This window comes from Pelodiscus sinensis, chromosome 3 (assembly GCF_049634645.1).
Source record: "Pelodiscus sinensis isolate JC-2024 chromosome 3, ASM4963464v1, whole genome shotgun sequence".
Classification (NCBI taxonomy): Eukaryota; Metazoa; Chordata; order Testudines; family Trionychidae; genus Pelodiscus; species Pelodiscus sinensis.
In genome coordinates, this window is record NC_134713.1 from 57,232,712 (window position 1) to 57,376,890 (window position 144,179).

Genomic DNA, 144,179 nt, shown 5'->3' on the forward strand with positions numbered 1-144,179 from the left:
GCAGCGCGGCTACATGGGGCACGAACTAGGTAGTTCGAACTAGGCTTCCTAGTTCGAACTACCATTACTCCTCGTGAAATGAGGAGTAACGGTAGTTCGAACTAGGAAGCCTAGTTCGAACTACCTAGTTCGAGCCCCATGTAGCCGCGCTGCACGGGGTTCGAACCAGCGGGGTTTTAAAAATGGCGGCTCCCCGCTTATGCAAATGAAGCCTGGGAAATTCAAATCCCGGGCTTCATTTGCAAGTGCGGTATGCCTACATTACCCTCCTAGTTCGAACTAGGAGGGTAGTGTAGACATACCCTAGGCTAGTTGTCACAGCTCTTTCTGCATTTTCTAACTCCTCCATTTTCCAGGCCATTCTTATATTATGATTGTGACACTGATAGACCAAGTGCCAGCTCATGCCAGTACCTGTAGATGTCAAATGTACACTGACAAATGCATAGCTAGAAACCAATCCGGCTCACCTGACTATTAGTATTGTTAAAATATGTATTAGGGTTATATAAATGTGCTTAGCATTTAAACGCTATGAAATGCTTGTAAGTTGCTTCATGCAATGTTCTCCCTTCTAACATCTGTATCTCATGTGATAAGGAAAGGTAGAAGAGAAGCATTACTAAGGGTATGTCTAGACTACATGCCTCTGTTGCCAGAGGCATGTAAATTAGACTACCCGACATAGTCAATGAAGCAGGGATTTAAATATCCCCCGCTTCATTAAAATAAAAATGGCCGCCATGCTGTGCCAGCTCAACTGATCGTCGGCACAGCGCAGCAGTCAAGACACAGATTGGTCAACAGGGAATGACTTTGTTGACTGCTTCCTTATGCCTTATGTCCATTGGAGCCTATTAAGTTTATAACAACTGATTTTACCATTCCAATAGTGCAAACCAAGTTCCAACAGGTTTCAGTGAGAACATACCCATGTCCACACTGGGTCAGACCAATAGTCCATCTAACCCAGGATCCTCTCTCTGACAGTGACTAGTGACAGATATTTCAGAGGGAATGAACAGAACAGGGTAAATTCAAGTGATCCATTCATTGTCATCTCTCCTTATTCAACTGTTTTCTAAGACCTGTATTTTAATCTCTCCTCATATGGAAGATATTCCATACCCTTATCATTTTTGTTGCCCTTTGCTTTACCTTTTCCAAATCTAATATATATTTTGAGATGGGATGACCAGAACTGCAAGCAGTATTCAAGGGTTGACATGTAATGGATTTGTAGAGTGGCATTATGATATTTTCTTATTATCTATCCCTTTCCTAATAGCTCCTATCATTCTGTTAATTTTTAACTGCTGCTGCATAGTGAAGAGGTATTTTCAGAGCACTATCCATCACAATTCAGAACACTTTCTTGATTGGTAATAATTAATTGATACCCCCTGTTTTGTATGTGTAATGGGATTATATTCTCTAATGTGAATTGCCTTACCATTTATCAATATTGAATTTCATCTGCTATTTGTGAAGTGTTTACCTTGTTTCTTGAGTTTTTTTTATAACTCTTCACTGTCAGTTTTGGACTTAACTGAGTAATTTTGAGTCATATGCAAATTTTTCCACCTCACTCGTCATCCTTTATTCCAGGTCATTTCTGAATATGTTGAATAGCTAGCCCCAATATTGTTAGAGGATCCTGCTATTTATCTCTCACCTCTGTGAATATAGAGCATTTATTCCTACCCTTTGTTTCCTATCTTTTAACTAGTAACTGATCCCTGAGAGGACCTTCCCTCTGATCCAATGATGGTTTATTTTGCTTAAGAGCCTTCTGTATGGGAACTGTATGGGACTTCTGAAAGTCCAGATACACTGAATTAAGTGGATCAACCTTGTCCATGTACTTACTGCTACCTTCAAATAATTCTAATACATGGATCTCCCTTTTCAAAAGCTGTGTGGACCCTTCCCAACATCTTCAAAGGAGTTGCCCACTTCTTCAGATGAATGGAGTTATTAAAGGTCCAGTTTCTAAATAAATAGCCGGTAGGGGAAGGGAGGAGAGAAAGAAAAAGAAGGGGAAATAGGGGAAAAGAATGGTCAATTAGAGTGCCCATGCTATATCAAGCTGATAGAGAAGGTTTTTAAGTACCCATTGTTTGGTTTTTTTATGTCATTAGGATGTGGAATATAGCAAGCCATCCACCCAATTTCTTTGTTCATACCTCTGTTGAAGGAATCAAACTTGAAAATGAAGTTGAGCCTCCCTGTGGAGCTGGCTTGTGAAATTAGCCTGAAACAATACAGTGACTTTGAGATCCATTAATGAGTGTCCCGGCAAGTTAAAATGTTCCCCAACAGGTTTCTGTGTGTTTCAGTTAAGCTATATATGCTTGCTGAATTTAATTTTTGGCTGACCTCATTTTAGTTTTATGTTAATTTCTGGGGCCATACAGCAGGATGGAGAAATTAATGGTACAGATTGGACCTCCCTTGTCCAGTGCCCCCAGGACCTTGCTGGTCCCAGATGAGGGATTTTGATGGACCATTTCAGCATCCCCTGCCACCTCTCTTCCCGCTTCCTGGCTCCACCCGCAGTCCAGCTGAGCCATGCACCAATTCCCTGCCCCTCTTGCAGCGCAGCTGAGCTGTGCATGGATTCTCTGCCCCCCACTTTTGTAGCCCATCTTTTAGAGGTGCAACCTGTATAATAGGGAAATAGGGGCAGGAATCACTGGGTTAATTGATCCTTAAAATGGTAAGTCCAGTGTCAACCAAATTACATGGCGTACAGGGTTCATCTACGTCTAAAATATCACCCTTTGCTATAGTTGTAATGCATAATAAAGGAGATAATTAATGGAGTTTGATAAGTCAAACTTCCTTTAACAGTCCAGAGTTGTGCAACCCTAATTAACCTTAACATAAGTGAACAACTGCAGAATATTTATAGAAAATGCACCTTTCTGTTTCTATTCTAGTGTATGAATAACATTAATAACAGCTACTAAAAGACTGCCTTCTGTCTCATGGGAGATCACCCTTTTAAAATATTTATTGTAATTGTTACACATATATAATTCTCCTACCAGATATGAAGATTGTGATTTAAAAACTCTCCTCTCATTCAGAGACTTAAATAGGAATATACAAAAATAATAGTCCATTGGTTAATGGGAATCTTCTCTTTGTTCAAGTCCACCAGGGATTTCAAAGATGAGAAAGATGTACCTGAGTCATGTATTTCTTTGTAAACTACTGCAGCTTTTATTGTGTTTAGTTTTTAAAAGGAATTATAGGCACAGCACCACACCAATCACCTTTTATAGCCTCTGAAGACCAACATCTATTGTCATGGGGCCTAGTGACAACACTGTGGTTAAGAGCCTGTTACTTGCATTATCTAATCCTATTTTTAGGGAAATAAAACTCATATGTAAAGAAAAGTTTCAGCCCAGGAGCCACTGTCTGGATATTTTTAATATGTTAACCTACTTATAAATTATAATATGAAAGAAAAGATTATTTACTTTTAAGTGTTCATTCATGTAAGTCACAGATGGCTTTGATTTTTTTTTAAAGCATGTCAAACCAGAACATTAGTAGGAAACTGAATTAGTGATTTTTTTCATAGTACCAGTTTTTCTTAAATTAAAACTTGGGAGGATTTGACAGTGATAAAGTGATCATAAGTACATAAATTATGCCCAATGAGGGGAGTAAATATCTTTGACAGGCAATATAAATTTCTTAATGTCTGCTTTATCTCCCCATGTTACTTACTATGATTTTTCCTTACAGCAAGTCTTAGAGAGAGCGCTCAAATTCTTAGACAATTTTATCCAAAGACTAATGAATTTGGCTAACTTCATGTTGGGGACCACTTGTTCTGTAATCCAATCTTGATCATATGAGGAACTGAAAATTCATCTGACAGTATTAATGGATCCTTATTGGAAGTTCCATTGCTTTTGTACAGGCAGTCCCCGGGTTACTTACAAGATAGGGACTGTAGGTTTGTTCTTAAGTTGAATTTGTATGTAAGTCGGAACTGGTACATATTGTAGGGGAAACTCTAGCCAAACATTTCTCCAGAGCTCAGTTTTATTCTCCCACACCTCACTTCCCTCAGTCCTTTATTCTCAAGCTGAGGTGTCTGCTGAGAAAAGCCGCTCTGCGTCTCCCTGGCCTGCTGGGGGGGAGGGGAGGCGCTAGCTTCGCATCTCCCTGGTCTGCTGGGGGGAAGCAGCTAGTGTGGGGTTGCCTCACCCCGTTTGTAAGTAGGGATCCGATGTAAGTCGGATCCATGTAACCCAGGGACTGCCTGTATTAGCCATGTTAGGTAGAAAGGGGAAAGTGATTAGTTGAGAGTAGGCTATTGAAGTAGCGTCCGAGCACAATTCTACATCCATAGCATAGTGAGTGGTCCCTACTCATACTGCATAATCTCATAAAACTCAAATTTTAGCATGTGCTTAAATCTCTAATTTAAATACTTTTGCTGATTCTTAAAAAATAGCAGGCATATGTTCAGTTCGTACAAACAATTTTCACTATGAGAGCTGCAAGGTTGCAGAGCCATATTGGAAAAATCCCAACTTGCCAGAAAGCAGCATGACATTGCTCAATCACTACATGATTACAAATTGAAACAAAGTTGAAGTATAATATAACAAATTCATTGCCATTAAAATGGTTACAATATGGCTAATCCTGTTCATACATCTCGCACATTAATTAACCTAGATGTTATTAAACAGGAATAGTGCCTGAAGAAATTGTGGGAACATTGGCTCTCTTGAGGAGAGGATTGGAAATACTTTTAAAACTGAAACAAAGAACAAGGAGAGGCAGGACTAGGAAGTTTTAGAAAGGATATCTATGTGCACAGACCCCACATTTCAAAATAACTGCTTGTATGACTTCCTCGCTAATGGGGGGGAGGGGAGGGATTTAGGATCAGATTTATTGTAAGATTTTGGTCTGGTCAGAAGCATTTTTTTGGTTGTTTTGAGACTGCTCCCTACCACTGCTTGACCAGAAATGCTTGCTGCTGCCAGTCTCTCTCTGCTCATGTAACACTGGGTTCCTCCTCTTGTGATTACACTGGAGGCCTCTAGGCCATGAGCAGGAGGCAGCAGGGAGCCTGATAGGATAACTGGCCCTAGGTACTAATTCACTCTGCCTCTGTAACTGGACACAACTTGGGATATTCTGCATAGTTTGGAGCTGGCAAAAAGTCACCAAGGGAAAATTTTCTTTCTGTTGCTAAGATTCCCCCTTTCTGCCCTCCATCTTTTTCTCCTCACTACTGCTTTAGGTGGAATGATCACACTCAAGATGTTGGAAATCTATGGTTCCCCCACGTGTCTCCCCCTGCTTCCTAACACACATGGCCAATATATACTGAGGGGTCTGCTGAGCCCTTAGGGGAAGAATACACTTATTCATGTGCTCATATACAGAAACAAACGCTTATCTGAGTATTTATATGTACTAGTTGCACATATGTTATAGAAATTGAATGGGAAGGAACTGGTTGCCTGGGAAGAAAACTACAAACATCGCCTGATCAAGTTCTAATTCAAATTTAGGGAGCATGTTCATTAAATCTTCCAATAGTGAACTCAAATGATGTGACTAACATTTGTCCTGTGCACCCACTCCCTCAAGGGAGAGGGAGAAGTGTTTGCTGTGGCATGTCTTGTTGTTACCAAGTCTGCTTGTCAGAGAAGCCCAATTTGAACAAATGCACTTTGTTTATGGAGTGGAAGGTGGGAAGGTTTCTGATGGTCCTTAGGATGTTTACTCCACAGACTGGCCGCCTAAGAAAATTCTGTCTCCTACACAGATAATCTTTATCCTTATTGTAGGTAATTCCATCAGGACAGAGGAGTGAAGTTGTAGACCACAGTCTTCACCTTGAAGATTGCATTTTCTGGGATCATGCCATGGAGCCTATTGAAGATAAATACCAAGACCTTGAATCTGATAATAAATATGATGGGAAGCTACTGTAGAAAGTGGAGAAAAGGTTAAATATGCTGGTAGTAGCCTGTGTTGCTGAGGAGATGCAACTACAGTGTTCTGTTCTAAATTCAGTTTAAGTGTTTAAGCATTCATGCCCCATATATTACATTGTTGTAGTTAGCTGAGAGGTGATGAAGTCACAAATAACAGAGGCCAGGTCATTATGTGCCAGGGTGGGCTGGAGTCTCCTAGTCAATTGGAGAGGATAGCAGCATCCATAGGTAATGATTTCTATTGTCACAGCTTAGCAGCAACAAAGAATCCAAAAGTACTCCTAAACTATGGTTTGGCTTCAGCAGCTGGGAAGGGAAAAATGCCTTCCATCAAAGGAGATCACACCATGGCTATGAATTTTTTAAAATGCTTTCTTCTGCATCAAGACTACCCCAGGAACTTGATAGGTAAATGTACTAAATTTTGGGAATGTACTGTTATTTGGTGAACTCTTCTCTCAACCCATTATTAGACAGTGCAGTATGGCTAATCACTTTCTCAAATAATAAACAAGTGTGGCTGTGTGTTAGATTTAAAAAACCCCAACCAACCAAAAACAACCTCTGGTATAAATAAGTACACACTGACTGAATTACCTGAGAGAAAAGGACTTCATACGCAGCAGAGATTCTGGTATCTCCCTCACAAATAGTCACTACTTCTACATCTTTGAAAATATAATCCCAGTTGATATCTCAAGTCACCTTAAAAAGTCACTTCTCTCAAAAATGACTTACACAATTATGTAGTCCTTGCTTAGGCAAAACAGCACCTAATTCCAATGGAAACGTCCCGAGCAGCAGTATTAAGGCACAAGTTACAATTCTTATTGAGCTTCATAAAACTCAAAGGATAATACTGATCTTAAATAACTTTGGTTTGTTTCATACACAGCAGACTGAATTTGCCTTAAGGCTGTGACAGACAGCAGAAAGGGGATATAAGTGTAGATCAAACTCCTTGAAAGTAATGCCAGCCTCCTGAGTAAGAGAGGGGTAAATAAGCATTCAGTAAATATGATGCAGTGCATGCAAGATCACAGTGGCTTCTGAGGAAAAGGTGTGGGGAAGTGGGTGAAGGGAGAGGTGGTTAGATCCTAAGACAGCATGTATAGCAAATTGCCAGATGCTTGCAATAAGGATAACAAGGATAATTCCATTACAAGGGAAATCAATAGCTTATCTATGAGCCATTTTCCCCATATATTTTTTGATCTCTGTGCAAGACAATTAAAAACCTACATGGGAGGAGAACATTACCATAGCAACAAAAGTTTTGACCTGAGATACACCATGTAAGTTCTGCCAAAAAAAATGTGACCAAATATTAGTTCAGATAACAAGTTGCTTATCAAATTATATCAAGCTGTTGTGAAAACTGGAATATTTATGGTGAAATGTATGTTTCTAGAATGCAAATGCAGTTTTTATTTGCCCACTAAACAAATGTCATTCAAGATTTACACATTCTTTAACTGTCATCTGTGTTTATGAGAAAACTGCTTATTTATTCTTCACTTTTGGGTTTTCATCTTTTATGGTTTCACTCTGTTTCAATATTTGAAAAGTGCCTGTCACACAGCAGCTGTGACAATAAGCTCAATAATAAATATCTTCTACTATGACTAATAATAATAGAGAGATGACTAGAAGGTATGTTAATTGTACCTTTATGTACAGCAAGTCATGCAAAAGCAGATTCTAGACTTACCTGAATATATTATTTGTACTTTCTGTTGGAGTCTATGATGTTTGTCAGTTCTGTAAACAGAAACTAAACTTTTTTGTTGTCATATCTGTGTTGATGGTGCACATTTTGACATATGATAAAATCATAAAGCACCGTAAAAGATGTGGTCAGGCCAGTCTGTCAAAAGAAAGAGGAAACAAGGGTGGATTTAGGCTGTATCCTTAAAGTCACTCCTAAACTATGTGACTATGCTGAGTGTCCTATAAATGCCTATTAAAATGAATGGACTGAAAGTTCAGAAATATTTTGTGGTGAAGAAGAGATCAGTGGCTATTAATAATTAACTAGTTTATATAAACTTAGTTACATTGTAGCTCATACTCACTAAGGCAAATTATATGGCCAAGTTTCTTCTCAATTAGTATAAAAAATTCATAAATATTTTTAAGGGTGATTCTGAATAGCTATGTGTATTTATACAAAGTTAACACTTAAACAGCAATTTATCCTGGATGCACTGTACAAATCCTAAGTAATTTTGAGTGTATGCTAACAGATATGCAACTGCACTCCTGTATCAAGGTGTATCAAGGTCACTGGGTACTTGCACACCTTGGCTTTGTCTTCATTGAAGGGTTTTTGCGCAAAAACTTCTTCCGCAAAAACTTCTTGTGCAAAAGCGTGTCCACACCTCAAAAATTCCTCGCAAAAGCAATATGCTTTTGTGCAAGAGACTGTCCACACTGCATGGACACTCTTGCGCAAGCAAGTTCTGATTGCCACTCACAGAATGGTCATCAGAGCACCTGTACTTTTTTGTATAGGCTCTTTTTGAGCAAGAAACCCCCGTTGAGCATCCACACACACCTTTTTGTGCAAGAACTCTTGCGCAAAAAGGAGTTATTCCTCGTAGAAAGAGGTATACCTGCAAAAAGCCCTCTGTTCTGCCATTTTACTGTAAATTTTCTAGAGCAAAAACACGCTTGAGGTGTGGACACTCTGCAGGTTTTTGCACAAAAATGGCTGGTTTTGTGTAAAAAACCTTAAGAATATCCTGAGGCATGAAAACTCAAATATGGCAGAGAAAATACTGCCTTTTATATCCTTGCAACAGTTGGATAATGAATAAGCCCAGATTCATAGTTGTTACCCAAACAGAAGAATGATTCTTCTTTTTGGGCCGTATCCTTCCCTTCTGAAGACTAATCATCAAGAAAAGGAATTTTTACACTGACAATCTGCCACTTTTCCTCCTTCTGTTTCACCTTGTAGATGGAGTCTGGTTAGGGTTAGGGTCATTGGATGCCATCTTCAGAGAATCACTCTCCAGTGTTCCTGTAGTAAATTTAGCTGTGAACTATTCTTCATCCTTACCTCCCTTCACCAAGCACTGGCACAAGGGTGGAGGTTAATGCTGTTGTAAGCAGCAGTCACTGCCAGAGACATAAGTAACATGAAGGGGACATTTCTATATGGATCAGCATTTTTCCAGTCTCCCCATACCCGTTTCTGCCAATTGCCCTCGCTTCTCCCACTCGCTAAGTCCATGCACACATCCAACTCCCCCCCACCAAAAAACTGAAAAAACCCCAACAAAGCCCATCCCTTTTTGAATGTTCTACCTCCACATCCAGTTGCAAGAGATTCCAGCACTTTTGTCTTTCTGTTACTCCACTACTTTGCTCAGAACAACCATTTTATAAAATTCTATGCTCAAAACCTTAAAAATATTTTCACAACATAGCAACACCTTCCTTTCTCTTTGATGAGTGGTAACTTTGAATGCTATTTTCTGGTTACCATGAAGTAAGCACCATGATCTTTTGAGTGTAACATGTTCAAGTGTCCTTCAAAATGGTGTTGCCTCATTACAAACTTTGGTTCCCATGGTAACACCCTTTAGTGTTTACACCTATTCAGTAAAGTCTTAAAGAGATAAGACTTTACTTGGTCTTCCCTCTAAAGAAACTCTTAATCTGATGGCAATGACAGGCCCCAAAGAAGCACGGCTGAAATCTTTATCTCAAACAAAATATACATTACTGACTTGCAGCTGAGGTAAGGCAGAAGAGCAGTCATTTTCTAAGGATAAAAGTTCTACTGAGGAATATTTCTCATTTGGTTCTTTAAAGACACAGAGTGAAATCCTGCACCCATTGAAATCAATGGTAGAACAGCCATACAATTCATCTGGGGCAAGCTTTTTCTGCTTCTGCATAGAGTTCCCTGTGAGCAGAGCTGCATGCCTATTCAGAGCCCCCACTAGAATTAGCAGGTCTTCACACTGGTGCAAAGCTCATCCAAGCATCATTCAAAGCTCATTCAAGAGTATCTTTTCTTGACTTAGTACTATATTTACACAAACTATCTTAAGCGATACTTTGTAATTGCCTGACCCATGATAGCCACCAGACAGGGCTGGTGTGATTTACAATCTAAGGAGCATTTTTACTTCACTGTTCCACAGCATCTGCATCTTGTTTCAGGTATGAAACCTCCACAAGGAGGATTCCCCTGCCTCCCTTCTACATTATAAGGGTTAACATGGGCAGAGGGTGAACTATCCCCTCTAATTTAACACTCATAAAAGGATCTGTGCTGACAGTCCTGGAGAACAAACTTCTTTACAAATTCACAGCCTGTGGCAGTGCAAGCTTCTGCACATTACCCAGCCAACAAGCCTTAACTCTGTTCCGGGGGAGACGACCCTTTACAAGTTAGCATAGCAGCTGTCAAGTTTTAGTAGCTTTTGGCTTCACTGACTTCAAAGAGGATCCTGAAGGCAGTTCCTGTTAAAACATCTTTTTAAAATGAAAGCCTTTACTTTCAGTGCTATACCTCCTACATAGGCTTATGGCAAACATACCTGAGGCTTTTCAGGGTGTTCTTTAAAAAAAAATTATATCATTTAAAAAAAATCCACTTTACTGAAAAATGTTTAGTTCTGCTCCCAAACATTCACTGTGAAAGAGGAACATTAAAAAATGACACCAATTATCCAAATCAGGTTACCTTTCAAGTGCAGATTTTATATGGTTAAATCTAGGACACAAAGGAATATATTGAACTCTTTCAAAGTTGAATTTTCCTGGCTGCTCATTAACACAAAGGATGTGTTAAAATAATAAAACATGTTAACATGTTCCATGTGACTCTCAAAAGAGCATTAGTAAAATTAAGATTCAGCCTTTAGGACCTGGAACCATGAAGATTCAAAACTAGTTCTGACTAATCTAGGATCTAAAATTGATATGAGCAAATAGAATAATCCTCATTGTGTCTATTCAATTAAGGCATGATCGATGCCTTTAAACACTGATCTTACTGGGCAAACACTATGTGCTTAGTGGAGGAAATTAAACAACTGAAGTCTATGAGTGCCCACTTAAAATATTCCCATTCATATTATAGGGATTAGATGAGATCATCAACAAGAACGCTTCTCTAGCAATGGGATGACATAATTCATAAATCTAATACATCAATCCCCCTTATATTAATGAAGAGTTTCCTCAAGATTCAAAATAATGGAGAGAGCAGGCATATGAAGTATTATCACAATCAATTGAAGAGCTTACTGGCAGAAGAAAGCACCAAATCTTACTGCTGTGAAGAGGAAGAGTCACTCAGTCATCTTTCCGTTATCAGAAAATGACTCGTTGATTAAAAGCCTTTATGCAGAACTTAAAATGGACCACACAGTGTTTTACAGATGGGAAATGAAGTCACAGAGATAATCTTGAGTGCAGAAAAAAAGGGGGACATCTTATCTGAAAAAATGGGTTTTGCCCATGAAAGCTCATGATACTATATATATTTGTTAGTGTCTAAGGGCATGTCTACACTAGGAAATTATTTTGAAATAACTATTTCAAAATAAGCTTATTCCCAAAGGAAAGCAGGAATTATTATTTCAAAATAACCAGCCCATTATTCTGAAATAATGGACTGAGTAGTGTGGACATTCCACTTGTTATTTCAAAATAAGGGGAGTTATTTCAAAATGCCTCCCTAGTGTAGACCAGGGCTAAGGTGACACAGGACTACTCGTTGTTTTTAAAAATTGTTTTTAAAGTTACAAACTAATATGACTATCCCTCTGAGACTTATACAAATATGAGGCTGTAGTATGGAAAAGTTAACACTCCAATTACATGCTGGCAAAACAGACAGAGGACCGATAGATAATTAGATGGTTACCTTTTATTCAGTAGTCAGAGTATATTCACTTATGAAAAATAGCACAACAGTTCAATTTTTTGAGTATAACATTGAATAGACATAATTGGTCTGTTAAGAAATGTGTCTGGAGATTTCACTCAATTTAATAAAAATCACTAGAAACATAGGTGTAAATATGCTCACAGACAAATGCAGTAACATTTTGTTAAGTTAAAAGATCAAATTCCTATATTATTGTATAATGTCTTTAAACAAAAACATGACTGTTATAATCACTCTTGTTTCTGATATTTACATGGCAAGGATTTGAAAACTTGTAAAAATGGGCACTACAAAGCTTTTACAGCATTCATCTGGCATTTTATGTTTAAGAACATCATTGAACAGACTTGTAAAATAATTTACACCTTCCCTTCCCAATGACTTCAGCCATTGGACCAGGACAATGAAAAAAAGAGAGGGCACGTAAGTGCCTCTACAACATCTTCCTTGTGAAAGCAATCTATCATGTCCCAGTTCGGCTTATGTGTTCTTAGTTCCCTTTTTTCATCACTCTTTCAAAACATCCACTCCAGATTTCGATTCACCATTCGTTTGCAATATACCATATTTGTTTTTAATATAAGCAACCTTTCACCAGTCATTTTTCATTCTCTTGCCATAGTGAGTTTGAACATAGTATTCTTCCTCTGCCCATATCATTTTAGTCAGTTCTATGCCTCTTCACATGCCAAAAATTTGCCTTCTGCAACATTGTTTGGCCTTCTTTGTTGCCTCAATATATACGTCATTCCCACTCTGGCAGCAAATTTAACGGTTACCTTCTTCTTTTCAACAGATCCTTTAACTTGAGGATTCCACCACCAAGTCTCCCTTCTTATCTTTCTAGCCCTGGTTTCATATTTCCGAGGACTTCATGTGCAGTTTCCAGCAATATGATCAGAATTTATACCACTTATCCTCCACACATCCCTTTGTGTGCTGTCAGAAAGTCAGCACATTAGCTGTTTAAACATGTTTTCATTCCCATCTAAGTTTTCACCACTTAGGCCTTTCCAGTGCCCTAGGATTCAGAAGCTTCTCAGATCACTGCATTTTGATGTCCATAAAAAGAAGTCTGTGCTGGATCACAACACACTAGATGAGTATTAATTTACAAATTATTACTTGTAATCTACTGATTCTTCATGTTATAAATAACTCATGTTAGGACTTATATCCTTCATTGGTGTAAGTGGCTTTCCCTCTTCTAAACATGGGTGTTTGCAATCACCATGACAAATGCCAGACACACACGATTGTTTCCCTCTGAAAGTTATGTTTCCAAATTTGGTTGGCCTTTTCTATATTCTAGCATGTGCATTTAGATCTTCTTTGGAGTGGTAGGTTTCCAATAAGGGAAAATGTGTCCCAAAACTCCTATTGTACCTCCTGATCCTCTCCTAACTGTGGTGCATACCCACTTACTTTATGGAGCAAAGGGACTTTGCACAGTGCAAAGCTTATTGCAAAGTGCTGTGCATCTTGAGCACTTTGACAGTCTCTGGCAGAAATGGCCTCTCCCCATCTTCCTCTCCACAACTGAGGCAAAAAAATCTAGGCAACTTCTGGAACATTTTTGTCCTCAATAGGTAAAAAACCAAGGGCCCGCTGTGTACCCAAGGAATTCCAGTTCACCGTTTCCCTGCCTACTATGGCATAGCATAAAAACACAGGCAAGCAGATGCTTTGGTTGATGAGAAATCATGATATCACCTCAGGAATGACCTTGGGATCAGCCTTATGGACACCATGTCCTCATGGAAGATTGCATACGGGCGTCCACCATATGCATTCCTAGTTTGCCTACCCTCCTGGTTGATTTGATCACCACCGGGAATGCCACTATACCCCTGGACATTCTTTGGGTAGTATGAGTAGTACGTATAAACAGAAACAAGACCCTACCATCTTTTGTGATTTTTTTCCCTTCTATCCCTACCTCTTCTATAATAAAACACCAAAAATGCAGCCATTTCTGTGAACAAAAATTAACAAAACAAGGAGGCCAATGCTATCACATGAGGTAGGTTCACCAAGTCAATGATCCAGAGCCATGTGACTTACCTTATTTTGAAAACAGTAATACAGATGCTTTCTGCATTTTTTCAGTTATTTCAATAAAAAATTGAATTAAGATTTCACCCAACACTAATATACTTAAACAGTCATTCCAGCACTTTATGGGTCACTAGTAAAATACCATTGGAGACCTGTTGTGTGTAGTTTTGATTACATTCTTCCTGACTTCAGCAATAACAAGTAAAGAGATCCCAAATTTAGGAAATAAAAGTTGTGAGAGGAAGTCAGGCAGATTCTAAACATTTTGTGGAAGAGTCACAGAAGGGTGCAGTGTCCGGAAAGGTAAGAAAAACAAAATGAAATGGGTTGCTACAAGAAGTCTTAGCCTAATACTGAGAAGAAGACTAATGTACAGTTTAAACAATTCAAGCAGCATTTCCTTAATGTAAGGAATAAAGAAGAGATTGCTAAAGTCAACAGCCAATAGTGTAAATTAATTATAAGTAAGCAGGAAATATTTTTCAGATTGAAGGAACTCAGGTGCTGAATTACTAATGAGGTCTTTGGGTTTAAAAGGATAATAAAATGAAACTTAGTAGGTTGATTCATATTTCTTGTGTTTGTGATTCAGTAACACAGAAGCATATTTCTTGAAATGTTTTGATATCATTGACAGCACAATACTGTTGTATATTTATGATTAGATTCTCCAGGCCTTGTTTTACTCTTTTATCCTCACCCTTCTTGTCATCAGATAGAAGAAAGTCATGCAAAGACAGACATAAAAAAGATTACCAGTGTTTTCAGAAAGCAGAGACTGGAAAGTGCTGAGAGTCTTTAGTAAAAGTGACTGGCAGAATATGAAACTATAGCTTCATAGGTGAATAATCTAGTAGAAACCTGAGGTAGAAAGAACTGACAGCAGTGACCAAAAATTCCCAATACACATTTACTTCTCCGTCCAGCCCTCACGCCACATGACAGGTTGATGCAGCTTGATGACTGCTTCAAAAGAGTTCAACTAATATCAGAAAAATTAGTCCTGCAGACTGTCCTCTGAATCCTTTCCTAGTCATGTCTCCTCCTTAGTCTGTAGGTATCTACCTTTTGTTCTCATGATCTCAGCTCTGTATGCAACATACCCTCTTGGGAGAACTTCTTTGATCAAGATTTGTGACTAACATTTTAGATTTTTTTCACCTTGTCTACTTTTTTGCTTTGAGACAGAAGACTTTGCTCTCTTCTGGTATGGTATGCACGAAGCTACTCAGGCAAACAATCTATGATCATATTGTCTTGTAAAAATTATAACAAAGAAAAATCCATCACCACTATATTAAAGTAAAATAAATGGTTTGACCTATCTGCAAAGATCATCAAAGTAGGCTTACGTTGGCTTAGGTACAGTAAAAAGAAAGGGGTACTAAAATTCTAGAATGCTGCATTCCCCTCTGGACATTTTGGTCAGTAATACAGACATTTCTCCTTTCTACAACTCAATTTCTTGCCAGTTCAAAACCTTTTCCAGACATATTCCTCACATTTCTTTCACATGGTTGATTTATCTGCCTTGACATTCCTCACAAATGTGATTACCCGATTGCTTTTCTTTATTATCTACTCACATCCCTTCTTCCCACTCTCACATAGGTATTTCTTGATAGGTTCATAATAGGTTTCTGTAAACATTCTGGATCTTCAAAATGAGTGTCTATTGTTACAAAGAAGGTGTTTAAGGATGCTAATTAACATCTTTTAAACTGATTAACTTTTTCCTGTAAGCAGACAGCTTCTGGCATGCCAGGTGAAATCAATTCAACATCTCATTATAGATTTATGCAAATCATCTTAGCATAATTCTGCTCCATATTAAATATCATTTGCTGACAGATACCAGCTTCTCTGCCACACAAAGGGATGAAGAGCTGTACCAAATAAACAAACCTGCAAACGCCTCTCGGATTTGATGCTGGAAATTACCTCTCCTTTATCCTAGGCACTTTACACAATGCTCAGACACCCACAGTTCAGATCTTCTATTAATGTTACAGTTTGTTTTACTTTGGTGAAAGCCCATCAAAAATCATGGACAGGAAGTACAAAAAAAGAGAGAAATTCTATGTCCCAGTCATATTAGCAAAAATAATAAGATCTATTTCTCTTTAGGCTACAGATGTCTGGGTTGCTGAGTGTTTAAAGAAATGTGTTAGTATCTCTTTGTCTCTTATAGCATCTTAGGAGCCTTAATTTTTCTATATTTATTTACATCTGCAGCCATCATGGTCTCTAGACACATATTCAAAAATTTAAAAGTCACAAAGTCTATCCCAAATCTGTCAGAACATGACACTGGACTGTTGGAGGATTGAGGAGGGGAACTCCCACTCTGCTATATCCAAGACATACAATTCCCCCCAACATCTCACCATGTATCAAACATTTTAACTGTACTGTGCAAATACACTAGGCAGGGATTCCACGTTGGCAAGTTTCAGGGACTTTCTCAAGCGCAGTTGTACAGAGTGCTCCTGTCCCATGACAACCCTAATAATAGGAGTGGTGCTAATAATTAAGGACTTCGTTTGTTTGTTTGTTTGTTTAAGTTACAGGGTAAAAAGATGAGGGCCTGGATTGTAAATTTTCTGGAGTTTGTGGGGAAAAGGTCACCTCTAGCTAGAGTGAGAGCATAAAGAGATTGAAGAGAATGACATTTCCCTTTTAACTGTTTTAAAATATGCAAGACTGGTGTGAGAGCTCTGCAAATAATTGATTGTCTAGTTTGCTAACCAAACAAACAAACAAACAAAAAAGGCAGGGGAGAATCATTTTGTGTTACTCTATCACAAGTTTTCCCCTGGAGAATTGGAGTAATTTTTTTCAACTTAAAACAAATTTTTTCATATTCAATTTTTTAAACCTTTTCTTTTTAAAATAAAAAATATTGCACCACTATTTGCCAATCAATAGCTTTTCCTCTACTCCACTTTCCCATAAGTCCTCAGTCTATCATACCTCTTCCTAAGCCACACAACCTCCACTATTTTGTAACTCTGAATTTCTAATAAATTATTTGAATAGATCTCTACTTGCGTAGTTGCCACCTATTAGCTTCCCCAGTAACAGTAATCTTAGTCAGGTTAAATACTAGTAATTAGCACCCAGTGACTCTAGCTATGGGAAAGCAGAGAAATTGTTCTTTAGAACAGTATGACACCCAGATTAATTGTACTGACAAATTCCAGTTCAAGGGGCATGTTCATTCTCATTAATTTTATTTAAATGGTTAACTCCAACACATGTTAATAATGGCCCTAGCTGATCATTTGCTACAGTCTTGGGAATATAACAACGTATGTGTCCATCTTTATACTTCAAAAAATTTGCATTAGTTGTTCCTGTATATATTATACAATATTATTGTTAACAAACTCTTTCAGACTCTAGTCCTGCAGTTGGATCATAAAGTTTCTAAAGTTGGATAATAAAGATTCTATTCAGTAAAGTTTTTATTTAACCAGTAATTGAAGTTCTCTGAAGAGACCAGAAAAAAAACAAACAATGTCCCCCACCCCATGCCATGTATTGAAGAAAGAAGAGATAAATGAGGAAGGCCACAGGCACTTTTTGGCCTCAGCTAAATGAATCGTAGGTAAAAGGATGGTCACTCATGGCTATGTCTACACTGTCGCTTTTTTGCGGAAGAGGATATTCAAATGGAATGCTCATTTGCATATTTTCTTCCCATTCTTTTGGGGAAAGAGGTTTTGCCACTAAAAAATCCCGTATAGATGGGGCCATTTGTTGGAAAAAAAACCCTATTTCACAAGATCCCTTAGTCCTCAAAAATCAAGGTTTACAGGGTCTTGTGAAAAAGAGTGTTTTTTTCCCCAACAAATGGCCCTGTCTACACAGGGCTTTTTAGCAGCAAAACTTCTTCCACAAAAAGAATTGGAAGAAAGTATGCAAATGAACATCCATTTGCATATCCTCTTCTGAAAAAAAAAACCGCAGTGTAGACATAGCCATTACCAGCCTTCCTTTAGAAAACATTAAATAAATCAGATACTTCTCTTACAATTCAATTTTGTTGAGAGCTGCTATTATGGTAATTTAGCAGAATTCTCATTTGACCTAAAAAGCAATAAAATTTAAAATCTAGAGAAAAACTCTGCCATTTTCCAATATGTGATACAGGCAGTCTGCCCATTTCAGGTCATTTGTTAGACTAAATATAATTTCTGGTGAGTTCCTAATGAGGGTTCAGGTAACATAAAACCTGAAAAAGTTAATTTAAGCTAGCAAATGCATTTATTTTTAGAAATTTATTCTTGCAATTTATGGGAAAAATGAGAGATTTCCATCTCTCTAGATCTTCATTATTTTTTGTAATAGTGTAACCCAATTGGTAGAGATTTTATCTTTAATTTGTATTAGAATTTTATAGAATAATTAGCACACTGAAGTGGAAATGAATCTGCTAAAACAACTTACGATATAGATAGCAAAGGCCTCTCTTTTGTTATTGTTTATTTTGACACCAGAATCTGCCTAAAATTCTTATATAAATTAAACAAATTTGCAATGTATATGACTAGATTAGTAGAGAAAGTAACAGTGCAAGGAGCACTCTGAACTATTCTATATCCCTGGCTCAACTATTTTCATATTATAGTCTCAGTTATCTGAGTATCTGGAAGCATATAAGCCTTATTTAAATATACAGTTATAGATAATATTATAAAGATAAATGTAGAAGAGCCTGTCTAGCTTTCAATTCAGGGCCTGAGCCAAACATCACTGAAATCAACAAGAGGATGCCCATTGATTGACGTGGACTTTGGATACAGCTGAGAAAGGTTTACCAACATGTGTTAGTTTTGTTTTCATCTGATTATTGAATAATCACCTAGGATTCAATTCTGCAAAGTGCTAGATGCCACCTGGCAGACACTGAATATCCTCCCTTCCACTTATAATGTTTGGAATGGTGTTAGACTTTGCTAAACTGTAAAGTGAAAGTGAACAAGCATTGTTTATATTTATGAGCAAGTTGAAAGAGAAATTAATATAGGCAAGCAGATTTAATTAAATGCAAGTTACTACTAATACTTGACCCACTTGAGAGAAAATAATCAGTACTGCCTAATAGCTAATTAGAGTGATTAAAACACAGGCAAGGGGCAGGATGAGTCAGTTCTCTGAAATCCTTTTCTAGAGGATACAAGTTATTTGATAAAAAAAGAATCAAGAAAAGTTTTTCAAACTGAAATGATGAAGCCTCAATGGGAGGGTTTCCAGCAAGAAACAGAAGAAAAAGAGAAAGCAAATGAGGAATATTTTGCCTGCTGTCTTTTTCTAGGCCAGCCACATTTATGCTTTAAATAATGTGAACACATGTTCTTATATCCCTAGCCAGAATGACCAACACTTCTGGGACAAGAATGCCTGGAGAGCTTTGATTGAATCATTATGACACCAAAGCGTGAACAGGTGAAATGTATCAGATAGCTTCATGAGGGAATAATTGCTTCCTTGTTCAGCCAGAAAAAAGAGAGTTATTGTTAACAAGACAACAGTTCTGTGTTATTTAAATTATCCTGCTAAAATAATCTTTTCTTGCCACCTATTTCCTATACCATGTCTGAACAACATATGAGCACCTAAGTGACATCCAACAAGTCAGATGAGATAATCCATAAATGTAGATAGTTTCTAGACAAATAATTTTCATATAATGCAATTTTTGCAGTAGTCTCCAAACCTAAGAAGAGCTTTTAGGGGTGTGTGGTGTGGCCTGGACCAACCCTTATCGGGGTAGGGAGAGTGTGCTCCCCTGCTCTATTCTGGCCCCAACCACATCTTCTGCCTTGCCAATTGGCTCTCAGCTTCAATACTGGCCCTGAACCCCAGCTACAGCCCCAGGCCATGGTGAAAACCAGGTAAGGTGGGGCGTGACAAGAAAAGTTTGTAGACCACTGCTTTAGAGTTAGTGGGAGTTAACCCAGGCCTGAAAATTTAAAAAAAAAAAAAAACTGAAACAAACCCACACACATCAATTAAAAACTGGGTTAGCCATCTATAAACACCATGGCTAGTGGAGGAAAATATTTATGTGGAACTTGCTGTGGCTTTAATACACCATAGCAGCAAGGTCCAGAGGTGCCCAGCACAACCTGTCTGCCTGAGGCCCAATAGGGAAGCATCAACTCAAGTGGCAAGTTCTACACATTTTGAAAGAGTGCCTGGCATATGCTAGGGTGAGTTGGACAGCCAGTGCTAATAGAGCCATATCTATGGCCCAGCTCCTCATTCTGTAAAGAATGTAGCATTGCTGACTGTGCTCTAATTCACTCTACTTCTAGGTGTTCAGCAACTGAGATAGTGGCTGCCTCTTATACAGGTACTGCTATGCAGGCAGTTGATGAAAAGGCAACCTTTTTTGTGCCTTTATGCTGAGTCACTTACAATGCCACCACTAAAATCTATATCCTGTTTCGACTCTCCGTTAGACTGCACATTTGGAAATTCCTAAACAGCACTTCTGAAATGTGGGCAGTTTTCAAATCTCCATTCACTAGCTTCTTTGCATCCATTCAACACCAGTGAATGAGGAATAAACAGTCAATTAAAAAACAAAAACAAAAAACCCACAAATTTTCTTACCTTGTTTTTCTCTAAAACCAGAAATCACAACAGACCAGCTTCCTCCTTTTGTCTGTATGGTTTCTACCAAGATTGGCAACTCTTCTCGACAAGTGGAGGACCTGCCTTTACTGCTCTTTTCCTGTCCCTGCACTGTTTCTTGGGGTGGGTATGTAGCAGGAATGGGAGGCCTCATGTAGAGGGTCATGAAGGCCAGATATTACATATCACAGTGCTATCTGCATCCCTAAGGGCTTCCAGTGTACAAGAACAGGTCTCTAGAGATTAAAAATCTCTACTAAAATAATTAATAAGAAGAGGCAATTACAACACCCAGCAAGAAAAGTAGGCAAAGATAGCAAATCTAAAACTGTAAAAATAGTTTAATGAATTAATTAATAAACTACATTAGTTATCTGACAAATATTAAACTAAGGAGCTTAACTGATGCTGGATACAATGTGTTACAGAAGTAAGGTTGTCAACTCAATCGAACTGGACACCATTGCTGCAAATGGCATTCGGTCCATCCCGACTGGGAGAGTTGGCAACCCCATTCATAAGAGTATGCAAGAGGAAAGAAGATATTATACTTTTAATACAATATAATACTTTTAAATGGTAGGCTCTTCCAAAGCCTTTTAGCACAGGAATATACTCAGGACTTCATTCAGTACAGACCAGTAGATTATAGCATAGTGGTTCTCATGCTTTTTGTATTGGTGACCCCTTTCACACACAGCAAGCCTTTGAGTGGATCCCTCATAAATTAAGCCCAAGATTTTATATTTAACACTAAAGTGATATTTATATGCTTATTAATATCATTTTTCACAGCAGACTTACCAGCACAGACTTCACAGTGAATCTGCTAGTTAGCTGGGAGGCTGTGAAAAGTGATATTAAAAATATACAGATATCAGTTTTTATAGCAGACTTGCTAGCTAGCTGGGAGGCATTTAGTCATGACACTCACATAAACTTGCAACTCCCAGTTTGTAAATCCCTGTAAATAGCCTGACTGTTCTCAGACCTAACTCGACCATTTACAAAAACTGACCGTTTATAAAATTTAGTAAACTTGCTGCCTGAAAGTCCCAGAATTAGTTTTCTAAATATCAGTGCCCTAATCCCGCAAATTGTGTCAGTGGAACTCCTGATTACTTGAATACGAATTTTGTGTGTGAAAAGCTTACAATTTTGTATCCTAATTCTTGAGTTTCTTGGAGTGATGCAAAAGTTTGTAGCTGTTGGCCCTCAAGTGTAATGAACAATGAGACTGAAAAAGTACCAGATATCATCTAGTAGCCTCATAGCTTGCAAGGGATTTCCCTCAGGGTGAATTTTGTTGAGGTTCTGGGGTAAAAAATCTCTACATTCATACTTGGCAGGAAAGACCTATGGTAATGGAGACATAAGCTCTTGAATAAGCTACTGATTTTTCACACCACACATTGACTTAAATGGGCATCTTGGAGGCCTTCGGACACATATGAGTAACTCTGGTTTTGGGGATAGTACCACTGAAGTCAAACTCAGCTAAAAATCCACCTTAGCAGAAGCCATGCTGAATAAAGTAGCTCACAGAATTAGTGTTTGTGACTGTGCCTCATAACACATTTAACATAACTTCAAATATGCGGTAGTGAGAAATACCACATCATTTCATATCATCTTCCACTAAATGCATGTTTCAATCAGCATTGCACTGGAAATCTACACAATTTGCATTTCAGTCGAATTGAATTGGTTCATTTAAAAATTAGTTTAAGTTATTTATATTTTTTGATGTTATGTCTCCAATTTACTTTGGTATGCACTACTTTACATAGTAGTATATGCTCATAGTCTTTTGGGGACAGCAAGCACAAACTGAGTTAATGTCTGTAGGGAGGGTGCAGTATTTTTGATCAATCAGTTTTATGGTTTATTAATTCTGGCCATAAGGGATAAGGATAGGTTATTCAATTTGTGGATTATATCTTTAATATTTGGCTAAATAATCTAAAGCATTAGGCAGATGCTTTTTTATTTCACATATGTAATGAACTAAAGAAATATTTTAGTTAACGCTCTAACAAAATGGCAGCAAACTGAATTTTCTATGGCTTAAATTAAACATATGTAGAGTGATACTGAAATGTGTAAGTACGAAATAAGACTGGGTTATTAGATGATCCTTATGAGAAATTGCAATATAGTAATAGGGTCTGTTTGTTTCTCATTTTTTAAAATAAAATGTTATCATAAATAACAGGTTAAATTAATAATGGATATCCATGAGTAACAGATATGAAAGACAGAGATTAAACAAACCCTTTTAAGTAGGCAGGAGGTAAGGATGCAGTAGAAGTTCAGTGCAACTAGTCTTTCATCTCTGGAGACCAGAGTTCAAGGGGAAATTAGTTTGTTGTCTTACATTAGACACATTTTAAGAAAACTGTAATCCAAACATCTTGGTACAATTCAGAGTTATTGATAATATCTGCTCAATAGAAGCCTCAGACTGTAATAAGAAGAGTATTACGGATCAAGGTGGAAAGACATTCACAGAATTGTGTAGAGCAATGTATACAATGGCTAAAAGCACTGATGTTGGTTCACTTTGATGATGATTTCACTTGCATATGAAATAAAAAACTATTTGTGTTCCATAACAACCATTTAATCTTTTTCTTCATTGTAGAAAAAATGACACGAATAATCCTGGGAATATGAAAAAACTAATACTTATAGAAGAATTGATCTTCTTCTAAAGCTTACATTAGTTTGTCATAATGGAGTCGAACACCATCCCTAAGACAACATGACAGTGTATTCATAGGACATATGATACACTATATAGTAGGGAAATTTTCTCCTATCATAAGTGCTTGGTAATATTTTTCCAAATAGTTGCTGTCTCTGTAATACTAGTGTACTACTCCTGTTCATAGGAATGGGAGGGACACTAATGTAGGGAGGACAGATTACCTGACAAAATTTGGCCCTTGAGCAGTATATTTGCTGTATATCTTGCAACAATATATTTGAAGAATATCAGGATAACATTGCTCCCCAGACATGCTTTAATGGGAAAGGGCTGCCAGAAATGTAATATTTGAAATTTCCCTTCTGCAAGTCTCAGTGGTCTAGTCACATATTATTTCAAACATTTTTAAAGCCACAAAGCAGAGTTACATTCAGCTGCTAAATACCTCTGTGCCTTTGCTTCTCACCACTCATTCCACTGTGGTATATAGCTGTATACTTGCACTCAGATTTACACATCCTCAAGCTCTCTTCCCCTTGCACTGCAGGACTGTATGAGCGCCACTGCAGCTAGAATCCTGCATGCCCCAAAGGGAGACATGGTGGTATATGTCTTTTAGTGGTCTTCCTGGAGTGACATCAATGAGGTCAGTACACAGTTTTGTTTGTTAGGTCAATGATAATGAAGGATCAGCAAGAGAGAAAAAAACCACTATAAATGAAATTCCAGCTTGTTGGTTAGCACAATGCAAATGAAATAAAATGTGGCTGCTAAGTGTCTAACAATACAAGGTTTTTCATTAATTACAAGGAGCTTTTTGCAAGGAGCTTTTGTTCTTAAGTCTTCAGAACAGGGATTAATTTATAGTTCTGAATCAGTTTCTATCCAAGATATGGTCAACAGATAGTCTCTTTTCACCTTCATTACTGAAGTATGCTACTTTTTAAAATCCTCTCTTAAAACGCACTTCTGCTGAATTGTCTACCTGTTCTCTACTCCCTTGCAGTCTCTTCAAGCTTCAGAAGGCAGCGTTTCCCTAGGTCACGTTCATTTTCTGTTCTGCTGGACCACACATTGAGGTCTCTTCTCTTCTGATTCTGGGATCAGACACATTACCTGGACTGTGACAGCTAAACAGATGGAGTTGCTTTAATGAATATATTTGAACGGACAAATCTGAGTCAACATTTCATGTTTACTTCAGCTACAGATCCCAGTCTTGAACTCCTTTCTCAGACAAAAGTAATATTAAAATCAATGGGAATTTTGCAAATTAAGGAGTTTGGAATAGACTAGGAGTCATCAGGAAATGTATGATACATCACTGCAGGGTAACCTATCAATAATGTAAATATATGGCAAAACACACCACAACAAAGTTCTTGTGTCTATAGCCATTAAATCAGGAAGCAGTTGGGTATAACAGATATGAAGGAGAATTGGGTATTAAGAAACCTGGGTTCGGTTCTCAGCTCTGTATCTGATCTCCGATGTGACTTCCCCTTTCTATATCTTTGTTCCTTTATTAATCCTTTGCTTCTAACTATTTGAGGGGGTCGGTCTGTCCCGGCCATACTACATGCCGCCCGGGGGGGTTGCTTCCAGGAGTGGGGCACGGGGCACTGCCAGGGCATGAACACTCCCAGCCACCCAGGCGCCCCAGTGATTTGCGCTTTGCTGTGTCTCTCTGAAGGTGGTCAAGGCCATCAACCGGGTGCTGCTCCGCAGGGTGGTCCACCTCGCCGACCCTGACACCGTCATCCGGGGGTTCGGTGCCCTTGGCTTCCCCAACTGCGGGGGAGCCATCGACGGGACGCACATCCCCATCTGTGCCCCGGAACACCAGGCCTCCCAGTACGTGAACCGCAAGGGGTACTTCTCCGTGCTTCCACAGGCTGTGTGTGACTACCGGGGACAGTTCATGGACATTAACGTGAGCTGGTCCAGCAAGGCACACGACGCCAGGGTGTACCGGAACTCCTCCGTGTGCCAGAGGCTGCAGGCCGGGACCTTCTTCCCCGACTGCCAAATCAGGGTCGGGGACGTGGACATGGCCGTGTGCCTGGTGGTGGATGCGGCCTACCCCCTACAGCCCTGGCTCATGAAACCCTACATGGGGAACCTCAACCCATCCTGCCAGGCCTTCAATGCCAGGCTGACCAGGGCCTGAATCATCGAGGGGGCCTTCAGGTGACTGAAAGCCCAATTTAGATGCCTCCTCTCGCGTCTCGACCTTGCAGAGCACAATATCCCTCCCGTGGTGGCAGCATGTTGTGTGCTGCACAATTTGTGTGAGCGGAAGGGGGAGGCTTTCCTGCCAGCCTGGATGGCTGAGGCTGACCGCATGGCTGACCACTACGCTCAGCCCCGCACCGCCGCCATCCAGGAAGCCCAGCGGGGGGCCATCCGGATCTGGGAAGCCCTGCGGGAGAGCTTCCATGTGGAGGAGGAGGACTGAACTCTCCCTGCATGCCCCACTGTGGCCTTCTTCCACCTTCCCTTCCCTAGCCCCCCTTCCTAATGTCAAATAAAGACACCTTTTTGCCAACAAAATTATCTTTTTATTTTACATAACTGGGGTGGGGGGAGGGAGGAATGAGGGTGGGAGAGGGGAGGGGGAAACCTGGGAGGAGGGAGCTGGAAGGGGAGGAAAGGGAGGAAGGGAAGGGAAAGCTCAGGCTTGGGGGTCTGTCTGGCTCTCCTGTCTCGCAGCACTGCGGGTACGGGGGCATCGGGGGGGAATGGGTGTGGAGGGTGGGGCAGGAGGGATGGGGGGTGCAGAGGAAGTGGGAGGGGGAGCAGGGGCAGGAGGAGCAGGGGGAGCAGGGGTGGGAGGAGGAGCAAGAGCAGGGTCAGCCGCAGGAGCTGGAGCAGGAGGAGGCAGGAACCCATCCACCAGGGTCTGGAGGTGGCCTCTGAGGGCACGGCCCTGCTCCTCCAGCACCTCCAAACTCCGCTGGTGCAGCCGAAGGTTCTCCTGGATCCAGTGGTCCTGGATGCAGAGCTGGTGATCCAGGAACAGCAGGTGCCGCCGCTGGTACTCCTCCTTGTTCCTGGCACGCCTGCTGGCCCGGGTGCGCGTGGCTGTTGCAGGCGGGGTGGTGCGCCCTGCAGTCCCAGGTGCTGCGGCTGTGGTGAAACAAGAGCAGCGGTCAATTCTCCCTGGGGGCAAGGTGGGTGAAACCCAGCCCCCCTCTGCAAGGCCAGGGCCCCTGCATGACACCCAGCTGCTGCTCCATGGCGGGCAAGACCCAGGTGCATGGTCCCTGGGCTCCCTCTCCCCCCACAACCCTCCCGTACACATAAGGGGAGCATGATGGTACTCACATGTAGAGGCCTCCCCGGCCTCGGACGACACAGGCATTGTGCTCTGTGGGGTGCCTCGGGGGTCCTGGGCAGGCTCCCGGCAGGCTCCTGGCTCTCGGCGTCCTCCTGCTCCTCCTCCTCCGGGTCCGGGACGGGTCCCTCTGCCCCGGGGTCGATCACCACCCAGGGGGCATGGATGGCATGAGCCCCCAGGATATGGTTCAGGGCCTCAAAGTGGGGGCAGGCCTCCAGGTCGGCCCCTGGCTGGCAGGCCCGGGAGTAGAACTGCCGCAGGTCCTTAATTTTACAGCGTACCTGATCCCAGCTCCGCTGGTGGCCTCTGGCGGCCAGGCTGTCAGCCATGCAGCTGTACACAGCCGCGTTCCTGTGGCTAGTGTGGAGATTGTGGACATTGGAGGCTTCCCTCCAAACCTCGATGAGGTCCACGATCTCCGCACTTGACCAAGCGGGCGCCCACCTCTTGTGGCCCTGGGCAGGTTCCTGTGAGTCGCCAGCCTGGTCCCGGGAAGAGGGGGAGGGCTGGGGGGCAGCGGGTGGCTGGCTCATCAGGTGGCAGGTGCAGAGTCTGCTGGCTGGGTGCTGGCAGACTTGCAACTGGCACAAACACTGTAGCCAGACCGTGGCCCTTTAAGGGCTCCGGGGCCGGGAGGGGGACAGAAGAGTTTCCCTGGTGTTGGCCAGAGTGGCCACCAGGGCAAGCTGGGAAGGGCTAAGCTCCCACTAGTTCGAATTAAGTGGCTACACAGCCCTTAATTCGAACTACTTAATTCGAACTACTTAATTCGAACTAGGTGTTAGTCCTCGTGGAATGAGGTTTACCTAGTTCGAATTAAGCGCTCCGCTAGTTCAAATTAAGTTTGAACTAGCGGAGCACTACCCCACTTTTGAATTTGAGGTGGTCACACCTAGGGCACTCATTTACCTCAGGCTCAATTTGATTCATAAATGTTTTTGATATTAAAAATTAAAGTAATGATTGTAATTTACCCTATGTGGATGCATTAGGGTATAAAGCATTACCTCCCTCCTCTCCCCCCATCCCCGCATTGCTTATTCCTGTCACAACTCTATGTGAGTGGACAGAAGCTTGCATTGGTTATGTTAATATCTTGTGAATGTTGAAATATGTTGTTGGTCCTGGGCTGACCATTTGATCATTAATTTTCAATATGCACAATAAAAGTCCTAATTACATTCTGTGACTGCATGTTAGGCTTTCAGATATCATTTAGAACATAGCTGAGTTTAAACTGACTGATCATATAGCTTATGACTAACCAGAATGGCTCACAATGAGACACTGCAGTCTCTGCAGTACATATATGTTATTATTTCCTTTTTTTACCTCATATTTCTTTTTCCCTTAAAGAAAGCAAAAAGGAAAAATCAGCATTTAAAGAATGCCATTATGAATAGTGGAATGCAAGAGAATGCTAGACATTCAAAGCCCAATTTTATTCTCCATTTACTTTTGTTCCAAGGATGGGGTGTCCATACAAAAGAGGGGAGATTTTTCATGCTGGGATTAAACTGAACTGGCAAACATTTATAAGAAGCAATTTTAATACTTAGCAGAGCTCTTGTTATAATTAAATATGCTTATGTTTGTATACGAATGTTTTCCTTTCACCAGACGGTGTCTTTATTTTTAAATCCTGTGTCTAATGACACCAGTTTGTTGCAATGGTAGGGAATGTAATCTCCCAAATTTAGTATTTTGATTTTACTGCAGGAGCAGGTGGGAAGAGAATATTAGCTGTGTGAGGAAAAAAAATCTTTCATGAAACAAATGTGAGTCATTTCTCGATGGGGCCAAACCTACAATTCTTAATGGGATCCAAATTCCTAGTGCTCTGAACAAAGCACACAGGTTTGGAATAGATGACTCATCTGTGAGAAACATTTTTACTTTTTATTTGTTGTAGCCCTGTGTACAGCCACCTGAAACAGCTGACCTAGATGAAAGGAAAACAAAAACAAAATCCTGGCAGGACACTACTGTTAGATGGAGATTGAAGCTACCCATCAGCCAAGGCGGGCTTCCACTGCACTTTTCTGCCTGAGTGCTTGATAGTGTATCTTAATAAGGAGAAGAAAGGCAACCTAGAAAACCTACTTAGTTTTACATAAAGTAAAACAAGGCCCATTGTGCGAGGCATCACAGGAAGTAAGAGCAGATATCAGAAAGTAGTGTAACTAGACTGCAACTTCAGTAAATAGCAACTTCTCAGAACCATTTGCAATAACTTGGGGTACGTCTACACTACAGCGCTAGTTCGAACTAACTTAGTTCGAATTAGTTAATTCGAACTAAGCTAGTTCGAACTAACGCATCTAGAACTAAAAACTAGTTCGAACTAGCGTTTTGCTAGTTCGAACTAGTAAGTCCACATTGAGTGGACTCTGAACAGGGCTTAAGGATGGCTGGAAGCAGTGCCGGCAGGGCATAAAAGGAGGACTTAGAGCATGGAGATGCTGTCTCAGGCTAGCCGAGGGCTGCGCTTAAAGGGTCCCGACCCCCACCCCGGACACACAGTTCTAAGGGGTGCCCCGCTTGCAAAGAAGTTCTGGCTTGGAGTGCCCTGAGTGCCCACACTGGGCACATCACACCACTCGGCCATCAGCCCGGCTGCACTTGCCGCAGGCTGCCATCTGCGGAGAGGGAGTAATTGGGGGGCTGCAGGAGAGCTTCCACCCCCAGAAGCCTGCAGAGCCAGCCCAGTCCTCCCCATCGGGGGCTCGTACCCCATTCCTCCCTCATCTCCTTCCACTTACCCTTCCCTAGCCCCCCTTCTTATTGATGTACAAAATAAAGATAACGTTTCTTCCAACATTGACTCTGTCTTTATTGAAAAAAACTGGGGGAGACTGGGAAAAGGAGGTGGGAGAGGGGAAGAGAAAGGCTGGGAGAGGGGAGGGCAACTAACATGATCAGGGGTTGGGAACAGGTCCCAGATGAAGAGAGGCTACAGAGACTGGGACTGTTCAGCTTAGAAAAGAGGAGACGGAGGGGGGACAGGATAGAGGTCTCTAAAAGCAGGGGTTGGGTGGAGAGGGTGCATTCAGAAAAGTTCTTCCTGAGTTCCCATAAAGAAGGACTAGAGGACACCAAAGGAAAGGAATGGGTAGCAGGCTTCAAACTAGTAAGAGAAAGTTGTTCTTGACAAAGCAAATAGTCAACCTGTGGAACTCCTTGCTGCAGGAGGCTGTGAAGGCTACAACTGGAACAGAGTTTAAAGGGAAGTGAGATAAAGTGATGGAGGTTGGGTCCATGGAGTCCTATTAGCCAGAGGGTAGGAGTGGTGTCCCTGCCCAAAGTTTGCGGAAGGCTGGAGAGGGATGGCACGAGACAAATGGCTTGGTCATTGTCTTCGGTCCATCCCCTCCAGGGTCCCTAGGGTTGGCCGCTGTTGGCAGACAGGCTACTGGGCTAGATGGACCTTTGGTCTGACCCAGTACGGCCATTGTAAGCTCAGGGCTCAGTGTCGGGGGTCTCAGTGGACCCCCTTGATTTTCATGCACACCTGCTCCTGGGTGGCCAGGCTGGCAGCTCTCCTGCCCTAGACAGCCACTTTCCTGTGCCTAGTGCGGAGATCGTGGACCAGGTCCACGATGTCCGCACTAGCCCAGGAAGGTGCCCGCCTCTTGCGGTCCAGGGCAAGCTCCCGGGAGCCGCCAGCCTGGTCCCGGCAAGAGGGGGTGGGCTGGGGGGCATCGGGTGGGTGGCTCTGTGCCGTGCCAGGTGCAGGGTCTGCTAGCTGGGTGCTGGCAGGCTTGCACCTGGCACGGGCACCGTAGCCAGCCCGTGCCCCTTTAAGGGGTCCGGGGCCGGGAGGGGGGCATAGAGTTTCCCTGGTGTTGGCCAGAGTGGCCACCAGGGAAACCTGGGGAGGGCTAGCCTCCCACTAGTTCGAACTAAAGGGCTACACAGCCCTTAGTTCGAACTAGCTAGTTCGAACTAGGCGTTAGTCCTCGTAAAATGAGGTTTACCTAGTTCGAACTAAGCGCTCCGCTAGTTCGATTCAAATTCGAACTAGCGGAGCGCTAGTGTAGCACCTATTAAAGTTAGTTCGAACTAACGTCCGTTAGTTCGAACTAACTTTGTAGTGTAGACATACCCTTGGTTACACAGGCTGCCCCAGGGATGGACCAGGCTCCTGCATTAGGAAGGCAGGATAAGGGACCTCCTGAAGGCAGCGGGGGGTGGACCCTGGAGTGGTCGAGGGGAAAAGGCATTTGCCACACACCCAAGACTGGAGCCTGAACCCGTACCCCAGCCTAGTGAATGAGATTCGGGGAGGAAGAGCAACAGAGCGAGCAGGGCAAGGCCTCACAGAAGGACGGCCCACTGATCCAGTTCTGCCTGCTGAGTGGTCGCATGAGGGACCAGGCTTTCAGGTGACTCTTCCTCCCATTCTCTGTGGTGTATCTGAAACGGAATTTGCTCCCTTGGAAGCCCTGGTAGCTTCTGAGTAAACTTGACATGATTCTTTTCAGGGGCTCGGCTACAACTAAACAGTGAACTGTGGTGATGCAGGCAAGAATGTCAAATTTTCTCAGCAGTTGCTGGGGCGTCCCAGAGCCTCTGTTCCTGGCAGCCTCAGCATGCAAACCGCTCCAGGAACAGGAAATCCAGAGCTCTGGGCTGCCTGTCTCCCCAGGCCATCTGGCTCACCAAGCTGCAGGAGCTGGAGCAGGTCTGGGAGCCAGTTGGCCTAGAACTCTGGAAGCCTTTGCATCCCCAGCCTTGGCATAGTCCACATGGTGCAATGCCCTGGAGTTGCAGACACTGGATCTGGGTATTCAGAAGCCCACCAGGCAAGCTGGCAGGAAACCAAGGAGGAAATCTATGGTTCATCAGCTGTTCATCACTCTCACTTTGCTCCCAGGGAAATTTCAGGCTTAACTAATCATTCGTTTTTGAGGAAATGTTTCATCAGAACATGTGATGAGATTTATTCTCTGCCCTATTTCCCTGGACTCACCACCATAATTGGGACTCCACTGCCATCCCCTTGTACAAGGGTTAAATGGCTTTGGGAAGAGGGGGTTATAGCCTCACTATACCACACACTTTTCCCTACTCCTTTTCCAATTCTGATTTACTGGGGAGCTGGACCCTTTGTGGAACAATTACACTGGGTGTGACGGGCCAGCAGTGGCCCGCACTAGAACGGGGCGGGCAACAGCCCCGCCGCTGGCAGAAACCCCGGGAGGGATGGCTGCGCTGGCGCACCGGCAGGGAAACGCGCCTGCCGCTCGCGGCGGGGAGCAAAGCCCGGTGGCAGCTGCAGGCAGCGGGGGCCGGCAGAGCGAGCCGGACGTGCGCGGCCCCGGCAGGGCATGCCAAGAGACAACCCAGCCCCTTTCGTGCCGGTGCGGGGACACCCACGCTGCCGAGAGCGAAGAGGTGAGACCAGGCGATTCGGGGGTCAGGGACGACCCTACGGGGGCGGCTAGGAAGCAGCCTGGGACAGGGATCTTTTGGCGCCCATGGGCTGACGCGCTACGGGTTGGAACCCCGTCAGCTGGGTGAGGGAGTGGTAACCCCCAAGCCCTTAGGGTCCCGGGCTGGGACCCGGTGGAGAGGGTGGGCCTGGGTCCCCCTAGCCCCCGCCCACAATGCTGCACACTGTCCCCCGCAGGGGGGACTAGAGACAAGGACCCGGAGTAGGAAGTGACCCCTGGGAGGTGGGACCGGCACCTCCTGGACCGAAGGGGTGGACTAGGGCTCGCTGGGCCGTGACCCTCGGGGAGGGGCACGAGCTCGCGCCCACAACCTTAGAGGTACGCGAGAGACCAGTAAGATGGGGAGGGGCACAAGCTCAGGCCCATAACGGACCCCGTCACACTGGGTATGAGCCAAGTTGTGACAAAATAATTTTATAGCCTAACCTGCCCTCTGGACCTGTGGGCTACTGAAGTGAAAGTAAAACAATTTTACACTGCTTGAGCCAATCTGAAAGTGAGAAAAATAATCCTTCATAGTCTAGGCAGCAACTTTGGGGGAAAGAATGATGGGTCCTGAGCAGCCACCAGCAGGTCAACATCAGCTCCTCTTTCCCTCCCAGTGCCTCCTGTCTGCCAGAGGGCCCGCTGATCTGCCCCTCCCTGTGCCTCCTGCCCACCGCAATCAGCTGTTTCATGACATGCTGGAAGCTGAGTAAAGGGAGCTCAGGGGGTAAGAACAAGGCTGGGAGGAGGTGGGGCACTAGTGGAGTGCAGGTAGAAAGAAGCAAATCGAGGCAGGGCCTTGGGGGAAGGGCTAGATTGGAGGTGGGGCCTGGGCAGAGTGAGGACTCAAGCACCTTCTAGCACAGCGCAAAGTCGGTGCCTGTGCTTCGTATCCCTAAAAAGGAGAGTAGCCCCACAACAAAACTCCCAAACCTAGTTCTACTCTGATTTTAGAAGGCAGAAGCTTTTCTTCTCAGCACCCTTGTGCTGCACTCTTCTGGCAATCAGTCACAGAGCCCTTCTTCTCAAGCCCATCAGGAAACTAAGGCCAGGTTTACACTAAATTGGCACTGCTGAGAGTGATGCAACAGTATTGTTTTAACCTGTCTGGTGAAGACTCGTAAAATCGATGGGAGAGGGCTCTCCTGTTGATTTCTGTACACCAGCTTCCCAAGAAAAGTAAGGATCACCCGTCGACGCAAAGCGGTGCAGATACCAGTGTAAGTCGAACTAAGTTAAATTCACCCCAGGTACAAAACTTACATAACTGAAGTAGCATAACTTAGGTCAACTTACAGCTTTAGCATAGACCAGCCCTTAGAACCCACAAAAAGGAGAAAGAGGGTACAATCCTTTAAGGGGCCAAAGGTTTTTTCCCCCTGCTGTCCCAGACAGATATAAAGCTCTCACTCCACTGTTCCACCCCCATGCTGCAAGGAGGGATAATATCTATTTTTAGTCCAAGAGAGGCTTCCATACTTGGAGGTGTAAAGCTGGGTATGGTTGGAGGGGAAAGTAGCAGCCACAAAATATTTCCTTAAACCAAAGGGATAGTTATCCTTTGTTGATTGCTTCCTAGTTTTTTCTCTCTTGGGGCACGATTACAGTAGGAAATTATTTTAAAATAACTTATTTGGAAATAATAACTCCGGAAATAACTATTTTGAAATAGCATGTCCACAGTATAGGGAAGCCTTGAAATTAGTCTGGGGCAGGCTCCCTTAATGTGAACTGGCTTCCTCGACTTAGAACCCTATGAAGTCCTGGGGAGTAATTATTCTGAATGACTTTGGGAAGTAGTTATTTCGAAATAGCAGCCGTGGAGTCCACACTACTACTATTTGAAAATAACTATTTTGAAATAAGCATTATTCCTCAAAAAGCAGGAGTTATTATTTAAAATAACCATCCCCTTATTTTGAAATAACAGACATTGTAGTGTGGGCGCTTTGCTGGTTATTTCAAAATAAGGGGAGTTATTTTGAAATAACTCCCTAGTGTAGATCAGGGCTTAATGAGAAACTGAGGCAAGAGTCTTGATTTCAGGTGAATAACTTGAAACCATACCAACTAAGCAGCTAATAATAATAAGGATATTTAAATAATTGGTAAAAAATGTACAGCTATTCATCATTAATGTACAGCGTCCAATGTTCTAATTGCTGGAGTTAATTCAGCTACAGCGTAATAGAGGCTAGATGTCATATGGCCAGAGACTGGATGTAGGAGGGAGATCAAACAGGGAATCTCTTTATCTTTTTCTCAGGAGTTGAGTCATGATGTTCTGCATTACAGAACTGATTCCACCCCACAACTCCCTGCTAAATAGGTTTGTGTTATCTAGAAATTAAACATAATTCAAGCTTTGCAGTAGGCTGTTGTGACCTAAAGTTACACTGGACATAGACATATTTGCAGAGAAACATTGCAATTTATTTTTCTGTGAAAATTTTAGCAGCAAACATCCTATATTTTCTTCCCCAGATGCTGCCATTTTTAAAAGTATTACAATACATGTTTCATGGTTTTTAAACCTTGCAGCCAATAAATGCAGCATGTCATGTCAGACAGGAAATTTACGGTTGAAGTGTCTATTATTAAATAATATAGTGCAAGTGTTTGCATTACTAATGCCACCATTTAACTGTTTTAGAAAGTAAATGTTCCTGTAGGTGTAACAAAGACCTCTGTGCTTTGCATATGAACTATCCTCATTGCTAATGGAAGATATAGCAAATAGGGAAAAAAGACTATTCTTTTAATAGTACTTCCCTGGTCTTTTGAGATTTGGGAAACATAATCCCTTCTAAGGAGACTGCAACTAAGCGCTCCCTGAAATACTAATATATTAAATGTAAGTAATGATTCTGATATCCCTCTTTTATGGGTAATTTACAAATATAATTTTGTATCCTGACTTAGAAAGGCATAGTACAGATTGGAGACTTAATATGCCCCCTTTCCAGGCTCAAAACTTTTTTTTTTTTTTTTTGGACAGAACAAAGAGAAGCAGGAGAAACAGAAAGAAAGATGATAAAATATTGGTGAAGTGAGATGGGAAGGGCTGGGAACTCAGCTAGGGTGCCTTAAAGTTAGGCACCTTTCAATTATATTTTGAATAAAGAGCAAAACATGGTTTTAAAGATGCTTCTGCTAAATTCAAAAGCATAAAGAAAGCAAGTGAAGAATTAGGGCAAAAAAAACAATTGGTAGAAAAGTAACCACAAAGGGACAGCTTTAAAAAAATATATTTTCATTTTGTGGCTATAAATATATGCATGTGCAATTTTTCATGCACTATGAACTGTGGGCATTAATGACAGATATCCTTTCAACAAGAGGGTGCAATTGAGCAATTAGGCACCTAATTGATATTATTTATACCTTGTTTGCAGTGCTGAGTCAAGTATATTAGAGTGACAATGTGGGTGAGGTAATATTTTTTATTAGATCAATTGTTCGTGAGAGAGTCAAGGATTTTAATGACACAGAATTCTTTTTAGGTCAATTATTCAGTTATTCCTTAGCAATTAAATGGTAGATAATAGTGCCTGCAATCATCTTTCAGGACAAAAGAAGACACAATTTTAAAAAGTCAAGATGTAAAGGTGAAATCAGTGGAAGTTTTGTTAAACTAATGACTTGAGCATTTGACCACCAGTTAAAGGAGTTTGGAAGAAAGACAGAGGACTTACTGTGAACCTGGAGTCCTTCTCACTTCTTTTGGCAGTATTACACAGAGACACTGCACCTAAGAAGATAAAACATTAAAACAGCATAAGCGCATTATATCTTCATCCTATGATGGACATGTACCTCTGGTTAAAATAGTTTAACAGTAAGTTTAAGTGTATTTCCTGTAAGCATATGGACAGCTTGAAAGTCCTGGGCTAAGTTCTAGCCACCATTCTCAGTGAGTGGAATGGGAGCTTCTTACATACATATTAGTCCCTATGTATTAAATAAGACAAGCCAAAGCAGACTATGTATAAAAATGGTTGACTAACCTGGCATTATCTAAATGGATTGGGACTCTTGTTGCGCATTAGGATCGATGCACAGAAGTATGCAAACTCATATGCCTGAAGTTATTTACATAAACCCATGCTTCAACCCCTCAATGTTAGAACACTTTGGGTGTGTCTAGACTGGCATGATTTTGCGCAAAAGCAACTACTTTTGCGCAAAATCTTGCCACCTGTCTACACTGACCACGAGTATTTGTGCAAGAACACTGACTTTGTAATTTTCCATTAAAAGTATTTGCACAAAATCATGCCAGTCTAGACGCAGCCCTAGTGTTTATAGCAGCAGAGAACACTTTTTCCCCTTTGTGAAAATATTTAAATATTCAACAACATTTTTTGGAAAGTGCGCCTTATTTGGGTACCAGTGCAGGATATGCACACCCTGTCACAAAGTGCAATAACTATTGTACTTCACAGAAGCACATCATTTTGCAGTGGGTGGCACCGCACCATACTGTATTACTTCATGACCTCAGAAGCAGAAATATTGGTCCACCTTCAGTGAGGACAGAGGGGTATATAGTTTGAAGGGTTTTCATGTCAGTAGAAGGAGAACCAATCTGTCCAGGGCAGCAACGTCCCTCAAGGAATGTGGGGCCTAGGACAACCCTCCGCTTTGCCCCAGGCTGTGTCCCTCGTTCACCTCTTCCCAACCCTGCTCTGCTCCTGCACTTGCCCCAAACTCTACCCCTGCTCTGTTCCTATCCCTGCTCTGTCCCCACCCTGCCTTATCCCACCCCTGCACCATCCCTGTCTACCCCAACTCCTCCCCTTCCCTCAAACCCTCTCTGGGAGCACGGGTTGAGCTCTTCCACACTCACTGTGATGATGAGAAGTGGAGCAATCTGGCCTCAGCGTGTCATGATCCCCAGAGCCCAACTCCCAGAGGAGTTGCTCTGCTTCACCACGGCAGCAAGAAGCAGAACTATGCATCTGGGAAATGGTGGGGCAGAGTGGAGCAGGTTTCTGGGTTGCTTTGCTTCCTGCAACTCCTGCCGTTGCTGCTGAGTGCAGGGGCCACCCAAAAGCCTGCAGTATGGGGAGTGCAATGAATGGGACAGATCTAGTTCAAGGACAGAGTAGCTGGAGTATTCAGGAAGGTGTTAAACTAATAGCTAAAGAGGATGGTAAAAAGAGGTAAGATATGAGTGCTCAGCAGAAAAGAAATACACTGAGAACAAATTAATCAAGGAACTGGAGGACATGAAGAAAATAAATTCCTGAAATGCCTATACACCAATGCTGGGGGACTGGGTAATAACTAAGAAGAATTGGAATAAAATTTCTGAGTACTAATTTGATGTAGTTAATATTACTGAAACCTGGTGGAATGATTCACACAATTGGAATATTAAAAATAAATGGTTATAACAGGATCAAGGAGGTGTGGTACTCTGTCAAAATGGGAGTAGCAAATTTGTTCAATAAATATTTTTTTCCTGTGCTTAGGGGGAATATATTCAGATGTTTTATTCTCATTCTATATGATGATAACACTCTTTCCACTCCACTAGTAACTTTGTAGGATGTTAAATGGCAGCTACGAAAGTTAAACATTTTTAAATCACTACATTGTGAAAAAATGTGAGAAGCAAACTGGACGGTAATGTTGATTTGCATGAAATCTTGGAGCACAAGAGAAGTTCTCAAAACCAGAAAGAAAGTTAATAGGACAATTTTTATAAGGTAGATGGGATGACCTGGGAATTTATAGGTCTGTCAGCCTGACATCAATCTGGGCAAGACTGAATAATGTATTAAAGGAAAGTTAAGTACTTAATATAAATCAACATGGGTTTATGGAAAATATAACCTGTTAAACTAATTTGATTTTTTAAATGCAAATACATGTTTGGTTGATAAATGTAGCAGCACTGATGTTTGTGTTAAAAATCTAGCATGATATTAATTTAATATGGCCCATATCATATGAATTAAAACCTGGCTAACTGATAGGGATCAAAGCATGATGTAAAATGGAGAATTATCATTGAGAGCAGGTAATTCAATGGGTTCCCTCAGATCAGAGATTGTTTCTTAGCCATATACTGTTTAATATTTTTGTCAATGACCTCATGAAAACATAAAATCGTCAGTGATAATGTTTGCAGAGGACACAAAAATGAGAGGAATGGTAAATAAATGAAGAGACCAGGACACTGATTCAGACTGATCACTTGGTAAATCGGGTATGAGCAAACAATGTGTTTTAAAAAGGCGAATATAAACATAAGCATCTAAGAAAAAAGAATGTAGCCCATACTTACAGAATTGCATTCTGGAAAACAGTGACTCTGAAAAAATGATTTGAGGGTTGTGGTGGTGAATAAGGTGAATATGAGCTTTTAGTGTGACCCTGTGGCACAAGGGCTAACCAAATCAATGGATGTTTAAACAGGGGAATCCATTGTAGGACTAGGGTATTTGACACTGGTGCAACTGCTGCTGGAATACTGTGTCCACTTCTGGTGTCTACAATTTAAGAAGGAGGTTGATTAATTGGAGATGATTTTAAAAAAACCACAAGACTGACGGAAGGGTAAGAAAATGTGCTTTATAGTGATAAACTCAAAGAGCACAATCTATATGGATTAACAAAGAGAAGATTAAAGGGCAACTTGATTACAGGCTATCGGTATCTACATGGAGAACAAATATTTATAAATAGGCACTTCAGACTCACAGAGAAAGATACAACAAAATTCAATGGCTGAAGGTTGAAACTAGACAAATTCAAGGTGTAACTAATCTGTACATTTTAATAGATGAATTAACCATTGGAACAATTTAAGAAGGGTTGTAGCGGGGGGTCCTCCATCACTAATAATTTCAAAATTGGATGTCTTTCTAAGAGCTGTGCTCTAGGAATTATTGTGGGGCAACTTTATGTTCTAATGTTACATGGGAGGTCAGGCTAGAATGATTACAACAGTCCCTTCCTATCATGACCCATGAACGTAGGTGTGCAGGAACAGCTATGCACCAAAAACTGCTAACAATTGCTTTCCTGGGACCCATGAAGCCCAGCTCTAGTGTGAGGCTCTGCCCCTGAAGTCCTATTGGTGGAATTCCAGCTGGCACTACTTAAGCCAGCAGCAGGAACAGGGAGCTGTCTGAACAACTGATCCACCATGTTTGGGACTGTGTGTCTTGTGCTTCCTGCTCCTGCTCCCCAAGATTGACTTCCTGGCATTCCAGTCCAGCTTGACCACTAGCATCTGGCTTCTGGTTCTGATTGCAGTTTGTCTCTTGCTTCTGGCCCAGCTGACTCTTGACTCCTGACTGTGGACTCTGGCACTGTCCAATAGGTGTGGCTGTCCACACACAGCCATGACAGCTTGTTTGGACCACAATGACTCTGTGATACCAAACCTGGTATGGGTGGCTGGAGGCACCTGAGCAGCTCAGGCAGCCCTTGGGCCAGCCATATGGCTGCTTCTGGGGCATTCTCAGGTCACTGTGCTCCCCTCTGCAGCACCAGCAGGAGTTTGGGTGTGGGAGGGGGCTCAGGACTGGAGGTGTGAGGTGGGTGAGGACTCTGTGTGGTGCTATCCTTGGGGGACTCCCCAGAAGTGGCACTATATCCTCCTTAGGCATAGCCAGGTGGCTTTGCATACTGCCTCCACCCCTAGGTGCTGCCTCTGCAGAAGAGTTGGCACTTGGGTGGGGGCAGTACACAAGCTAGGAGCTGAGGGAGGGACATGTCACTGCTTCCAGGGAGCCATGCAGAGCCAGGTAGGGAGTCTGCCAGAACTGTCAACACCCTCAGCACCACTGGGCATCCTAGACCACCAAATACCCACCTGAGCACACATAACACCCCCAGGCTGCTCTCTCCCCTGCAGAGCACCTGTGACACCCCTGGGCTGCCTCCACCCAAAGCACAAAGGCTTAGTAAGGGGTTTATAGTATGAGACATGGACAGGGGACAGGCCAAGAACTTTTGTTTACTGCCAGTGAACTAAAATGTAGCCTTATGCATAGGTAATAAGGCATTATGCATAGGACAAAAGGTATGGTTTTTTACAGAACACCTCTGCACAGACAAACCCTCTTGGGAACTAGCTCACTGCAGCCTTGGCTCATATCACATTCACTTACAAAACAGCCTGGTCACCTTTGAGCTCTAGCTCCCTCGAGTCCTTACAATCTACCCAGTATTCCTTGGTTCACTCCTAAAACCCTACTGAGAACACTTATTTTTTCCATAAAGCCCAGACGTTTTCACACACAAAGTCAGGAGGAACACAGGGACCAAAAAGTTCTAACTTCCAGGATCGATAATGGTAAATCATGGTACATGGGAGGGAGGATCAGGGCAGGAAGAGACAGGGTAGCAATGGGATCTTACGAGAAAGGGTGGAATGGGGGAAGGCCTGGGGCAGAATCAGGGAGCAGCCCTGGAATGTTAGAAAGTAAACATCTCTGGGGTGATGTCATGGCCCACTAGCTTTAAACCCAGGTCTGCAGGGTTCGTAGGAGCACCCATATGCTGACCCTCTACTTGACAATGTGCTGACAACCACTTGCCCAGGACATATGAAGCCTAACCCCAGTGTAAGACTCTGCTGCATAGTTCCTATTGACAGAGTACCAGAACAGCTGATTGACCTTCTGAATCCACTTAAGCCAGCAGCAGGAACAGGAAGTTGCCTAAACAAACAGAGTTACCCATGTCTGGACTATGTGTCTTATGCTTCCTGCTCCTGATGCCCCAGTTGACTTCCTGGCATCCTGACCTGGATTGACTTCTGGTGTCTGACCTCTGGTTCTAATCTCAGTTTGTCTCCTGCTTCTGAACCAGGCCTGCACAATTCGGAAAGTGGCGAGGGCCATATTACTCCAAAGAAAACAGCTGCAGGCCACAAGGGTAGGTTGGGGGGGGGGGGCAGGGTGATACTTTATTAAGATTTTTTTCAATTAAATCAGGCCTGCACAACAACGGCTCCCAATGCCCTTACCCTCTCCTCTCCTAGCATCACCCTGTCCCTCCTCCCACTAACACCTCCCCTCCTGCCCTTTTCCTCATTGTCTGCACTTGGTCCCCTGGCATTTGTCTCTCCTGCACCCTGCCCCTTGGTGCCTTCCCCTTTCTTCTGACCTGCCCCCCTCCCCTGAGCACAAGCTCCTTCCCCTCCCCTACCTGGCCTCTGCCTTCCAGTTTGCAGGGCTGCCAGAGCCTTTTTTAATCTGGTGGTCGCCGGCTGTGACATCACGATGACACATCACGCCAGCGTCCTGGCATCTGTTGGCATCCCACCCTCTGGCTCGTGCCCTGCCTCCTCATGCCGTAGCTGCACACAGGCAGCCCGGTGGCAAGAATCGCCACATTTCCCCTGCCCCGTTGGTTCTCTGCTCCTTCGCCTGGCTGGTGGATCAGATAGGGTCGCGCCGCCCGTAGTCGTCACGGGCCGCACAGTGAGCCCCTGCAGGCTGCATGAGGCCCATGGGCCATATGTTGTACAGGCCTGTTCTGAACTCTAGTATACTGATCTGGCCTGATTAATCTTGCCTGATTGATTCCACTCTTGTGGCTGTGGACTCCTGGTACAACCACTAAGTCTGGTTGCCCATAACCCAGCTGTGACTTAGTTCTGCCCTCTATGCTTATAGGCTATGTCTAGACTGGCATGTTTTTCCGGAAATACTTTTAACGGAAAAATTTTTCCGTTAAAAGTATTTCCGCAAAAGCACGTCTAGATTGGTCCCAGTTATCATTATAACGATGCGCTTTTGTGCAAAAGCGCGTCTACATTGGCGGGATGCTTTTGCGCAGAAGCAGAAGCCCGGAACCATTTTGAAGAGGGCAAAAGGGCACCAGCCCTTTTCGGGGGTGGGAGCTGGATCTCCTTTGAGACATGTGCTTAAAGGGATCTTCCTGGACAGCTGTTTCTCTCCTGCTGCGTGCTATAGGACCTCTTGCAGGGACTGTCAGCCATAGCAGTTTTGGTGGTTGCCCTCTGCCTTTTGGTCACCACTGCCTTTTGTCACTTAGTGCCTTTGCTTGTTTTTTTTCCATCTCCCTTGTTTTTTCTGCCATGGAGCCAGGGGTGGCCATGTGCCTGCTCTGGCCCCTTCCAGCCATCTTGGAGTGCCTGCAGCTGCTGCTCCAGGCTGCTGCTCTCCTTTTCCAGGACCTGGAGGTGCAGATCGCTTTGGACTCCCTCACCAGGGAGGCCATGGCGTCCCTGTGGCATCCCCACCCCAGGGTGGAGAGGCCACTGTGGAGATTGGACACCAGTACGGACTGGTGGGACCGGCTGGTCCTGGGGCAATGGGGCGACCAGCAATAGCTTCAGAACTTTCGCATGCAAAAGCGGATGTTCCTGGAGCTGTGTGTCTGGCTCACCCCTGTACTCCAGAGAGCCACCACCCGGCTGCAGACACCCATCCCTGTCGACAAGAGAGTTGCCATTGCACTATGGAAGCTGGCCACCCCGGATAGCTACTGATCGGTGGCACACTAGTTCGGGGTGGGCAGATCCACCGTTGGTGTCGTCGTGATGGAGGTAAGTCCCAGGGGGAGTGTGGAGTGGGGTGGGGGAAGGGTGTTGCACTCCATGCCCAGGGGCAGCCAAGACTCCAGGCTGGATCACTCAGGGGTTTGGGCCATCCCTCCCTTGCACAGGCCTGCTGGTGGGGAAGAGGGGTGTGGACTGAGAGGGCCCTGGTGTTTGTGTGCGTGTGTGTGTGTGTGAGTGAGCACAGAGAGCATCACGGGGGAGGCGGGCCCAAGGGAGCACACACTCACCCTGCCTTATGTGATGTGTTCCCCTGTGTTTCTAGGCACCCTTCTGCAGGTCGTCCATGCCATTAATGATATCCTGCTCCCAAGAGTCATCCGCCTGCATGATGTGGACGCCATCGTGGCCGGCTTCTCTGCCCTCGGGTTCCCCAACTGCGGGGGAGCCCTGGATGCAACCCACATCCCCGTCCAGTCCCCAGAGCATCGAGTGGCCCATTTTATGAACAGGAAGGGGTATTGCTTGATTGTACTCCAGGCCCTCGTGGACCACTGTGGCCGCTTCCTAGATGTTTATGCGGGCTGGTCCGGCAGGGCACACAACTCCCACATACTATGCATCTCTGGCCTGTTTTGCAGGCTGGAGGCGGGCACCTACTTCCCCTAATGGGAGTTTACTGTTGGGGATGTGCCTATGCCCATATGTGTCGTCGAGGACGCGGCCTACCCCCTGCTGCCCTGGCTAATGCGGCCCTGTATGGGGTGGCCAGACCAGAACCGGTCCCGGTTCAACGACCGCCTCAACTGGGCCCGCAATCACATGGAGTGCGCCTTCGGCCACTTGAAAGCCCGCTTCTATTGTTTGCTCACCCGTCTCGAGATGGGTGAGCAGAATGCCACGGAGGTAGTGGCTGCATGATGCGTGCTCCACAATCTTGTGGAGTGGAGTGGGGAGGCCTTCCTCCCCACATGGATGGCAGCTGAGGGCCAGGCCTATGAACAGCCCCACACAGCTGCCATCTGCTAGGTGCACCAGGATGGGGTGTGCATCCGGGAGGCCCTGACGAACATGTTCGCCCAGGCCCCATAGTAGGGTTGCCTTTTGTCTCCTTTTACAACTCCCTCCCATCCCCTACTCTTTCCCCTCCCCAGGAGCAGTGCTAGGGGAGGGATGGCGGGGGCATGGGGCAAGGCCATGCCATAATGGATAGCATGGCCAATGTGGGCGGTGAAGGTTGCGATGGAATCCGCCATGCAGACGCACTGGACCTGGAAGGCGCCCAGGCCTCCTGGCGCCACTGCAGGTCTGCCTCCACGCGCCGAGTGATGGCTGCCTTGATGCGCTCGAGGGCCTGCACGTGGTGCTGAAGGAGCTGGTCCCAGTGGCGGAGCCACTACCTCGGTGGTTGGGGGGCTGTGGGTGCTGCTGCTGCCGCTGCTGCTGCAGGACTAGAGGGTCCCCAGCTTGTGCTTGGTCCCACTGCAGGGAAGAGAAGAAAGGATGGGTCAGTCAGGCAGCCCAGCCACTGTCCCCATACCTCATGCCCTCCACCCCGAGCCCAGGTGACACCACACCAAGTAGTGTGGCTTGGGCCCACTCAGTTACTCCCCTCCCCCTCGTGCTGTATGTTTGCATACAGGACCGCCCCTGGAGTAGGGTTCTCCTCCATGTATTGGAACCACCGGTCTGTGTCCTGGCCCCATGGAGGGTGGGAGGGCACTTGTGTTGTGTTAACCTGTGGAACTCCCTGCCAGTGGAGGCTGAGGCTTTGAGCTAATCAATGGTGTTTGACAGGAAGCGAGATGAATCCCCACACAGTGCCTGGGAGCACATCTGACAGACGTGGTCTGGGCTCTCAGATCCCCATCGTGTGGGATGTCTCCTGGATGGAACCAGGGGTGACTGGGGAGTGTACCATCCTTGCAGCAAAACTCAGGTGGCCCTAGGGCCGGCCCGAGCGCTTCCTTCCCTCTCCCTCCCATTAGCCATCACACACGTAGCCAGGGACATGTGTGGCCGCAGTGGGGACTTCCCTCGGGAGCCAGCCAAGGCACCAGGAGCAGGTGAGGGGCTCAGTGGGGTCCACGCTCACAGGGGTGTGATGCTGCGGTTTTCCCAGGAGCAGCTGACTGTGCCTCACAGCCAGGCATGGAACAGCTGAAGCAAAATGCAGGACAATGTAGCACTTTAAAGACTAACAAGATGGTTTATTAGATGATGAGCTTTCGTGGGCCAGACCCACTTCCTCAGATCAAATAGTGGAAGAAAATAGTCACAACCATGTATACCAAAGGATACAATTAAAAAAATGAACACATATGAAAAGGACAAATCACATTTCAGAACAGGAGGGGGATGCGGGGGGAGGGAGGAAGGAAGGTAAGTGTCTGTGAATTGATGATGATAGAGGTGGGGAGAGTGGGATGTTTGTGAGTTAATGGTATTAGAGGTGATAATTGGGGAAGCTATCTTGGTAATGGGAAATATAGCTTGAGTGTTTGTTCATTCCTTTTTGGAGAGTGTCAAATTTTAACATGAATGACACCACTTGTCATCACCTACAACCCCCAACTTAAACCTGTCCAACACATTATCAATAAACTACAGCCTATACTGGAACAGGATACCATACTCCAAGAGGCTCTGGGAGACAGACCCATAGTCTCCTATAGACAACCACCTAACCTCAAGATGATTCTTACCAACAACCACAGGACATACCACACTAATATCAACCCTGGTACCTTCCCTGGCAACAAACCCCGTTGCCAGCTTTGTCCACATATTCATTCTGCTGATACCATTATTGAACCTAACCAAGTGAGTTATAAGATCAAGAACACATATTCCTGCGCATCCAGAAATATAATCTATGCTATCATGTGCTGAAAGTGTCCGTCTGCTATGTACATTGGACAAACATCTCAGACACTTCGCCAAAGGATTAATGCCCACAAAACAGATATCAGACAAGATCACAAAGAAAAAACAGTTTCTTGACATTTTAACCAGAAAGGACACTCTCTCAATGACTTAACCACCTGCATTCTGCTACAAAGACCCTTTACATCTGCACTTGAAAGGGAATCCTCTGAACTGTCATTCATGTTAAAATTCAACACTCTCCAAAAAGGAATGAACAAACACTCAAGCTATCTTACCCATTACCAAGATAGCTTCCCCAATTATCACCTCTAATACCATTAACTCACAAACATCCCACTCTCCCCACCTCTAATATCATCAATTTACAGACACTTACCTTCCTTCCTCCCCCCCGCCCCCACATCCCCCTCCTGTTCTGAAATGTGATTTGTCCTTTTCATATGTGTTCATTTTTTTAAATTGTATCCTTTGGTATATATGGTTGTGACTATTTTCTTCCACTATTTGATCTGAGGAAGTGGGTCTGGCCCACGAAAGCTCATCATCTAATAAACCATCTTCTTAGCCTTTAAAGTGCTACATTGTCCTGCATTTTGCTTCAGCTACCCCAGACTAACACGGCTACATTTCTATCACTATTAGGCATGGGACAATGAGCCGTTCTGCGTGCTGCACCCTTGCAGAGGTGCAGGCTCTGGCCTGAGTCCCTGGGACCCTGGCTGGTTCCATCCGAGATTCCACCCTTCCCCCCTGGTCCTGCCAGATGTGCGTGAGCAGCACGGTCCCACACAGCTGCCTGCCGTGGCCACATCCCTCTCGGTCACCAGGCTGCACGTGGTTGCACGTGCTGCTTACTGCCTAATGCTACACAGCGTGCAGCTCATGTGGCCTGAGTGATGTACTCTCCCCCACACACTTGTGAGTTCAAAGTGCAACACTTCCCCCGCTCTTGTGAGTTCAAAGTGCAACACTCACCGGTGGATCCTTCCCCGGCCTCCGAGGATGCGCAGGAGACATCGGGGCTGCCGGAGGGAGCCTGCAGAGTGGCACTGCTGATGTCTTCTTCCCCCGCCTCGGTGGTCCTGGTTATGGGGGGGCGCATGCTGCTGTCCACGGGGACGTCCGGTGCCTGCGGTGCTGGCTGGCCCAGGATGGCATGGAGCCGTTGGTAATGGGGGCAGGTGTCGGCTCCTGCCCCCTGGCCCTCGCTGGCCCGGACGTAGCCCAGGCGCAGCTCCTTTACTTTAGCCCAGACTTGCTCGAGGGTTCGGGCTGTATGGCCCTGCTGGGTGAGCGCCTGGGCCATGCAGGCAAAGATCTCCGCGTTCCGGCGCCGGAAGCGGGTCTCATGCAGGGCCTCCTCCTCCTGCCAGAGGTCCAGGAGGGCTTCCAGCTCCACTGAGGACCAGGATGGGGCCCTTCTTTTTCTGGCCCTGGGGGCCTCCTATGCTGGGGGTGTGGGTGGCTGATCCCCACCTGGAGCTGCCATCGTGCTTGGGGGTGTCTGCTGGATGGCAGGAGCCACGTGGCAGACCTCTGGCCAGAGGTCGGAGATGGGCTCCTGCCTTGTGACCTCAGCAGCCTGCATCTGCTTTAAGGGGGCTCGGGTTACCAGGAAGTCCGGGAGCTGATTGTGGCTACGGAGCCTCCAAGCGTCCAGTAGGGCTTTTTTCCGTTTAGCCTGCTTTTGCGCAAAACGTCTTAGCTGCCTGTCTACTCTGGCCCTTTTGCGCAAAAACATTTCCACAAGAGAGCTTTTTCCCAAACAGGAGTGTCAAAGCATTTGCACAAGAAGCACTGATTTCGGACAGTAGAACGTCAGTGCTCTTACGCAAAATCAAATGGCTAGTGTAGACAGTTGGCAAGTTTTTGCGCAAAAAAAAAATCTTCCCAGTCTAGACGCACCCATATTGTGTTATACTTTACTCCATGAGGAGTGCAATTGGTTTAGATAGACCTGCTTATCCAGTAAGGCAGCATGAAGTAGGATCATTTTTTTATTCGGTTGGGGTACTTTTTATTTAAAAATAAACAAAATCCTTCAGATCTTCCATCCTCACAAATACTGAGAGAGATTTTCATAATAGCAAGGTCAGATAAATGTTAGCAAGTACTTCAAAGTGAAATTTGTGGGTTCACAAAATTATCAGATCAAATATTTTGTGATGCCCGGACTTGTTTGTAAACATTCTCTGTTTCAAGCAATATATTCTGCATAGTTTTTGAGGCTTCATGAAATAAAATTGACTGTTGCTGAGTACAAGCTGTCTTTTGTTTCTCACTTTCATTTCTGTGTGATCATGTAGCCTAGGACTTGCCTGCACTTCCCCTCTTCTCAACACCCCCTCAAAAATGTTCTGACTGAAGCCATAAGGCACCAGTCTCATTCTCAGGCCTGTTTTAGCATCGCCTTATGGTTTCTAGGCTTGGAGAAGTTAGAATTTCCTGCCTGGTGTAAAATTATTTTGAGCTTTCTGTTGTCACATATAAAAACCTAATGAGAAGAATGCTATAAAGACAGGTTGTGTGCGCTGTCAGGGTACGCGTCAGAAAGCAAGTTACCAGGCAAATATTGGAGAGCCTGGTCTGAACTTGTAGCCAAAGTTCAGAAAATGGAAAAAGGGTCATACACCTTCTTGAAGTTGTTATGCTCCGAGATGTGTTACATATATCAAAGTGTCTCCGTATATCTTGTGCATTAGTTCTGGAGAGTTTTCCCTACTAGGACTAAGAGGGGTAGTTATTCATGCACCTTGGCTTTCCCCTTGTGATCTGAGCTGAAGGTATAAAGGATGTACATTCTTTATGTTCCTTTGTACCAGAACCCAGATGATAGACTGATGCATCGAGGAAGGAGAATGGGTTGTGTAATGGACACATGCAAGACATCTCAAACAACATGGTGAGCAACCATTTTTATTTCTTCATGTAACTGGATATGTTGATTACACTGTAACGGACTCCCAAACTATTTTCAATGGTGCCTAGATGTCTTTGAAGTAGGAATAAGATCCTCCGGAAAAAGGCGCTTTTTCCGGAGGATCGGGGCCAGTGTAGATGCTCTTTTCCGGCTTTTCTAAAAGCCGGAAAAAAGCGGCGGACATTTTTATTTAAATGCCGCGGGGGATATTTAAATCCCCCGCGGATTTCCCTATTACGATCGCTGAAATTAACATGCCCCTTCCGGAAAAGGGGCCAATGTAGACGTAGCCTATGTGTTTTAAAGTGCTGGTGAGCAATACTTGACTAAAGAGGAGAGCAGCTTCTAAGGAATTCTAGACTGTATGTTGTGATCCTATTTTATAAATAACAAATTGTTTCCAAAATTTTTACTTGTTATCATTTGAATCTCTATAGTTTACGATGGGGTGGGGAACCCCTGGCCCACAGGCTGCATGTGTTTCATCAGGGCTAGCTGCTGGCAAGCTGCAAAATGGTTTGTTTGAGTATGCACAGGCCCAGAGCCCTGTAGCTCCCACTTGGCATGGTTCAACAGTCTCAGCCAATGGGAGCTGTGGGAAGTGGTGGCCTGGCCTGCAGGTTTCTCACCACTGGTTTATGACACACATATTTGTTTTCACTATGAACTTATCAAAGTGTGGTGTGTTAAGCAGAGCACTGGTCTGAGGCATAACTAGGAAGCTTGGGTATAGTGTTCCTTTGGCAGCAGTGCATCTGAGAATGATGCTAATGTATAGGAAAACAGGGGCTAGAAACTCCAAGAGCTTGCATGGACAACTTGGGGTTGGAATGTCCCTATCACCAACGTACAGAAGGACAGTGGAGGCTGCATAGGCACAGAAAGGAATGAATGTGCTGTTTGTGGCCGGTGAAGTTGATCCTTGACAGCACTGATAAGGGTTCTTCATGTTAAGGGCAGGTGGTACTGAGGTGACTCATAGATCTTGGTACTTCTTGGAAGCATCACAGCTTCTCTCAGAGTATGTTTCCATTGTACAAGTTAACACCTACAGATAGAAAGCAATGCAATTGCACTTGTATATAAGCCAAAGCTCCTCTATTTATTTTAAGTATGGAAATACTTAAAGAAGCCCAATTAACTGAGAATTAAAATATCACCCTAATTTTTAGACATAACACAGAGCAGAAAATTACTCGTTTACTGGACTCAACCACCGCAGATGAGCAGCTTTGGTTGTATAAGATGCAAGTGAAGAAAATGAATATTAAAAGTTAAAATATGCCAAAAAGAAGATAGATCTGAAAATCATTGGCTTTCATCTCTGCCAGATCAGATCTCAGGTCAAATGTGCCGAGGTGTTCAACAATTAATCATAGACAGATCCTGAGGAAAAGATGAAAAATATCCCCTGGCTTGCTTTCAAGGTTGGTTGTGTGTGTGTGTGTGTGTGTGTGTGTGTGTGTGTCCAACTCTTTTTTTTCTGCTGAAGGGAAAGTCACTCATGCCCATAGGGAAAACTCCAATTCTTTCTTTGATTTTCCTGGGCTCAGTAGAAAAATGAACATTGAAGCTTTTAATGTGGTTTCAAGCCCAGAAAGTACTATGCTGAGAAAGAATATGTAACTTGGATTTATAATGTATAGTACCGGGTTTACAATGGTGCCATGACACCACACCCGCACTCAAAAGGGGCCCTTATTGCCCGTTTCCTTCCCTTCTGCATCACAGTGAGACATGCCACATGCAAGGACCACCCTGGTTACCATAGCACATAACCTCTGGCCCTAAGGAACCTCTGGCCCTAAGGAACATCTTACCTGTCTGTCCTCCATAAACTCCTGAAATGGGCCAACCGCCAGCCACCCCTCCCTCCCTAGATTATGATACATTGTATCAAAGGCCCTGATATATTGTGTGCCCCAACTGAACAGGCAACAATGCTACATATTTCACCCTCTGTCTGCACAGATCCAGCATGGGAGTTGCGTAGGGTGAAATAGGATGGTACCGGAGACATGGCTAAACAATGTCTGGATGAGGACAGAGATAAATCTCTGGAGAGTTTTCCCTAATCAGTATGAAAGCTCTGTTCACAGCTCAATGAGAAAAACTGGGGGGGGGGGGGGGGGGAAAGGGGGGAGCTATGTATCACAATCCATATGTAGTCTTCCTGAGGCATGTGATCAATGTGAAAAATGCCACTGGGATTCAGTACCAGGTATCCTGTGGTACCAATGGTGCCACCACTCCAGGCCCAACCTTGATAGAAGCCCTTAAAAACAACATGGGGGGGGGTCCACAAATATGTTTGGCACTGGTTAATCCAGCCCTGGTGATGCAAGCACTATCCCATGTACAGTGTGTTGGGACCATCTTAGAGCTCTTCTCTTAACTCTTGCAGCAGACATTTTCTCTTACAAAACAAATCATATTCTATTGCCACACAAAGTAAATAATCTCTATAAAGGGCAGTGTGAAGAGTTTCAGATACTCAGAAGATTTGAGAAAGTTCAGATCCACATTTGAATTTAAACCTAGTGCCTTGGATCCATCTCTTAGGGTGATTCGAACTAGCGCGTCGGCAAGATCATGTTAATGAAGTGCGGGATATTCAAATCCCCACTTCATTAACTACTTCGGTCGTCTCCATTTGCATCCCTAGTCCGAACTAGGGATGCAGTGTAGATGTACCCTTACATTTTCACCACTAGACCCACTACATGTAGTTGAGAATATCAGTGGGTTGTTCTCAGGTTATGTGAACCACCCAATATCCCCAAAACATGTGGGCCTGCATGTGCTGGGGAAATTCCTCCAATTACTACCTGACAAAATTTTTAAAAAAATATATAAAAAAATAGAAAAGGAGAAGGTTGTCATGGCTTGCAGCTATTTATGCTGGTATCAATGTCTTTCTTTTTTATAAGTCTTGCCTAAACACTGAATCTCAGACAAATCCTAATTTGCCTGTATGCACTTTGAGAATGCCATTTTAGTCTCTGCTGGGCTACTAGTTTTCTACACATCATCCTTACAGTTACCAGACTCAGTATTTTTCTTTGACACAGTGTGCAGTGGAATACACATCAGTTTCAATTGTGGACTTTTACTTTAGTCTTAATGAACAAAAAACATTATTGATATACACCTTATATGGATTTACTCTTATCACTGGTCATCTGAAGAAGTGGGCTGTGCCCACAAAAGCTCATGATACCATCTACATGTTTTGTTAGTCTATAAATTGCTACCAGTCCATTTGTTATTGTTTTTTCAGCAAATTTTAACACATTGTGCTGGTGACATACCTTCTTAATGACTGTATCTCTTGTAGTCAGATTGTTCTCAGAAGGTTCATTATCAAAAATTTGATTTTTAACTGAAACCAAAACTTATTCTTATTGTTTTCAGAGAAGCGCCACATTTTATACAAGCAAATGTGACTGTTTCCCCTCCAAATATTCACTCATTTCTGAAACAAATGGCACAGTTTGCAAGAGGGCATCATAGCACATGGATCTTTCATTGGGATTAAGATTTATACTACTTCATAGCAAATGATACTTTAAAAAGTTTGAAAAATTATAGATGGGATTGTGATGAATGGCAAATGTCACTGAGGTAACTGATGAATAGAAAACATGACTGTGGAAAACAGGTGACAGGAGAAAACTGACAAAGGGAAAGGAGTGGGAGAGGCAGGTATTGTAAGTGGGTATTTTAGACATGAGAACATTGCACATGATTTTTTTATATTTGAAGTAGGCAGTGAAACCTGCTCTTTTGCTTTTCTTTAAGCCCACCCTAATGAGAAAACATTGCTAACTGCATCAATAGTATTAACATGCTGTATGACCTTCAAGATGCCTCTTTTCTGGTTACCAGTATTGCTGCCAGCATCACTGTTCTCTGGCATTACCAGGTATAAGTGTGGACTTGAAATCCTTTCACTAGGCACTTAAGGATGTCACGGGAATACAGATGAGGTTATTATAATGCATTAAGAAATTTCATCTCTCCGAAATGAGAAAAACACTATGTCAAAAGGGTGAATATATATGAAGAAAGTAATAAATATGCATTTGTCTTGCAAATTCATTTGTTAAGGGAAGTCTTTGTGAAATATAAGAAGTCAAGCTAATGTCAGATGAGATGCGGTACTAACCACTACAGTCAGGCAAGAAATACCAAAGGGAATTTATGAAGATTGTCAAGTGAATACATTGATCTAGGTCAGACTGGGTAAACCAAGTGGGTAAAACTGCATGTATCTAGTATTAGACAGCCATGGTAGGTTTGATTCACACTTCAAAACAATGTTTTCAGAACGAGTAAGGCATTTTCATTGCTTTATGTTTGTACTGAATTTATGATCTTTGTATTATGCTTACTAGAGCATGATAATAAATTACTCTTATCGACGGCTTATTTAAAAGTGTGTTAGGAATTGTAGTGTGCTAAACATCATTGATATAATGTTATCTAAACCTCACATATACACCAATACACTGACTTTTAGCCTCTGGAAAAGGAGGATGAATGTTTCAAAACTTTCTGCACCCAGAGCCCTTCAAAACAACAAAAATTCCAAAATGTTTCTCTGTCTCACAATTGGAGAGGAATCAATCTGAAGAAGTTCATATTTACCATCAAAATAATTATCCCTCTTCCATGGCTTACTGTTCTTTTGCAGTCACTAATAAAACTCCTATTGACTTTGGTACTGGAAGATTAAGTCACCAATATACTAACTCTTGCCTGTCCACGTTTTCATTGCTTTAGAGCAGTGTTTCTGAAAGTGTACTGTGGAAACACTTTCAGAAACACTTTAACTGGCCATCCTGGTTTGTTTATGTACCGGCACCATGGCCAGAGACACGCAGTTCCCATTGGCTCCATTTCGTTCTTTGCAGCCAAGGGGAGCCGTGAGAAGCAACGGCTCGGCCGACCTTGCTTCCTGCGGCTCTTCTTGGCTGCAAAGGACGAAACAGAGCCAATGGGAGCTGTGAGGCTCCGTGGCTGCAGCACCTGTACATAAACAAACTGGGGTGGCTAGTTAAAGTGCTTCTGAAAGTATTTCTGTGGTACACTTTCAGAAATACTGCTTTAGAGGACTATATTCAAAACAGAGGTCCATGGAGAGAAATGCCAAATTATGTCTATATTCAGATACTGTGGCAACAACTAACATGGTGTAGCAACATACATAGAAACATATAATGCAAGTAAACGTATTCCCCAAACTAAAATGATTTTGTTAAAGGATAGAATTTCAGTACAGGCTTATTGAAAAGACTCTGCTGGACATCAGCTATTCCAATTTTGCAGAGCAGTCAAAAAGTGATGGCACATTGTTTGCCTCAATAAATGTCCTAGGAGATGTTCAGGGTTTTTTCACCCTATTGTGTGTGCTTTTTAAATATGTTATTGTGGTATAGGCCATGTGTTGTTTCTGTAATTCTAAACTACAGGGACAATGGAATTGTCAGATCAAACAGACTAGTATTCTGTCAAGTCCAGTGTCTTATTTCTGACAGTGGTCTGGTATAAGATGCTTCAGAAAAGGATGTAACCTCTGTCCTACCAATACTACACAACCAATACCTATGACTAGTAAGTAAATTTCTTCCTTACCTACTGCAGTAAATGTTTTGGTTATGTACTGACACTATGAAGGCTGATATCTAACAAACTCTATCATAGCTCAAATGCCATTTACCTTGATGAATGACTCAATATTGTTCTCCCCTCTTCTGACACCAGGGTCCCATTCTTATATCACAGGTGCCTCTGATGAATAGTAGCAGATATCTAGGAACATGCAGGTCAGCTTCCCAGTATAAGAGAAATCAGTGACGCAGAGTCTGGGTCTATCCTAGGTCTAACTTGTTTTATACAAACAACAGTCCTGGAACAGAAGAGATCAAACAGCACACAAGGCGATCCTTTCTCTAAGGAATCATACCTCAACTTCATATGCATACAAAGAATATACAGCTGCATAAGACACCACTAAATTTGGGGCACCAGGTACTCTAGCAGATTAGTAAGGCATGATTTACTTTTACAGAAACCATGTTGACTTCCCCCAACAAATTGTTCATTTATGTGTCTGACAATTTTATTTTTTACTATAGTTTCAACTAATTTGCTCATTACTGATGTTAGACTTACCCAGTTAATAGTTCCACAATTTCACATTTGTTTCATTGTCTTTCCTGGTTTAGAGGTTATGATGACTGGTCTGTAATTTCTGGGGTTGTCCTTAGTTCCCTTTTTATAGGTGGGCACTATATTTGCCTCTTTTCAGTCTTCTGGAATCTCCCTTTGATGGGGTGAGGTCACAGAAGACCTCTTCGGGGTGCTGACAAGGCCACTGACACACACCTTCTTCCTCTGGGGCGTCTTACTACCCTGTCTTGCTGGGCTAGCTCCCTGGTCTTCCCCAGCCAAGGCACATACTTGAGATCACTGCTCTCCCGGGGAGCAGTACAGACACTGAAACTGTTCAGGTCCAAGGAAAATGCAGTTTTGAGCCCAGCTTCCAAGGTTACCACTCCCCAAATGGGATTAAGTATCAGAGGGGTAGCCGTGTTAGTCTGAATCTGCAAAAGCAGCGAGGAGTCCTGTGGCACCTTATAGACTAACTGAAGTGTTGGAGCATAAGCTTTCATGGGCAAAGACCCACTTCGTCAGATGCATGTAGTGGAAATTTCCAGAGGCAGGTACAAATATGCAGGCCAGAATCAGGCTGGAGATGAGGAGGTGGATCCAATCAGGGAGGATGAGGCCCACTTCTAGTAGCTGATCTGGAGGTGTGAATTCCAAGAGAAGAGAAGTTGCTTTTGTAGTTAGCAAGCCATTCACAGTCTTTGTTTAATCCAAAATTGATTGTGTCAAACTTGAAGATGAACTGTAGCTCAGCAGTTTCTCTTTGAAGTCTGGTCCTGAAGTTTTTTTGCTGCAGGATGGCTACCATCAAAGAATCAATGGACACAAATCAGATATTAGGAATGGTAACATACAAAAACCTGTAGGGGAACACTTCAATCTCCCTGGACACACAATTGCAGATCTAAAGGTAGCCATCCTGCAGCACAAAAACTACCTAGGATCAATTCCTGTTATGACTTAAAGGACAAAAGAGTCATTTACAGATGATGAGACCTTGAGGGATACACTCTTGATGACTTGCATTTTAACTTTTGCATTTGATTGCCCCCAGCCTCAACCATATTTTAAGTAAAATGACCCAAGCAACCACATAACTGAAAAACATGAGGTCTGCTCCATGGATTAGTTACATTTGCTCACCATCAGATGCCAATGGAGAGTTCCCTCTTTTATGGACCCCTATCAATCTAGACTTCTTTAGCAGATTTGAACTGTTCTTCTTCCTATTCACCAGCAGGTATCAATAATGAGCTACTCTACTTTTTAGGACTTCAGATCACAGGGATGACCCTCACAATAACACAGCATCTCTTCCTAAGACAACATTTTCTCAAATATTAAGAAAAAGAACTTGGAAGAATGCAGGTAACTATATCTCCTGCTGACACCTGTCATGATAATACATTTTCTAGCCCACAACAACAATAACAAATCTGAATTACAATAATAAAACATAGAATAAGTCACCCATTCAATGTTCCTACTATTTCAGAGTCATTTACAGTATTAATCCCTATAAATATCAGCCAGGAAATGAAAATTGATGGACTTTGTAAAGTGCACTAAATGTCAGCAGATTCAGGCTATTTCATATCAGCAAATTCCAAAGTTGAGGGTCTCTCATAGAGAACATGTCAGGAATACTTGATTGACCTTCTACATAGCATTCATTATTTTATATGTCGTGTCATCTGTGCCATGTCACCTCTTACTCTTTTCTTCTCTCATCTGATCCTAACTTTTAAAATTTATCTGTAAATGGAAATCCTTCCTTGAATATAATCATTTTGTTATCCATCTCTGGACTATGCCCACTTTCTACTAGTGTATTTTTTTTTCCAATGGATGACTAGAACAGAAAATTGTATTAAAAATGGGGTTATACTAATGATTTACATAATTACATTACAATATTTAGCACACCACTCAACATCTTGCTTGCTTTTATGACTCCTACTATTCTAGATTTTTCTCTTGAAGAATGTCAAGCAAAAATATCCACAGTATGAGTACAGGTTAAAACTCTGTGGCCGCGGACTCTTTGATCTGGCAACATCTGTTGTCCAGCAGGATCACGGATGTTGCAGGACCAGAGAGCCCTGGTCAGGAGAGGAGTTGGGAGCTAAGTGCATGGGCTGGCAGCAGAACCAGCCTGGGAGCAGGGAGCTAGCAGCCCAGAACCTGGTGCCCAGGTCCATATCTGACAGCAGAGCCTGTCCAAGGGTGTAGAGCCCACCTAGCGGCCAGTGCCAGGGCCCACAGTGCAGCCCGGCTGGTGGCACATAACCGTCTAGTGGCTGGAGCCTAGACCTAGCAGCGCAGCCCAGCCAGGGGTGCAGAGCCTGCCCAGGGGCTGGACCGGCACTGCAACCTGTCTGGAGATGCAGAGACCAGCGGCCTGGGGGCAGGGAGCCTGGAAGCCAGGCCAGTGGCCAGGATGGAAGCCAGACCAGCCAGCAGAGGAGACAGATGGAGGTGTGGAGCCCAACTGGGTCTGCTGGTAGACCCCAAGATTGCCCAGAGTCCATCAGCAGAGGGGCCAGAATTGACCTTCCGTGGACTGGTTAGGTCCATCAGAACTGGTCAGGTCCCAATGGGGCCAGACAAATGAGGTCCAACCTGTGGTTTCAAATCATTCCTTCTAATGTATAGTACACTTTGACATTTGGTTACATTCAGCTTACACATTGAACTGCACCTGCTCAATGGCATAGCTTTGTTCAGGTAGTGTTGGACCTTGCAAAGGGAATTAAAACCAACAGTAAAAGGTTTTATAGCCATATAAATAGGAAAAAAAACAAAAAAAAGAAGAAGTAGGACCGCTAATTACTAAGGATGGAGTGGAAGTTAAGGATAATCTAGGAATGGCCCAATATTTGAACAAATACTTTGCTTCAGTCTTTAATGAGGCTAATGAAGAGCTTAGGGATAATGGTAAGTTAACAAATGGGACTAAAGATAAGGAGGTAGATATTACCATAGCCGAGGTAAAAGCCAAACTTGAACAGCTTAATGGGAGTAAATCGGGGGGCCCAGATAATCTTCATCCAAGAGTATTAAAGGAACTGGCACATGAACTTGCAAGTTCATTAGCAAAATTTTTTAATAAATCTCTAAACTCAGGGGTTGTACCATTTGACTGGAGAATTGCTAATATAGTTCCGATTTTTAAGAAAGGGAAAAAAAGCGACCCGGGTAACTATAGGCCTGTTAGTTTGACATCTGTAGTATGTAAAATCCTGGGAAAAACGTTGAAGGAGAAAGTAGTGTGAGACATTGAGGCTAATGGCAATTGGGACAAATGACAACATCGTTTTACAAAAGGTAGATCGTGCCAAACCAACCTGATCTCCTTTTTTGAGAAAGTAACAGATTTTTTAGATAAAGGAAATGCAGTGGATCGACTTTAGTAAGGCATTTGATACAGTACCACATGGGGAATTATTGGTTAAATTGGAAAAGATAGGGATTAATATGAAAGTTGAGAGGTGGATAAGCAACTGGTTAAAGGGGAGACTACAGCGGGTCATATTGAAAGGTGAACTGTCGGGTTGGAGGAAGGTTACTAGCGGAGTTCCTCAGGGATCAGTTTTGGGGCCAATTTTATTTAATCTTTTTATTGCTGATCTTGGCACCAAAAGTGGAAGTGTCCTAATAAACTTTGTGGATGACACAAAGTTGGGAGCTATTGCCAATTCAGAAAAGAATCGTGATATCATGCAGGAAGATCTGGATGATCTTGTAAATTGGAGTGATAGCAATAGGATGAAATTTAATAGTGAGAAGTGTAAGGTTATGCATTTAGGGTTTAATAACAAGAATTTTGGTTATAAGCTGGGGACACATCAGTTGAAAGTAACGGAGGAGGAGAAGGACTTCGGAGTCCTGGTTGATTATAAAATGACTATGAGCCGCCATTGTGACATGGCCGTGAAAAAGGCTAATACGATCTTGGGATGTATTAGGCGAGGTATTTCCAGTAGGGATAAGGAGGTGTTAGTGCCATTATACAAGGCATTGGTGAGACCCCATTTGGATTACTGTGTGCAGTTCTGGTCTCCCATGTTTAAGAAGGATGAATTCAAACTGGAACAGGTACAAAGAAGGGCCACTAGGATGATCCGAGGAATGGAAAGCCTGTCTTATGAAAGGAGACTCAAGGAGCTTGGCTTGTTTACCTTAACCAAAAGAAGGCTGAGGGGGGACATGATTGCACTTTTTAAATATATTAGAGGGATAAATACCATGGAGGGAGAGGAATTATTTAAGCTTAATACCAATGTGGACACAAGAACAAATGGATATAAGCTGGCTAGTAGGAAGTTTACACTTGAGATTAGACGAAGGTTTCTAACCATTAGAGGAGTGAGGTTCTGGAACGGCCTTCCAAGAGAAGTAGTGGGGGAAAAAGATCAATTTGGTTTCAAGATAAAACTAGATGGGTTTATGAAAGGGATGGTTTGATGAGATAATATGATCTTGGTAACTAATTGTCCATTCATTATCAGTGGGAATAGGTCAATGGAGGGATGATAGGAGTTACTATAGAGAACTTTCTGGGTGTCTGGCTGATGAGTCTTGCCCACATGCTCAGGGTTTAGCTGATCGCCATATTTGGGGTCGGGAAGGAATTTTCCTCCAGGATAGATTGGCAGAGGCCCTGGAGGTTTTTCGCCTTCCCCTGTAGCATGGGGTACAGACCACAGCTGGAGGATTCTCTGCATCTTGGGGTCTTCAAAGTATTTGAAGGCTTCAATATCTGAGATATAGGTGAGAGGATTATTCTAGGAGGGGTGGGTGAGATTTTGTGGCCTGCACTGTGCAGGGGGTCAGACTAGATGATCATAATGGTCCCTTCTGACCTTAAAGTCTATGAGTCTATGAGAAAACTTTAGTTGGGCATGATTTTGAAGATGAACCATCAGCTCCAGCCCGAAGAATTCTCCAGAGTAGTGAGGAAACTGAGGCACAGGAAATTCATATTGTGATATATTAATGGCTGCAAGGGAATTGCAAACTATTGTTTTCAGAGTCTGCCTGTGTCTCTGTGTATGTTCATTTGGTAAGGAGAAGGTGTGGGTTCCTGGTCTTGCTTGCAGGACAGGGGGCTTTCTAGTGAAGTGTCTGGGAGCAAGTTTAACTTTATCTAGTATCTAGAACTAGTGAGCTAGATAAGAACACACAGGTCTAGGACCTGGAAGTTCACTCTAGCTTTGCCAGGTGGGTTGTTATGGGGCTTTCAATAAGTCTCTTAACTTCTTTGTAGAACAGTTTAAAGCAAGCTTAAAGCAAGGCATAGTCGCTTTTCTTTCTCTTTTTTGCATTCTTGTATGCAATTGTTCTAAATAATAAGAAATAAAATCATGTTACATTGCAACCTTCCAAAAAGTGTATTTATGTGTTTTTAAAGGTCTTTTGGTATTTCCTGTTGATATTGTAGGCGTCTTATTATTTTATCTAAGTCTGTGTATCTCTCATTTTAGTAAGTAAAAGCAATGGTGTCTTTGAATCCTGTGGAAAGTCTGTGGGTCTCTTTGCTTTCACTGTTGCATACTCCTGAAGGAGTAAACTATAAACCAAAAGGTTCACATTGTCACTGGGATTCTGGGCAACATGTGATAGCTATTGGGGAGGTTTGGGAAAGATAGCATTATTTTAAAAGACGAGGCAACTGTGTCCAGTAGAAGAAGTTCAACTAGATCTGTGATGCCTGCTCTCCTTGTAGAATATTGACCATTTATTCCTACCGTTTGTCTACCCCAGCTCTTACCAATTTCTAACTCATTAGTAAATGATATTTCTCAACCGAAAATGAGAATTTTGCCCAATGATGGCAAGTTCTTTAGTCCTCAAAGCAATTTTTTGAATTACAGAGCTGCTACAGAACTGGTCACAGAATCCTTTCTGCCATGGAATCCACATTATATTAGTGAGTACACCCAAAAGAAAGGGCTGGGGAGAGGGGAGGAGGGTGAGAAACAATAACTTACTTCACAGTGAGTGGACCCAGAAGCATTTTTAGCATGAACCGTTTTTTGAGGCCATTAGCTCAGCATTCTATGCTGACAGTACTGGGAAGTGAAACTATTATCAATGGCTAAGGGTTTTAGTAGTGGTAGTTATCAGCAAAATTCCACAAGGCCTCAGAGATTGTTGAAGGTCACAGATATCCACACCACAGTAAAATGTAATCATTTTAAAAAGTCAGTTGGCCAACAGAAGGCCATTTATTTCATACATAGATTGTGTTAGTCGCTGCCCCCTGTGAATCTATAAATTAATGCATCCCTAACTCACTCTCATTTTTCAGCCTGGAGACTTACTTTAGCTCGGGACCCAGAGACCTCGTCTTTCCTGAAACAATCACTAAACCCTGGTCTACACTAGGGAGTTATTTTGAAATAACTCCCCCTTTTTTTGAAATGACAAGGAGAGTGTCCACACTACCAAGCCGATTATTTCAAAATAATGGGCTGGTCATTTTGAAAGAACTAATTCCTGCTTTTCATGGGAGAACAACACTTATTTTGAAATAGTGGGAGTGTGGATGATCTACTGATGCTATTTTGAAATAATTACTCCCCAGAGTCAAAGTAATTACTCCCCAGTATTTCCTGGGGCTCTAAGTCAAGGTATTGCATACACGTTAAAGGAGCCTGCTTAAGACTAATTTCGAGGCTTCCCTACAGTGTGTACGCTCTATTTCAAAATAGTTATTTCCTGAGTTATTATTTCAAAATAAGTTATTTCAAAATAATTTCCTAGTGTAGACATGCCCTAAAAGAACACATTGGCGGGCTGCAGTTTAAAATCATATTTGAAGTAACATGACTGAATATTTCTTAGAAATGCCACAAAAACAATCCTTTAAAACTCAGATTCTACATAGTCCCTTGTGCAACAATCTTTTTATTCTTGACAGTATCAGAAAATTCTTTTAAGTGAATAGTTCTTCATACCCTTTTGCTAGACTACTGGTGAGTCTGTTTTGTACTGCTGTCCTTAGTGCTGAATGAGGCTTGGGACTGGCCCCTTATAAAAAATTGTTAATAACATGTCTGATAGTTTGCCCAAACTTTATTAAGCTACATGGCATGAAGAGTATTCTCCCTCTCTTCTTGCCTGTTATGCAATCAAGTCACTTCAGTTCAGTATGTCCCATTCTCCCCAAAAGTGGCAGCCCACTCAGAAAACACTGTGACACAGTTTATCCAGAAAAAGAGATCACTCCCAGCTGGAACATTTTTCAAGTCATATAATTAAAGTCATCCAAAAAAAGCAATTGTAGCTGGTGAAATTGAAAATCTGTGAAATAACACTCACTGCCTTCTGGCATTGCTTATAAGGAGCACAGGTAGCCTGTGCACATGTTCTAATAATACAGGGTATGTCTACACTTGCCCCCTAGTTCGAACAAGAGAGGCAAATGAAGCATACCGAAGTTGCTAATGAAGAGCGGGATTTAAATATCCCATGCTTTATTAGCATATTCATAGGCGGTCACCATTTTAAAAAGCCAGTAGCCTGAATTAACTCGCCATGTGTAGACGCAGTAGTCCAATCCAAAATCCTTCCCTCGAAATAACTGTTACTCCTGTTGCATGAGGAGTGAAATGAGGTTTACTGGAGCGGTCAACAAAGACTTCCCTTTTCGACCGTGCCACGTCTAGACTGCCGTGCTGTGCCGGATCAGCTGATAGTCGGCACAGCGCGGCGGCCATTTTTATTTTAACAAAGCGGGAATTATTTAAATCCCCGCTTCACTGACTATGCCAGGTAAACTAGTTTACATGGCTCCGTCAATGGAGCCATGTAGTCTAGACGTACCCTATGATTCTATGAGCTTTCATGGGTAAAATCCACTTCATCAGATGAATTAATCCACTCCAATTCATCTGATGAAGGGAGTTTTGCCTATGAAAGCTCATGATTCTATATCTTTTTCTTAGTATCTAAGGTGCCACTTGTTTTTATAGATCAAAGAAGCAGTTTATAGCAGCCATTAACACTTTCCAACCTAACAATACTCCTACACCTTAGTGCTCCTTATCTTCCCAATACAATTTAAAAATACTGACACCTTGAATGGTTTGTCTCCCAAAGAGGAAGAAAACAATAAGAATGGGGGCAATGCGGAGGAAGAGAGGGCACACAAAGGCCCAGAGATGGGGAAGTGTAGTGTGTGAAACCAAAGGGACTGGGAGCATGATAGACAGGAAGCTTACTGGACAGAATATAAGGATCCCTAGTGTATGCAATATACTCAGCCTCCAGAAGTTATGAAGTGTGCTATCCCTGAGAAGAAAAATGTAAACAACACATTTACAGCTATTAATTTGGAAGCAGTGGGGCAAACATTTCACTGACTGGATGTCTCTAACCGGTGAAGAAACTTTGATGGTCATTTATCAAGTATTCAGCTGTTTTCTATCACTGCTTGACATTAGTCAGTAATGACAGGTGATGTATAAATAGAAATAGTCAGCAGTTCTAATGTAACTAATTAAAGATTTGCAAACCTCACCGTGTTTGCGTTCACTTTTGATTTAGCAACAGCTGGAGAAAGTTTGTGTATCACAAATGTTTGCAACACACTAATTGAGTAATTGTCACTGAGCTGGGAAGATTGCCAATACAACTAATGGCAGCTTTCACAACTGAAAATAAACTTATGTAGTTCATCCCCCAGATTTTTAGTGTGGGGATGAGTGTATTTAATCACACTGCCATACAGTTCTGTAAATTATTTGATCAAGGAAACAAAAATAAGAATATCCCTGAAGACCAACTCTCTGGACTCTTCATTAATCTTAAACATGGGCCAGTGATATTTAAGTGATGATTCCAATGCTAAGAAAACTTAGATGAGGCAGTTTTTCCTGGTCTCTTGCCTACACTTATAAATAATGAGAACACTGAAGGCAATTATATGATTACTGACTGCAATGATCAAACTGCACTAAGTGAAAAGAAAAATGTTGAGAAATACTCAGCCATAGAGAAGGGTTAAGGGAATTTCTATTCTTAATCTGGTCTGCTTTAGGTTCTGGAAGCTGAAATGGGAAGTACTTGATTAAATGCTAAGTAGTTCTCTGTACTGGAGACCAGGAATGAGTCCTAAGAAGAAAATGATTAAAATCTCATGGTCCCATTAAAACTGATGGAGAGCTATACAGCTGAATCTTCAGCCTCAGATCTGAGGAAATAAGTATTTAAGCTAGTATCAGACTGGGAGGAAAGTGAAATAAACTTGTCCAGTTTAAAGACACTATTAAATCAATTGCCTAAGTATAATATTTGTTGAACTTAGTGCTCCTTACTAAACAAAACCCACAAAATACCGACAGCTCCTTTCCCAATGAGCATGCAATCTAAACAAGACTGCCACACATTAGAAAGGAGATGACAGGAAGTTGAGAGAAAACGGTGAGTGATTTTTAAATATTTTTTATTTTTTTTCTGTCCATATTTTTGTCGATTCCTTGCTGGTAGACCCTTTACAAAAAGTAAATCCTGAGGCAGTACCAGAAAGACTTGTACCACTGGCTTGGCAGAGCACATGCATCCAGGAGACATGGCAGAAAGACCTATAGTAGGCGTGTGGGAGATTGAGAATAGCCTCAATGTTAGAGTGGCAGGGTCACTGAAAAGGCAAAATGTCATGTGGCAGAAGTATATACAACCCTTTAAGCAAGAACAAGAAGTTAAGAGTTGGTGGAAAGATTCAGAGGCCAGGTATGATGTGGGGCCAGCTCCAGATAATAATTGCAACTGTATTTTTAATAGATTGGAGGGACAATAATATGATATTTAAGTGGCCAAAGAATTATGAATATTTGCACAATGATTAAATTATGTACAGCCATATGTTATAGAGAAATATTCCTTGGAAGATCAAGAGAGCAATCAGAAAGGTGAGCTACCACTTTAATTTACACCAGGAAGCATCTCAACAATTTTAGATGTCATGAGAAGACAGATGGGAGGAGGAGAGGTGAAGACCAAGTGTTTTCCTCTGTTTTTATAGCTCAATTTCTTGTGCTAGAAACATCCTTGCTGAGTTATGGTAACACACAGTCCATTTGGGCATGACATTTCAATTGTCCCTGTGATTAAATGTAAATTTCTTGTTTGTACCTTCCATCCTGCTAGAGGATGGCCACTTAAAGTGGGTGATGGTCCTTTAATATCTATTGGGGTGCTAGTGTTTTTCTGCCTTTGAAAAGCTGATTTGTGCATATTTCCCAGAATTACCATATATTTCAGTAACAGTCATATAGTTGAACGCTATAACTTTGCACATAGTGTCACTATACATATTTTAACAGGAAAATGAGATTCAGCAGATTGACTTTTCAAATGATACCTCACAAGGCATACTTGATACAAAATCCATCATAGTCTTATAAAAATGGTGACCATAAGAGCATAGGCTGTCACAGAGGCTCAGAACCCCCTAAGAGTACCAGCACAATCCCAGCCAGACAAACTTCAGGATCTTCTTCTGGAGGCTGGCCATGGTTCCCAGAGGCAGGTGTTACCTAGGGGGTAAAGGCAACTAAGGAAATAGGTATCAAATGGTGACCTCTGTATCAGGTAGCCCCTGTTTCAGAGGCACCCTTTTCTTGCACCTATTACTGGTGTGCTGTAATAATACCTCAGGGTATGTCTACACTACCCCGCTACTTCGAACTACCCCGCTAGTTCCACGAGCTGTACCAGTAGTTCGGAATAGGAATCCTAGTCCGAACTACCTAGTTCGAGCCCCGTGTAGCTGCGCTAAACGGGGTTCGAACCAGCGGGGATTTAAAAATGGTGGCTCCCCGCTTATGCAAATGAAGCCCGGGAAATTCAAATCCCGGGCTTCATTTGCAAGTGCGGTATGCCTACATTACCCTCCTAGTTCGAACTAGGAGGGTAGTGTAGACATACCCTCTGTGCACCCTCCCACGATGCAGTGGAAATAATATAGAAGGACACTCTAGGTAAATTAACAAATGTATTAAAAGATTAAAATTACAATAACTGGGAAAATGGAAAATGTAAACGAGACTCAAAAAACACCACCACAAACAATAGTAAGCATTCTTAATCAACAATAACTATATAACAGTGCAGGGATTACATCAAAGAGGCATGAAGCCTAGGCCCAAATACCCACTTTGGCCAGAAATAAAGGAAGAGATGATAGCAAAGAACCCAAAGAAAAAAAACCCATTTACATTGGGAGGCACAAATGGTGCTGTGCAGCCAAGGCTTGGGACCTTCTACCTTTGAGCTAGTTTGAAGCTCTCAGGGAGGAACTCCAGGGAGATCACAGTGGAGATCTTCCAGGATGGTGGTGGATCACTGATGGTATATCTTCTCCCTCTCTAGTCACAGCGTTTATGGTGGTCCGGTGCTGACAGGAACACAGATGGAAAAGACCACACCCTCCAGCAGCTGCGCAGATCCTTACATCTTTTCTGTGGCATGAAACTCTGAGGCAATGGCATGTTCCGATTGGACAGGAAAAACTAGTTCTGGCTGATGAGAGCCAGCACAGCTCAGAGTCTTCTGCTGCTCACAGGCATTTTAATCAAAATGAAGTCCTTAGTCAAAAGTTCACTGCCTCCATTTTGAAAAGTTCACTGCCTCCATTTTGAATGGCTTTAGTCCTAACAGGTTCTAGATGTTGAACGGGTACCCGATTTTTTGAGAGAACCAGCTGATAGAATAACAGCACTCTGTCCTGAAGGGAAAGACACAAGTGAAACACCATCCATCTGCATAACCAGTCAGTCACTTAGCCCGTAGATTATTCCAATACTCCAGTGGGGAGAGATTGGTGGCTGAAAGGTAGACCCATAGACCATTGGACCGATGCCCCCATTGGCTGGCCCAGAGTGCCAGTGAAAGGCAGCCTACCTTCCACCTATCCCTGATCATCAGACAGAGCTCTTGACCCAGCTGATTTGGGTGAAGAAGACCATCAAATAGAGGGTTTCCATCTATGCCAAGGCCCCCTGGTTCTGAGCCACGAGGAACACATCATTGGCGTCCAACAACAGGATCACTTGCAGGTCTTGTTCCCACAAAATCAACTCTCATAGGGTATGTCTACACTGCCACCCTGGTTCGAACTAGGGTGGTTAATGTAGGCATTCGAACTTGCAAATTAAGCCCGGGATTTAAATATCCCAGGCTTCATTTGCATGTCCCGGGCACTGCCATTTTTAAATGCCCCGTAGTTCGAGCTACCTGCCCACGGCTACACGTGGCATGGACTAGGTAGTTTGAATTAAAGCTCCTAATTCGAACTACCGTAAAACCTCCTTGCAGGAGGAATAATGGTAGTTCAAATTAGGAGCTTTAATTCAAACTACCTAGTCCGTGCCGCGTGTAGCCGCGGGCAGGGAGTTCGAACTACGGGGTATTTAAAAATGGCGGCGCCCGGGAACATGCAAATGAAGCCCGGGATAATTAAATCCCGGGCTTCATTTGCAAGTTCGAATGCCTACATTAGCCACCCTAGTTCGAACTAGGGTGGCAGTGTAGACATACCCATATCTTCTTATGAAGGACGCAGAGAAAGGGGCCCAATGGTGATGGTAAAGATTTGGCTAAAGATCAGTCAGCCTGGTGCACTGCTGGACTAAAGACAGGTTCAGCCATGACTCAGATGAGCTTGATCAAATGCTCTAACAAGGTATGAAGCACTTGTAGAAAGCAGGGTCTGACTAAGCAGGGCCTGATGCCAAATGGCCCAGAATGTCTATTAAATACCTGTGATCCATCTTGTCAGACATCTTCTCCTGCTCCATTTTGGGATGGTGGTAGCTCTTGCAAGAGTGCATCACATCTGCCATCAGGGACACCAGCCAGAGTGAGATGGCTTTCACTATGACCTTGTAGTCCATACTGGGGAGCAAGGCAATGTGCCTGTGTCTGAGGTTGCAGCATTCCCTCTGATTAGTCGGCAGGGTGTGTGTGGCTTGCTTGTATATCAGGTTAGAAGGCGTGAAGCAAATGAGGGAGGATTACAGCCTTATGATTAAGGCAGCTGAACACAGACCAGCAGAATTGGATTTTATCCCGGCTGTGCCCACAGAGTTCCTATGTATTTCAAGTCATGTCACTTAACCCAAACTTGCCACTTTTGATTCCTGATTGTGTGTGCTTCATTTTCTGAGTGCTTGACTTGAGATCTAGGGTATGATTTGCATAAATGCTGAACATTCACAGCTGCAAATGAAGTACATAATGTTAAATACTCTGAAAAAATCTGGTCCCATGTGTCTTAGAATTAGACTAAGGCTGCCCACTACAATTTAGTGGATATTTTTTACTTTAAACATTCTGTGCCTCCATTTCCCATATGTAAAATGAAGACAATACCCACTTCCTGGATGATATTGTGAAAATAAGTTCATTGGTGTTTGCAAATCATTTGGATACCATAATGATTAGTGCCAAAGAAAAGCCTATGAAGAAATTAATAAATCCAATATAAAGTGAAAAACAAAACAGAATCATCTCAATAGCGTGGCCTTGGCTAAAAAGTAATAAAAGCAAAATTTAATTTGATTAAATAGAAGATAATAAGATATGTGAATGTCAAATTAACTGGGGATTTTATGTGCCCTTTTCTGAACACTGCAACTACAAAGCCATTAGTACATCTAAAAAAGAAAGCTCTTCAATTATTGGGTGATTGTCTAGTGAACAAGACTGTGCTGACTGATCACTGTTCAAAGAATACAAATGTAGGAGTGTCAGAATCAGGGGGGCTGTCAGAAATGCTGTCCCACTGATCCAAGTGGGGGGGGCAGCTCTTTGTTCCCAGAAGGGGTGGGGCTTTGAGTAACAGGGGCATGTCTGGAGCTAGCCTCACTAATGCCAGCCCTTCAGCACTACCTAGAGCACACCTAGGGCGTAGAGTGTGCTGTGTGGGCCTCTGGAACAAATTTGAAGGTCTGGGGCTGAAGTAGTTGGGAGCCCCAGGCCCTTTTGAATTGCACAAAGCAACTGGCTCTTTTGCCTCCCACGTCAGTGGGCCTGAATACAAAGGGCCTGAATAATCAGAGTCTGAAGAAGAAGAAAACAGACAAAAACACCTGAATACAGTTTTACAATGGAAAGTAGCGATGATCAAATGAATGAATTAGTCTCCAAAGATTTGAAAGATAAAATCCCTCCTATCTAATAAAAAATAAACATGATAGGAATCTTCTCTATTTAAAGAACAAGCAAAGACAAGACATATATTACAGTATCTCTGAGGCACTGTACCCAATAAATAGAATAATCTCAATGTCACATGCATAAAAATGTGCCTTGTTCTAACTATAAAACAATTTTACATTTAGAAAAGTTTGTTAAAATTTGCTTTCCCTTTGGGAGAGTGATGTATATATCTGCAAAAAAAAGGGGGGGGGGAATAAAATTATCAAACCCCAAGTCATCTACTATATCTTTACTGAATTGGCAGACTTGTGTCATTAAAAGATTATTGCAGCAAAATTCTTGCTACCACCCACATTAATTGAAGGTACTAAAAGTAATAGAGCTTTTATAGTTGTTTTAAACTACCAAATATGTGGGCTAATTACTTCCAGAATTAACTGCTAATAAGTGCTATAGAAAACTATGGTCATCACCAACTATCTATTCATCTCCACATCCTATGCCTAGTTACCTCCCTGTTCTCCAGTTGCAGAATATGAGTAGCTCCCAGAAGAACCAATTATATCTTATAATAGGAGAATGTGCCCCATGTTATTAAAGGCCTGCATATATTAATCCTAGTTCGTATTTTTTCTCTCTCATCTCACATTAACCAACTGCTAAGACCCTATCCATGCCTTCGCTATGATTTACATGGTTCTGGAGTTGATCGATTACTTATGGGCTGTGTCTAGACTGGCCACTTTTTCCGGAAAAGTAGCCACTTTTCCAGAAAAACTTGCCAGCTGTCTACACTGGCCGCTTGAATTTCCGCAAAAGCACTGATGATCTCATGTAAGATTGTCAGTGCTTTTGCGGAAATACTATGCTGCGCCCATTTGGGCAAAAGTCTTTTTCTGAAAAACTTTTGTGCAAAAGGGCCAGTGTAGACAGCGGAGATTTGTTTTCCACAAAAAAGCCCTGATCGTGAAAATGGCGATCGGGGCTTTTTGTGGAAAAGCGTGTCTAGATTGGCTACAGACGCTTTTCCGCAAAAAGTGCTTTTGTGGAAAAGTGTCCTGCCAATCTAGATGCGCTTTTCCGAAAATGCTTTTAACGGAAAACTTTTCCGTTAAAAGCATTTCTGTAAAATCATGCCAGTGTAGACGTAGCCATACAGTCCCATCACAGTCTTCCTCTCTTTCTTCTCTTTCAGAGAAAATTAGTTACTTTTTGTCTTAAAAAAAAAAAAGCCTTAAAATCCTCCTTTCCTACTCTGCTCCTGACTAGAAGCAGATCTGGACTAGAAACTTGGATCTGAGATCATTGACTTTTTCAGGAAGTTCAGATCTCAGGGTATGTCTACTATTGCACCCTAGTTTGAACTAAGGCTGCAAATGTAGACATTCGAAATAGTCAATGAAGCGGGGATTTAAATATCCCATGCTTCATTAGCATGATCTCATCAGCGCGTTACTCCGATCAACAGCTGTTTCGAAAATGAAAGTGCGTGCCGAGACGCGTTAGTTCGAACCAAAAAACGAGGAGTAACATTAGTTACCAAGGCTGTGTCTACACTGGCACCCTTTTCCGTAAAAGGGATGCTAATGAGACACTTCGGAATTGCAAATTCCACGGGGGATTTAAATATCCCCCGTGACATTTGCATGAACATGGCTGCCGCTTTTTTCCGGCTCGGGGTTTTGCCGGAGAAAAGCACCAGTCTAGATGGGATCTTGCGGAAAATAAGCCCTATTCGCTTTCAAGTAGGAATAAGGGATCTTCCGGAAAAGGGCTTATTTTCCAAAAGATCCCGTCTAGACTGGAGCTTTTCTCCGGCAAAACCCCGAGCTGGAAATAAGCGGCAGCCATGTTCATGCAAATGCCACGGGGGATATTTAAATCCCCCGTGGAATTTGCAATTCCGAAGTGTCTCATTAGCATCCCTTTTACAGAAAAGGGTGCCAGTGTAGACACAGCCTAAGGGTGCCCGCATTAATGACAGAACTCCTAGTCCTCATGAGGAGTAAAGAAAATCAATAGGAGCATTTCTCCCATTGACCTCCTACCTGTGAGGATGGTGCCAAAGCTTGCCTTAAGGTACATCGACACCAGCTACGTTACAACTGAGAGATTGTGGTAGTGTTCTTTTGAAAACTGTAAGACAACTGTATCTATTTGCTGAAGTCTCCTCAACTGCTGTTTCAGTTTTTGATAATACAAAGTAGAATAAAACAGATCAGTCTGCATGAAAAACATTAACCTCGTTTGCACTATAGAAAAGCTCAACTATTTTAGCAACCATTTTTCTTAGTAATAGTAGTCCTATGTGACACACAGGAATTAGATCAAGAAGCTACAATAGCTGAGATACTAGGAAATAAGCTGGAGTCTCCCTACACATGGAAGAGTTATTTTAGCTTTAGTGTGTCAGCTTTTGCAAATGTAAACTAATGAGGGATCCACAGATGTGTCCACATGTCAGGCAGGCATGGCCGCATATTTATTCACAGCACATAGCCTGCTTTCTTTGCTCATACTTCTTTGACTTCTCACTGCCAAATCATTGCCACTTAGCATCAGCTCAGAGTCCTGTGTGAAATGAGCAAGGGGACATGGGTCTCTCCCAGTTCACTCCCTAATTGACAGATGAGCATCACAAATATATAGTAAAGTTGGCAAGCAAATGAGTCCAGTTACTGGCAGTCTCTCAGAATGGTCCAGGATTAAAGAAAGGGGATCTACTGTTGCTTTTTTCCCCTCCAAAATGGGAGGGTTTTAGTTATGTTGGTAAGGGGAAGATTCCGTCATGCTGGTTAAGAGGTATTTTTTCGTAAATACCATATTTACTTTAAAAATCCCATATTTTCCCTATTATTCAACTTGTTAAAGTTCTGAGGATGAGCTTTTGCACATGAAAACCTGGAAAACCAGTCTTTGTAAGAAACAGGGTCAGTGGCTGGGCCTGGAAAACCGCCAATTTTACATAAGGGATCTCAGGCAGATGCTACATTTGTTTTCATTTTTCTATCAAAAATTTCAGTCTGAGGGATCTGCAGAATTTACTTTCAATTAGTTTAACACCATGGAGAGAAGGAAAGAATAGGGACTGTCACATGAGCATCTTATACTCCTGTGCTTAATAACTTCAGCGTAAGTACTATGGCAGTACTCTCATTTCTACTGAAAATAATAATTTGGCTTGAGCTGTGGATCTATAAGTCACTAGAAAGAGAGCAGTTTCAGAGATGTACAAGGTTAATCTCTTTATCTATATAAACAGATTTTAAGGCAGTACAAGTTGAAGCTCCCTAGTCCAACACCCTTGGGACCAGAGTGGTCCCAAACAAAGGAATTTGCCAGACCAGAGGAGGTCAAACATCCGAGCTCTCCTGGGGCTTCCCTCCTGGCAGCTGCCCTGGGAGAACCAAGAGGCCTGACCTCCTTTGGCTCACCTGCCTGGATCAGCTGCTCCCAGACCCCTTGCAGGGCTCTGCTGCCTGCCCCCAGTGGGGTGGTAGCTGCTCCCAAGGTTCCTTGGCCCTGAGTGTGCGATGGCGGTGGCATCTGTTCTTGGGGTTCTCTGGCCCCATGCACAGCAGCAACAACTGCTCGCCGTGTTCCCCAGCCCCACGCATGACGACAGGTCCCAGGGCTCTCTACCCCCAGGTCCCTGCCCCTGAAGGCTCCCACCAACCAAACTGGCTCTGCTCCCTGCAGCTCTCAACCTCTGCAGCTGGGGCTCTTTGGTCTAGCAACATCCGTGACACTGTTGGATCACGGATGTTGCCAGACCAGGAAGTCTTGGACGAGGGAGTTTCAACCTGTAGTTCATGATCAGAGGAACTCCCACATCTTTTAGAAACGCCCTTAGTTGCTGGGAGACCAAACTGTAATTCTGAAACAGTCACCAACTGGGTAATGAGCCCATGTGGTATGTTTTTGAAGTGCAGTATGTGCTATGGCTAGTTAAGAGATTACATTTCTGGATATTACTGTGCTCAATACAAACACCCTCAGGAGGAACCCAGCAACTCCAGGCCTCAATCAGTAGGAGATAATCTCTTTGTTATACTCTTTATATATTTCACCTTTTTCCCCCTCCATCTCTGGAATGTACACAACATTGATCTCAGATCTGGGTAAGGCTTTTGCATGACAAGATGCAAGGGATCTTTGGGAGCCCAAGCACCGTTCTCTCTGTTCCAATCAAGGTACATGGGCTGGATGTTGGATTTGTTCCCAAGGGAGTAGAAGAGAGAAAAACCCCATCCCTTTCAAACACAGCGTAAGTGTAAAAAAGGAGGGACAGTTCTAAAACATGGAACATTGTATGGTGGCAAACAGTATCTGTGAAATCTTATAAACCTAATGTGATATAATGGAAAAGATTGATTTCAGATTCCTTTACGTTCCCCTATTTTTTTCTGCTGTATATTTTCTTTACTTTTAATGAGTACTGCCTTTTGCTTTCCTCAAATGTTGCCTAATATTTTGTATTATCATGCATGCTGCTTCTTTCAGCTAATTGTGTTTCATTTATATTGATCAAGCTTGATTAGACTAAAACATTTTAAAATATAGTGGACCCAATGCATTGCTGACTCCAGTGGAAGTTGAAGAGCATGCAGCCACATAAAGGAAGGGGACAAAAGTTCAACTCATAAAATCTGTCCTTGAAGATTTTACATAACTTCCAAAAGTCAGGTGGCAGTAAAGGTTGGTTTCTCATCTATCTTCCCAATTTGGTGTAAGGACTGGGACAGTGATATGCACACCCTGGAAAAGAATGCATGCCGGAGCAGAAAGTATTAATAGGAGAGATTTGGCTTCCTTGACAATGGGATGATCTTTCAAGAACAAGGATTACTGGGAAGAGATGGGATCCACCTAACCAAGAAAGAGAAAAGCATTTTTGTACACTAGTGCGAGAACCTAGTGAGGAAGGCTTTAAACTAGGTTTATGGGGAAAAGGTGACAAAAGTGTACAGGTAGATATATAAAAAAAAACAATCTTAATGGAGGGCTAGATGCTAGGAGACGGGCTGCAATCACCATTTCTGCTGCCTGCTCTTCAGATCCTTGTTTTAACCTCAGATTAATTTGGACCTGGCGTCCCAACATAAACTCTGAAATCTGACTTGGATCCTTGGTATTAATGAAGTCCTGGAACATGCTTAGCATGTCCCAACTGGTCTCAGCCTCAGGTTTGACCCTGCTCCAACCTGTGGTTGTGACTGTCCTTGCCAGGATCCTGACAATTTGCCTGGACCAACCTACCCCTTGATGAAGGCCTACTCCGGGGAACATGGAGACTGCAGGTTATTCCCTGCCTGGCATGCCCCAGAGCAGTGGTTTTCAAACTTTTTAGGTTTTGTATCCCTTTCCAAATAACGTATTCTATTGCGTACCCAATTTGATGTAGCATCATAATATACCCAAGATTAGATTACCAAGCCTTACTAAATAAAAGGCATTGTTTATCATTACTGAATGTTTTTCCTCACATATCTCAAGGGATAAGAGTTCACATAACTTAATTTGAAAAGAAGAAGTTACTCACCTTGTAAAGTAATGATGGTTCTTAAAAGTGTGTGTCACCGTGGGTTCTCCACTGTGGGTGTCGGGCTTGTCCCGGCGCTGCAGATTGGAGATCTTTTAGCCATTGTCTGCCGGACCGTGCATGCATGGTGGCCATTTTGCGGCTTTTCATGCCATTTCTGGTCGCGCGGTCCAGCTCCCGCCAGTTCCTCCTGATCGTCGAGGTCTGAAAGACATAAACAACAGACTCCAAAGAGGGGAGGAGAGCGGGTCGTGGAGCACCGATGGGGGGACACACCTCGAAGAACCGTCGTTACTGCCCAAGGTGAGTAACTTCTTCTTCGGGTAGTGCCCCATGGGTGCTCCACTGTGGGTGACTTCACAGCAATAGCCGAAGTAAAGGCGGCAGGTTCAGAGTTAATGGGCTGACGCTGTGGAAAGTACTGCGGTGGCTACCGCTGTGTCAGCCATAAGGATGTTTTGTAGCGTGTAGTGCAGTGTTTCCCAAATGGTGCTCCACGGAACCCTGGGGTTCTGCGATGCGAACGTAAGGGTTCCATGAGAACCCGAACGCTCCTCTCCCCCCGCCCATAAAGAGACAGAGGAGCCCGACACGCAAAGACGCTGGCTCCTTCCCTGCTCCCCTTTCAGACATCTCCCGCGTCCCCCGCTGCCGCTCTGCTTTTACCACCGGACCTAGCAGCAGCAACAGCTGCTTGTCCCGCTTCTGCCCGATCAACCCAAGATCCCTCTCCCATGTCCCCCGCTGCCGCTCTGCTTTTACCACTGTTGCTGCTGCTAGGTCCGGTGGTAAAAGCAGAGCGGCAGCGGGGGACGCGGGAGAGGGATCTTGGGTTGATCGGGCAGAAGCGGGACAAGCAGCTGTTGCTTCTGCTAGGTCCCTTGGTAAAAGCAGAGTGGCAGCGGGGGATGTGGGAGAGGGATCATGGGTTGATCGGGCAGAAGTGGGACAAGCAGCTGTTGCTGCTGCTAGGTCCCGTGGTAAAGGCAGCCAGTGTGTGTGTGGAGGGGGGGGGAGTACTAACTACTTTCTCCTTCAAAATTTTTTCCAGGAGGAAGGGATGGAAGGGGGTGGGGACACAAATGGGATCACGTAGCCTGATGTTATAAGCTGCATGACCCATCAGTCTGATGTTATTGTGGCCCAACGATGTTGGAAGGGTCTTAAGCAATGGTGAAAGTGCGCATTGGTGACACTGTGACTGGGCAACAAGTGGATGGTTTGCAATCCCTCGATGCTGCAGCGGCACAGGAGCCAAGCAAACAGAGCTGTAAACAGGGGAGTTTGAGTGGGAGTTTGTAAGGGGAGTTTGGATATTGAAACCTGTTTGGAGTTTGTTTTTGCTGTGGAGAGGGTGTTTTGGTTTGTTTTTGTGTTCAGCGGACTAATAGGATTTTGGTGAGAAAGTAGATAAAACACAGGCATTAGTGGCCATGGCCCAAGTAGTAGAGAACACAAGGAGGATGATTGGATGTGGTAGCTGCGGTATGTACATGATTCTGGAGGGGGTACCTGAAAGGAGTTTTGTTTGCATGAAGTGCCGCCTGATAGAGCTGATGGAAGAAAAGATCAGAGGACTGGAGATGCAGGTGGAAACTCTGGTCGAGTTTAGAAGGGGGTTTGAGCAGATGATGGGGCAAAGGCATGACGTGGCTGAAGGGGAAAGCTTAGATATGCAGATGGAAGCAGGTTCAAGGGCCTCAGAGGGGGGACTGCTGGGCAAAGAAAATGGACAGTGGAAGCATGTGACTCAGAGGACCAGGCAGAGGAAAAGATGGGTCAGTGAAGGAAAAACAGAGCTCAAGAACAGGTATGTGGAGCTGGAAAATGTAGAAGGGGTACAGCAGATAGATAATGAAGATGGAAGGGTAAAGAAGAAGAGAAGAGTGGCTAGTCCCATAGATAAAGGGGAAGACTTAATGGAGACAACACCAATACTGAGCATTAGGATTACAAGAGAAAATAGGAATGGCAAGGAATTGCAGCCAGAGTAAGCTAGAGATAGACCAGAGAATTACACTGTCACTAGGAAAAGGCAGGTCTATGTGATTGGGGACTCCTTATTGAGAAGAATAGATAGGCCTGTAACCAGAGCTGATTCAGAGAATAGAAGGGTGTGCTGTCTGCCAGGTGCTAAGATACGAGATGTGGAACTGAGTTGAAGAGGATTATTAAGGGAGCAGGAAGGAATCCATTGATCATCCTTCATGTAGGAACAAATGATACGGCTAGATTCTCGCTGGAACGAATTGAGGGAGACTATGCTAGGCTGGGGAGGATGCCCAAGGAAATTGAGGCTCAGGTGATCTTTAGTGGGATTCTGCCTGTTCCTAGAGAAGGGCAACTAAGATGTGACAGGATTATGATGATCAATAGATGGCTTAGGCAGTGGTGCTATAAGGAGGGCTTTGGGATGTATGGTCACTGGGAGGCATTTATGGACAGAGGACTGTTCTCTAGAGATGGATTTCACCTAAGTAGGGAGGGAAATAGACTTCTAGGATGGAGGCTGGCTCAACTTAAGAGAGCTTTAAACTAGGAATTTGGCGGAGACGGTTGGGAGATGCCCGGGTAATCTCCAACACCAGATTTTAACACTGAGAGGGAGGAAAACGAAGTAAGAAAGGATATAGCTGGGGGTAGGAGAATGAACATGAGGAAGGGTGGGGTGGATACTAGTCTAATAGGTCATATTGGAGGTATAACGTCCGTGCCAAATTGGGTAAAGAATGTGAATGAGGCCAAGCAGCAAAAATTAAGATATTTGTACACCAATGCGAGGAGCCTAGGTAACAAAAAGGAGGAACTAGAGTTATTGGTCCAGGAAGTGAAACCAGATATTATAGGAATAACAGAAACATGGTGGAATACTAGGCATGACTGGAGTACAGGTATTGAAGGGTATGTGCTGTTTAGGAAAGACAGAAATAAGGGTAAAGGTGGTGGAGTCGCATTGTATATCAAAGATGAGTTAGATTGTAAAGAAATAAAAAGTATATCAAAGATGAGGTAGATTGTAAAGAAATAAAAAGTGATGGAATGGAGAAGACAGAGTCTGTTTGGGAAAAAATCACATTGGGGAAGAAAACTATCAGATCCTCCACTCGGATAGTGCTTGGGGTGTCTTACAGACCACCAGGATCCAATTTGGACATGGATAGAGACCTCTTTAATGTTTTTAATGAAGTAAATACTCATGGAAACTGCGTAATCATGGGAGATTTCAACTTTCCAGATATAGACTGGAGAAAAAACGCTAGTAATAATAATAGGGCTCAGATTTTCCTAGATGTGATAGCTGATGAATTCCTTCATCAAGTAGTTGCTGAACCAACAGGGGGGATGCTATTTTAGATTTGGTTTTGGTGAGTAGCGAGGACCTCATAGATGAAATGGTTGTAGGAGACAACCTTGGCTCGAGTGATCATGAGCTAATTCAGTTTAAATTAAATGGAAGGATAAACAAAAATAAATCTGAGACTAGGGTTTTTGATTTCAAAAGAGCTAACTTTAGTAAATTAAGGAAATTAGTTAGGGAAGTTGTTTGGACTAAAGAAATGATGTATCTTAAAGTGGAGGAGGCCTGGAATTATTTTAAGTTAAAGTTGCAGAAGCTGTCAGAAGCCTGTATACCTAGAAAAGGGAAAAAAAATTTATAGGCAGGTGTGTTAGACCAAGTTGGATGAGCAAGCATCTCAGAGAGGTGATTAAGAAAAAGCAGAAAGCATATAAGGAGTGGAAAATGGGAGGGATTAGTAAAGAAAGCTACCTTATTGAGGTTAGAGCATGTAGGGATAAAGTGAGAGAGGCTGAAAGTCAGGTAGAGTTGGACCTTGCAAAGGGAATTAAAACCAATAGTAAAAGGTTTTATAGCCGTATAAATAGGAAAAAAACAAAAAAAGAAGAAGTAGGACCGCTAATTACTAAGGATGGAGTGGAAGTTAAGGATAATCTAGGAACGGCCCAATATTTGAACAAATACTTTGCTTCAGTCTTTAATGAGGCTAATGAAGAGCTTAGGGATAATGGTAAGTTAACAAATGGGACTAAAGATAAGGAGGTAGATATTACCATAGCCGAGGTAAAAGCCAAACTTGAACAGCTTAATGGGAGTAAATCGGGGGGCCCAGATAATCTTCATCCAAGAATATTAAAGGAACTGGCACATGAACTTGCAAATCCATTAGCAAAATTTTTTAATAAATCTCTAAACTAAGGGGTTGACTGGAGAATAGCTAATATAGTTCCGGTTTTTAAGAAAGGGAAAAAAAACGACCCAGGTAACCATAGGCCTGTTAGTTTGACATGTGTAGTATGTAAGATCCTGGAAAAAATTTTGAAGGAGAAAGTAGTTAGAGACATTGAGACTAATGGCAATTGGGACAAATTACAACATGCTTTTACAAAAGGTAGATCGTGCCAAACTAACCTGATATCCTTTTTTGAGAAAGTAACAGATTTTTTAGATAAAGGAAATGCAGTGGATCTAATCTACCTTGACTTTAGTAAGGCATTTGATAGAGTACCACATGGGGAATTATTAGTTAAATTGGAAAAGATAGGGATTAATATGAAAGTTGAGAGGTGGATAAGCAACTGGTTAAAGGGGAGACTACAGCGGGTCATATTGAAAGGTGAACTGTCGGGTTGGAGGAAGGTTACTAGCGGAGTTCCTCAGGGATCAGTTTTGGGGCCAATTTTATTTAATCTTTTTATTGCTGATCTTGGCACCAAAAGTGGAAGTGTCCTAATAAAATTTGCGGATGACACAAAGTTGGGAGCTATTGCCAATTCAGAAAAGGATCGAGATATCATGCAGGAAGATCTGGATGATCTTGTAAATTGGAGTGATAGCAATAGGATGAAATTTAATAGTGAGAAGTGTAAGGTTATGCATTTAGGGATTAATAACAAGAATTTTAGTTATAAGCTGGGGACACATCAGTTGAAAGTAACGGAGGAGGAGAAGGACCTCAGAGTCCTGGTTGATTATAGAATGACTATGAGCCGCCATTGTGACATGGCCGTGAAAAAGGCTAATACGATCTTGGGATGTATTAGGCGAGGTATTTCCAGTAGGGATAAAGAGGTGTTAGTGCCATTATACAAGGAATTGGTGAGACCCCATTTGGAATACTGTGTGCAGTTCTGGTCTCCCATGTTTAAGAAGGATGAATTCAAACTGGAACAGGTACAAAGAAGGGCCACTAAGATGATCCGAGGATGGAAAACCTGTCTTATGAAAGGAGACTCAAGGAGCTTGGCTTGTTTACTTTAACCAAAAGAAGGCGGAGGGTGGACATGATTGCACTTTTTAAATATATTAGAGGGATAAATACCAGGGAGGGAGAGGAATTATTTAAGTTTAATACCAATGTGGACACAAGAACAAATGGATATAAGCTGGCTAGTAGGAAGTTTAGACTTGAGATTAGACGAAGGTTTCTAACCATTAGAGGAGTGAGGTTCTGGAACGGCCTTCCAAGGGAAGTAGTGGGGGCAAAAGATCTATCTGGTTTCAAGATTAAACTAGATGGGTTTATGAAGGGGATGGTTTGATGAGATAACATGATCTTGGTAGCTAATTGACCATTCATTATCAGTGGGAAATAGGTCAATGGAGGGATGATAGGAGTTACTATAGAGAACTTTCTGGATGTCTGGCTGATGAGTCTTGCCCACATGCTCAGGGTTTAGCTGATCGCCATATTTGGGGTCGGGAAGGAATTTTCCTCCAAGGTAGATTGGCAGAGGCCCTGGAGGTTTTTCGCCTTCCCCTGTAGCATGGGGTACAGATCACAGCTGGAGGATTCTCTGCATCTTGGGGTCTTCAAAGTATTTGAAGGCTTCAATATCTGAGATATAGGTGAGAGGATTATTCTAGGAGGGGTGGGTGAGATTTTGTGGCCTGCACTGTGCAGGGGGTCAGACTAGATGATTATAATGGTCCCTTCTGATCTTAAAGTCTATGAGTCTATGAGATGTTTCTGTCAAACCTACTGCTAGTTTGACTGCTGGGGGTTGGTGTGGCGACTTGTGGGCGTGGACTCTGGGGATGCTGTCTTGTTCTTTGAGGGTCATATTGCCGTGCCTGAGATGGTGCGTAGTAAAAGGGTCTTTGCCTTTGTTCGGGTATATATCGCCTCCGATGGAAAGGTGGCGTGTACATACCCAATGTCCTTAATGCTGTGCATGAGTCTTTCCCAGAGTGGAGGACTGAATCATTTTTATCTGTAAACAAGGTTTGGTTATCAGAAGGTAAGTCCTGCACCTTATTCTGGAGCTCCTTAGGGACTGCTACCGTATGTAGGCATGAAGCCCTACACATGACCACGGATGTAGCTATAGTCCTGGCTGCTGCATCAGCCGTGTCCAAGGCAATGTGGAGTGCAGAACGGGAGGACATGTATCCTTCCTGTATGATCGCTTTCAGGACTTGACGTTTGGTCTCTGGAAGATGTTCAATGAGAGGAACAAGTTTGGCATAATTATCAAAGTTGTGATTGGCCAACAAAACAGAATAATTTGCCATGAGGAGTGTTAGTGTAGCTGATGAGTATACCTTCCTGCCTAATAGGTCAAGCCTTTTGCTGTCTTTGTCCCTGGAGGCATTTTTATAATGTGGCACTTTTCTCTTTGCTGGTCCGTGTCCACAACAAGGGAGTTCACTTAAGGATAGTTAAATAAAAACTAAACAATAGGAGGTAACAAGTAACTGTATACACGTTTTTCTCTCTCCTCTCAGCTCCTGTTAGGATTGACATGAGAGGGAGCTGTTTCTCCGTCTGCACCTGAAGACGATTAGGAGGAACTGGCGGGAGTCAGACTGCACGACCAGAAACAGTGCGAAAAGCCACAAGATGGCCTTTGTGCATGCGCGGTCCGGCAGACAATGGCTAAAAGATCTCCAATCTGCGGCACCGGGACGAGCCCAACACCCACCGTGAAGCACCCATGGGGACACTACCTGAAGAAGAATCACTGTTCCAGAAATGTTCGAATGGGTTACCACTCCCAGGAGGAGCTCACAGTGCTTTGAGCCCAAATATTGCAGCTTGCAAGAGAACCAAGCTCTGTACAGGCACTATGGGACCAACTAGCACAGTGTGCCATAAATAACCTGATGCTACAAGAGTGAGTGCCTGGTTGCAGGGTGAGAATGCTGCACAATGGGCACACATTGAAGCTTAAACCAAGCACCAGGGTCCCCTCTCCACCATCTATATTTGGGGATTACCAAAGTTCATGGGGCTTATTAACCAATGCCCTTTGTTGTTTCTGGTTTACTCTCAGTCTTACTTCATCAACTAGCAACTCAACCCTGGCCCATCCTAACCTGCCACATCCTATTGTCATCAAGACCTAAGACTCTAATATGGCCATACTCTGTTAAAGATGTGCTCCTCAGCAGAACCTCCATCCTTTTACCTATTCAAAGAGTGGTGCAACTATTTGAAGGCTGCTCAATACCCAGCAAATGTTTACATGGATCATAAAAGCTTAGTGTACCTCGACCGAGACAAAGTGCTGACTCAGAGGCAGCTTCAGTGGGCCCCATTGTTTACACTCTTTAATTTCACCATCACATACTCCACAGCCCAGAGAAGACCACTGATGCCTTGTCACAAAAAAGAAAATATCTAACCAACCAAGAGCCGCCCTTCCCCTCCCCCCAAGCTCAGTCCTCATTCTTAAGTCCTGAAAATTCCTGGGTGCTGCTATTCCTTAAGTTCTCATGTCACTACTCTCCTCAGCCATAGAGAAGGAACTTCTCCCACAGAATGAGACAACACAAGGTCCAAGACTTGTGTTCCAGCAGGACCTCCTCAGTTAGAGGCACAATAGCTCTGTCACAACTCACCATCAGCAGGCCACCTGGATCTCCTCAAGACCTTCCATTTGGCCAACCACTCTTTTCAGTGGCCTCAGTTGTATTCAACAATCCAGTCACATGTTAATTTCTGTAAGGCACATGCCTACACCAAGAGACTGTGCTCAAAACATCTCCACACTATAAGGCCTTCCAAGATCCTGTCCAGATTCTAGGTAGCCATTACTCTAAATTCAAAATCAATCTCCCAGTGTCCAACTGGCAGACATTAGACCTCACCTTGATTAAATAAAAGCAGCAACGAGTCCTGTGGCACCTTATAGACTAACTGAAGTGTAAGAGCATAAGCTTTCGTGGGCAAAGACCCACTTCGTCAGATGGGTCTTTGCCCACAAAAGCTTATGCTCCTGCACATCAGTTAGTCTATTAGGTGCCACAGGACTCCTCGCCATTTTTGCAGATTCAGACTAACATGGCTACCCCTCTGATACATGATTAAATAATTGACAAAAATGGCCTGCTTTGTCCCCAGAGTGCACCAGCCCTCTGCGGAAGAAGTGGCCCAGATCCTGGTGACTCACAATTCCATGCACTTCAGAGTAAGTCACAACTGATTAGGGTTTATAGTTTGTCATGGCTCTGGCATAAAACCCAATTGATTGGGGTCCATGATTACTGACCCATCACCCCCTATTATCTTCAAACTGACTAGTAATCTGAACAAGTAAATCAAATTTTTGGTCTTATCTTCACTTATCAGAAGATTGATGCTGTGAAGATTGATCTCCCAGGGGTCAGTTTAGCAGGTCTAGTAAGGACATGCTAAATCAACTGCTGATCATGCTCCCATTGACTCTGGTACTCCACCAGGAATAAGGGAAGTCAACAGGAGAGATTCTCCCTGGAGTTGGGTATCTTAGTTTGACTTTGCCCCCCTAGTATAGACCTGGCCTTAGAACAATACATGTGCCTGCTTCATGAATTTCCATCAAAACTATTGGTTAAATCTCCTGCCCCAAGCACAGTTTATGCACAAGAATGCTGACCATGTCTCCACTAGGCAGAATCTGTCTTATGCAAATGATATATTCTACCCTTCATCTCCACACAGCCACATCTGTCAACTCTCCCAATCCCATGGCAGACAACTGGGTGCACAAGATTGATAAGTTCCAAGAAGTGAAGGAACTTCTGGACAAGGCCACGCAAGATGAAAATCAGTATGCTGACAGAGATAGGAAAGCCTAGCATCCACAACTGAGGGAAAAGTGTGGTGCTCAGCCCAAATCCTTCACATCAGCTAGACATATTTAAACTGAAATCCTGATATGTCAGCCATATAACCAACCAAATGACTATGAGGTTTTAGTATCCATATACCTCAGAATACACCCAGTGTTTCACATATCCTTGCTAAAACCATTCATTGATAAGGTTATACAAAACTGGTTGAAATAATTTATTCAAAGCGTATTTATCAGTGGTTTGCATTCAAACTTTGAGGACACATCTAGTTAGGTCCCACAGAAGTCTGTGCTGGCTCTGGTGCTATATATTATTTTCACTACTTGGAAATAATAGAACGGAGAGTATGCTTATAAAATTTGCTGACGACACCAAGCTTGGAGGGGTTGCAAGAACTTTGGAGGACAGGATTAGAATTCAAAAGGATTTTGACAAATTGAGGAATTGTTTTAAGTAAAAAATGAAGTTCAGTAAAGATAAGTTCAAAATATTTCACTGGAAAAAGCAAAAGCACAACTGCAAAACGGGGAACAACTGGCTGGGTAATACTATAGCTGAAAAAGAATCTGGGGAATTAAAAATGGAATATAAGTCAACAATGTGATGAAGTTGTGCAAAAGGCTAATATTCCGGGTTGTATTAATAGAAGGGCTGTAAGACTGGGGTGGGCAATAAAAGAGTGGCAGCTCACCCAAATTAGTCCCTGGCAAGCCACTGCCACTATGTTTACCTGCACCTCTGCAGGTATTGGACAATTGTAACTCTCATTGGTTGCAGATTGCCATTTGCAGCCAATGTGAGCGGGGGGAAGTGGCACGGACCAGGACGCAGCTCCCCACCACTCGCATTGGTCATGAAAGGTGATTCACAGCCAACACGAGCTGCAATCATCTGATACCTGCAGAAGCACAGGTAAACATAAAGGTGGGGGCCCACCAAGGATTAACCTTGTGGACCAGATCCTGCCCGTGGGCCAGAATTTGCACCCCTGCGTAAGCCCAAGGGAGAAATCTGTCCATTCTACTCTCTTCTCAGGAAGACTCCGCTGGAAAACTGTATGAAAGGCTGGGTGTCACACTTCAAGAAATATATGGAAAATTTGGAGAGTCAAGAGGAGAGTAACAAAAACAATAAAGTGTGAAGAAAACCTGACCTATGAGAAAAGATAAAAAAAACTGATTATATATAGTCTTGAGAAAAGAAGAATGAGGGGAGAATTCATAGCAGTCTTTAATTACTGTAAGGGCTCTTATAAAATGGATTATGATTAATCTCCATCTGCACTGAAGGCAGGACAAGTAGTAAAGGGCTTGATCTGCAGCAAGGGAGATTTAGGTTAGATCTTAGGGAATCTTTCAAACTATAAAGTTCAGTTCTGGAATAGGTTTCCTTTGGAGATTATGGAATTACTGTTGTTGGAGGCTTTTAAGAACAGGTTAGACAAATACGTGTTCGAGATAGTCTGTGTATATATGGTCCCAATGCAGGAGACTAAACTAGATGACCACTTGAGTTTCCTTCTAGCCCTGCATTTCTAAGATTCTATGATTCTACACATTTGTTAAATAGTTACTCTACAACACAGACATTTGATTTCATCAGAGACCGGGCACTACAAATAGTATATGCCAAAATGATCAGCCTTGTCTCTCAAACAAAAGGATCTAAATCTTCAGCTGGTGTAAATTCATATAACTTCACTGACTTCTAGACAACAATCTGGCCTGATAACATTCCATCCAAAATTAAAGCTGTAGAAAACAATAATTTGCATAAGCATGGCTCAAGCAGCATGCTTAGTGAGACCATTTAATCTTCTAAATTTTCTAAAATACCATTCTTCCACACCCAAATTTTCTAAAATGCCATCCACATTTTATCAGCAATTAAAAGAGAAGTACGGTTTCAGACAATAACTACTCATTTAACGCGGGACTGGCAATTCTCCAGCACATCTGAGCACAGATACAGTGGGCTGTGACAGCTGCAGGGAGCCAGCTATGAATCCTTGGCCACTTGGCCCTGGTAGAAATTAGAGAAGTAGGGCATCTATTTTACCTAAACACTATAATTATGCATACTGGAGCCTGGCTGCACCATGCTCTCAACATGACCTCACATATGATTCCTTCTCCCACTGATGTATGCACTTGGAGGCAACTGATGTAGGGGAGTTTTGCTTAAGGAGCACAGGATGAAACTAGTGACAAGGAATCCTGCCATGGGTGCTTACTGATCTCATATTAATATACAATTATTTGTTAAGATAGAGCTGTTTTGCCTATGTCAGGGGGTATGCCCCTGTCAGGGGTTTTGGCCCCCTCCTACCGGGTCTATACAGTACCCAAAGTCCCAACATAAAAGTCTAGGTCCCTCTATCAGGGCATATATGGTACTAGAGGCCTAGCTGCTCTGAGAAGCCTCCCCTGGCCTGGGGTTTGCTTATCCAGGGAAGGAAAACGGGTGGTGGGGGGACCCAGGCCCTCCCTCTCCACTGGGTCCCAGCCAAGGGCCCTTTAGGCAGGGCCTATGGCTCCTGCCCACTCGGCGGGGGATCCGGCCGATACGCGCCGAGCCAAACTTTGTATCCTTTGCCCTGGGCTGCTTCCTACCGCGCCCCGGTTCCCCTGGGGCCCCTTCGCCTCTGAGGCCGTACCTGCCGGGGTTGTGGGCGCTCTCCTACCGCCCTGGGTCGGCGGCTGCTTTCCCTGTGTCAGGGTCAGGCACGGGCAGCAACTCTGGCCCCAGCTGCTGCAGGAACACTGGCCCGGCCTGGTCTCCTCCCTCACCCTGCAGCCTCCCTGACTATAGGGATCCTTCTGCCTTTATACCCGGCTGCTGCTGGGAGCATGCCCAGCAGGGTCGGAGGGGTGGGACTTCCTCTGCCAGCTGGGCCTGGGCTATCCCCCGTTCGTCAGTGCGGTGCCGGTCCGCCCCGTCACAGCCTCTCTCTTCCTGACTGTGTGCAATGGAAAAAAATCACATAGCTAGGACTAGTGTAGGACACATTATCTTTTGCTATCCAAATTAAAGACAATCTATAATTGCTCATTATCAAAGTACTTTACTTAGGACCCTGCCAATTAACACTGACATCAATAAGAATATTTCCATTGATTTTTATATAGAATTTGGATTTAGCCTCTACGAGATGGACTCGTGAGTTCTGTGAAGGTCTCAATAAGGTGAATGGATATTATGATTGTAGGGTGAGAAAAGTTAGTTAAAAAAAACAAACCCTTTCTTGCTTACTTTTGTTTACAGAGAAAAGTTCTATTTGGTCCCTCACACATGTGGATAAAATACTTCCACACAGTACTGTGCATACTATGCAGTGAGAAGAATAAATTCTTTCTCTGTAGTTTCAGAAATCTTAAATTTCTGAACTGCAAAAAGTCATACTAGTTGAATTCTCTTTGTTGCATTTCTTCATCTCTGTGAGAGAAGTTTGAAAGAATAATTAAGCTTTTCCATTCCCCAGAGCAGTTAAGTTTCTTTTCTTTTCTTTTCTTTTCTTTTCTTTTCTTTTCTTTTCTTTTCTTTTCTTTTCTTTTCTTTTCTTTTCTTTTCTTTCCTTTCCTTTCCTTTCCTTTCCTTTCCTTTCCTTTCCTTTCCTTTCCTTTCCTTTCCTTTCCTTTCCTTTCCTTTCCTTTCCTTTCCTTTCCTTTCCTTTCCTTTCCTTTTCTTTTCTTTTCTTTTCTTTTCTTTTTTTTTTGTGTGAAAGAAATCAGATTGCAGAAAATCCATGGATGCTGCAAGAACTAAAGAAACAAACAAAAAAAATCCTCAAGAAATCATTTCCTTTTGGAGATCCCCTAAGTATTCAATTCCCAGGTTATGAGAATTGCCATCCAAGCCTATGTGGCTATTCTGCCATAACTTCAGATGTTACTCTTCTCACAATCATTCTTTTTTTATGCACAGTGAATTATCCAGTGAAACATTCCATTGCCATTCTCTTTTGTAAAAGAAATTTTGTGTTTGTAAAGTTTTCAGTCACATTACAGAGTGAAAAACAAGAGTATGGAGAGATTTAAGAAAGCTTTTATTTGAACTAAAAATAAAATGATGTAATTGTAAATTTCCAAAATGAATTTAATAACTTCTAATTTATACACACTAATATAACTTTTGGGTTGATCTTTTATTTAAAACCCCCCAGTAAAACATCTTGAGCATTTCAGTGACTTAGGTAATTATTTTGGTGAATGGATTTTAACATCCAATCATTATAATCTGCCTTACTTTACCCTAAAATTTTATTTTTCCTTTTACATGTTCTAGTTTCAGAAAAAAATTATCTTTAGGATTAATCCTGACAAAATAGAAGTAAAAAAAAAAAAAGAGCAAGAAACCAGACTTTTAACAAGTTGTGATGGTAAGAGGTAGTTTGTGCAGATGACATTGTAAGATAATTTATATAACTTACTCAACAATATGAGCACTAAGGCTAGGGAATTAAAAAAAAACCACTAACCATTTTAAGAACTAAATGAAAATTGAACCTTATGTGTTCTAAAATGTATAGCTAAATTCTCCCATTTCCGGTTTCCACTTGGGACAGCACATTCTCCTCCCTCTCATCCCCCCCTCCCATAAAGACAGTTAGTCAGTGTAAAAATTCTGGGATGGGGAACACCTTGTTCTGCATGTGTGTGGTGCCCCAGAACAATGGGGCTCTGTAATGAGGAGGCATTCACGTGCTGCGAGTACCTCCATCTGGTCAAGTATGTTTGCATGCACTGTCTCTTTAAAAACCTTTTTGGCTACTCTGCCCTTCAGCTGAGTCATGTCTGTGAATCTCAACCCCCTTCTGGGGTATACACATTACCAGGGGCCCATCCCAGTGCCCCCTATAGTATCTCTCAGTTCAATTCATTCTCTTATTTCCTCACTCAGTATGAGAGTGGTGCCTCCAGGGCTTCTCCTCCTGAAGTCAGTGTTCTAAACAGTTCCCCAATCTGAACTGTCCTTGGTTTTTCCTGCCAGCCACCCACCCCTGACCTTCTCCCTTCCAGGTCTAGGCTGCAACTGATCTGCCTCTAGTCCTGCAGCTTTTTATGTAGTCCCTTCTGGCCCCTGATTTTCTGGTTTCTTTCTATCCAGCCTAGCCACCTGGAGGATTTCTCTATGGTTCTTTTGGCCTTAGGGTATAGCCCATTACAGGACCCTTTCCCTGACTGGGGCATCTAGGTGCTACCATAATGAAAACAAAAAATACTAGTTATCAGAGCATTATGCTTGTAAGCAGCAGTATGAGTGTCAAATCTTACACAAAAGTTTGATCTTGTGAGATTCCCATTCATTTTTGTAGACTCCAGGGGGATGAATAATCTAGGCAGAGTCTAAACTTTGGAATGATTGATCCCAAAGACTGTACTTTTTGTTCCCCTCCTTTTACACGGCATAGACTGCCTCAAAGTTAAGCATTGATCACAAAACCCACAGATTATTCCAGATATTAAAGGCCTCAAATCTAGCAGATAAGAGAATACCAAGAACTAGTGGCTGGAGATTAAAGACAGATACATTCAAATTAACAATAAAGAAATCTTTTTAATAATGAGGTTGACTAACCACTGGAACAAACAACCAAGGGTCGACCTTCTGAAATAGTCAATCAAGATTGAAGATAGACTCAATACAAGGAGTAAATGGGAAAAAATGTATGGCATATGTTATTCAGTGTGATCTAATAGGCCTTTCTGTCCTGATAATCCATGAAGTGATGAACTGAGAGGCTGACATAAAGAACCAGAACTTGTAAGCAGATTATTAACGTATTAAGATAGGAGCATCCAATAGAATAACAAAGACCTAAAGGAACTCTACTGAAATCGAATGGGTTGGCTAAAGGGTGTGCAGGTAAGAGAGCCAGTACAATAAATTTGACTCTGCATGACTCACCAGCATTAGGTACTAAGTGCTATAACACCCAGCAATAGGGCCAAGATGTTAGTACTATTCTGGGTGCCAATGGCAGTTGCAGAAAAATCTGAAGAGGATGCTGAATCATCACTGCCTTGGCTGCAGAAGACCACATTAAAATGTGTCCCGTTAGCCAGTTTCCAAAAGAGCTCAGCCCTCATTCAGCAAAGTAGCCAGAATTTCTAAATGTCTTATTACCCAGCCTCTCCCATTAAGGACTGGCCAGGTATTTTTGTTCCTAGATGAAATTTAGCCACAAAACACCTACAACCACTATGACTTCTAGTATAATTGTAGAAGACACACTTATTTTCTTCATAGATGTTTACTATGGTACTAGGGCACTATATGTACAGAGACACAAACACTGAGGGTATGTCTACACTTGCACCCTCTTTCGAGAGAAGGATGCAAATGAAGACATTCAAAATTGGAAATGAAGCTGGGATTTAAACATCCCATGTTTCATTTGCATAATCACATTATGGTGCTATTTCCAAATAACGCTATTTTGAAATACCAGACGCTGTTAAGATGTGGTTATTTCGAGAGAAAACCCTTCTCTCAAAATAACCCTTATTCTTCATACAATGACGTTTACCAGTTATTTTGAGAGAAGGGTTTTCTCTCAAAATAACCAACTCTTAACAGCATCTGTTATTTTGAAATAGCGCTATTTCAAAACAGCGCCATAGCACGATTATGCAAATGAAGCGTGGGATATTTAAATCCCGGCTTCATTTGCATTTTCGAATGGCTTCATTTGCATCCCTCTCAAAAGAGGGTGCAAGTGTAGACATACCCTGACTTTTCTTTTTCCTAGTAGATTCTTCGGCCCTCTCTATCTCCACCCCAGATTTCTGCTTTTGCTCCAGCTATTTCCATCCCCAACCCCCATGATCCCTCCCAAAGGCCCTCTCCCACTCACTCCTCTCCACAAAAGAGTCCCCTACCCACTTGCTCTTCTCTACCCCCCTTCTCCTAAGTACCTCCCACCAGCCACTGCCTGATGTGCAGCTAGCCCGAAGTCCACAAACAGCACATTGGCAGCCAAACCTGGGTCTGCATAACTCCTGAGAGTGCTGGATACTGAGCATGCCTTATTTTTTCCAGGGGTGCTAGAGCCACAGGGCACCCACAGAGTCAGTACCTGTAAGCACAGATGCTAAAGTTAAAAAACAGAGAGAATGAAAAAACAAACAAACAAAAATAGAAAAACAACAGCAAATGGGAGAGAGAAAGCTTATGGGGAAAGAGATCAAACAACATATCCTAGCATTGTAGAGCACTACTTTTCTCTCCCCCCCCCTACTTTATCCCATGGAGATGTTGAGCGGGGTAATGGACTGAACAACTTTGGCTTTCTTCTGAACAAGGTTTCACCCCAAACCTACAGTTTTCTGGCTTAAAGTTAAGATGTTATTGTCTCTCTTGAATACTTAATGGAGGCACTTTTGTTATAACTCTCTGAAGACTGACCTTTCACTCCACAGGTTACCTGTGTCAGCAATTTAAAGGTAAAAAATGAATTTTCTGCCTTACCTGCTTTATGAGGAAAATTCCTTCAGTAGCGATTTTGCAGTAATCTAATCTTGAACAACATTTCTGTGCTATAAAATTGTTACAAAGTTGCTGGCCAAAATTTGGAGCTAGTGGAAATCAGTACACTCTACCAAACTAGACTTAAAATACACGTAACATTGAAAAAAGTTATAGTGGTGAAAATGCACTCTGAACTTTTAAAAGAAAGACAAGGTCACAAGTGACACCTCTGAAGTAAGGATTTAAGGCATACTTACAAATGTTCTGAAACATAATCTTTAATTTGGAAGAGACAGAATTTTGCTAACAATTGAGGAAGTGTTAAAAACTGTATCGCATAGTTTGATGTTAAGATCTATGTAGTAATCTCTCCTCAAAACAGAAAGAAATGGACAAAGTGGTCCCTAAATGGAAAGAGGTGGACTAAAGGGCACAACTGTAACATCAGATGAATGGGATGATTCCAACTGCTATTCTGATGATGTCTTTGTGGACATGGAGGGCAGTGAAGCAGGCTGTTTCTGGTCTAACATGCATCTCTTTCTAAGGGGTTGCATGGTTCTCAAGAACTGAGCCTGTCACATGACTTTTGTTCCACAGGCAATCTGTGACCTTCTGAAATGCTTCTTGCTCATAGGCATATAAATGCAGAAGAAATGTAGGGTAGCCCTGAAGTCCTTAAGCACCGTAACTGCCACTAAGTGGATTTGAACCTAAGACCTCTGAAGCTTAGTATAAGAACCTCTACCCTCTGAGCTAAAAGCCAGCTGGTTCCCAGCCCACACTGTAGAGGTCTTTTGAACTTAACTATTGCTGTGGTCTAGGTACCACTTGCATTGCTCAGTAATCACACTAGATGTGTGGGTTACATATGCAGTCATTCATGGGCTCCAAGAAGAATTTGTGGCCATCAAAAGGGAGGCCATCTACTGTGTTTTGAGTGGCTCTTGGGAATCCTGAAAGCTAGAGCTTGTATGTAGCTTGCTCATAACTGCCACCATAGGGATAGTTTTTGCCACAGTATCTGCAACATTTCAGGATTATTAAAGAACCATGCTATTCAACAGCTGACCCTCTGCAACAATAGACTAGAATTGTTCCCAAAAGTCATGTGACAGATGTTCAATGAATGCCATGAGCTTGTTGCAATTAGAAAAGTTATATTTCACCATGGTTGCCTAACAATTTGCAATATGGAGAGGCAAAGTTGGTGACAAGTAAAACTTTTGTCCTAAGATTTCCAATTGCTTCTGATCCTTGTCCTAGGTGGGAGCCTTTGAACATTGCTGTGTACCTCACTCACTCACAGCACCCTCCACAAAGGAGAATGGGAAAATAAAAAGTCAGAATCCTTAGGGGCACAAAATACTTCTTGTCTGCCCTCTTGCACATTGATGAAATAGTGGCTGGCCTTTGCCTTATGATCTTAACCAGATCCAGGAGACTCATATTAGTAGGTGACACCAATATGGAATATACTGCTGGTGGCAAAATATGAAGTAGTCTGTGTTGCTAGTCTTCGCTCTCCTCCAGGAGGGACTGCTAGTTTTACAATGAAGCCCTGGAGTTCATAGAAGTCATCAGCATGATTCTCTCATTCCATGATGATGATAAAGTGGGATTTTCAGTGATGACTTCCTCATCTGCATTAGCGTCTGCCTCTTTAAAAGTCTCCTGTGTCCTTGGTAAGGTAGAGAGATGATGCAGAACCCCAGCCTCCCTAAAATATGAAACTGGTATTTTATTGAATTACTGCCAATAGGCAGCCCACCAATCTCAATATGGCCTTGTGGCAGTCCAGAAAAGAACAGGAATCGCATAGATTCCACTGTGCTTGATGTGTCTCAAAGTCCTCCCTGCATGACTCACATCCAAAGGGATATGTAGGACAATCCTAACAGAAACTAAGGAGACTACCTCTTCATCGTTTTCCACCTCTTTTCCTGGGGAGGCAGTCAGTGAGGAGAGTCTTGTGCAGTGGACAGGCCACTCAGAGACTGAGGTCTCAGTACCATGAAATACTTGGTGCCTGATAACAATATGGGGACTTTGGTCACTGAGAGATCCCCAAAAAACACAGCATCTGTGGTACTGGAAAGAATACTGGTACCATCACCGTACTTCATGTTAGCATGGCTGAAGCTGACAGTATCAATAATGCTGAGCATTCTGCAGGCCTTGTCAGATGCTAAGGCTTGCTCGGTACTGCTTGTACAGGCCCCCCTGGGTGAGCTACTCAGAACAGTACTGATGGAAGGGTTAAGTTGCATGATGCCATCAACAACTGAGCTAAATGCCTCAGTGGCAATGATAGGGCTGAGCTTGATGGTACCCTCTGTTTTCCTTATTAGTGGAGGGTACAGGTGGCCCTATTTGAGCCATGCTTCTTCTCCTTGGAGTCCCTTTGTATCAGAAGAAGAGACCTTGGCCTCCAAGATATCTCACAGACTGAGGACCTTGATGGGCATCTGGTCTTTTTTTGATCTGGCTCATTAGATATGGCCTGCCCCCTCTTTTTTGGGGTCTTCCCAGAGGGCTCCAAAGGCTTTCTGTTCTTAAGAGAAGCATGTTGGATGTCCAGGCAGTTTCCTGATATGATTCAGAGCGTGATTGCAGATAATGTTCCATCACCAACAGTCTGAACTTCAGTTTGCTATTTTTCATAGTCCAAGACTTAAGGGCTAAACAAAAGTAGCACGTATGGGAAATATAGGGCTCCCATCACTCACTGGTATAATCTCTCAGGAGAAAAGGCAGCATCTGAATCCTGCAGAAGAGGACAAGTGTCCTGGGGGAAAACAGTCCTCTCACTTATATTAATACTAGTGGCTACTCTAAACTATATCTTTCATAGAAAAATAGTAAAGAGGAAAGCAAAGTACACTCTAGACAGACACACTAGCATTCCATCTTGGGTTTACCTGGTAGAAAAAGAACTGAGGATGGTTCACCCTCACACTGCTACATAGCCTCAGTACCTGCTATGGAGTGGCACAAAACACATGCATGCGCTGAACACATACTGTAAGCTGGAAATCTCCAATCAAGGGCACAAGAAGCACATGTACAATTGAAGTGGACAACCAGTAGGAACCCTACTAATAGAAGAAGGAAATTCCACTGTGAATGATGGGCAGATGCTAATCATCCACAGCCTCTCTTTGACTCATTTCTCTTTTGGGATCCAGGGGTCTTTTCCTACTTCATTTAGACTAACACAGTCCTACAACTGCCCATCTCTGCTCTTCCTAGACAATGCTCACGTAACATACAACACAATAACAACCTCTTCCTTGAGATTTAAGCCCTTAAGGGCTCGTCTACACTGGCCCCTTTTCTGGAAGGGGCATGTTAATTTCAGCTATCGTAGTAGGGAAATCCGCGGGGGATTTAAATATCCCCCGCGGCATTTAAATAAAAATGTCCGCCGCTTTTTTCCGGCTTTTAGAAAAGCCGGAAAAGAGCATCTACACTGGCCCCGATCCTCCGGAAAAAGCGCCCTTTTCCGGAGGCTCTTATTCCTACTTCAAAGGGCGCTTTTTCCGGAGGATCGGGGCCAGTGTAGAAAAGCCGGAAAAAAGCGGCGGACATTTTTATTTAAATGCCACGGGGGATATTTAAATCCCCCGCGGATTTCCCTACTACGATAGCTGAAATTAACATGCCCCTTCCGGAAAAGGGGCCAGTGTAGACGTAGCCTTACAGTGCAGAGAAAGATATAGTTTAAAGTTCAAAGAATGTATCTTGCTTAGCAGAAAATTCTGCAAGTAGTCACAGTAGTTTCTAAGGCAATCTGCTAGGCTCATGTGCTATGTATACAAAAATTCAAGCTACTAACACCCACTTTTGTCAACTTAGACAAATTACCCTCCCATGATAATTCAGTTCAGTTGTTCCTTGCCATCCGCCACCCAGACTTTCAGTGTGGTGGCTGGCCTTAGCAGCTGAGTTTATGACAAAGCCAGCTTGTCCCTCCTAACCAATTACAGCATCGATAAGTACCAGGCTTCGCCTCTGGTTATAATGAGTCTTCTTACTGGCTGGTAGGAACTGAGCTGCCTTCTCTGCCCAGCATTAGATTTAGCTGAAGGGGGAGCAAAAGACCCCTCCTCCTTCTATAGTCCCTTCTCCTTCTATAGTAAGGTTTTCCCTCCCATGCACTCGGATGTATAGGGTTTAAAGCAAGCAATTGGCATTTGCCTCACAAGTTTGCATTATTGAATAATTGCTAAGTACGTCTGATGTTGCAAACTCATTGCGTTTTTTTTTCTGTTTTGAGTAAGACAGAATTGCACCAGAACATGAGGACATGAGGAATCCAAAATGCACCATGTTGTAATTTTGGGGAACACACAAATCTTTGCTGATGGGGTAAATTTGGTGAGTTGAGGTAAGAAGCTGGGCTTGAGGGTTTATATCTTTCAGATGGAATTTATATGTAAAAAATCTCTAAAGACTCTGCAGATTTTCTTGCTTTGTCTCTCTCTCTCTATGGCAGCTCTAGCCCTCACTAATCACACTTTTTTGCCTTTATCTTATTTTATATATATATATATATATATATATCTCAAATACAAAATCCATTGGTTACATTCTTTTCTTTGTTAAGCTGTAATTATCAATATGCTTTTAGTCTGACTTTCTCATCTTAACCTTGGCAAGACCTGACTTTTTATGTTAAAATATTATTTAATTGTCTTATTTTAATAAAATAAAATAATAGCCCATAATCAATGAAAGGAAGGTTGTTTCAAGATCACCGATTCCTTATTCATAAAATACACAGCTCTTCAGCCCTGCAGTAACAGTGCTTATGACTCTCTGATGCATGGTAAAACCAGAATGAATTAATTTAGAATCTTTACAATACTGTAAAATGGTAGATGAGTTGTAGTAATATCACAAAGACATTACATCATTCATGACTCTTTATGAATGGAAGAGGGAGTGCCACAATTGCAACACGTGGAATGAAGTAATTTTCCTTTCAACATAATATGAACTCTCAGGGATCTGCTTATGTATAATTATGTATTAATACAGAAATTAAGATATTGCCCAAACCCAAAGATAAAAATCTGAAATTACATTTAAAAATATGATTTAAAAATATATTTTAAAGCTGATCATTAATGCTTTGGGGTGGTGTTTTACTTTTGATCTTTGAACATTTGAGGTTGGGAGTACTGCAACAGACAACCAGCCTAAGTCTAGTCACAGTGGACAAACCTCTCTACATGAATGTCAAATCTAAAATAACTCTGATAAAATGGCAGCAGGATGAAAATATAACTGACAGCAAGTGGCATGTATATGAAATGCCTGCTGTGCTGGGGAAAGGAACTGCTCAAACAATCCATAGTGCTTATATGGGCTCTTTCAAATTCAATCATAGGAACAGATCAATTTGTGTTTTGGAACTTTGTATACTTACAAGCATAATTAATAGTCATTCAGGATACTGCTGTGAGATACAAGCACACTGCTTGAGGGCAGTGACAACCTGTGAAGAGCAGAATATCATTATTATGAAAAAATATTAAAATAACTTCTTTTTGCATTTTCCATCTTCTATAGACTAATTTCTATGAAGAACTGACTGATGTTTGAATAAAACTTTAGCCAAATATTGACAGAGGAAAAATTGTGAGAAAATTGTCTAGAAAAATTTTGATGAGGCATGAGAAAAGAGACAATACGTTAATGTTGCAGAAATTCTAAAATAATAGAAAATGGATGCAAAGAACTTCATCCTTGAGCATCTGAATTTGAGCAAGCTATAAAATGGAAGGAACAAAGACTAGAAATAGCACACATACTGTATATGGCATGTAAACCAAACCCAAGAAAACAAGACACACAAACTGAGAGAAATTAATGAAGGTTGGAAAATAATGTTTGAGAACATAATTATCTTTAGAAAGTTAAAATAGCTATTAATGCAGTTTTGCTGCAAGAGATTCCTCAATATGGCTGGCATCAGATGATACTTCAAAGAAGAGTACATTCAACCATTTGGGCTCCCTCCAGACTGCATCTTCTGTCGGCAGAGAGATGCAAATAAAGCACTTTGAAAGTGCAAATGAGCCCGGGATTTAAATATCCGTGGCTTCATTTGCATACTCACGTAATGAGTACAGGATCTGCTGAAAAAGCTACCCGCTGTCGGCAGAGCCACGGCTAGACTTTACTTTCACTTTCAAAAGGGTGCTTGATCAGTACCGCGCCCAAACGTAAGGATGCAAATGAAGCCCGGGATAATTTAATCCCTGGCTCATTTGCACTTTCGAAGTACCTAATCTACATCCCTCTGTTGGCAGAGGGGCGTAGTTTAGACACACCTTTATTAGTGAACAGTTAAAAAACAACCTGAATTTTCTCAATTTCTTCTTTTGGTGGTTGGATTATTCTCTGGCTGTGAGAATTTATGGGCCTGATCCAACTCTTACTGACTTCAATGTCACTATTCACATAAAATGCTTAATCACTAAATTCTTAGCTTCAATGACATGTTGGGGTAATGAGTTGCACAGGTAAAAACAGTGTTTCCTTTTATCAGTTTTTAATATGAAATGGTGCATATTGGATGGCAGTTGCCAAGCACCTTCTGTCTGTCAATAAGTATTGATTACTTGCCCAATATTTCAGGACCTCTCCAGTTGCTCATGAGTGAGTTTTCCCCCCAATGCTTAGGAAATTCATTAGCTTGTTTCAGTTAAGTCCTAGATAACATGTTATCTAAATTTGCTGAATTTTGAATGTGCACCTTCTCCAGCTTTGTTTTTAATCAATATCTATTTTGACAAGGATTCACTTACGTTCTAATTGTCTAGGACTCTTAAAATCCACATCAATAATGAGCACTGTGAAGAACTAAAATATATAACCACCATGTACTATAAAATATACTTATATTTCCTTTTAGAAAGAAATTTGCATTAAATGATGTGATTTGAGATGGAAACAAGTATTGTAACAGCTCACTCAAAAATTATTTTCACCCTCTTAGGTCCCAGCTGCTCTGGGTGAAATACTTTGACCAAATATTATTTCTAGCAACAAAATAAACACCAAAACTTTTCACAAATGTCTATCAATTTCACCAATTTAGTTTTATAGTTTGTTTTTAACATCTCTTTTTTTTTCCAAACAAACACAACCAGCATCACCTTATTTCAGTCAGACATTTATAATTTTTTTTTCTGGAGGGAGGGGGGTTAATTCAGTAAAATTTTTCAATTTTGAATTTTTTTAACTTTGAAAAAGAATTGAAAATGTTAAAATGAGCTCAAAATTGAAGGGAACCTTTTTGGTTTGGGTCATATAAAATTTTGTTAGAACTAGATCCTAACCCAACTGATTTTTCCTCCCATTTCTTGATTTACAAAAAAAAAAGTCTGAAAAACTTCCCTTTTTGGTTCAACCCTACATAATTTTTTCCTACCAATTTTTCAGAATTGCTGGCAAACCAAAATATTTTTCACCGCTGAGGACAGGCATTCATTTTTTTCACAACATTGATGCTTTGGCAGCTGCTTAGAGCTTAGCTACTGACTTTGATAAATGAGTTGCTGGTGAATAGTCATGGCAGAATGAATGTGATTCTGCTTCTCTCAGGAAATGAGTGCTCTGCATGACAAGAACAGATAAATTGATCATTTTAACTTCTGTGTATGTTTAACTACATGCAATAGCAATATAATAATTGAGTTTCATTTTACTCTTTCAAGCTTTTCTGTGCAAAATGTATAGCATAGGTAAGACTGCACTATGTATTTATCTAAGGAAGGAATGGGCAATAAAAAAGGAGAAGTGGTAGGCCACTGCCACTATGTTTTCCTGTACCTCTGCAGGTAGCAGACGATTGCAGCGCTCATTGGCCGCAGATTGCCGTTCGCAGCCAATGCAAGTGGTTGGAAGTGGCACAGACTGGGATGCCTCTTCCTGCCACTTGCATTGACCACAAAAGGAGATTCACAATCAAAAAGAGCTGTGATCATCTGATACCTGTAGAAGCACATGTAAACACAGAGGTGGGGCCCACCAGGAATTAACTCTATGGACCAGATCTGGCCCACGGGCAGGAATTTGCTCACCCTTGCTTGACATCCTAATAGTTATTAACAGGCTTATCTTACTGCTATTGTGTTTTCAGTTACCAGTCCTTCAATTTGTTGCTCAGAAAATGTACTTTGTGCATATTGACTGCATTCCATCTTCAAAGAGCTTTACAAACATTAATTATTTATTAGTCAGAATATATAAGTGAACTGAGGCAGGTAGGTTAAAGGCTATGTGCTAAACCTCATAAAAATCAGCACAGACTCAGATTTATAATTACGAAAGCCAGGATTTCCTTTTCCTACATTCAGGTCCCTAGGCACCACCTGCATTGACTTTGATGGGTATTTTGCATAGAAAATTCTTTGGATCAGGTCCATAGGATTTTAAATTATTTCATTATTTTTACTGAGCTGCTTTTGACAATTACACTATTGGTGATGGGAGAGCAAAGATATACTCACAAGGGATATCTAGGGATTCAACCTTTCACAAAGATTTAATATCTAACGTAAAGCAGGTTTATGAAGTGAATGAAAAAAAGAATTGATTCCAGCAAATAAAATGAATCAAGAGGCATGATGTCAAAATTTTGCAAAGAAGAAAAATTTAGTTGTAATATATTGTGCCTACGAGGACAGCAGCATTAGGGTAACATACATATTATCCAAAGTATTTTTTGGGATGCAATTTTATCAAACACCATCCTAAACAAAATGTTGTAAAATAGGAGATAGAAATCCCTACCTACAGAACAATGTAGGGGTTAATTGCAGAAGAATTTCATACGTTCACGTTTAGGAGTGGTGAGGCCTGCATTCTTCTCCCTTCCCCCATATCTGATGAGCCAGAAGCACGTCTTTGGGAACATACGCCATTCAAGATAAGTATTGTTGCCAGTATAGCAAGAACAAGTGTAAGATAAGGGTAAAGGGCAAGAACGCATAAACAATCCTGTTTACCCTAATGCACTGATCACGTAAACAAGGCCAAAGAACAAGTAGAACCAGATCGATAACTAACAGCTGAGCCCTCCATCAGCACATAATGAGTAACCCCTGGAAATTTCCAAACTGCAAAACAAGGCAAGAAAACTGTATTTAAGGCTGCACCAAAGCACAGCAATTTGAACCTCACTGATGGGCTTTGGGTACTGGTGCATCAGAAGCTGAGATAGTCTCCCACTTTGTCCACAGCCAACTCGGGATCCCCGGCTAGCTGAAGGGACATAAGATATGACGCTTCTTTGTTATGTTACCCTTCTAGTTAAGGGGTGCAGCTGTTACCTGTCAGGAAATAAACTACTTGTGTTTGACAGATACCTGTGTAGCATCCTTTGTACTTTGAAAACCCGGTGTTGGACCTGAGATTTACTCTTGCCAGCCACAAATATGCCACATCCAATTTTTTAAAAAAGTATGTCTGTTTTGAAAAATAATAGACTGTTGATGTAAAGCATTTCATTTATTGCTTGCTGATCATTTTTCCTTCTTTTTCTTTTCTCTTCTGTTTTTCAGTCTCCTGACCCACTTCTGAAATAGGTTCAACACCAAAAGTTGCTGATGTAAAAAAAAAACTTTGTCAAGACAACAAAAAGTAACAATCTTCTGCCAGATTCTGCTTAAGTTATTCTGTTTTACAATCCATAGAAATCATTGTAAAAAGATGGACACAATTTTATATTAAGATTGCTCTCAGGAAGATAAAACACAATATTGGTCCTCAAGACTCTAGTCCACAAATAAGCCTCTCCCCTCCAGTGTGTACCATTTTTGTTGCAATTACCATGTGGGAAGGTGGAAGAAATGGAGAGGTAATCTCTTGTATAGTTGCAACATCACCTCTTAGGCTGTGTCTACACAACCAGGTTATTTTGAAATAATTATTTTGGGAGTTATTATTTTGAAATAACTTATTTTGAAATAAGTTTATTCCTCTTCACAAGCAGGAGCTATTATTTTAAAATAACAATCCCATTATTTCAAAGTAACAGGCTTGGTAGTATAGATGCATGCCTTGTTATTTCAAAATAAGAGGAGTTATTCTGAAATAACCCCTCAGTGTAGACAGGCCCTAAGCCTTCATTTCTGAGAAAAGCAGCTTCATAAAGCAATGCTAAGTTGAGGGGCACCAGCAATTGACTGGGAAACAAAATGGAATAGGATGAATGGGACAACTGCAAGTCAGACCACTGAATCAGACTTGGGCCAGCTGCTGAAGTCTAATAGGGTGTGTCTAGACTACAGGGTTTTGTTGACAAAAGTGGACTTTTGTTGACAAAACTATACTTACATCTACACTACCGCCAAGTTCTGTCGACTTAGCGTTGACAGAACTCAGCAGTTTTGTTGACGGCGGTAAACCTCATTCTACGAGGAATAACGCCTTTTGTCAACAGAGTTCTGTCTACAGAAAGCGTTTTTGCATCTATACTGTCCTTTGCATCTACACTCTCATGTTGACAAAGCAGCTTGCTTTGTCGACAGAACTGGATATAGTCTAGACACTCTTTGTCGACAGAAGCTTTGTCGACAGTATCTGTCAACAAAGCCTCTGTTGACAACAGCCTGTAGTCTAGAAGTACCCTAAGATTTAGAGGCTGTGCCATGCTTACACTTGATTGAAACAGAGTTTTGCTTCTGAATTTTTATAGTATTTATTAGTTCACACGAAGAATTTGACCATACGAATGCCAAATCAGGCCCTTTGTGGAGAGTATCCTGATAGGAAAACTATTTCTGCTCATTCAGCTCTGTACCCTGAGGCAACTCTTCACTCTAGCTACTGCTTTCCTGATCTGAGGGGGCTCAGTGTAGCCAGCCACCCAAATAAAGTTAATCATCCACCCTAGAAAAAGAGCTATGACCATTAAGTTTCTAAATATTCAAAGCATTGTGGTAAGCCTACAAGTTCTGAAATTGTTTCCCTAGCACCTGTAGCCAGAAGAAGATGGGGATAGCCACATTACTAACCTACAAGCCTGAAGGGCTCTGAAAATAACCTTGTATCAGAGTCTATAGAACAGCTAGGTATGACTGTCCAATGTGGAAGGAGGGAAACTGCAGAAGCCCCCTTCAAATGCACTAGTCAGAAGCTCTCTGGAATCTTTAAAGGTACATGTACACAAACCCCTGAACATGTGTTCATGTGTTTACTTGTGCCCATTCCTCTCCCTCCCTATTGTCCATATTTAAACTCCAGAAGTACACATCCAAAGTTGAGGAGTGGTGATAAACTAGTACACCTGAGGTGTGTAGGCAAGAACCCACCTTAGGCTGTGGCAGTTTCATACATGGGCCAGTTTATTGTACTAACAGTGGCAAAAGGCATGTATCTGGTCTCAAGTTTCATTAGTCCTCCATCCCCATTCCCACAATGCACTGAACCCTTTTCTTCCTGACCCCTCCAAAAACTAGGTCATACTACCTCTCCCCTCTCCCCCTCCACACCTCTCCCCCGCCCCATGCACTGGGAGTAACATGCTGCAGTGACTGACCAAAGCAAAACAGCTTTCTACTGTACTCTTTTCACATGAAAAATGGATTTAGCTCCAAGAGAAGCCTCTTGGCGCACCAAGCATATCTGAATGATGATCAGTGTGATGATCAGTGTGACACAATCCTCCATGAACTCAGCTGGAGCAGCAGGAACTGAGAAATTTAATGGAAGCTGGAGCAAGTGGGCATTTAGCAAACTCCATCTCAGTTCAGGGGAACACATGAAACATGCAAGGCTCCTGATACATGAAGGCCAAAAACTCCAACAGAGTTCTGGAGTGTTTGTCCTACATGCCCTTTGGTACAAGAAGCCTGACCAGGTGCTGTCAAGTATGAAGCCTGAGGTGGCTCAAAATCCCCTTCTCAATCCCAAGAACCTCATTATCTGACAGGACACTGATAAGTTTCAGGGCAAGGAGTCAGTTGGGATCATAGATGATGTACCAGAGGAACCAAAGAACAAGGAGCTCATGTATCTGCACCTCTACAAGGAGGAGAAGCTTAAAGAACCCCCCCCCCTTTCCCCCCGATGAACCTGAGTAAGACCCTGAGCCACAGCAGGAGCTAGAACCCCAAAGTGGTAAGACATAATGATCCCCCACTCTTCCTTCCAAAACCCCCTCTTGCTCTGGTGCTAAATTCCCACAGAGACCATGGACATTCAAAGTAATGTTGCTGTGTACTGACTTCACGCTTTGGATAGCATGTACCATACCCTGTTATGTCTGTGAGTTTACACTGCAGCCACTTAGCTGAAGCCGGGGCATTACCACTCCTCATCCCCTTACCAAACAGCAAGCATTCCCCCTTCCAGTCTAAACTCTCCCTACCCTGAAATGGTCCTGAAGCAAAACACAGTTCTAAACCAATGATTTGAATGATTTGTAATGAATTTGTAATGCAATTTTATTCATCTGGCTTCTGAATCTATTTTTTCAAACAATTTATAAAAGAAAAATATCACTGTGCCCTTGTCTGTGTGCAATTTCGCAGCCAGTTGCCAGGGATTCAGGGGCTTCATGGAGGACTGGGTAGGCCCCAGTTGGAGAAGGGAAGAAAACAGTTATAGGAAGTGAATAGATGATTGTTTGAGGAAAAGTTATTTACAGAGGCTGATTTTCCCATGGAAGATTTCAGTGTCATTAGAATCTCTGTCCTGGGAGCCTGTACTTTCAACACATACAATGGGAGAGTGGTGGATGGAGGGGAAGGAGGAAAAGATTTGATCTGGATGCTGAATAAAAATAATGCAGTGTCCTTTTCCTGTCATCTGAGGTAAGGGGCTATGGCATGGAGTTGAATCTTCAGGAAATCTAATGAAGTTGCAGTGTGGCTCATTCTTCTTCTGTGCATTTTACTATCTTTAGGCAGGCAGAGGGCCAGGCTTTTCAGATAAAGTCAAAGGTGGGGTGGTGTTGTTGAGGGGCCCACACGCCCCTATCAGGTATATATGGCCCTTCAGGCCCAATCCTAAAGTACACATCCCTCTATTCATGTATATACGGCCCTTCTGGCCTAGTCACAGGCAACTCTCCTGGCCAGGGAGCAATTTGTCCAGGGTAGGGAAAAGGGTGACAGGGGGACCCAGGACCTCCCTCTCCACTGGGTCCCAGCCCAGGGTCCTACAGGCAGAGACAATCGCTCCTGCCCACTCGGCAGGGATTCCTGCCGCTACACACCGGGCCTCTCTGGGGTAGTCCCCTGCCCTGGGCTGCTTCCTACCACTCCCTGGCACCCCTGTAGTCTGCTTGCCTCCAGGTCCGGTCCTTGGCTGAGGCTGACGTGGGGGTTGCGGCCACTGTTTGCCAAGTGGTAGAGGTGGTAGCAGCTGTTGGTGTTGCTTCTGAGACGACTACAGCTGCTGGCCCTGCAGCAGTTATAGGAAAACCCAGGCAGTGCAGCCTGACCTCCTCCTTCCCCGGCTGCCTCTCTCCACTGCCAGGATCCTGAAGCCCTTATACTCTGGCTCCACTGGAAACATGCACAGCAGGGCTGGATGGGCGGGGATCTCTCAGCCAGCTGGGCCCACGTTACTCTCTGCCCTTCAGTCACAGGTGGGTTCATGGTTCAGACCTCCTTTTGCATGAAATCTCTGAATCCTAGCTCAGAATGTAGTCAATATCTATTAAAATTGCCTCTTAGTCATGTAACTATATTTCAGCAAACTTCTGTTTCAGCACAAACTCCAGCTGTTTTTCAGGTTCACCAGCAGTGCAAATCTGCTTGGTCCACCTTTAGAACTGACCAGACCCTTTCATTCAGCAATATATAGTCAGGTGACCATTTGCAGAAACAACTCTCTAGCACAGATTGTGGGATCTCCTGCACAGGACTGAAAAACCACTTCTCTTTTCCTCTCTGATATCCTGAGGGCTGCCATGTTCTCCAAATATTGGTCAGTGTTAAGAAAAAAATGCAAACCGGTAACAGAGCCCTCAAAGGAAGTATCCAACTTCCTCCCATTCTTGTTGAGACAGTAAGAATATTTTACATTTTAAAAAACACTAGAACAGCGTGTCTCATGATGAATAGCTTCTGTGCCTCCCTCAGGAGTTGGAAAAATTGTCTGAGAAAAAAGCAAGGACAGTGAGACAATTATGTTCCTGGAATGCTGTAAAGTATTAAAGCTATGGTCTTTTATAGCAAAATTACATCACATGGGGGACATTTATTTGCTTGTTCCAAGGGCCAAAAATAGAATGCTTTCCTCCTTGAGTTGTCAGGCCCTACAGCTCCCAAGACCCAAACCATATAACCAAGAGAGCAGAAGTAGCAATCCAGGGACAGAAGGAGTGGAAGGAGAAGGAAGAGCTGCTCATCGGGATGGACAGGAAAAGCCAGGAACACTTTGAAATCCTCTCAACATTTGAGAAGCAGCCTCATCAGAAGATGGACACTTATGAATGAGTTCATGGAACTGGAGACATGCTACAGAGAATGACAGCATCCCCTACTAAAGAGGCTAATTGAACTGGTGGCTAAAGGAGTGCACTGTCCACCAGCTGTTGAGGTCCCAGAACTGGCTCATGAGCGTCTGCCTGTCCCTACTTCTCTTGCTGACCTTCAGAATACAGCTGAGATGGAGGATCTTGTAGCAACAACACACATCCACCCACCCCAGCAACCAACCAGGGTTGGGGAATGCTGAGCTCGCAGGAGTACTGAAGTACCACCAGGTACTGCTCGAGCCCCACCAGATCATGTCCCCTATCATTCACCCCTTTTGACAGGGAGGGGAAAAGGCAGTTTCAAGACATAAGACTGTAAGCAGTGTTCTTGGTTGTGAACAGTTACTGTCATTTTTCTGATTTCAAACTCCATTAAACTTTCTATCTCCAACTTTTATTAAATGCTATGCTCTGTTTAACTGAGTGCTGGCCTCCTTCCTGTTGATGAACCAAATAACTTAAATGGCATGCAATTTTCCTACCTCATATATTTGAACAGTGAGTGAAAAACTGGTGCCATCCAGTGTTCCCTATAAGCTGCACACTTGTGCAGCAGCTCAGGTCAGACTCAAATGTTGCCCAGCTCATTAGCAGAGTGCCCATAGCTAGGTTTTCTGGTTCTACTCCTAGTGCACATTCACACATATCTTGGTGCAAATAAAATTTATTCTGCATGTGGATAGAAAAAATCCACACATGGATGGAAACAAAAATTTGAGGGAACATTGGTTCCATCATAACTCAATTATTTTTCAGTTTCTCCTAACACTCAGAAAATTCTTAAGTCATGTGAATAAATGGAAGGGATGGGGATAATGCAGTGTATATAATGTGATATGTGCTTTAAAACATTATTGTTTTGCTATGTAACAGAAGTATAAAACACATAAAAGGAGTCAATGTCATAAGAATAAGGAGAACATAAGAATATAAAAACGGCTGTACTGGGTCAGACCAAAGGTCCATCTAGCCCAGTAGCCTGTCTGCCGACAGTGGCCAACACCAGGTACCCCACAGAGGGTGGACAAAGACAATGATCAAGTGATTTGTCTCCTGCCGCCCTTCTCCAGCCTCTGACAAACAGAGGCCAGGGACACCATTTCTATTCCCTGGTTAATAGGCTTTTATGGACCTAACCTTCATGAAATTATCTAGCTTCTATTTAAACTCTGTTATAGTCCTAGCCTTCACAGCCTTCTCTGGCAAGGAGTTCCACAGGTTGACTACATGCTGTGTGAAAAAGAACTTTCTTTTATTAGTTTTCAACCTGCTACCCATTAATATCATTTGGTGTCCTCTAGTTCTTCTATTATGGGAACTAATAAATGACTTTTCTTTATCTTCCCTCTCCACACCACTGATGATTTTATACACCTCTATCATATCCCCCCTCAGTCTCCTCTTTTCTAAATTGAAAAGTCCCAGTCGCTTTAACCTCTCTTCCCATTCCAAACCCATAATCATTTTAGTTGCCCTTTTCTGAACCCTTTCCAAGGCCAAAATATCTTTTTTGAGGTGAGCCCACCACATCTGTACACAGTATTCAAGATGTGGGCATACCATAGTTTTATACAGGGGCAATAAAATATTCTGTGTCTTATTTTCTATCCCTTTCTTAATAATTCCTAGCATCCTATTTGCCTTTTTGACCGCTGCTGCACACTGTGTGGAAGTTTTCAGAGAACTATCCACGATAATTCCAAGATCTCTTTCCTGATTTGTAATAACCAAATTAGCCCCCATCATACTGTACATATAGTTGGAGTTATTTTTCCCGATGTGCATTACTTTACACTTATCCACATTAAATTTCATTTGCCATTTTGTTGCCCAATCACTCAGTTTGGTGAGATCTTTTTGGAGTCCCTCACAGTCTGCTTCTGTCTTGACTATCCTAAACAGTTTGGTATCATCCGCAAACTTTACCACCTCACTGCTTACCCCTTTCTCCAGATCATTTATGAATAAGTTGAAAAGGATTGGTCCCAGGACTGAACCTTGGGGGACACCACTAGTTACCCCTCTCCATTCTGAAAATGTACCATTTATTCCTACTCTTTGTTTCCTGTCTTTTAACCAGTACTCAATCCAATAAAGGACCTTTCCTCCTATACCATGGCCATGTAATTTACACAAGAGCCTTTGGTGAGGGACCTTGTCAAAGGCTTTCTGAAAATCTAAGTATACTATATCTACTGGATCCCCCTTGCCTGCATGTTTGTTAACCCCTTCAAAGAATTCTAAGGGTATGTCTACACTACAGCACTAATTCGAACTAACTTAGTTAGTTAATTAATTAGTTAATTCGAACTAAGCTAATTCGAATTAGCACATCTAGACTTAAAAACTAGTTCGAATTAGCGTTTTGCTAATTCGAATTAGCATGTCCACACTGAGTGGACCCTAAACCGAGGTTAAGGATGGCCGGAAGCAGTGCCGGCAGGGCATCATATTAAGACTTAGACCGTGGAGCTGCTGTCTCAGGCTAGCCGAGGGCTGTGCTTAAAGGGACCCGACCCCCACCCTGGACAGACAGTTCTCAGGGGTTCCCCGCTTGCAAAGCAGTCCTGGCTTGGAGTGCCCTGAGTGCCCACACTCGGCACATCACAGCACTTGGCCATCAGCCCGGCTGCACTTGCCGCAGGCTGCCATCCGGGGGGGGGGGGGGGGTCAATCAAGGGGCTTCAGGAGAGCTTCCACCCCGAGGAGCCCGCAGAGTCCTCCCCATCGGGGGCTCATACCCCATTCCTCCCTCACCTCCTTCCACTTACCCCTCCCTAGCCCCACTTCCTGATGTTCAAAATAAAGGACACGTGTGTTCAAAAATAGAAACTCTCTTTATTGAACAAAACTCGGGGAGACTGGGAAAAGGAGGTGGGAGAGGGGAAGAGAGAGGGTGCGAGAGGGGAGGGCAACTAAAATGATCAGGGGTTTGGAACAGGTCCCATATGAAGAGAGGCTAAAGAGACTGGGACTTCTCAGCTTAGAAAAGAGGAGACTGAGGGGGGATATGATAGAGGTCTATAAAAGCATTAGTGGTGTGGAGAGGGTGCATAAAGAAAAGTTCTTCATTAGTTCCAATAATATAAGGACTAAAGGACACCAAATGAAATGAATGGGTAGCAGGCTTCAAATTAATAACAGAAAGTTGTTCTTAACAAAGCAAATAGTCAACCTGTGGAACTGCTTGCTGCAGGAGGCTGTGAAGGCTAGAACTAGAACAGAGTTTAAAGAGAAGTTAGATAAAGTCATGGAGGTTGGGTCCATGCAATGGTATTAGCCAGGGGGTAGAAATGGTGTCCTTGGCCTCTGTTTGTGGAAGGCTGGAGATGGATGGCACGAGACAAATGGCTTGGTCATTGTCTTCGGTCCATCCCCTCCGGGATAGCTGGCGTTGGCCTCTGTTGGCATACAGGTTACTGGGCTAGATGGACCTCTGGTCTGACCAGTACGGCCGTTCTAAGCTCAGGGCTCAGGGTCGGGGTCTCACTGGACCACCTTGATTTTCATGCAAACCTGCTCCTGGGTAGCCAGGCTGGCAGCTATCCTGCCCTAGACGGCCACTTTCCTGTGCCTAGTGCGGAGGTCGTGGATGAGGTCCACGATGTCTGCACTAGACCAGGCAGGCGCCCGCCTCTTGCGGACCTGGGCAGGCTCCCCGGAGTTGCCAGCCTGGTCCCGGGAAGAGGCGGAGGGCTGGGGGGCAGCGGGTGGCTGGCTTGTGCCATGCCAGGTGCAGGGTCTGCTGGCTCGGTGCTGGCAGGCTTGCACCTGGCACGGGCACCATAGCCAGCACTTGCCCCTTTAAGGGCTCCGGGGCCGGCAGGGGGGCAGAAGAGTTTCCCTGGGGGTGCCCAGAGTGGCCACCAGGGAAAGCTGGGGAGGGCTAGCCTCCCACTAGTTCCAATTAAGTGGCTACACAGCCCTTAATTAAAACTACTTAATTCGAACTAGGCGTTAGTCCTCCTAGAATGAGGTTTACCTTGTTCAAATTAAGCGCTCCGCTAGTTCGAATTAAGTTCAAACTAGCGGTTTGCCTGTGTAGCACCTATCAAAGTTAATTCGAAGTAACGTCTGTTAGTTCCAATTAACTTTGTAGTGTAGACATACCCTAATAGATTAGTAAGACATGATTTCCCTTTACAGAAACCATGTTGACTTTTGTCCAACAAATTATGTTCTTCTACATGCCTCGCAATTTTATTCTTTACTATTGTTTCGACTAATTTGCCCGGTACTGAAGTTAGACTTACCGGTCTGTAATTGCCTGGATCGCCTCTAGAGTCTTAATGGCTTTATTACCCAGGTTGAAAATGAAAACTAAAGAGCAACAAAGAGGGAAAATACCAGTAATAACAGTGTCTGCCAAAACCCTCCACCCCACCCAAAACTTTAAGTAGTTTTAACCAGGAATTAATGCTCTCTAATAATTGTTGATTGCATGTAGCACTGCTGACAATGAAAGATGAAAAACCACAATGGGTACAATATTCCCCAAACATGAAAACTGTAATAAATGTTATCAAACTCTAGAAGAGGAATAAAGGAAAAAAAAAGAACTGTGACCTTGGCTGTCATCCTCCACAGCACACATCCAACTCTGAGGTGAATATGAATGGAGGTGCTCTGTTATATTTTCTTAAATTTGTGTAGTTTACATGAATAGCTAATGATCTTCAGCTAAGGTGGAACAAAAATCTTGCAAAGCCCCTTTCCCCTCCCCCATGTAAAAGTACCAATGTTTCCTCAACAACTTTACAGAACATTAAAGAGTTCCCAGCATATGAATATCATCTCTGCCTCCCCAAGGATTTCCTTTGCTTGCTGGGAAGTAGAATCTCTGTGCATGTAAGTGGGATCCAAGTTCCTGCAGAGAGTTTGTAAACCAAACTTGTGCAGATCCCACTTGGGACAAAAGCAGTCCCCTTTACTGTCCTAAATATTATATAAAGTGTAGCAGGCGATAGTTATATAAATGTTGTGGGCCACACTGCCATCCAGGTCGTGGGGGGACAGACAGTGGGTGCAGGCAGCCTAACAAATGCATGCCCCATAATCATTCTGCAGTCACCTCACTTTTCATTGAGTTGCTTTTTTTTCAGTCATATTGATGTGAAGGTATTGTTTCATCAGGAGCAGGTATGCTGTTCCCCACCAAGTAACACTTGGTACAGGCACATGATACAGACACATGGCCAGAAAGTGTTAAGCATCCTGCAGGATAAATGACTCAAATTCAGCCTTCAGGGATATATTGGTAGATAACATTTGTGGGGTTTGTGTGTTTACATATATATTGTTAGAGGGTAACAATGTAACCAAATGGTTCCTGTCTATACTGTATTCATCTCTCTTTGAAGTGTATAGCAAATCATCTGTGGAAGGCAGAAAGCAATTACCTTATGTTAATCTGTATAACTAATTACCGGTGATGCTTAGGAAATCAGTCTCCAGGATTGCCTATTATTCACTTAAAGACTCTGAACTGTGAAGTGAAGACTGGAGCTGTATAAAAGAGCCTTGGGCCCTGATCCTTTTTATCTCAGATCTGCAGGATGCTTCATCAGGGAAAGTTTTAAGCCATGAACTGAGATCTCCAAGCCTGCTTAGATCCACTCTGAAATATGAACATTGGACTATAATCTGTGGATTAATTCTGTGAGAACACTTTGCAACTACAAAGCTCACCATCTCTTTTATAGTGATAGAAATGTAGCCGTGTTAGTCTGGTGTAGCTGAAACAAAATATAGGACTATCTAGCACTTTAAAGACTAACAAGATGGTTTATTAGATGATGAGCTTTTGTGGGCCAGACCCACTTCCTCAGATCAAATAGTGGAAGAAAATAGTCACAACCATATATACCAAAGGATACAATAAAAAAAAAAGAACACATATGAAAAGGACAAATCAAATTTCAGAACAGAAGGGGGATGCGGGGGGGGGGGGGGAGGGCGGTAAATGTCTGTGAGCTAATGGTATTAGAGGTGATAATTGGGGAAGCTATCTTTGTAATGGGTAAGATAGCTAGAGTCTTTGTTGAGCCCCCCGCATAGAGTGTCGAATTTTAGCATGAATGACAGTTCAGAGGATTCCCTTTCAAGTGCAGATTTAAAAGGCTTCTGAAGCAGGATGCAGGTAATTAAGTCATTGCGACAGTGTCCTTTCTGGTTGAAATGGAAAGAAACTGTTTTTTCTTTGTGATCGTGTCTAATATCTGTTTTGTGGGCATTGATCCTTTGGCGAAGTGTCTGAGACGTTTGTCCAATGTACAAAGCAGACGGACACTTTCGGCACATGATAGCATAAATTATATTTCTGGATGCGCAGGAATATGTGTTCTTGATCTTATAACTCACTTGGTTAGGTCCAATAATGGTATCAGCAGAGTGAATATGTGGACAAAGCTGGCAACGGGGTTTGTTGCAAGGGAAGGACCAGGGTTGGTATTAGCCCATAGTCTCCTATAGACAACCACCTAACCTCAAGCCCATATCACAATTGAGACCATTAGTATATGAATTGAATTTTGTTCTACAAGCAAAATACACAGAGAAACCCTGGAATCTCAGTTCATCCATAAATTCAATTCACATGCCAATGGATGAATTCTTCTATCTATCTGCTTACTGCCTCTCAGGGAGGTGGATTACCTACGGCAATGGGAGAGCTCCTCCTGTCACATTGAAACACTAAAACAATGCAGCTGCAGCACTACAGCCTATGCCACTGTTGAGTATTAAATAAAGGCCCAGTTTAAGCCTTGCAGAAAGAGTGACTAATAATCTTTTTGGTTCATATGCTCATTTGTCCCTTGTGGCAGGCAAACCATTGGAATATGAATGCCACCAATGGGTCCCCTCATGCTTTGGAAACTTCCTTGTCTGAAATCCAGCTACTATTTATGAAGCTTTCTTATGGCAGCCAGCTGTGGGTAAATTATAATGTTGGTTCCCCCGAAACCTATAAACTCAGGACCCCAACAATTACTTTCCTTACTCAAAGTGATTTGCAACAGACCTATTGCTGTCAGGTATAGCCAGCTTCCATGGGGGCAGTCGCAACTTGCTTCTGAACCCGTACATTTTCCCTGAATTAAATGGTCTGATACTCAAGGATTGGTACAAGCTTGCCACACCACTAGATGTTGCCTCATTCTGAAGTTCTAAAGCTACTGTTGTTCATCCCAGGTTTGCAGAATAATATGATCCCACCACATAGTACTAGTTTTCCTGCACCAGGAGTGAGAGTCCACTCACGGGTATATTATAGCAATATCACTGTGTAGCTTAAAAGAGCACCCTACAAGCCCCATATTCATTTGTACATTATTATTGTATTTTGTACAAAGGATGCCATGGAAATATCATATGATAGGCTGTGATCTGTTAAAACTCATTCATGTGCAGCATCATCATTTTCTCTGGAATAATGATATTCTGTTCTATGTCCCAGGTTGAGAAGGAAATTCAGCCTATTACAAACTGTAAGTTACCTGAAATATCCAATGGAATGAGAACAACTGTTTGATTCAAATCTTGTTTAGTCTAAAAGTTTAGAGTTTTAAAGGTGCATTTACTTCTAATTTTCTTCGGTACTTCTCTGACTTTTATACCGACCACTCATCATCACTTAAAATCTACTTTTTCTAATTAATGAACTTTTTAATGTTTGATCCTTAGCAGTGAGTTTGTCAAACATGCCTGGGGAATCTGCTCAGATTACAAAGGCTGGTGGACATCCTTTCCCTTTGACAAAGTGACTGACTAATTAATGAGTTTGTATTGTTCAGTACAAGGTTCTAAATAATGTAAGGCAGCACATTTCTAGGATGCAAGGCTGCGGGATGTGTTGGTGTCTCCCTCTACATTGTTTTGAATGGCTTGGAGAGCACATCTGCAATTTTTCTGGATGTGTATCTGTATGCAGGATAACAGCACTTGGAGGGCTTTACTGCTTGTCACAAGCAAGCATCATATGAGACAGCCAAGGCTGCAGAGTTAAGGGGGTACAGTGATCCCACAGTTCCCGGTCGTAACCCAGGGTCCTGTCACAAATAGCATTTACTGCATCTATACAGTGTGAGCTGAATGACTTGTCTCAGTCATTTCTGATGTGTCAGAAAATTCTGCCCAAATTCCATCAAGCATCTCACCAAGTTCCTGCTACACTGCATAATCATTTGTCCTGCAGGTGCAGGTACAAAACCGGATCATCAGCCAATCACTGTGTGTCTTCCACACAGTTTCACGGGAAATAACACTAAGAGGTTATATCATCAAAAATTGTGGTTCACAAATGTGTGAAGGCAGAGGACAGGACCAACAACACACAGCAAAGCAACTGAGTGTCTCCCTGTAACACACAGAGCCCTGGGATAATGCTTCTGAAATGGCATCACTAATATGTTTCTGCGGTGGCAGTGTGGACACAGATATACTCATGAGCACTGCATGAGTATGTCAAGCACAGCATAGGCTGGCACTCTGGCATGGGAAAGGTGAACACACGGAAGCATTTCATGATGTCAGCATTTCATAGGCATGCAAGTGTAAACATAGCATAAGACTATATAACAGACCACAAATGTTGCAGTCCCTGCCTAAGGAAGGAAACAGGAGAGATGGCCTGAGGACAGACAGTAGCAAATTGATGTAATTTTTCCTTTTTCTAGCACCCTAGTGTGAGGACTCAAACTCAGTAGGCCAAATTCAAAGGTGAACTGTATAGGAAGGTGTAAATTACATATTGGGAAGTAGGTGTGGGTCTAAAAATAGTGTAAATTACATGTAGAAAAGCCAGAAATTGGTTTACATGGTCTCATCTTAGATTACCTTTGAATTGGGTCCTGAGAAAGATTTAAACAGATTTCTCTTTTTCAGGATTTGCTTACGTATTCCTGACAGAGGCTTGTCCCTCAGTGACTACAGCTTCTCCAAACACCTTCTCAGAAAGTCAGTTACCCTTGAATGAATTTGGCTAGGAGGAAGGCCTTTGAAGTAGAATAGACCTACCAGGAACAGAGCCCAAGGATATGTGTAGTAAGTGATGCGGCCACACTCTGCACAGACACAGGAATGCACTGTAGATGGCATCATGCAAAGTTAGCAGTCAAGAAGTACAATTAAGTTACACAGCTTTCCAGGATCCTCCTATTGGGCTCCCCCTACACCCATTGTCTATAATTACCCCCCTAAAAAACAGAATAGGGTGCTTACATGAGAACAAGCACAGCAGCAGTATTTTGGTCTTTGCATCTTTGTGTACCTCTATGCTGTGTCCACTGGAACGCTGTGAGAAACTATACCCTCTGCAAGAATGATGGCCTTCATGGGAAACCCCACTAGAGGATTATCCACTTTGAGGAAAGGAGCCTGTAATTTGTCTGTGGAATGGAAATACGGAGTTCTGGACTCCTCAGAGACTTCGTTCCTTTTTACTAGCGCAGAGGATGTACCTGTCCAAGCTAGGTAAACAGATGGAGGGTTTTTTTTTTTTAATTCACTATTCATCTGCTGCCCTGACACCCTCCTGAGAAGACATGGAAAAGCATGACAACAAACAGACTAAGAGAAAGCTGTCTTACTGGCCAGAGATTCTTCCCTTTAAGAAAAAAAGTTTAAAGCGAGGCAAGGAAATAAAGAAAAAGTGTTTGTGCCTGACAGCACTAACAAATCAAAAAGTCCTGAGGCAGCCAGAAGCAGACCAAGCCTTCCGCCTCCTGGAGACAGGAAAGGCTAAGAACTGGTAGCCATTAAACACCTCTTAGCGGTGCAACAATCCTATCTGCACTTAACTATAATGGACTAAACTAAGAGCTTGCCAAAGAAATTATAAATTCTACAAATACTCAATGCTGTGCTGCTGGCACTAGCTGCCCCTAAAAACATTCTGATCAACATATCAACATCATACTTATTCTTGAAGTTCTACAAGATGCATAATAAGCGACAAATCTGCATTATGTTTCCATATTTGTGATCAAACAGACAAAAAGGAAACAGTCAGACAAGCAATATATTTTTGTGCTTTTCCTGAAGACTGTCTTAGAGAAATCTCTAATTATCTGAACTCTAGGAATTCAACAATACCCAAGGAAACAGAATGTATTGAAAAGACAATTTATCCATATGTGTTCTGGCATAGTTTAAAGAGCTTGATTGACTTGAGAAAAGGAAGTGAGGCGTGGTCTACAACAGGACCTCAGTCCGAAATTAGCCCCTCAAGGTCGAATTTGTAAGTGATGCATTTATACTACCAAGCCCACTATTCCAGAATAAGGGCCACTGAATTCAAACTCTATAGTCCTGCTTTTCATGCGGAATGACACTATTCCTGAACTTGAAAGCCTGAAATAATGTTAGTGGAGATGCTCCGGGGATGCTAATTTGAAATTATTGACCTCCGGGAGGCCTCCCGCAGCTCCCTAAAGTGCTTCCTGGGGCTCTGAGTCTGAGGTAACAGGTCCACATTAACAGAGCCTGCCTTGGACTACAGTTTATTCTTCCTCATAGCGAGGACACGGAACTTCGAATTTGTAAAATCGGGTGCCCAGAAGTTGAATTTAGTAAATTTAGACTAATCATCTAGTGCAGATATGGCCTGACAGAATTGTTATACCTGTATGGAACTAGGTAGCTGCAAAGATAATGTCTCATTCTTCATTTGATTGGTAATAACAGAATGGTAAGGATACAAGAATATATAGAAATATTATTGTGATATTAAATTTAAATAATTATAGACTAGTCAACTAACTATAGGAAGCAAATCTTGGGATTTTTGCTTTTTGAGAAAAAAAAAAGATTTTAAAATAATATAGAAAAGTTTGTCCAATGCAGTATCATGAGATGTCAGCCTGCAAGAACAACTGTGAAAGAACAAGAAAATTCTACAGAGGCACAACTTGGCCTTACCTATTTCAAATGTATTTGGCTATTATCCATTGTAAGTTCTAATCTTCCCTGCCTTAGTGCTTCCTTACAAGCTACCATAGGAGTCTAATATTTAGAATGTCTTTGTTTAATGATACCTCTGAACTATTATGTTCCTGAGGGATTTAGGAGGTTACAGCTGCCATAATCATTTCAGTACATTTCACTCCACAGGAACAAGGGAAGAGGGGAAAATAAAGGAGGAATGCAACATAAACACTATACAGAAAACATTACACTAAAAGAGTGAGAGGCTGAAGAGATAAAAGTGTCCCCTCAGAGGAAAAAATGATTTAATTTAGCACTAGCACAGTAATTCGGAGACCAGCACAAAGACATAATGAAGCTGGAGGTGGAGGGGAAGCAAACACCCACAGAAACAGGATCACCACTCTGAATCTGTGTCAGTCTCAAATCAGCATCTGCTGTAGGTAAATATTACACCTATCCCATCTGCCACCCCAAACGTAAAGTTCTAGAAAGAACGCTTCACACTCGGCAAAATGCTATATAGATCTCTTAAGCAGCGCTAAAGTGTTATAGCATCAAGTACACTGACAAATGGGGTGGGGAAAGACCCAGGGCTCCCGGCTACCACTGCTGCTTCTGCGGCAGCACAGATGGCTGCAGCCACAGGCCCTTTAAATCACCACTGGACCCCTCGGTGACATGTTCCAGATAGTCTTCCACCTTGTCCAAGGGTCTGGCGAGTCGGTCGGCCAAGTAATATCCATTTAAATGGAGAGCATAAGAATTGCCATACTAGATCTGAGTAGTAATCTATCCAGCCCAGCATCCTGTGTGAATGCCGTCAGCCCCAGCCACTGAACCCCGAAAGAGGGAATCACCTGCCCAAGGTTTCTTACTAACCCCTCAAATTAGTGATTGGCTTATGTCCTGAAGAATAAGGGTATATAGCCACTTGAACTCCTTGCTCACCAAGTTTTGTATTTCAATATTTAAATGAATAATTACATGAATATTCTATTCAGTGGTGCTGTAGCTGTGTTTGTTCTAGGACATTAGAGAGACAAGATGGAAGAGACAAATGTCTTTTACCTCACCCGCCTTGTGTCTCTAGTTATGTTAACATTTGTCTGTTTCGTTTCTTTCCACTAATCTACTCTCTAACTTTACTTCCATTTCTTTTCCTTCCCTCCTCTTCACAAGGTATGTGGAGAGCAGCCATGGTGCTCTGGGAAGAGGAGCTGATGTGTAAAGCACCACTCAAAGGTGCTTTCATCTCCAGCTTCCATCTCAGAGCTTCTTTCTTTGAGCCACCTTCCTTTGCGGCACCTCGTATGCCACTTTTTCTCACTTCACCTTGCACAGCTCTAAGTTGGATGTCTCAGGACTGCTCCCCTTTCCACTTATAAGAGGAGAAGGGAGGGATGGAGAGAAGAGTAGGATGAAGAAGAGGGGCAGGTGAGAAAAGTGGCTAACAACAAATTGGTATGACATAGTCATCAGAGTTTGGTGGTTCAACCTACACAGGAAAGGGGCAGGGAGTTGGAGGACTGAGAGAAGTAGGAGTAGACAGATGACACGTTGATATGACCATTTTCACTTGGGACAGTTACCAACTGAAGCAAAGAGATTTGTATCCCGATTAAATGGTTATTCAAAAATGTCTGTTCAATGAGTATGCAAATCAATCTGCACCAACAGGTTAAGTGGTACTGCCCCCGATAGTATTACTGAAAAATACCTTTAAGGTTGTAGGTCAGTAACTGCTCAGCAAAGCTGTGCTCTAATAGGCAGAAAAGCCCCTGCACCAAAGCATAATCTTGCCTCCAAGGTCTAGGTTCTCCCTGATACACAAGCATATGGGATCTGTCCATGTGAACTGTTTGTATAACCAGGGCTTTAGACAGGAATCATTCCTTGTAAAACAAAGAATGTTGTCATCAGAGAAGACCCAGAAACGATCAGACATTCAGATTCATAATCCACAACTCTAGCACTGAAAATGGCTTTAGTGCCAGTTCAGACAATGCTGCCAAACCTTGGCCTTTGCTTTATAAAGCCCATACCTCCACAGCAAGAAAATGTTAATGCAATAGCATCTGCTTTGTGCTGTGGTGCTACATGGGGTATGGTGCTCCACAGGCTGCACCATCTCACTGAGCAGCAATTAGCGAAAGGATTGTTCAATTGCATTTTTCATCCACAAAACTGAAAAATCTGGCATGAAACTGGCCTGATGATTTCAGATGTAGAAGTTTTATTTCCCCTAATTGTGGCCCTACCAGAACAATCTGCAGTTCTTTCCCCTCCTTCTCTACTCTCTTTTATCTGAAATATTCACACACACTGTCCTTTATTCCTGTCACAAGTACGTGAGCATGTGGAAAAGTAGACTCACTACTACAGCATGCCTTCATGACTTCATAGCTGCTCTTTCTAGCTGAAGGTCACTCCAGCTCTGCTGTGATCTGCCTCTTCTTATACATGGTCCTTCGTCCTGGCCACTTTGGTTCTCCCAGAAGGGGAGAGGCTCTAAAGTACAACTGAACGTCCAACATGTTCCAGCACAAAAGCTCCTTCTGTCCCTTTTAAGGTTATTCCTTGATTTGTCCTTGAGATTCAGTCTTCAGCCCCACGCTGGTCCTTATGTCAAGCTTGTGTGGTCCTTTCCCAGGGCTGACAGGGGAACCCAGACCCACCTTCTGCTCTGGGTTCTAAGCCAGGGACCCTGTATTAAGCAGACTGGTCTCCCTCAGGCATGCTGCTGTTCCTCTGGGACCCTTCCCATCTAAAAGCCTGGTGATGCTTCCCTGCAGCTTAACACAACTTCCCTTTTATTTTCCAGGGCTTCTCCCTAGGTCCTCCTAGCTCCACTGTTCTCTGCTGGATATCACCAGTCAGAATTGCCTCCTTGTGTCTTATCCCCTTTCCAGGGCCTAGCATAGGGATTAACCCTGTCTCTTGGCCTCCTTCAATCAGCCTTTCTTAGCTGCTCCCAGAGACTGAAACTCCATTAACTCCTCTGCAGTTTCCACTTACTTCTTTAATAAGTGAAGTCCCAGCTCCTCCCAGCTGGGTCTAGTAACAAATGAAGCCAGCACACTCTCCAAGCACAACAAAGTGGATGAACTTGAGCTCTCAGACTCATGTTAACCCTTAGTTCACCTCTCCTGTTGGGTAAACATCCCATCACAAGACATATTCCCTTTTATTTTCTGCCACCGTACAGGTAAGCTGTTCCTTCTATGGCATAGGAGTTTTGGGTTAGATGGGAGGAAGAAGATTGTACACTGCATTTTAACAGCCCTCCCTACATCAGGAAAATTCCTGTCTGTGCGCTAAAAAATTTAGCTCAAAAGCTTCCTCCTTTAACCATTTTAAATAATCCTTGTACTCTAATAGCCAAGCTGTAACCATGTTTTGATTCCATAGCTGTGAACATGAAGAAATACTGACTAAAATTGCTGTTCCTATGTTTTTGATGGCCACTGCTTTGAGAGAGGTCATTCATGACCAGATCTCCTTCCAACATAATTTTCTTCAGGTTCTGTGTGGGTGAACCTTTTGCTTGGAATTTTTCTTCCAAGTGATGGAATAATTCTTATCATCATTAAGCTGAAGCACTTGCTATGCTTGCCCTCACTGCTGGCATTTTCTGAGAAACTGCAATGTTGTAGCATAGTATTAATCTTTTTAATAGTTCACCCAGCGTTACATTGTGTGATATTCAAAAGTCAAGCGCTTGACGCAAAGGCCCTTTACAGTTGTGGAGTGCAGGATGTCATAATTCCAGGCAATGTATTGCAATGGGAAGCAGGTTTTTCCAGGGCACAACATTTTCTTTATGAACTAAATGACTCAAAAGATACTGAGAGCCAAACAATCTTTAAAGAGCTTCTAAAAAATACTGAGACCCAGAAACTACATGGTGATAAGAACAAGGCAATAAATTCCATGATGGTCACTTACTGCAGCTATCTGGAAGTTGCATGTTCCAAGTTCATTAACCAGGGTTCATATCTGAATTCCCAAAAGCAATGTGCTCAAAAGTGCAGTTACCAAGTCTCATTCACAAAGATTCATGAGCACAAATGGTAATGGTGACCATCAGATTTTTAGAAATAAAGTCTGCCTAGTTACTTGTTTTTACTGATGGCATATGTGTAGATACATCTTTTTTAGGTGCTAATTAGGCTGTTAAAAGTACATTCACAATGATACCAGTGTGATACTGCATGAAAAGGAATTTATACCATTGTTGCTATCACTGTAATACAATTGCAATGCACGTTATACAAAGTATGGCATATAAGGAATCATTTGAACAATTATACTTTGCAGGGCCTCAGGCAGAAGAAGCAGGGACAGGAGTAGCCGGCCCTCGGTGCTACCTGGAGCATGCTATGCTTGCCCTCCCCAGTCCTTAGAGCCATCTGGAGTGCAGCACAGTAGTGGCAGTGGCAGCTGGAAGATCTGGACCCTTTAGAATCACTGGGTCACGGTGCGATTTACACCCTTCCTCCCTCTCAAGTGAACACATCTTTAACAAACAAACCAACAAAAAAATCAGTCTTTAATTTAAGAAAAAAAACGATAAACTATTTGAAGAGTGCTCTATGAGAAAATGGAATTATTTGAAATTAGTTTGTTAAAAGGAAGTAAGTGCTTCCCATTTTACATATAACTTTAGAATTGCAGCAGCAGACTGCTAGCTGTTTTATTCTTATTTTATGCACCATGATTTAGAAAAAAACCGTCAAACTACAAATAAACTATATGAAAGACAGGGACCAACACAGACAAATATAGAAGAATCACAAAACTAACATAAAAATGTAAACATGCTTATTTAATACCTAAACTGTCAGTCTTTGCCTCAAAGTATTTTCTCTGCCTATATATCCCTTCTTGATGGATCATCAAATCTTCTAAATCACCATTTCTGATTTCAAGCATCAAGTCTAAAACACAACAGTGCAACAACACAATCCACGTTTATCATTAGATGTTCAGGATTAGGTATAAATGCTAAAGGAGTGTCTTGAGTCCTCAGAGCTAAGATTAGGACCTGATTTTGCTAGGCACTATACAACAGCGCACACCTCAAAAAGTTTATAATTGACATAAACATGATGATGGGGTATGGCTCAATCAATAATTGCCCTGTTCTGTTCATTCCTTCTGAAATATTTGGCACAAGCCACTGTTGGGAAACAGTTTTGACACAGTATGTCTATACTTATTTTCTTAAAACAGTCAATACATTGGAGAAAGGAAGTACCATTAGCCCTACTTTACAGATAAGGAACCTAATCATACTGATTAAGTGACATGAATAAGATCTCACAGGAAATCTGTGACACAATCATGAATTGAATGCAGATCTCCTGCAGTCCAGAAGCACAATTTAGTCCTTGCACACATGGATAAATTCAGTCCTAAGTTACAGCTTTAATCTTGTGATTAAACTCAGGCTTCAACTACAGATCTAGCCCACAACTATTCCCAGATCATCCCCAATTACTTCCCTGTGCTGTTTCCCTCTGAAACACTAAAAATATCCAACCTGTTGCAGCTGATACCCAGCAGCCCTTCAAATTCATCTGAAGATGAAAACCACCATTTTGGGCTCAAACCTCCACATTAGAATTTTATAGATACATGGTCTGATCCCCAAATGAATTGACACAAGTCAACTTGCTGCCATGTAGATATCACTTAAGGCTGCAGTACTTCTCTTCAAGTGAGTGAACTTGTATACAGGCAGTCCCCGGGTTACATGGATCCGACTTACATCGGATCCCTACTTACAAATGGGGTGAGGCAACCCCGCACTAGCTGCTTCCCCCCAGCAGACCAGGGAGACGCGGAGCGGCTTTTCTCCGCAGACACCTCAGCTTGAGAATAAAGGACTGAGGGAAGTGAGGTGTGGGAGAATAAAACTGAGCTCTGGAGAAATGTTTGGCTAGAGTTTCCCCTACAATATGTACCAGTTCCGACTTACATACAAATTCAACTTAAGAACAAACCTACAGTCCCTATCTTGTACATAACCCGGGGACTGCCTGTATTTCAAATCAGCTGGAGTATTGTATCCAGTTCTGGGCACCACATTTCAAGAGAAATATGGAGAAGTTGGAGAAGGTCCAGAGAAAAGCAACAAGAATGATTAAAGGTTTAGAGAACATAAGCTATGAAGGAAGACTGAAATAATTGGGTTTGTTTATTTGGAAAGGAGCAGACAGAGGGGACATGATAGCAGTTTTCTGGTATCTAACAGGGTGTCACAAGGAAGAGGGAGAAAAATTGTTCTGCTTGGCCTCTGAGGATAGAAGAAGAAGCAATGGGTTTAAGCTGCAGCAAGGGAGGTTTAGGTTGGACATTAAGAAAAACTTCCTCACTGTCAGGGTGGTTAAACACTGGAATAAGTTGCCTAGGGAGGTTGTGGAATCTCCATCTCTGGAGATATTTAAGAGCAGGTTAGATAGACATCTATCAGGGATGGTCTAGATGGTACTGGGTCCTGCCATGAGGGCTGGGGACTGGACTCGATGACCTTTCAAGGTTCCTTCCAGTTCTAGTGTTCTATGATTCTATGAACTGCTCAAATACATGCAAAATATACTGGCCACAATTTTTAACATCAGGACTAGAGTGTCAAAGTTAGATGTCAAATTCAAATAGAGAAATTGAATGAAAATCAGCAGGAGAAACAAGTGATTCCCAAAGGCACTGAGCAAACAGACCAATGGATTTAGGTATGTTGCTTCAGGTAAAATTTGTGTCCAGTTTCATAGAATCACAGAAATGTAAGGCTACAATGGGCCTCCAGAAGTCATCTAGTTCAATCCTATCATCTGAAGCAGGTCCAGGTAAACTTAGACTACTCCTGAGAGGTGTTTATCCAACCCATCCTTAAAATCTCCAATGATGGGCCTTCCACAGCCTCCCTTGAAATTTTATGCCAGAGCTTAACTACCCTTATCATCAGACATTTTTTCCTAATATTCTAATCTAAATCTACCTTGTTACAGATTTAAGTACATTACTTCTTGTTTTACTTTTAGTGGACATGAAGAACGGTATAACTGTTCATAACTATCTTTAACCTACTGAGGACTCAATAGGTCCTTATTTAGTTTGCTTTTCTCAAGCCTCAACATACTCAGTTTTATTAACCTTTCCTCATAGGTCAGGTTTCCGAAACGCGGTATCAATTTTGTTGCTCTTCTCTGAACTCTCTCCAAATTGTCTATAATTTTTTAAAGTCTGATGCACCAAATTAGACACAGTGCTTCAGATGAGCTCTCTCAGTATTGAGTAGGGTAGGACAGTTACCTCCCATGTCTTACTTACAATACTCTTGTTAAAATACCCTAGAGCGATATTATCCTTTTTGGCAGCTGCATCATATTGTTGACTCATATTTAATTTGTGATTCCCCATCACCCCCACATCCTTCTTCTACTCTGAGTACAGTTTTTCAACTGATTGCGCACCCACATTATACTAACTTCTTCAAGACCGTATTTCCTTTGTTTAAAAGAATGTTATGAAGAACTGTGTCAAAGCCCTGAATAAAAGTCAAGCCTTGCCTCCCCAGAGGTAACTCTGCCAAAGGAAGGAAATGAAGTTGGTTTGGCATGATTTGTTCTTGACACGTCCAGGCTGACTATTCCTTAAAACTCTGTTTTCCTCTAGGTGCTTGCAAGTTGATTGATTCATAATTTATTCCAGTGTCTTTCCACATATCAAAGTTAGGCTGACTGGTCTAACACTCCCTCTTCACTCCCCTTTTTAAAGACAGGAACTATATTTGTCCTTCTCCACTACTCTGGGACCCCTCCCCTGTCCTCCAGAAGTTCTTGAAGATAATTGCTAATTGTTCCAAGATTGCTTCCACCAGTTCTTGAAGTATCTTAGGAAGGATTTTATCAGACTCTGTCAACTTGAATACATCTAACTTATCTCAGCTTTTTAATCTGTTGTTTCCCTGGTCTAGTTTGCATTTGTTCCCCCTTGTTGTTAATATTAGCTGTGTTAAACATCTGGTCACAATTAAACTTGTTAGTAAATGTCAGAATTGGCATTTAAAACCTCAGCTTTCTTGATGTCACTTATTATTTGCTCTTCTTCCTTGTTAAGTAATGGACCTACAAATTCCTTAGTATGTAAATGAATGCTGGCTCTTGCACTTCCATTTATTCAAACTTCCATTATTGAATTAGTTTTGTAATGAAAGAGTCAGCGTCCGTCTCCCCAGTGTCAGTTCCATTAACTCTATTGGATTAATATCTCTAGTATTCTAAAATCAGGGCTACCTCACTAGCTTTTGTGGAATTGCTATGATGTGAGAGAGGAGCAGGGGGGAAGAATTGACCTTATAAGCAAGAACAATATGGTTGACGTTGAAAAGCTTAACCTGCTTTTCATTGAGCCATAGAGTTGGGAAAGATTCTAGTCCCTGGAAGGGAACTTGAAATGTACAGGCTTTCACATTTATTTTAAATCCCTGAATAAACATATGTCCAACTAGCATTTTTCCACCACAACAGTGTAGGCTACTTAAACATATGCAGAGGAGGAACTTGCTGTTTGTTTCTTTCAAAGCTCCATAGGTGGTGTTAAAAACCATGAGAATTTCAGTGCAAACTAAGGCTGGCTCTGCTGTGAGTTATAGAACAGATACACTTGCTTCCTTCCCATGTTTCTGATGCCTCAGCCTTTTTCTTCTGTGGCAATGAATGGTCTTTCCAGGGAACACGTCATTAGTTAGCATTTCTGCAGCTGTCTTTCTAACAGGTGACAATTACAACACAGCACTGTACAATTAAAATGCTCTTACATGGATATTCCTGCAGCTTTGTAGGATGGTGCTGAAAATTGCTGCTCTCTTTAAGGAGAACTAGTGCTCAGAACTGGAAAAAGATGTAAAATCGTGCTTCAACAGCTTCTATTTAAAGGAGACAAAAAAGAAAATTTTTACGAGTCTTATTTTTGGTTTCTAATCTTTCTTGCCAAATAGACAACATTTACACACAACTGCCTTACATACGTAGTACACCTCTTTATGCGTCAAGTGATTTCCACACTCCGCACTGAATAATAGAATAGGTGGGTTCTTGCAGTCCAAGAGTTCTCATAATTATCCCTTAATTTTTCTATGCAGACATTTGTCTTCTAAATACATTTGAAAAGTGCAGTTTTTCTCTTGGCATTTGAGCAGGATTAACAGGATGGGAAGTGACATCTTTATACATGTGACTAATAATGGGTGGCTTATTTTCTATTTGTAGCCTATTAAGTATGCATAGTCTTAAAACAAATGAAGAGATATTTCAGTAGTTTTCTTTGCTCTAGGCTGCCCTGATCTAGCATGGAATGGCTGCTTATAAGAAGTTGAAAAAAACAGCATAGAATAGTACACTGATCAGCATCCCCAAATCAGTTCCTGTTTGGAACAATACACCATTCTAAAACAAAAGTCACTGCCAGCTGCAGTGAATAATTTGTGTCTTGTAAGAATAAAACTACTCTAAATATGCAAAAAACTGTACAATTCAGAACAGCGTCAGCGTATAGGGTGGACAAGAACAGATTACATTCTGCAACCTAGAAAACTAAAATAGTCTTCTAAAATGAGAACATACTATACAAAGAAGCAAAGCATTAAGAAATGCTAGACACAAAGCTGATAACATATCCCATGTAAACTATGTTGACTTATAGAGTAAGGAGTCCAATTAAATGTTTTGTTTGCTGGAAGTTATTTTCTCAGGCAAAAGAAAGGTCACATTTTCTACATTTCTCAAAGATGCTAGCAAGACTGAGCCACAACTTTCCATCTAGCCTTTAGAATAACAAGACAACTTGCACAGCTTGCTTTGTTTTCTTTTCTAGCTATTAATTCCTTACCAATAGTAGTTTAGGGGCTTTTTATTTAGTGTTATTCATCTATATCTGTATAATTTAATGAAAAAGAGGCATAATTGTTTAACAGGCCATGTCTTTTAAAGTCTTAACTCTTCAATGAATCATGAAAAATAAAATCTTTACAGATCTGTCAATTAAAAAAAATAAGCAAAATACATGAAACTAAACAATTATTAGAAAACAGAATCTATGCGTTTTTCATTACAGAGTAATTCTTGTGAGTCATGGAAGTCCAAAGAATAACTAAAACGATCCATATTCACCTCTACTTCTTTTAGCAGAATGCAGTATGTTACAGAAGAAAACAAAATAAGAGGATCAGCCATACCATGCTATTCAGTGGATGTGTCACAAGTGAAACAATTTTTAAAAGAAATTATCTTTGTGCAACATTAAATATGCTTGTAAAATAGTTTTTAAATATTGTAGCAGGGGCCAAAATTACCCTTGATGTAACACCAATTAATTCAGCCCCAGAAATTAGTTTCCCAGTGATGTAAAGCTATTTTTGGCAGCAGACTCAGCATGCCCACTAACACAAGAGTAGTTGCAGCACTGGTCAAATTTACCTCTGGCATAAACAATCACTGCTTCTATTGATTTAGTGGGAGTTTACGCCAAAGGCTGAAAATGCCCCTCTACTATTGTATTACTAATTCCTATAATCTGCAACAATATTTCCCTGAAACAAGTAATTACTTAAAGTTCCTTTTTACCTTAGCCTGAGCTATGATATTCCCCAGTCTTGCTCTACTTTTTTTCAGTTTCAATTTGCTGAGTTTATAGCCCTTCCAATATGCAATGGACCTGTCATCTCTGCCTCTGTAACCTCTAGTTCAAGCTACTAAAACATAGTCTACTTAATGGTCCCCTTATGTCATTTGGAAGCTGCAAGAAATACAGAAGTTGATAGCACACTGACCTAAGTGGAGTTTGTCAATAAATGCTCAGTATTACTGTGTGCCTTCAAACTGCCTTTCTCTATGCTTCCATGGCAGCAGAGATCTGTTGAAGCAAGTTGCTTCAAAGGAGGTTACCCACCAGTACAATGTGGTCATCTGGTGGTTGACCAGAGCCTGAGTTTGAGGTCTTTCAGTGTCAGGCAATCTGGTAAAGTACTATAGGTTGTACCTCCAAAATGTGGGTCTCTCTGGTCCAGCAACATCCTGGAGCAGAGAGTCCAGAAGCCTATGGGCAGGAGGGCCAGCTGGTCCATAGATCAGAGTCTGGCTGGGGACAGCACAAAATTGGGGCTGGAGCCCTCCAGCAGCCCCCAGGAACATGGGGTTGAGGTCGGAGTCCTGTGGCTTCTCCTGGCTGGGTGGGGCCAGGTTGGGGCTGCCTGGCACCTGGCTGGGGCTGCACAGAGCCAGGGTTGGAGCCTCAGCCCCGCAGCTGCTTCCAGCAGCATAGGAATGAGCCCTGTGTAGGAGCCGGAGCCTGTGCCACCCAGGGACCCAGCAATGGTGGGGGAGGGTGAGGCAGGGTTGCCTATTGGAGGAACCTGCCACCAGCAGATGATGTGCTTGGGGGCCAGTGGCAGGAGACCTCCCCTGGTCCAATAAATTCTCTTGTTCAGGTCTGGTCAGGTCCTAATGATGCCGGACCAAAGAGGCCCAGCCTGTACTACTTGTCTGAATAGAATAGTCACTAATTATAGTTGATAGGCATGCTACAGCAAGAGAATCTGAGATACCATAGGGATGAATACGGGATAGATATAGATGGAAATAGAAGGCTATATGGGTCTGGTGGCAGCAGTCTGAGAAGTAATGGTTGCAGAATCATTGAACAACATGGAAAATACAAAGGTTCTTATCCCCAGTGGCATACTAGCAGAAATATGAAAGTATTTGAGGAAAGCAGGCATGAATATACTAACACAATGAAAATTGAAGCATGCGGACTGAGAATTGACTGATACATAGAAGAAGAGCATATTTGTACCAATACTGAAAAGAGAAAACATACAAGACTGTGGTAACTACAACAGGATTAAATTCACAAACCACACAATAAAGACCACTTGTGAGAAAGTTATTGATAAGAGACTATGAAGATAAGTAAAGCTCACTGGCAATCAGTTTGGATTCCTGCCAGGCAAGCCAGCAATGGAGGCTCTCTTTACATTAAGATTACTTTTTTCCACAAGCAAAGAAAAGAGGAAAACTCTGAACACGCTGTTCTTCACTCTTGAGAAGGCTTATGACCACACTCTGAAATAAGTTGAGTGCGGAGTAGGTGTATGAGAATTAAACAAATATCTGAAGACTATTTCAGACATGCTTAAGGGTGCTGTTACTACAGAAGGCAACATGGAGAAACTGAATAGTTTATTGTAAATGATTAGTAGTTCAAGGTTCAGCACTGAGCTCCTTTGTGTTCATGCTAGTCCTTCATATACTTACTGAAAACATTCAGAGAATGGCACCCTAGTGAATGCTTTTTGCAGAAAATGTTGTGCCCAGGGAAAAGAGCAAACAGGAAGCAGATTTAGAGAGATGTAGGTGCATTACTTGATATAAATGTCATGAAAATCAGAAAAACAAAGTATATGGCAGTGGTGGGCAACCTACGGTCCATGGGCTACAAGCACCCCATCAGGTTTCTGTGTGTGGCCCATGAGACATATTCTTTACCATTGCCCATGGCAGGGTTGCCAGAGTCTTCTGGTTTCCATTGGCATAGTTTGTTTCCTAACCATATTACTAAAGTGACATACATGTAAAGCAAGGGCATGTGAAGTGAGATGTGTATTGATTGCACACAACATTGTGAGAGCCACGTGCTCCCTATGCAGCCAATCCAATCACTGCTATGGTTCAACTGCCACACCTAGCACATTCTAGGTACACAAATGCAGTTAGCAAAACTACCCTCTCTCCAGAAACCATCATGGTTATGACAATTTTGTGGCCCACTAAAGGAAGGAGAGCCACTCATGAGGCCCACTCATTAGCTTAGTTTGCTTATTGCTGATATAGGGTCTATGGATTCCTTGCAAGGAAGAGGGGACAGCCATTACCAAACATAGGGTAGTTCAGGTACCTAGCTTCAATAGCACAGGATAATGAACTCTGTGATTAACTCACAAGCATAGTGAAGGTGTGGAGTAAATGGAGAGAAGGGAGCAGGGTGATCTCTTCCACAAAAAGCTTCTTGCGCAAGAAGCCTGTAGTGTAGACATAGCCTGAGAAACAACCCCCTGTACTCATTGGCAGTGGCGAGGCAGGTGGGATAACACAGCCCCAACTCGCTGTGCTCAACTTTCCTCTTGGCTACCGGTGGATGTGGGGCAGGCAGACCACCCACTAAGCCCCCTGTCAGCTGCCAGCTGGCCCTTTGCCCCTCCCATTCATGGCATGGGAGGGACCCACATGTTGTCTATGTTCTCCAAAACACCGCAAAAAGTCCTCTTTTGCAGAAGTGGTATACCAAACTATGGTAGAATTAGAAATGTGCAAGAAAACCAGTCAGCACAGCTTGAACATGGTTCTGTAACTCAGTTTAAGCACAGTTTACATTCTGTGTAGTTTGGAACAATGAGCGCGAGAACAGTAGAATGTCCCTCAAAATGTTTTCACAAGCTGCTGCATCATAGTTCAAACAGCTGTTTAAATGTTAACAGTTGCCACTCAATAACCTTACTGAAGAATGTCATTTACAGGCGCATGTTGCTCTTTTGCTGATATTGTGAAATTATTATTGGTTTTGTGGCTTGTGTGCACTTCCAACATTATTTTTGTTATTTCTCCGGCATGGGTAGCTTTCTGACCAGGAAAATTCTCAAGCACTCTAAAGCTGGAGAATTTTGCCTACTAGTACCCCAAAGGGGAGGTGCTCACATCTCTTGTCCATAGCTATTCCTATGCATTTACCGAGAAACTGATCGTTCCATTGCTTTTATAGCACTGTTTTAAGTAGTCCCACTGAATTTTATGGAGCAACTATCAAAAATAAGTACTTAACTTGATAGTAAGTAAGAATTGGGTCCTAGAGTTGAGCCAGCTTCTGACACTACTCCCCTGCCCAGTCTGATGCATTAGGTAGTTCTTTTAGGGTTTTTTGGGGGGGATGGGAGTCATCTAACTATGACTTGATTTTGAAGATTAGTAAAACAAGGATAGTGATACTTTATTTTGACACCCTAAAATTTTAGTGGTAGTTCATGTAACTATTACTATAACCTGAGTAAAATTTTGTTTTAATATTTTTCCCCAAAGTAAAAATAATGAATATCTTGGTTTTTATATCTTCACTGCTGTCAGCTTAAGAAAAATTTGTTTACATATTTTTATACTCGTGATCAGTTTGCAGATTTTCCTCTAAAGAGAACGTTGACAAACTATTCAGTCTGACTTTTGCCTCATCTGATATAATATCAGGCGCTGTTCAGATCCGAAGAAATTAAATATTGATTGAAATCAAAAGAGTTTGAAGTTGTATGTTAATGCTAATACAGCAATTCTTTTCATGCTGGCGGTTTGAGAGATAGGCGCTATAATACTCAGCATTGTGAATCTAAGCTTTTAGATGCCTAGAAAATCACTAAGGCTATGTCTAGACTGCAGAGTTTTTCTGGGATATCACGTCCAGGAAACGCGTCTGCTTTTTCGGATCAGTTTCCAAAAAAGCGGGCTCATTTTTTGGCATCCCTGTATTCCTCATTTTATGAGGAATAAGGGACCTTCCAAAGGAGGAGGTGTAGATGGGCCAAATGTCAGAAAAGCCTTTTCCAAAAAAACAAGTGGAAAATGATACGCAAATTATGGTTCGCAATTTGAGTATCTTTTTCCAAAAAAAAAAAAAAAAACTCGGCAGTGTAGACATAGCCTAAGATTCAGAAAGTGTGTGTTAGCAGCTAAACTCTCTATATAATTAAGGGAGAGCAATAGAAGCCTGCAAATGGGGTACACAAAACTAGCATATTAGGCAGCTTCTCCCCTAAACTAGCTAATGGGAGATGCAAGCAGAGGGATATGTGCTATGCCCTGCCCCTTTCTCAGAGATAGATGCTCAAAATCTGAGCTATGGGAAGATGCCTCCCCCTGTTTGTGAGTCTCAGTTGCAAACAGCAGTCCAAGACTGGTGTTCCAGTCCAGTATGCTATATCATACCATACCAGCAAGGTATTTATAGCTAGTACGGCACACTGGGAAGACCAGTGCAGCTGTACTGCCCCAGCCCTTCCATGCCAGGTGTCCTCTATCTGTACCGAAGTCCTGCTGGAAGTCAGAGCTGGGGGAGGAAGGGCTGAGGTTAGTATAGCCACATGAGAGAAACTGCCAACGTTCTGCTCTTTTTCTCACTGCAGTCCCCAGAAAAGCCCTGAAGCGCAGAGCTTCTGCAAAACTGCAGCGGGAAAAGGAGCAGAACATGGGGACAGTGGGCGGCTCCATGCCAGCAGCTCCTCCAGCATGACTATACCATGCCCAGCCCTTCCCTCAGCCCTGTTCCCCAGATGGGCTGCTGTGCAGATGGAGAAGACCCTGTTTAGAAGGGCTGGGACCAGTACATTTGCATTGGAGGCCCTGCTGGTGTGGAGCCACCCAATGGCATACATTATGCTCCTTTTGCTGCTGTGGTTCTGAAGTCACTGGCGCAGTGGGTGAAGGACAGACTCCCTACCCCCATTTCCAAGTAAGGGGGAGGGCACAGGGAGATTGTGGAGGCTGTGGAATGGGTGTGAAGTCACATGGAGGGTTATGTGCAGAGCTCACATGTCCCCCCCCCCCCATACTGATAAGAAATGGATTCCACTCACTTCACTAGTTGCAATCTGCTCTTGGTGTTTGACATCTACATCATTTTAGCAAGAATCTAGGGAAGGAAAACCATCCTCTTAATTTTCCACCCTGTCACTAGGATACTTACCTGGAATGCAGAAAACTCCTTATAAGGGGAGAAGGGATTTAAACAGGTACCTACAACCTCTCAGGTGCTATGGGATATTTTGAAGTGGAGAAATCCCTCAGTCTCTCCTGTTGAAGCAATTCCAGTGTGAGTAAATAATGAACAAAGCACTAAGCCAGCACAAGCTAAACTCAAAGCTACTGTGATAACACAAGCTAAACTCAAAGCTACAGAGCATAAGAATGTGCTAAACTCAAAGCTACAGAGTCACTCATCTAGGATGTGGAAGACCAACAAACCAGTCCCCATGCTCCAATGGGTGCAACAGCCTCAATGGGAGAGACTAATGGAGCAAACCACTCCCCCATCAGAAAATTCCATAATAGCCCTGTAGTTACATCATGGAGCTGAGAGGTGGCACTTCTCTATTCAAGTCCCTTATACCCTTCAGATAGCAAGGGACTCAAACTGGGGGTCTCTGGCTATGCCTATACTACAGGCTTCTTGCGCAAGAAGCTTTTTGCAAAAACGTCTTACACAAGAAAGCATCCATACTGCAAAAGGGCATCTAAAAAGTGATGCGCTTTTGCGCAAGAGATAGTCCAGACTGCATGGACACACTCTCGAAAGAAAGCGCTGATAGCTAGTCACAGAATGGCCACCGGGACATCTGTGCTTTTTTCAATAGCGGTTTTTTGCACAAAAAGAGGTAGTTCCCTGTCCACATATACCTTTTTGTGCAAGAGCTCTTGCACAAAAAGGAGTTATTCCTCATAGAAAAAGGAATAACTCTTGTGCAAAAACTCCTCCATTCTGTTGATTTACTTGTGTAAAAACAAGCTTGAGGCATGGACAATCCACAAGTTTTCACACAAAAATTACCATTTTTGTGCAAAAACTCTGCAGTCTAGACGTAGCCTCATACTCACTCACCCTACTCACTGGGCTAAAATGTAAGAGACAGGTGCTCCTGCCGCAACCCCCTGCTCTCTTCTAGGAAGGAACCCAATCTTATAGAGAAGATCTGAGCATGCTTACCAGATCAGGTAAGACAGGGTATGTCTATACTATAGAGCTAATTCGAACTTAGTTCGAATTAGTTAATTCGAACTAAGTTAATTCGAACTAACGCATCCAGACTAGTTCGAATTAGCTAATTAGCGTTGTGCTAATTCGAACTAGCATGTCCACACAGAGTGGACCCTGAACCGGGGTTAAGCATGGCCGGAAGCAGTGCCGGCAGCGCATCAGATGAGGACTTAGAGCGAGGAGCTGCTGTCTCAGGCTAGCCGAGGGCTGTGCTTAAAGGGACCCGACCCCATCCTGGACAGACAGTTCTAAGGGGTACCCCGCTTGCAAAGCAGTCCTGGCTTGGATTGCCTGGAGTACCCACACTGGGCACATCACAGCACTCGGCCATCAGACCGGCTGCACTTGCCGCAGGCTGCCATCTGGGGAGAGGGGGCAATTGGGGGGCTGCAGGAGAGGTTCCACCCCCAGAAGCCCGCAGAGCCAGGCCAGTCCTCCCCATTGGGGGCTCTTACCCCATTCCTCCCTCACCTCCTTCCACTTACCCCTCCCTAGCCCCCCTTCCTGATGTACAAAATAAAGGACAATTGTGTTCAAAAATAGAATCTCTCTTTATTGAACAAAACTGGGGGAGACTGGGAAAAGGAGGTGGGAGAGGGGAGGGCAACTACAATGATGAGGAGTTTGGAACAGGTCCCATATGAAGAGAGGCTAAAGAGACTGGGACTTTTCAGCTTAGAAAAGAGGAGATGGAGGGGGGATATGATAGAGGTCTATAAAAGCATGAGTGCGGTGGAGAGGGTGCATACAGAAAAGTTCTTCATTAGTTCCCAAAATAGAAGGACTAGAGGACACCAAAGGAAAGGAATGGGTAGCAGGCTTCAAACTAATAACAGAAAGTTCTTCTTCACAAAGCAAATAGTCAACCTGTGGAACTCCTTGCTACAGGAGGCTGTGAAGGCTAGAACTAGAACAGAGTTTAAAGAGAAGTGAGATCTATTCATAGAGGTTGGGTCCATGGAGTGATATTATCCAGGGGGTAGGAGTGGTGTCCCTGCCCGAAGTTTGTGGAAGGCTGGAGAGGGATGGCACAAGACAAATGGCTTGGTCACTGTCTTTGGTCCATCCCCTCCAGGGTCCCTAGGGTTGACCGCTGTTGGCAGACAGGCTACTGGGCTAGATGGACCTTTGGTCTGACCCAGTATGGCCATTCTAAGCTCAGGGCTCAGGGTCGGGGATCTCAGTAGACCACCTTGATTTTCATGCAAACCTGCTCCTGGGTGGCCAGGCTGGCAGTTCTCCTGCCCTAGACAGCCGCTTTCCTGTGCCTAGTGCGGAGGTCGTGTACGAGGTTTACCTAGTTCGAACTAAGTGCTCCGCTAGTTCGAATTAAGTTCGAACTAGCGGAGCGCTAGTGTAGTGCCTATCAAAGTTAATTCGAACTAACATCCGTTAGTTCGAATTAACTTTGTAGTGTAGACATACCCACAGAGAGGAAGACCGGCATTCCTCTTCCAGAGTGTGAATCGCTCGGGGGCTTTGCCTACCATGGGTTTGCTGTATACGTGCACATCAGTAGAAATATACGTGCCTAGAAAACTTTTACTGCAAACTAAAGGTTTGGAGCAAATGTATGTGCTGACACTGTTTATAGCAGCTAAGCAGGGGTTTTGTGACTCCCAATGGGGATTGATTCTGGGCATAGAAGTGGGAACAAGGAGTGTGAGAGGTTCTGCAGCACCGGTGGGCTCCCAGCCTAGTACCAAGGGGCCCAGCCAGGAATGTGGTGAGGGGGGGTAGGAGGCAGGTAGTTGCCCCACAAGGCACCATGCTAGGAGGGGGTGGCAATTTAGTCTCCCTCTGCTCCCCCTGTCATCCCTCGGCTCACCTGCTCCTCCTCCTCCCACCGCCACCAGCTAGAGCCTCCTCCCCACCTCTTCGCCCCCATCCCCACCCTCCTCAATCTCTGCTGGTGGCTTAGTGCATGCGGGGGCTCAGCCCCAAACTGGAGGGGGTGGGGGAAGACATGGTATAAGCTCCCTCTCCCCATCCCAGGGTCGGGCTCAGCCATGTGCCAGATTTGCTTTTGCCCCCATGCGCATGACACTCTCACTACGCCTCTGGCCCAGCTGCCTTCCTTCGTGCTGCAGGCTGTGCTATCTACCCTGCACACAAAGACCCACCTGCTGCCTCATGCTCTGGAGTTTCTGCAGCTGGCTCTGCACCTCAGGGCTTTGCTCTTGGCCTCAGTTGGGATGGGGCAGGATAGGGTAAAGGGGAATGTTGGCACCCCCACTCTTAAAAATGTTCCCATGCCACTGATTCTGGGATTTACACCCATAAAATCAAAAATAGATGCTTAAGTCCTTTTGTGAACTTAGACCACTATATAATACGTGAGGTTCCTTAAGCTAATTGAAGACTGAAGTGTTCATTTCTCCAGACATTAATATGTATTGCACAGAGCATGACATTTTCTTCATGGCAGAAGGTCTGTATAAGATCCTCTGAACCAATTAAACACATTGGTAAGCACCTCATGTAGCCTCTCTGTACAAACGTGAGTTCACCCACATTGAGTTGTGATATGCATGGCCTTACTGACACCACTGAAACTGCTGCAGAGAGGGCAATTAGGCACATTATATTTATATACACAAGGGATTCATGATCTTTTAGTTTTGCACATAGAATACACCTGTGTATAAAAGCAAAGTTACTCGCCTTGGTGCAGTAACTGTCGTTCTTTGAAATGTATGTCCCCGTAGGTGCTCCACCATAGGTGCTGGGCTTGCCCCAGCACTGCATAATGGAGATTTTTCTAGTAACAGTACTTGGCTGGACCGCATATGCGTGGTGATGTCTTGTGGCATTTGCACTCTTTTGTGATTGCGCAGTCTGGCCCCCGTCAGTTCCTTAAGGCCACTTCAGAATCTGGAAGACATAAAGAAAGAAAGATTCTGAAGTGGGGAGGAGGGTGGGTAGTGAAGCACCCACGGGGACACCCATCTCAAAGAATGACAGTTACTGCACCGAGGTGAGTAACTTCGCTTTCTTCTTCGAGTGAAGTCCCCATGGGTGCTCCACCGTAGGCGACTGAGCAGCATTACTCCACTGAGCAGGAAGTTGGGATACAGAGTCCCTCTTTGTCTGCGGAAGAGAGCACTGCTGAGGCCACAGAGGTATCTGAGAGCCCCCTCTGCTGTATTGCATAATGTTTTACTAAAGTGTCATGTGAAGACCAGGTGGCTGCTCTGCAGATGTCTTTAAGGGAAACACCCTTGAAGAAGGCTGTTGAAGCTGCCATGGCTCTCGTGGAATGGGCTCGAGGTTGTGTTGGAAGCGGTATAAGCCTGGATGTGTAGGCCTCAGTTATGCATGTGGTTATGAGTTGAGATGCATGTGGTTATGAGCTGAGATGCGCTGGGATGATATTGGTATCCTTTTGATCTCTCGGCCAGAGACACAATCAGTCGGTCAGCTTTTCTGAAGGGTCTTGTGCATTCTATATAAAATGCAAGGGATCTGCGAATATCAAGTGTATGAAGGGACGCTTCACGCAACAGGGCATGAGGTTTCAGGTAAAAAGATGGAAGAACAATTGGTTCATTGACGTGAAAGGTTGAAGAAATTGTAGGAATAAATGCTGGGTGAAGCCTTATGACTACCCCATCCTTATTGAAAATGGTATATGGGGCTGTTGCCATACGTGCCGATAACTCACCAACTCTGCGTGCTGACGTAATGGCAAGAAGGAAAACCACCTTTATAGTTAATGTCTGAAGTGGTATAGTCACCAGCGGTTCGAATGGTGGAATAGTTAGAGCTCCACATACATCTAAGTTCCACCAAGGAGGAATGGGCTTGCGAGGGGGGCTTAGGTTCATAAGGCCCTTCATGAATCTCTTGGTAGTTGGATGGGTGAACAGGGAGGTGCCTTCAACCGGTTGTCTGAAAGCAGAAATGGCTGCTAGATGAACTCTGAGAGAAGCTAATGTCAGCTTTGTGTGTTTTAGGTGGAGTTGACTGAGGGAGCAATTGCTGTGTGGAACACTAGGAAATGAACCTGTGCCATTTTGAGAGGTAAGTGGTTCTGGTTGTTTGTCTTCTGCTGTGGATTAGATTTCTCTGGCTTGTATAGAGCAAAGGGATTCGGAAGGATTCAGCCAGCTAGGAACCATGTAGTGAGCTTCAAGGTGTGTATCTGGTGGTGCTGTAATGACCCTTGATTCTGGGTGAGAAGGCTCGGAAGGGATGGAAGTGGATACGGTCTGCATGGTGACATGCGTTGGAGGAAGGGAAGCCGGTGCTGACGTGCCCATGCTGGCGCTATCAGTATGACTGTGGCACTGTCTGTTTTGACTTTCTGAAGAACTTTGGGAATGAGAACTATAGGTGGTAAGGCATAGAGGAGAGGTTCGTTCCAATTGAAGAAAAATGCATCACCTAGGGAGCCGGGGCCGAGTCCAGCTCAGGAGCAGTAGTCTTGACATTTCTTGTTGTGACGAGTGGCAAAAAGCTCTACTGAGGGTGTGCCTCAATGTCGGAAGAGAATGTGGAGGACTCTATCATGTAACTCCCACTCATGATCTGGAGCGAAGTGCCTGCTGAGAAAATCTGCCACAATGTTTGGTGCCAGGTAAGTAAGATGCCACAGTAAGTGCCAGGTAAGTAAGATGCCACAGGTGTAATGACGTGGTGAATGCACCAGTTCCAAAACCGGGTTGCCTCCACATACAGAGAGCGGGATAGAGCTCCACCTTGACTGTTTACATAATACATTGCTGTGACATTGTCTGTGAGGATTCTCACTGTGGTATTGCAGATGTGGTCATGGAAGTAACTGCAAGCGATGAAGATTGCCTGAAGTTCCAGAAGATTTATGTGGAGTCGTGTCTCTGATGATGACCATCGGCCCTGGGTGGATATGGTGCCCATTTGTGCTCTCCACCCTAGAAGGGAGGTGTCGGTGGTGATGTAATGCAAGGGTTGCTGTTGGTGGAAGGGCATGCTGACAAGAAGATTTGTGCAGTTTGTCCACCAGTGGAGCAACTGAAGGACAGATTACGAAGGGGTCACTGATCTGTATAGATCGCATTTTGTGTGATTGTATACCAGTGCTAGCCAATACTGGAGGCTGCGAAAGTGTAGCCTGGCAAAGTGTACCATGTAAGTTGTGGCAGCCATGTGACCCATTAGCTTTAAACAAATATTATCTGAACGGTCGGACTGCCTCAAAAGATTTGTATCAAGTCTTGAATGGCCTGGAACCTCTGGAGGGGTAGGCATACTCTGGCAGTGTTCGCATCTAGCTGGGCACCGATGAATTCCAGCTCTTGAGTAAGGTGAAAAGTGGACTTTTGCTCGTTGATAAGAAGTCTGAGGGTGTGAAAGGTTCTCATAGTGTAGTTGACCATATCAAGCACTTTAGTACGTGAGTGACCCTTCAGTAGGCAGTCGTTGAGGTAAGGAAATATGATTACTCCTTCTCAAAGGAGGTGTGCCGCGACTACCGCCAGGATTTTGAGAACACCCTGGGGGCAGTCGAGAGGCTGAAGGGTAGGATTTTGTATTGGAAATGATCCATGTCAACTGTGAATCGTAGGAATCTTCTATGTGCTGGATGGATTGAAACATAAAAATATGCGTCCTGGAGGTCAAGGGCAGCAAACCAGTCATCACAATCCAACACAGATATTACAGCAGCAAGGGTTGCTTTCATAGAAACCTGTTTAAATACTGGAGATCTAATATTAGTCGCCATCCTCCCGACGTCTTTTGAGTGAGAAAATAATGGGAGTAGAAGCCCTTGGCTTTGAACTCGTCTGGGACTGGTTCTACCGTACCTAAGGAGACCAGGTGGTCAACTTCGATGCGTAACAGGGCCTCATGAGATGGGTCCCTGAAGAGGGATGGGGTAGGGGATAGTGAGGGGAAAGGCGAGGAAGGGTATGGAATATCCAGATTGAACTATTTCCAACACCCACTTGTCTGTGGTGATTGTGGCTCATTAGTGATAAATGGCCTTAAGCGTTGGTGGAAGAGGTGAGTGTGATGACTGCTGTCATTGTAGGAAACTGTGTACCCCAACCAAGACATCAAACCTGCTGTTTGTTGTTCAGTGGGGCCTGCGTACAGTTGCCCAGGTTTCGACGCCTCTGAGCTCTTTGGTGCTGATCGAGGATCCGTTGTTGATCGAAGATCTGTTGTTGGTGCTGCCGTTGCTGCCTGACATATGGGTAATCGTAATGCCGTTGGTCGGGAGCATAACGGCGTCACCTGTATGGCGAGGCATATATACCCAATGTCCAAAGAGTTGTGCACGAGTCTTTAGATTAATGTAACATGCAGTCTGTCTTTTTGGTAAATAATTTGTCTCTGTCGAATGGTAAGTCTTTTACTTTATTTTGTAGGTCTTTTGGGACTCCCAGCGACTGAAGGTAGGATGCTCGTCTCATGACTGTTGCCATAGCCGTGGACCAGGCTGCTGTATCCACTACGTCCATGGCTATCTGGAGCGCTGTTCTTGCTGAAGTGTAGCCCTCCTGAACAACTGATCTTAATATGGATCTTTTTTACTCTGGTAGATGGTCCAGCAGTGGCATCAGCTTTGTGAAAGTATAAAAATATGACTAGAGAGATGTGCAGTGTAATTAGCTATTCTAAGTGTGAGCATTGCAGATGTGTAAACTTTTGTGCCCAATAAATCGAGTCTTTTAGTGTCTTTGTCGGAAGAGACGTGTTTGTATTGCGGCTTTTTAGACCTTTGATGGGCTGCATCCACCACTAAAGAGTTGGGTTGGGGATGGGTAAAGAGGAATTCCATGCCTTTAGGGGGTACAAAATCCTTCCTGTTGGCTTTCTTGATGGTAGGTGGTACGGAGGCTGGGGTTTGCCAGATTTCTTCGGCAACCTGCAGTATGACGTCATCTGAGGGAATAGCTAGTCTCGATCTGTGTTGGGGCTAGAGATTTTTAAGAGGGCAATGTTGCTTCTCCTTTGTTTCATCCAACTGTATCTCTTGGCTTATCGCTACCCATTTGTAGAGGTCTTGGAATTGCCAAAGGTAGTCAGGCAGAGAAACATCTCCAGAGATGACAGCTTCATCTAGAGAAGAAGAATGGTCAGTGAGGGACATTTCTGGTAGGTGCTCCTCAGAGATGGAAAGGTGCTTATCATCTGGCTCCGATGGATGTTGTTGTGGAGATGCAGGCTGTCCCATTGGAGTGGGAGGAGCTGGAGTTGGGGAGTGTCTGGGAGATGTACAGCCACAGTATGATCTTCCATGAGATCTGGACCTATAGTGGTATGAGTGTCTGTTGAGTGAGTAATGATGGCAACGGTCATCATGGTGGTAAAGTCTGTCAAGTAGTGAGTGCCTGTAAGAGTAAATAGGTTGGCCATGTTCCCATGCCTTATGTGAGGAGAAAGCGGAGAGCGGGAATGGATGTACGAAGCTCTAGAGGAAGCCAGAGATATGGAGAAGTGTTGATGGTAGTGACGATGGTCCCTGTGGGCTGTTAGAAATGGAGAGAGGGCTGTTAGAAATGGAGATGGTCCCTGTGGGCTGTTAGAAATGGTGTGGAGAATACGGTGATCGGCAGCGTCCTGTGCTGTAAGAACTCAAGGAGCTCGGTGCCGGTGGGGAAGGAGATGATGCCGGCGAAAATACTAGTGATCGAGAGTGACTCTGCTGTGGAGGAGTACTTGGTGCCGGGACATGTGGTTCGGTGCTGCTTGTATGCGGAATCGGTGCTGTTGGTGCCGGTACTGTAGATATTGGTGTCAATCCCTGCCCTGAAACTGTAGTGGGTGCCGGTGCCAAAGTCGCCACCACTGGTGCGGATGATGACCTCGGTGTTGCAGGGTCAAATGATGGACAAAGCCAGGTGGAGTGGTAAGAGGCAATTTCTTCAGTTACAGCATCCAGACCGCTCGTTCCCCTCAGCCTCGCAACCAATGAAGGGAGCCTTGAGTTATGGTTACAGCATCTTTTATCCCTACCCTTCTCTTGGTACCTGCCCTATCCCTTTCTTTCCAAATCATCCATTTGTTTCCTCATATGGTGAGGCTACCTTTCCCCAGGCCCTACCTATTGATTCCTTATAGGGTGCATTTTGAAGCCTTATTTTACTGGCAGCAGATTGGGTAACTGGATGGCCTAACTTAAAGTAAGGCCCCAAATTAGGGAACTTTGTGGCTTAATTTATGAGAGGACACTACTCCTGAGGCAATCCTTGTATTGCCCTTTTTCCTGTTACACAGGGGCCCCCCCATGCAGCTGAGGGTCGTCTTGCTTCCAAGCATGGTTTCTGCGGAGAATTATGAAGGCAGGCTCTTATGCCTGGATCCTGCCTTCAGCTCCCTCTAGGACAGATCCAGTGCTGAGGCCCCCTTTATTCTCACACCCACACTCATCACGGAGGAATCCTTCAGTGCCAGAGATATAATAGCGGGTGCTGCCGAGGCAACCCTTGGTGCCGCTGTCGGTGATCTTTTGGTTTTCGGCACTGCAGGAGTCTTTAGATGTGGCTTCATGGTTCCTGAAGTATTGGGATTATCTCCCCTACTAACTCTGCCATGCAAGATGTCTGGTAGAGACCTGGCAGGTGACGCCCGAGATCTTTTGGGGAAAACAGTTGTAGGAGATGAAGTCCTACGTTTTGGAGGCTGGTCTGAGGAGGCTGACTCCGAGCCTGTCCTCTGGAAGCCTTTATCAAACAAAATCATCCGCAGCCTCATTTCCCTGTCCAGTCAGGCCCTTGTGGTCAGTTTTGTGCAATGTGGGCACTTTCGTGGGACATGAGCTTCCCCAAGGCAATGGATACTTGAGGAATGCCCATTAGAGGCGGACATTGCCTCGCGGCAAGTGTCGCACTTCTTAAAGCCGGGCGAGGATGGCATTTTCAATCTTCAAGTTTAAAGTGTTTTTTTTTTTTTTAAGTTTTAGGGTTTCAAACCCTGCATTAAATACAAAGTTATTAATTTCATCATGAACATTTGTACAGTGCTCTCATCATATTATCCAGGTTTTCACTACCATTAATGAATTTACCTTCTCATTACCCCCTTGAAATTAGGTGACACTATCTCCATTTTACAGTTTGGATACTGAGGCACAGAAAGCTTAAGGAAAATTGTATTAACTTCAGGTGCCCTTCTAAGGATTTCATTTTTCCAGAGCACTTAGCATTATATAGCCTATGATATGATAATATTTTGGAACAATCAACTTTACTTGTGGTTGCTGGTATTCAACACCTCTACAAATCTGAGCCCAGGTGTCTCAGTGGCCACTCAGGAAATGAGGAAAATTTTAATTGTAGCGATTTGCTACACTTAGGAACTTGGTGGAAGAGGCAGGGGTCACGTACAACTTCCTTAAGCATTAGACCCTTCTCACCTTCCTTCAATCCCGTCTCATTTCCTAAACAACTTCCAACTTCTTCAACAATATGAGCCTAACCAACAACAGCCTCACTCACAACACAAACCTAATCCCTCCCCAGAGGGAGTCCAGTATCATGTTAACTGAATGAGATGGGGGGGGGGGGGGAGAGAAGGGGAGAGGGGACTGTAGAATACATAGTAATTATAACAGTCTCACAATGCATATGGGCAAAGGGGCCAAAACAAGGTTTCACAGACAACCCTGTCTCAGGCATTGCCAGGCTTCTGAGTGCTTGGCATTGCAACCTTAATAATGTTATTTTAAATACAATTTTTGGATGCGATTTCCAAGTTGTTTTAAAAAGGAAATTGAAAAAACAGTAATTACACCCAGGAGCATTTCAAATATGTATACATGATTTAAAAAAAAAATCAGACAGACAGTGACTTAAAAAAAAATCATCCATGTTTTTGGTTCAGATTTTTAACTAAAATATTGAAATTTGATTTTTTTTTAACTGAGGAGAAAAAATATGAGAGAAATGTCTTATGCAGGATGTGTCTGTCCATTCCTGAATGAAAGCATCCAGAAGTCTTAATGCTCTTCACGCAGGGCTTGTCCTTGCAGACAAAACTTCCATTGAAGCTGGCAGGAGCTTGAGGTATGCAGGGACTGCAGAATCAAGGGGCAGTTGAATTTCCTCCTGCCTTTGTTACATTTGTCAGTAGAGATAGTGGTGATAAACCACAAACACTCAGCTTTCCTGAAGAATGATCTGTTGCTGCACAGATTTTGTAGCTGTTGGATTTATTTATGCATCGATTCCATCATATTTACATATTGCTGCCTGAGCAATGTTCTGCGTGGAAAGAGAGCAACACAAAGACTCATGCAATAGCATTTCATAAGCTAACATCCTGCTTTCCTATTTATGCACCTGCTGCGACTCTGTCTGTTTCTATTATACAGGCAGTCCCCGGGTTACACGGATCCGACTTACATCGGATCCCTACTTACAAACAGGGTGAGGCAACCCCGCACTAGCTGCTTCCCCCCAGCAGACCAGGGAGACGCGAAGCTAGCGCCCCTCCCCCCCAGCAGACCAGGGAGACACGGAGCGGCTTTTCTCAGCAGACACATCAGCTTGAGAAGAAAGGATTGAGGGAAGTGAGGTGTGGGAGAATAAAACTGAGCTCTGGAGAAATGTTTGGCTAGAGTTTCCCCTACAATATGTACCAGTTCCGACTTACATACAAATTCAACTTAAGAACAAACCTACAGTCCATATCTTGTACGTAACCCGGGGACTGCCTGTATTCTTCTATAGGGTTACCTGGTGTGTTGCTGGGTTTTTTATTAAAGCGGGGCTATGTTGTGTTATGGCTATGGTAAGCTATCAAAAAAGTTTCCAGTAGAAATTGTGGGGCTGATGGCCATATTCTTTATTTCAGCTTGCAAAACTGCTTAGCCATCATAACAAAGGCAGAAGATGACCTTAATTAATAAAAAAGGCAGTACTAAAATGTGGTTGAACTCTGAGAAAAAGCAAAACCAGAAAGACTGAAGCTACTTAGGCAGCTGTTTGTTAGTGTATCACATCTACTGTAGAGCCAAAATGTTTTTATTCCTCTTGCTAATGCTCTAAAAGTAGGGTGAAATTTACAATCATCTCAATGAGGAAGTTAACAGCCTGCACAATAAACAGAATCGTTGTTCTATATGTGAAGCTGGAAATCATTCCAGT

At 43.0% G+C, this 144,179-nt stretch overlaps 2 long non-coding RNA genes across 3 annotated transcripts; both read right to left on the minus strand.

Moving 5' to 3' along the window:
- Positions 1 to 322: 322 nt before the first annotated feature.
- Positions 323 to 58,403, minus strand: LOC142827819 (uncharacterized). Of its 2 annotated transcripts, none has more exons than XR_012902579.1 (4): positions 54,113 to 58,403; positions 35,788 to 35,843; positions 9,049 to 9,107; positions 323 to 7,851 (listed from the first exon to the last, which is right to left on the minus strand). It is a non-coding gene; the product is annotated as an uncharacterized LOC142827819 (long non-coding RNA). The 2 variants fall into 2 exon arrangements; XR_012902578.1 differs by having other exon boundaries at positions 8,940 to 9,107.
- Positions 58,404 to 67,076: 8,673 nt separating this feature from the next.
- On the minus strand, positions 67,077 to 86,850 carry LOC112547279 (uncharacterized). Its single transcript, XR_012902580.1, has 3 exons — positions 86,008 to 86,850; positions 74,276 to 74,479; positions 67,077 to 67,791 (listed from the first exon to the last, which is right to left on the minus strand). It is a non-coding gene; the product is annotated as an uncharacterized LOC112547279 (long non-coding RNA).
- Positions 86,851 to 144,179: the final 57,329 nt, after the last annotated feature.